General features: G+C 33.2%; 5 protein-coding genes, 1 long non-coding RNA gene and 1 other non-coding gene across 9 annotated transcripts; 2 read left to right on the forward strand and 5 right to left on the reverse strand.

The window, feature by feature from the left end:
* Nucleotides 1-8,876: 8,876 nt before the first annotated feature.
* Nucleotides 8,877-85,203, reverse strand: LOC140444086 (uncharacterized). 2 transcript variants are annotated; one of them, XM_072535732.1, is made up of 10 exons: nt 85,164-85,203; nt 63,109-63,434; nt 44,840-45,107; nt 28,510-28,622; nt 28,045-28,363; nt 27,781-27,906; nt 27,120-27,313; nt 17,762-20,175; nt 16,871-17,214; nt 8,877-10,330 (listed from the first exon to the last, which is right to left on the reverse strand). In XM_072535732.1, exons 2-10 carry the CDS (start codon nt 63,292-63,294, stop codon nt 10,044-10,046), a joined length of 4,251 nt encoding a protein of 1,416 aa, XP_072391833.1. In that variant the 5' UTR covers nt 63,295-63,434; nt 85,164-85,203; the 3' UTR covers nt 8,877-10,043. The 2 variants fall into 2 exon arrangements, with proteins under 2 accessions (XP_072391833.1, XP_072391834.1); XM_072535733.1 differs by lacking the exons at nt 63,109-63,434; nt 85,164-85,203 and adding an exon at nt 52,344-52,454.
* A 3,153-nt stretch (nt 85,204-88,356) lies between these two features.
* TRNAS-GCU (transfer RNA serine (anticodon GCU)) lies at nt 88,357-88,438 on the reverse strand. Its single transcript has one exon. It is a non-coding gene; the product is annotated as a tRNA-Ser (tRNA).
* A 4,120-nt stretch (nt 88,439-92,558) lies between these two features.
* Nucleotides 92,559-102,310, forward strand: LOC140442904 (uncharacterized). The gene is made up of 5 exons (XM_072533862.1): nt 92,559-93,157; nt 97,349-97,519; nt 99,034-99,293; nt 101,956-102,063; nt 102,152-102,310. The coding sequence occupies exons 1-5, from the start codon at nt 92,749-92,751 to the stop codon at nt 102,272-102,274; spliced, it is 1,071 nt and encodes a 356-aa protein (XP_072389963.1). The 5' UTR covers nt 92,559-92,748; the 3' UTR covers nt 102,275-102,310.
* A 5,122-nt stretch (nt 102,311-107,432) lies between these two features.
* LOC140444089 (uncharacterized) lies at nt 107,433-113,170 on the forward strand. Its single transcript, XR_011951311.1, has 3 exons — nt 107,433-107,618; nt 107,786-110,782; nt 111,974-113,170. It is a non-coding gene; the product is annotated as an uncharacterized lncRNA (long non-coding RNA).
* Nucleotides 113,171-114,646: 1,476 nt separating this feature from the next.
* On the reverse strand, nt 114,647-120,832 carry NiPp1 (nuclear inhibitor of protein phosphatase 1). Of its 2 annotated transcripts, none has more exons than XM_072535734.1 (4): nt 120,700-120,832; nt 120,419-120,633; nt 119,547-119,764; nt 114,647-117,660 (listed from the first exon to the last, which is right to left on the reverse strand). In XM_072535734.1, the coding sequence occupies exons 1-4, from the start codon at nt 120,726-120,728 to the stop codon at nt 117,106-117,108; spliced, it is 1,017 nt and encodes a 338-aa protein (XP_072391835.1). In that variant the 5' UTR covers nt 120,729-120,832; the 3' UTR covers nt 114,647-117,105. The 2 variants fall into 2 exon arrangements, with proteins under 2 accessions (XP_072391835.1, XP_072391836.1); XM_072535735.1 differs by having other exon boundaries at nt 120,419-120,483; nt 120,700-120,826.
* Nucleotides 120,833-122,489: 1,657 nt separating this feature from the next.
* LOC140444090 (uncharacterized) lies at nt 122,490-132,657 on the reverse strand. The gene is made up of 3 exons (XM_072535736.1): nt 132,295-132,657; nt 128,399-129,469; nt 122,490-125,061 (listed from the first exon to the last, which is right to left on the reverse strand). Exons 1-3 carry the CDS (start codon nt 132,539-132,541, stop codon nt 124,382-124,384), a joined length of 1,998 nt encoding a protein of 665 aa, XP_072391837.1. The 5' UTR covers nt 132,542-132,657; the 3' UTR covers nt 122,490-124,381.
* A 2,706-nt stretch (nt 132,658-135,363) lies between these two features.
* On the reverse strand, nt 135,364-140,084 carry LOC140444091 (uncharacterized). The gene is made up of 3 exons (XM_072535738.1): nt 139,911-140,084; nt 139,613-139,855; nt 135,364-138,788 (listed from the first exon to the last, which is right to left on the reverse strand). Exons 2-3 carry the CDS (start codon nt 139,839-139,841, stop codon nt 137,953-137,955), a joined length of 1,065 nt encoding a protein of 354 aa, XP_072391839.1. The 5' UTR covers nt 139,842-139,855; nt 139,911-140,084; the 3' UTR covers nt 135,364-137,952.
* Between the last annotated feature and the right edge of the window lie 4,095 nt (nt 140,085-144,179).

The following is a 144,179-nucleotide window of genomic DNA, read 5'->3' on the forward strand; positions in this document are numbered from 1 at the left end:
TACCATCAACATGTAGGAAAGACTTAATTTGACCCAATTCAACATCAATAAAAAAACATGAAACAATAGCAGTTTTAACAATCAACTTTATTCAACAAAACCTTAATGAAGGTAAGTAAACACCACGAGAAGTATTAATTTTTTATGTAGTTTTTTTTATTGCTGCACTAGAGCGTAACCCTCTCTTGCTACAGTATTAGTAGACAATGAAACCATCTTCAACGACTTATACAACAATTTAATAAATCGCTTGTTGGTTACTACTACTATTGACTATAAAGATTATAAAAGGTGTTTTTAAAAAATTGACATAATATTGTGTTTATTTGAAAGATAATCTCTTGGCATTATAATTTAAATATGATTTAGAGCATATAACCGTCACGTCTGGCCCTGACGTAGTCTAATCTGGAAGTCCAATTGTCGATGAGTTTTTCCAACATTTGTTGCCGTATATTCGCAATAATGGTTGGAAAACCCCTTGGTTTTCCTCCAGGAGGTCAATTACTTCAGGCTTATAGGCGTTGACTAGCAACTTCACATATCCGCACATAAAATAGTCTAGCAGTGTTAAATTGTATGATTTTGGAGGCCAATTTACGGATCCGAAATTATGGGATTACTTAACTTTTGCTTTAGTAAATCAGTTGTATCATGAGCTGTAAGACATATTGCATCGTCTTGTTGAACCATAGCTCTTGCACATCATGGTTGTTACATCGAGGAATGAAAAACTTAGTAATCACAGCTCTATAGAGGTTACCATTAACTTTCTGGACAACATCGTTTTTGAAGAAATACGAACCGATGATTCCACTAGCCCATAAAACACACCAAACAGTCAGTTTTTCTGGATTATTAATGGTTTCTCAACACGCTTAAGGATTATCTTCACTACAAATACGGTAGATTTGTTTGTTGATGTAGCCATTTAACCAAAAGTGAGCTTCATCGCTTAACAAAATTCGCTTATGAAAATTGAGATCAACGACAATCTCGCTTTGGGCCTATTCACCGAATCTACATCTTTGCTAGGTGATCCTGTAGCTTTAATTCTAGCACGAGTTTTATTTTGTAAGCACTAAAGTCAAGATCTTTCCGCAAAATCTTCCATAAAGTGGATGGACACATATCCAACTGCTATGCACCAGTGCGTCTCTATGGATGCGTATTATCATTTAGAGTAAAGTGCTGTGAAGACGATCCATGGTTAATCGAATTAATTGCTGTAATGGACGATTTTGTTGACCATAAAATGGACGATGCGTATTTCGAACAGAACCATGATTTTCAAAATTAATTTGCACATTTTGGAAGCGTGGTTTAGGCGTCAGTATATTTATGTTGAAATGTCAAACTAAACTATACATAAATAACTTGACAGCTGTCAAAATGGCCGTCAGTTAAGAAAGTGTTGCTAACCAGATTCTTGTAAAGCTAAATGAAACAACTTATTAACAGTTCTAAAAATATAATTTATTAAACAAATTTTCAAATTTAACAAAATATTAGTTAATTTTCAAAGAAAAAACAGAAGAAATATGATCTACTCAGTAATAAGAGTAGTGTAGACAAATATTACAATAGTTCAATAGGACAATCAAAAACACATTTTATTTCAAGATATATCAACAAGAACAAGAGAAGAATAAGATGTACAGAGAGGTATCTATATTATTCTTGAAAAGATATATAAAATTTACGAGTATTAAAATAAAATAAAAAATCTAATAAAAATTATTTGTGGTAATTTAAAAATAACCAATATTTAATACAAGTATTCAAAATTTAAAAAAAGTCATACATGCGGTTTTATTGCTGGATATCATCTATGTCCAGGACAATACTGACGAAGTAACTTTGAAAATACATTTTTTGCAGCTCTCGAAAACTAAAGGTTTTGTCCCTCTTTAAATTTCTTTTGAAGATCATAATTCTAGTCATAGATGATATCAAATAATAGCAATATTACTTTTTTATATATTTTGAACCTTAATGCTTAAACTATAATCAAAGTTTTTTGGTATGTTTAATAATACAAAAAGCGTGGCACTTGGAGAGTGCCGACAGAAGTGAATACTTCTTATAGCACTATTATCACTATTATCACTACATGTAGATAAAAGAAATTTAATGTCGGCTTATTAATGCCTTGTTAATATTTTTTAAACTAACACCACACATTTAGGTTCTTTAAAATTTAAAAAATCTCCTCAGTGGGAATCGAACGCTAGGCATGGGCGTAAAAAGTATTTATAGATGTGAAGATAGTCACGGTTTTAGTGACGTCAATCCAAAGGAGTATATACAACCGTTTGTATGTGAAAACAAAATTGTTGTTTACAATTCTTCTTCTAACAATTTCAACATATTTTCTCTCATTTTAAACCGTCCTTACACTTGGACTTCTGGACAAATACTTGAAAATCAAAATTAGCCAAATAGATTTAGTTGTGCTCGAGTTGCTATAAAACGACTTTTTGTAAATGTATGTATGTATATGTATGTATTACATGCATAAGACTCATGCAGTAAGATTACTGCATGCGTCTCGATTATACGCGTCATGCTAAATATTATTTCGAGCTTGTGCAAAAACATCATACCGAGCGATAAGAAGTATTCCCTTCAAAAATCTAAAAACAAAGTACTAAATCCTTCAAAGAAAGTGTCGTCGTTCTTTTTGGGAAATTACAAAATTAACTTACAACAAAAATACATTTTATAGTAAATATTACTGCTCATTGGACAAACCTACTATATTGTACTCATATTATGATAGCATAAGTCAAAACGAAGCAAAAGCGTCAAACTTTTTTCGTTTTATTTATATGCTTTTTAATATTGTTAATACTTTTCACCGCTTTATTTGATGCTTTTTGAAACGACGCTTGTTTACTGGCGTTGTATTACTTTATAGTAAAATGCTAAGGCAAGCCATAATACGGCGTCACAGAAATAGCGTATTTTTGGCGCTACTTTTATTACAGAACGGTTAAGTAAGGCACTGTATACAGCCGGAAGAGTCCATTTAGTCTGTCAGAGACCATCTGTCTCTGAAGGGCATGCAAATTGGCCGAATCCTACCTTGAGTGTTACTTAGCCATTTTCTGACATAGCTTGTTAGCTACCGAAAATATAATAATTCCTGTAGCTGGCTTTATACCATGTATCACAAAAAATTTGTTAAAATCCTTTATAAAAGGTATATAAATTAAAAACCCAATTGGGCTATGTCATGAAGACAAAACGGTTTCGGAATCCATATTCCATCATCAGTGTCTAGCTGTACATGTTTTGAGCCACTAAATAATATGAAGCTCCGCGCTAATCTACAGTACCGTCTACTACAACCCGATTTTTACCTCTCCATGCATTGTCATAGCTTTATCCAGCTTTTCCTTCGACTTCTTGATTTGTGACACTTTATTGTGATACAAGATTATAAGTCGCGGGTGTTTACCAAGCAGACACAATAATGAAGACTTTTATTGGTTGGATGCTTCTTCAACGCTTCAGAGTGGTAATATAGGAGGTGTCCAAAGAGTCAGAATACGTCAATAGAATTCCGTATTCGCCAAAATAAACATACATTAACATTTTATATATTAATAAAGATATATAATATGTTGAATACTTATAATAATAATGTTCAAAATGGGAATTACAGCGATGTAAAAAAATTCATATAGGTTCTACAAATAATGGCATACGCGGCAGTAACACGACCTGATACAGAGAGAACAAAAAGAACAGCAAAGATAAAAACGCTTGAAAATATTAATGGTAAGACACTATCTGGGGAGAGCTAGAAGTATAGATATTCGATGGAGATGCAAGGTGGAGAACATCAAGGACTGGGTAAGAAATAGAAGAGTAGACTGGAACGATCATATAAGCCGAATGACAACAAAAAGAGTAGTAAAGGCGGCAAGAGACGGTTCCCCAATAGGAAGATGATCAGTGGGAAGACCACAAAAACGATGGAAAACAGGGAAAAGTCATGTCTACACAAAAAGAAGAAGAAGAAGGTTCTGCAAATCGTAACAATACATATACAAAGAGAAGCTACTGCCCTGCCACTTTCACGTATGCAACTCATGTTCTTTCTTAAGGTTTTTCTTAAGGTTATGTAACTATATCTTCCATAGCTTTGCTCTGAGTCGCCGATATTTCCGTTTTGTGACTGAACTTTTTTGTTCGTTTTGATTCTTGATGAAAATGTAAAGAAGAGTAGGGTAACGAGTGGGTCTGAAAATGCTGTCTGGAAGTAAAAACACCAAAAAAAAACACCTTCTAATAAGAGCTGAACCAGAAATTATCCTGCTAGAGTTAGAAGAACATGTATTACCTGCCAACACTAGGAACGATCTTGGAAATTTTGCTTGTTGGTGCAGAGATCAAACAGAGAAATTATTCGTAGATAAAGAGATGGATGAACAAAGGGACTTGACTACGTGATTTTTAAAAGTAGGTCACAGGTCGAGTTTACTTCTCCTATTAAATCTCTCTCCTCTCATTTCCGGCACTTTTTGCTGCGCATCAAGTGAACGTACCTATTTTAGGATTTTCTGTCTAGTTTAGAATTCTAGTCTTAACAACCTAGTTCCTTCACATGCCTAAGAGTTGAACGATGACAGAGTAATCAGTAAACGAACAACAAAAGCCAGAGAATTAAAGGACTTCTTCTTCTTCAGCCTTCATTCATCCATTGTTGGACATAGGCCTCTTCCAATTGTTTCCACGCTTCCCTATCTTTTGCAATTCTCATCCATTGCTTTCCAGCTACAGCTGTTATATCGTCTATCCATCTCTTTTTGGGTCTTCCCACGCTTCTTTTTGTTTCTCGAGGTCTCCAGAATGTCACTTTATGAGACCATCTGTTGGTGTCTTGTCTTGCTACATGTGCTACCCATTGCCATCTCAATGTCGCTATTTTTTTTCTAATTAAAGGACAACTTAAACAAAATATGAAATATGAAACCTTTGTCAAAAGTATTCTTCTTCTTCTTCAAGTGCCCTGTCCGTTGCGAACGTTGGCTATAAACATGGCAATTCTGATCTTGTTTGCGGCGCTTCTGAATAGTTCGACCGATGTGAGCCCAAACCACTTCCTCAGATTTTGGAGCCACGAGTGTCTTCTCCTGCCTAGCCCTCGCTTACTGTCTATTTTTCCCTGGACAATCAATTGCAGTAGACGGTATTTATCGTGTCTCAATATGTGGCCTAGATATTCAAGCTTTCTTTGTTTAATTGTATTCACGATTTCTTTCTCCTTTCCGATTCTTTGGATTACCTCTATGTTGGTGACATGTTCGGTCCAGGATATACGAAGAATTCGTCGGTACACCCACATTTCAAATGCTTCTAGTTTTATCGTGAGCGTCTCCGTCAGCGTCCAGGCCTCCACACCATACAGTAAGATCGAAAAAATGTAGCATTTAACTAGACGTAGTTTTTGGGGAAGAGACAAATCCCTGCTTATGAGGAGCTTTTTCATATTGCTAAATGCTGCTCTAGCTCGTTCTATTCTCGCCTTAATTTCTGTGGCCTGTTCCCATTTTGCATTTACGTTGGTGCCAAGGTACACATAAGATTTAGAAAAGTATTCTGACCTACTGTAAAGAGGCATGGAGAATCACAGAAAACAAGAGAAATAAACTCGAGATAAATCGATATGTTTAAACAAAAAGAGAAAATTTAAAAAAAGTATATTTACGGTCCCAAACAACGGGAATAAAAACAGAAGTTCTAAAAGAAAAAAAAATGTTGAAAACAGTATTCGAAATATAATAAACATAATTTCGATGATTGAACGATGAATTTCTCAGCGCACCAAATAAAACTCTTGGTTATTTTGGCAAATACCGCACTAGAAAATTATCAATCATTGGTCAGACATTATTAAAGTCGGTTCTATGACATTAATTATGAAACCGACATAGTCTACAGATTGTTAGTAGATAACTACCAAAAACTATTTGTGTAAATTGTTTTAAATTCGTCAGTGAATTTATATGTTATATTACTCAAATTATCAATTAAAATTTTTATAATATTTTGTAACTAGTTTTTATTTCAAATGCGATCAATGTATTTTGGATTTGGACCATGATGTTTTTACTTATTGTAAAGTGCTGCATGCCTTTGGTGTACACTCCACATATGTAGCTTTTAATTTAATGATGTAATAATATAGGACAAAAGGGATTAATAATCTCTTCGGAGGTAAAACACCCAATCCCCTTTGCACAGCTTTGACTACTTATCTTCAATGGTGTAGTATGCTACCCAAATATTGACATTAACAATTAAATTCAACAATAAAAATGTTTTGGTAAAGTTGCCAATTTTACCAAAATAAGTAAATATTTCAAAAATTGCAATTTATCAACTAGGATGCAAACAGTACTCCCCTGTGATCTCGATAGAGTCTAGTCTTACTTTGACTATTAGTTCCTTTGTCCACGCAAGCTCCTGCATTTTTTCTCCAACCGATATCTCAAGAAAACCAGATCTAAATTCCAACATTATGGTTATCCAAACATCAAACTCATTTCCTATATCCTCACCACCTACCAATCCCCATAAGCGAGCATTGAAGGTTATTGGTCAATTTCCCTGTAATATCGCACTTTTAGCTCTAGGCGTACAACTTATACTAACTCATCTCCATAAACAATACTTCATTCAAAATTTCTCAGTTGGTGGAAAATCGTCCAATCGTTACTGCAAAATAATTCGCAAAGCAAAAACAAATCAAACAACTGAAGAAATTTTTCCAGCTACTCGAGAAGAACAAGCACTGGACGATATAACCATCTTGTCAACATTAACCAGATCTTTCATGCAAAAGAACTTAACGTAAAATAAAAAAAAAAAACCAAAACAAATCACGCCGAGATATAACATATATAATATGACAGTTAATGACTGATTTACAAAATATAAAGATTGGTCAAAATGTGTAACGATCAATTTTCAAACTTTGAACACGCCTAGTAAAATATTTTGTATAGATGAAATTATGGTTCCATCTCAGGGGCGCCTGCTTTTAAAACAATACATTACCCAAAAAACACATAAACATGGAATAAAAATAAGTAGAGATAGAATAAATAAATTAAGTAGAGTTTAATGGGGTTCTACGTACATACTAGATGTTATATTGGTACCTCTCGGTATAAGATATCTCGGAAAGGATCTTTTGATACTTTCCTTATGCCTATATATTCATTAGAGCATTTTCTTGACTATATTTCTCATATTCTCATAAATTTATCTATCTTTATCTACTTTCCACATTTATTCTCATTTAACTGTCTCTGAAGGGCATGCAAATTGGTCGTATCCTACCTTGAGTGTTATTTGGTCATTCTCCGACATAGCTTTCTAACCAACCTTTACTTTTCTTACATTTCTATATTCCTATTTTGTTATATTTACATATTTTTATTACATTGCTCAATTCCGTTAACTTCATATTTTCCAATTTTGTTACAGTGGCGCTCTTTTAGGGTGCCACTCACACTTACTTTTTGTTACACACTCAACCGGATAATATTCTCACTATATTCTATATTCTATTCAATTATATTCTATAAAGTTGTAATCCGTGATCTCATTGAACAAAAACTAGTTACAATTTAGGAACACGAAGTAGTTTAATAAATATGTACAGGCAGTTTTATTTGCACAGTTACAAATAGACAATTGTACTAATTTTATCCTAGCAATTGAAATACCAAAAGAGAAAATTAACAATCTGTACAGAAAATATTAAGAATATAGTATTAAAGAATCGAGAGTTTCTTCAGAGACATAACATTGGTACTTAAATCTTCAAATCGATTTAAATATCTTCAAAAAAGTTATTGGTAAGTAATAATATTTTCGTTAAAAAACGTCAAAACGATAAACAATTTACTTTAATCGCTATCGACACTGACTTCATTTTTCCTCGTTCGATGTCGCATCCTAGCCGGTGTGTTTCGATCTAGTTCAGTCTTGTCATAAGTCTTTCTGGTAAAAGGTAAACCCTGCAGTATGTGAAGACTATGAGAAATTGAGAGATTTTAAAATCCAAACTACTAAATTTTCTCAAAGGATGGCATATCCTGATATAAAATGATCCAAAAGCAAACTGAGTCTGTTCGGATTTTCATACGAGAACAATATCAACAAGAACACCACTACAGGTTAGAACAATTAAGATAGGGTCTTGGAATCTTCGGATAAGTCGTACAGGTAAGAGTATGGAGTTGACAAATGCGCTTATCAGGAGAGTACAAATTGATTGCATTGAAGAGAAGAGTTGGAAAGGACAAAGGCTAAAAAACTAGGTAACGGATACAAATCATGGTATAATTTTTTGTAGGTGAATGGAAGACAACGGAATAAAAGTAGTAAGAACGAGTGATAGAATAATGTAAGTGAAATATGTACTTGATAAAGAAGTGTTAAGTGTTGTGTATGTATGTGTGTATGTGCTCCTTATAGAGGGCTGAGTGAGAATAAAAGAAAAGTTTTCTATGATCAATTAGGAGACAATAAGTGATATTCCATTAGAGAAGAGAGCCACACTACGAGGTTATTTTATTGTACGTGTGGGTCAATTCAAGTTAGCATATGAAGCAATACATAGACTACTAGGTGGTGGTTAAACGATGTCAAAGCTATTAGTAATTATCTTCAAATGACAAAGAAGTAAAAATTCAACAAACGAGAATTATGAGGAAGAGACTGATAAATTTTATGCAAAAGTAGGATTGCATTAGGGCTCAGGAGTTCGTTTTTTTTATTATCAAATAGTGTTAAATCAGATAACAGAAAAGCTACAGAGTAACATTTTTTGGTGCAAAATGTCTTCTTCTTCTTTTTCTTCTTCTTAGCCTTCTCTCGTCCATGTTTGGACATAGGCCTCTCCCAACTCCTTGCATCGGTCTCTATCCTAAGCAACATATTTCCAATTTGTTCCGGCTATTCTTTTAATGTCACCAACCCATCTCATCTGTGGTCTTCCTCTTGGTCGTTTACTTTCGTAAGGTCTCCAATGTTCTATTGTAATGTATGCTACACCTTGGTACATACTCGGAAAATCTTAGTGTAGTCAGTGATAAACATTTGATCAATTCCACCAATAACTGAAGATTATAAAGACCTGAAGAAGGAGAAGAAGAAGGAGAAGCGTAGGAAGAAGACGCGTTTCCTGGTTGAAGAACCTGAGAGAGTGGTTTGGTTGCAGCTCAAGGCAATTGTTCAGAGCAGCTGCCTCGAAGGTCAGAATAGCCATGATGATTGCCAACCTTCGTCGCGAAGATGGCACTTAAAGAAGAAGAAGATAAAGACCTGGGATTAAAGTAGGTGGGACGTAAATATGTTTGTACAATTTGTATCACGTTTGACGACGTTCTCTAGCTTAAAAAGTTTACGTTATAAACAAAAATTGTAGTTATTTTTGGATGCAGATGCCAAAAGTTAGTTGAAAATAAATCAAAAATTAAATAAAGAAAAGTGCTGTTTTCCAGTGTTATCCATAGTTACTTTTCTCTTTTGATATTAATTGTCAAGATTTCTACGCGTATGTTAATTATAAACATACATGTTTGCTCAAAAATTGACAACTGAGAGCCCTCATAAGAAAGGAGCTTTTAGAAAATTGCTCACAAAATACAATATTTTACAAGTTTGGTCTTATAAAAATGTGTTGTAAATGTAAATATTTCCAACAAAGTAACCCAACAATTAAGCCACGTTGGTTAAGAATCGAGGATTCTTTTTTGGAGGCAATAATGACAAAAGAACCCAATAACCAAGAAACATCTCTATAACTATCTATATTATTGTATATATGTATGAAATAAAATTACTCATATAATCTACTCCAAATTAAATCGTAACAATTCGACTACTAGATAGCACAATTACAAGCTGAAGGCACCTTTATTGAATCCAATGAATAGTTCTCTTGTTGGAATTTTTATCATTTCAACACTCACAATTTATTTAGAAATTTACTAAAATAACAATTTACTCTATTACCCCTAATCACTTTTAGAATGCTTATGAGCTGACCCGTTGTTATTGTTATTTACATTATCAGCGTCAGAGGGTGCATCGTGGCCCTTTACCGTAAACGTGACATAGTACCTCTTGTTTTGATCCAGTTTATTAGTTGGTAAAGATATGATTTGCTTATCACTTCCGTGCGTCAATTCCAACGTGACAGCCTTCTTTGGGTTAATAGTTGGTAGGAATCCTCCAGTTCCTGGTTTGCATTCTACTGAGTTGAAACCTATCTTGGGTATAGAATGATGGTCCATTTTGGGCACTGAAAATTAGATTCAAAAATAAACCATTTTACTGATAAAGGAATATAGCAGTAGGGTTTGTGATTTGAAATGAGAAGTTCAAAGACCGAGGTTCCAGATCAAACACTTGAACTGAACTCCTAAGTAAGTGTAGTAAAGATAAGAGTGATCACTATTCTTGTAATAAAACTTATTATGAAAACTGATACTTATCAATTAAATAAAATTTAGAACAAACTCTTAAGGCCGTCCGCACATGAAGCTACTTAAAAGAAACTAAACTAGTTGGTAACTAGAATTACCAACTGTTTACTAACTGTGACTCGCACACTACGCTACTGAAAATTAATAGAAACGAGTCACTTCTTGCCTGTACGAGTAGCTTTGTTACAGTGGCGGATCCAGAAATTTTTTTTCAGGGGGGTCATGGGTCTTGAGGGTGATTTTGATACAGTATTTAAATTTTTGCACCTTTCATTGGCTGATACCCAGAAATATTTTGTCGGGGGGGAGGGGGAGGGGAGGAAGGGGGTCGTGGGTCTTGAGGGTGATTTTAATATAGAATTTAGATTTTTGGACCTTTACGATTGATATGATTTGTGCCTCATATAAGGGAACCATTTTCTCAATAAATATTTTAAGCGATATATTAAACAAATGAGAAGTTATTAAAACCCAAATACCCTTCAGGTGCAAAGAAGGGTACAACATTAAGGGATCTTAAACTTAAACAAACAAAAAATAATTTAAACCCACATACTCTTATGACAGTAAAATCAAGTGTACAAGACTATTAAACCAAAGGAAAGTTATTAAAATATAAATACTGAAAAATCAAGGACTGTCAATTTAAACTATAATATTATTTTTATATTATTTTTATAGTTATTTTAAAGACAATTAATTTAAATCCACCTATCCTATAGTTACAAAATCAAGAACAAGCCAAGGATAAATAAGTATAAACTAAAGTTAAGTAATTTTAATGCAATAACTCAATGTAAGTGTAAACATTAATGAATGTATTTAACTTTCCTAATAAACTCTATCTTATCGTTGAATATCCGATATCAATTTGTAAAAACATTTATTTATTCCTTATTGCTATACGGTGTGCATGGACTATCGGAATTACAAGTATGAGGCGTACAGAAGCCTTTGAAATGTGTGTTTTTCGAAGAGTGCTGAAGATTTCGTGGACAAAGCACGTGGCCAATAACGAAGTGTTGAGAAGAATGAGGACTAAAAGAGAACTCCTAAATATTGTAAACAACAGAAAAACGAGTTATCTAGGACATATTTACAGAGAAGAAAAATATAACTTTCTACAACTCATAATGGAAGGGAAAGTAGAAGGAAAAAGAGGTCCAGGAAGAAAAAAATGTTCCTGGCTAAAGAATATAAGAGACTGGACAGGCATTGACACACATTCGATACTAAGAACAACTCAAGATAGAGAGCAATTTACTGTAATTATAGACACCCTTCCGTAATGAAGAAGAAACCTTAAGAATAAGTGTAAACAGCATTTTATTTAAATTAATGTATTCAACAAAAAACATAATATAATTAAGGAATAGTTATTTCTATAATTAGGCATATTAGGCTATAAGTGAGTGAAATATTTTTTTACTCGGTATTGAAATTTTTCTCACGAATTGTCAGCAACAGCCGGCAACGAGTGGTAAATAAAAGTTCAGTGATTAAAAATACTATAAGAATAAGATAAGTAAATATTATATAATTTTATAAAAATGTATTCTTTTCGCCTATCTGATTTAGCAAATCGCTCTATGATTGTATCAACATCTAGAGAAATTTCAGGATTCACATTGATAAGTGCTAAACCAGTTAACCTTACCGCAGAAGTTCTATTTCTAAGTCTTTAGACGCTTAAGCGTAGAACGCACTGTTGTTGCAGCACTGACTGGCAGTGTAATTAATATTTGCAGAAATATTCTGGTATTTGGATACATATGAATATCGCAGTTTTCTAATACTTCTAAAATACAATCAGGAAGTTTTCCATTATTTTGCACGACTCTTTTCTACTTTTGAATCCACAGTGAAAACTCTTGTTCTATTGTGGAATATGCAGTAAGTAGTTGATCCAATAATATTCTGGAAGGTGTCAACAATTTTTTTTAATGCAACTTTATCTTCTGGTGTGTTATCAGTTTTAGGCAAAACAACTGGAAGATTAAATAGATTTATAACTTTCGATGAAAGTCGTTCTTCTAAATCATTTAAGATATTGTCTAAAAGGGATAAATAAATAGATCTTCGAAAATATTCTTCGCAAGAGTTAGCAGATTGGTTTTGACGACAGGTTTGACGAGAAACTATACGAGGAATCTTCAATTCAATATCTAGTTGTTCAGCTATTTGTTTATTTCATAGTAAAGTTTGCTAAAAACAGATTTAACATTTGATCTTTTATTTTGAAGAATGCATTTAGTGTCCTCTATGGCCTCAGTAGCCTATTTAGAATCTAATTTTGGTGACTGAAGAATACGACTAAGTGATACAGTTGTACCTAAAACATCATTAAGACAAACTACTGTTTCACAGTTTCACAAATACCTTGGACAGCAGCCCCTAGTTCCTTTATTTGTATTCATTAACGTATCAGACTATCAGTAACAACAATATTCACTTTGATATTTATTATAGATGAATTATAAAATGTAGCACACAGTCTCAACAATTATAATACATATTCAAATTACAAACAACCAATTCGTAGACAAAACTAAAGATAAGAAATACCTAATAGAAAATAAAAATGTGCGGATTTCGTGCGAAAAGTCATGTCATGTACATTGAATGAGCAATAATGTGTGGATGGTAGTTCTATCTCATCGATAATCGAACGATTCTTTGGCACTCAAATGACGAATTGACAAAATTTGAAAATCGCGTAACTCTGAATTCGTGGAAGTCTTAGTCGAGGTATTACTGTATTTAGAATTGTTGATTTTTTTAAAGAGCAATTTAAAAAGGCTTCCGTATAATTCTACTCTTACCCCTACAATAAATGAGTTTGAATCATTTCAACTCTTTACTTCCTGCTTATAGGGTTAATGGGTTTTTGAATTATTTTTTTTTTAGGATTATTTGATTGATATTTAATTTTGTTTTGGGGGTGGTCATGACCCCCGTGACCCCCCCTTGGATCCGCCACTGCTTTGTTATAGGGTGTTTAAATTTTAACCTTTATATTATATTATTGAGTGTTATTATCGCGTTAAAAATGTCACTCACCCAAAAAAATTATTAAGATAACACAATCTGTTTGTGTTCTACATAATTATGTACGAAAACGGGAAGGAATACCATATAATATATCATTCCAAGCCTTTTCGGTAATACCTTTACGCGAATATTTATTTAACGTATATTTGTATAGGCTGGGATGTTTTTCCACTTCTTGCACTAATTTTATATTAAACAACTGTTCTACCAATTTCACCATTTTGCGTGTGAACTTTAAAAATATCACAGCAAGCTAGAAACTAGTCCTCAAGCGACATGCACGTCCAGTCTGCTGTCGACTGATCACTGATGCATGATGCATTAGAGACCGGTTACTAACTAGTAGCGCCGTGTGCGGATACTCATTAAAATACATGGACAGTAACTAATAAACAACTGATTGGTAACTAAAGTTACCAACTGGTTCCTTTTTAGTAGCTTCATGTGCGGACGGCCTAATTTGAGAAAATGAGTTGCAAAACACTTATGTACCACTTATGGTACAAGTGGTGCTGGTCACTTAACCTCAAACATAACCTCAATAACAAATTCTTTGTTTCAGATTATAATAAGCTGTAAGCGATAACTGATAATATCGAAAGCTTAAAAAATCAAGTCCCTGTAACAGTCCGAATCTGTTATTGACTTTCCATTGTCAGTAAATAAAAAAAGCGACTTTAATGTACAAAATTTATCGTTAGTGCCGAAAAATAATTAGCCAAATAAGTGGATTATATGGTCCGTCCTCAATATACCATAATCAATGTGGCAGGTCCTTCAACGACTTTGACTGATGTAGGTGATTCTTCATTGACAACAAAATAGTTTGTTTTTTCCGAAGAGGAAGAGTCTGAACCTTAACCATAACATATCTTTCTTAAGTATAGAGGTATATTCTCCTTCTTCTTCTTGATGTGCTTATCCGTTACGAATGTTGGCGATCATCATGGCAATCTTTATCTTATCTGCAGTACCGCGGAAAAGCTGCACAGATGTTGTATTGAACCAGATTCTGAGGTTCTTTAACCAAGATGTTCTTCTTCTTCCTCGACCTCGTTTTCCAAATATTTTTCCTTGCAGGATGGCTTGAAGGAGAGCACATCTAGATTCATTTCGCATAATATGTCCGAAGAACTGTAACTTTCGGGATTTGATGGTGGTCAGTACCTCTCGGTTCTTATTCATTCTTCTGAGAACCTCCTCATTTGTGACTCGGTCAGTCCACGAAATCTTAAGCATTCTCCGATATAGTCACATCTCAAATGCTTCCAGTTTTCTGCACATATCTTCGTTCAAGGTCCACGATTCAACACCATAAAAAAGGACAAAGAAGACGTAGCATCGCAGCATTCTTACTTTTGTATGAAGAGGGAGGTTGTGACTCTTGAAGAAGGCCCCCATCCGATTGAAGGTGGATCTAACTTTTCCGATAAGTGCTCTAATCTCCTGGTTGTTGGTCCATTCTTCATTTATTATTGTGCCGAGGTAGTGTGTTAATCATCATCACGGTTAATCATTCAGGGAAAAATCGAAGGAAAACGTCGGAAGAAAACAACTGTCCTGGCTGCGTAACATTAGACAATGGACAGGTCGAACGGTCGAGGAACTGTTTCATCTAGCTGCCGACCGAGAATCATTTCATCAGCTTGTCAATATGACGATAGCCAACGCTTGAATACAAGCACGGCACACAAAGAAGAAGAGGTAGTATGTAGTGCGTCACTCTTTCTACAGGGGATTGATTGACGTAGAGTTGACCTTCTGTTATTCTTTTCTTGCTAATTATCATAACATTTGTCTTCTTAACGTTTATATTGAGTCCATATTGTTGACTGTAATACGTAATTTTGTTCATAAGAACTTGTAGGTCTTCTAAGTTGTCCGCAAATACTATGGTGTCATCTGCATATCTGATGTTGTTTAGCCGGTAACCATTTAGTAGAATACCTTTTTCAGTTTCGTGCAAAGCTTCGATAAATATTCTTTCAGAGTACAGATTGAAGATTAGAGGAGACAAAATACAGCCTTGCCTCACTCCACGCATGATTTTCACATAGTCAGTGTGTTCACCTTCAACTCTGAGATTTGCTGTCTGATTCCAGTAGAGACTTCTAATTATTTTCAGATCTTGGTTGTTAATTCCTGTTTGTTTCTTTTAGTATTTGCATCATCTTGGAGTGCTGTACTCAATCAAACGCTTTCTCTTAATCAACCAGACATCACTTTCTCCAGAGTTATATATGTTGTTGAATATCTTTGCGATTATTGCTATTGATTCGTTGTCCATTAGTTTGAGTAGTTCTGCTTGTATATTATCAGGGCCTGCCGCTTTGCCATCCTTTAACTGTGTTATTGCAGAGTAAACTTCCTGCTGTAATTTTCTTGGTCCATTATTTACCTCTTCTTCTAGCTCAAATGTGTTATCTCTTTGGTCTTCAAATAGTTTTCCTAGATATTCTTTCCACGTTCTTATTTCCTCTATTATCTCTGTTTGTCCAAGATGATGTTTCCGTTAGAATCAGTTATATTTCCTTTCTGCCTTCGTCTTAGTCCCCCTGTGAGTTCTTTAACATTCCTATGTACATTGTGACTATCGTACTTTGACTGCAGAGTCTCAATTTCTTCGCATCTTTCCCTTGCTTCTTTTTCTTTCGCTTCTCTGATTTTCGTTGTTATTAATATATTTATGGTTTTATATTTGTCTGGGTCATTTTTGGTTTTTCTTCTCTCGTTCATTAGTTTCATCTGTCATCCATGATTTTTTCTTCCTTAATCTATCTGTCTTTAAGTGTATTCTCCTAGTAATATAAAAATGTTTAAATTTCCACCACTACTGAATATTCCTGCACCCGACCCCTATGCAGTTTCAGACCCGTCTGTGCACCAGATATAACCTTCTAATCTAGGTTTAGTTTCTCCTCTGCAGTATCCCTATCTTGGCAAATGTAAAAGTAAGTTAGTCCTATACCATACGGCAACATGACAGCAAATGAAGAAGTCAAAAAAGAATTGACATTCACATTTTTCCATGAGTGCGTCTGGCTATCATTAAGCCCTACATACAGCCCTACATTAGGAAAACCCAGTCGTTGCTGAGTCTATCAGTCTATCAGTCCATCCATGACAGCTTCTGGCTACTTGTATTCATACTATATCCCCCAGTTATGTTCCTGCAAAATGTCTGACGCCCTGTGAAAAATGCCCCCAACATTACCTCTTGGTTATCCAAATTTTCTTCTCTACAAGATGATGCAGTACCGTTTCCCTACAGATAAAAATTTGGTACGAAAATCACAAATACTTACAGTAAGCTGCACAAGGAACGCCAGTATAGGCATGTGCAGCATGCATACATCTGTTAGTACTTTTCGTACATAACAAAGGATTGACTGGCGTTTCTGGTAGTCCTCTCATATATTCAGCATTATTCCGCTGCAACTTCCTTAATGCTTCGTACAGAAACTTCTCAAAACTCTTAAACGTATAGTCGTCGGCAATATATCGGCCCACTCCAACGGTTGATGCGCAGGATTTGTGGTACGCATCGATAGCTCTTTTAACTAGAACAGCTTCGTTGTGTTGGCCAGCTCGTATTTGGTGACGCTTTAGCTCTAAAAGTTGTTGGAAAATCTTCCTTTCCAGGTGATATCTAAAAAATTTTGAACTGATAAAAATTAAGTGTTGAAACATATTTACAGTGATAAAAGGTTCATTTTTATTGGTCTTTTTTCTTAATTATATTTTTTCTTGGTCACCTTTGGATTTTAAACTATTTAAACAGACTAAATTAAGCACATTTTTTAATTCCCAATACTTCATTGTTTGTGAAGATATAGACATCATGAGCTGTGATGATGTCATCATGATGTCGTGATGACATCATCCACTTGGTTTGTTTAATAAAAATTTATATTTTTATATGTTAACGCACTTTCACAACAGTTAAAAATCAATCTAATCAAAAATCTAAGAATTAAGAACTATTCCTTTAAATTTGACCTTACTAGTTGCCACACTTACTCATTTGCTGCATATAGAAAATAAAATAGAAAGCTAGCCTATAACACTATATTACTATTAAGTCTCCAGAAATTCAGTACTCAAGACATGAACATAAGCAAGGCTTTAATTACTATAACCTGAATAACATCCCAATATAGCCCAGTACAGATATACAAGAATATAATAATACTTACCTTCTAATATTAGTTTGAATATTCTGTGTCACCGAAGTCATATTTACACCTCTCTCTGTCATATTCTTCCATTTTGGTACTCGAGTACTTCTTGGACTAGGTTCAAACCCCGAGTCAATCAAGTTGCTGCTTTCGTAATCACTTCCAGCACTTCGAGCCTCTCGGGTTTTGGATCGCCTCTTTACAAATCTCTTGCTTTTAGTAATATTCCGCTTTTCGTCTTCTAAATCGGAAATACTGTCTCTGTCTTTGTCACTCAGCATAGAAGTAAGTAAAGGAGCTGACATGTTAGAATCACATCTTATTGGCTCCCTAATCATGTGACGTTCGTCTCTGATGTTGGGTAAGGATGGAATTCGTGTATCTAAATTAGTTTCTCTATAAGATTCATTCAAATGCCTATCACTTTTAGATAGATTGCTTTTAAACAACGGAATTTTACTTCGTTTTGCCATATCTTTTTTAGCTTTATTTTCAAGAGACTTCGATCTAGTTTCCTCTATAGAGAGATCTCTTTTTGGTCTAGGTTTTCGTCTTTTAGTATCATCTATTTCGTCCAATTCTTTGTCAGTCAAAACTCGAAAACTTTTGTGAGCTCTTTCAGGATGATCCTCATCTTCTGAATAGCTTGACAGATCACTCAAATGCTTACTATCCTCTTCTTTCTGTTTTCTTGTTTTTGGTACTTTAGACTGAGTTTCGCTCTTCTCAATTTTTCGACTTTTAGATTTTTCTTCTGTTGCAGTTTTATCTTTAATTCTCTTCTTTTGATCTATTTTTCCGTTCTTCTTCAAACTTGTTTCTTCAGATTTAGAGGCATGCTCGTCAGATTTCTTCTTAGATTCTTTTAAAATATCTTTCTGCTCTGAGGAATCATGTGTTTGATCTAATTCATTAGGCTGTAGTACAGTTTCATCTAATTTAGTTACTGGAGATGTTTGTTCGACAACTTTACTTTGTTTTTCAATCTCAGTTAAATCTTTTTCATGAACAGTATCAAGTTTATCTGTCGTTATTACTTGTTGTTCTTCTTTTTTACTTGATCCTTGAAGATCTGTCTGATCTGATACTGCTTGTAATGGAAGATCTACTTGTTCATTTTGAGCTGCCTCTTTATGAATATCTGTATCACCTTCAATTCTTTTACTAATTTGTTGACTATCACCCTCAGTTCCGTCTGTTTGTGGTGCAAAATCTCCAGAAGGTGGTTGAGATTCATCTTCTATTTTTATATCACTTTGTGTTACCTCGATTTCTTGTGGTAATTCTAGCTCCAAATCTTTGCCGTTTGTGCCTGTCCCTTCTTTTTGTTTGCCATCTATGGCAGTAACACCTGACTTCTCAAGTTGTTCACTAACTTCTTTCTTTTGCTCATGTTCAGCCGTATCTACAACTTTTTCTTCCTTATTCGCTCTTTCAGTATCAGTTTCTTTTCTTGGAGTTTCTACTAAAATGCTAACATTGGAAGTTATTTGAGTAATTGGTTGTGGTGCTTCTTTTTCTAGTTCTGACGGGACTTGAGGTTGTGGATGTATAGACGCTTCAACAACTATTTCCTTTTTTGGTTCTTCCACATCTTCACTTGTATATGACATCAGCGAGTGTTGATCGTGCATTGGACCCGATAATTGTTTCGGCTCATCAGCGATATCTTTTTCAGGAGGAGAAGATTCAGCTTGAGTTACTATTTTTTTACCTTCTTTTACAGTATCGATTGCTTCTTCAGAGGTGCTGGTACTATGATCTATTTTAGAAACACTAGCTTGACTTGATATACTGATCATGGTTTCTTTATTTAATGACGACTGGGCAGATTTATCCCTAAGTCTACTATACTTAGCGCTTCTAGGCCTGCGGTCCTTTTCTACAAATTTAGCAGATGTTTGCGTTTGAACTGATTCTTTATCTAAAACAATTTCCCCACTTTGAGAAATATTTACTTCGGTTTTTCCATTGATGGTGATTTCGTTACTGTAATCTATTCTACTAGGTGTTCTTTTTCGGTCTTCGCTTTTTGAGGTAGCAGGTTTTTCGGTAGACTTCTGTCTTGAAAGTTTTGCTTTTTCTGACTCACTTCCAGATACAGATACTTTTTTCTTTTCCTGCCTACCATGAGGAACCCTTTTTCTAACTGTCTTAGCATCACTTTTACTACCACCAGCTCGTTCTCTTTCACTTTCAGAAGACGTATCTCCATAAAACGTAACATCGTCCCTAATTTGCAGGTTTAAGGCACTATCTACTTGTGGCTTGGTGGGATCGCTTAGTCTAGAAGCTGGTACTCCTCCATGAAGCTGTAAATATTTGGCAGTAGATCTATAACCTCGTTGTAGGGCGCAGTCTAATGGTGTCATAAAAACGTTTTTGGAAGTTCGTAGAACTGGATTGATTTGGGCACCGGCATCCAACAAGATCTAAAAACAAAGAAATTGTTACTTATGCTCTTAGAATAAAACAGTATAATATAATTACATTACTAGAAATAACAATATTATTGCTGACACTCGTACGGATATATCCAGTAGCATCGTCAATAGTTTCTTGGAAATAGGTCATGGCGTCTTCAATTTTTGTGTTTTTGAATTTACCATTTTTAAATTTGTTTGATTTGGTATACTGTGTACAAATAAATAAAGACATATTGGTAATAACATCGTACAATGGCGGATATTATTAATTGGTACAGTGGAACGAGACGCATGAACAGTGTAAGTTTGTTAAATTTTTTTAAGGAAAATTAACCTAACGAGTGAATTTTTGAAATTTATACTATTGCAGCAAGAATTGCAAATACAACTGCAGGAAGCAAAAGGCATTTTATGTGAAAGTGTTAAAACATTTAGAAAGATACAATGTATTAAGGCATATTCGCAGCATTGGTAATGTTGTCCATTTTCCGAAAAGTCCAAAATGTCAAAATAAATTAGTAATTTTAATGATAAGCCATAAACATTTTTGTTAGTGCCAAAGATAAGAGAGCCGATTTTATCTACAAATAATGGTAATATTACGTTTTATAATTATTTTCTTTTCTTACTATTTTTGTACACCGCAGTTACGTCACTGCTGTGTCCTATTTTGCCTAGATTCGCATTATTCCGTCTATTTCTATAGATATCAGATAATATAAACTTTCTCAAATTAGTTATTTTCGGTTTAGTACTTGAATCTTCCAATTGATAATCTCAATTGTAATAACTCTTCATTTCCCCAACAGTGCTTTGATAATGTCTGCTACAGTTACTGACGAAACGTCGGAAAACAAACAAAAACATGGCCTATAAATTGCGATAAAAATATACCTATCTTTAAAACAGAAATGCTGGACACAGCAATTTATACTTCTTGATTTAGTTGATTGGTTTAATTTTTGTAAGGAAATACAATTTTTTAATCATGGATACACGTTGCAAAATACCCCTCGAACATTATATACCTGGGAATCTCGATAACCATGTGTGAGTATTAGCTGGTTTTATTATTTTCCTTCATTCTGATCTATTCTTTTATTGATTTTGCCTGTTAGTAATTTTTATTGATTTCAGATCTTGACCCACTTGTTCCATAGCAATAAATTGCGAAAAAAACTAGCTGAAGAATACAAATTATTGTATGAAGGAAAAAGTAACACTAGGAATAGCATAATTACTGATAAAAATGACAAAAAGTTGTTAAAATGAGTGAATAATGTCAATAAAATGTGTACTTAATAAAAAAGTATTGCATGCTGTATATATATTTAACCTAACCTAACCAACTAAGTTCAGGTGGGAATACAAAGAACTCTTGCTGAATTGCAAGAGTCTCAAGTAAGAGAAAGCAACTCTTGCTGAGTTGCAAGATTCTCAAGTAGAAGAAATATCTAAGAATATTTGTCGGAAGACGTTTAGGCACAAATGATATATCTGTAAATGGATTGATCTTGCTATGATCCAAGATAAAACTCATGGAGAAATATATTTAAGAAAGCTGACCTTGCATATGGACAAAAAAAAAATGAGAATAATGATGAATTTAGGTAGAAGTACCTACCAATGATATCACAGAAGAATATACTAAAAGTAGAAGTGGCAAAAGCCATTCAAAGAATAAATAAATTTTAACTTGAATTTAAACATGCCTTTGGAACTAAAAAAGGAAAATATGAGAGTGTATTAGTAACACATGAATGAAACTGTTCAAAGTTAAAAGTAAATAATCTTTTGTTGACAGGGTTATCAACAATATCCAATAAGGTGTAATATTACAAAAAGAAAAATTATATATTCAATTACTTTCCACAATAGTACAAAAACTTGTAATATAAGCTACTAAATTAAGTAGATTATAAACTATGTATAATCCGCTAAATCATTTTGGTTTTAAATTCTATTTATTGTGTCAACCCTGTAGAATAAGTTGATTTCCCTCCAATAAAACTTAAACCGATCATGCTACCACCAATATGCCAATACTACACTATACCATTAACCTGCTCTAGAGCACTTTACTAGTACAGAACTATATACACTAAATCAAACGAACAATGCGAAAGGTTACATATGACTGGCTACAATTACCTAATTTCAAATTCAAACGGAAGCATATAGGTCAGACGGCCAATGGGCAACGTAAACAAATGTAGGAGCATGCGCCGCATGCGAAAAAATCGTAAAGGGTTTAATAGATCATGATTCATGTAAATTCTTTGTTGGTACGCAATCTTAAGATTGCGTGCTGGCCTAAAAGGGTAGAGGGTGGTCGACTCGGGGTGATGTTTAATGTGATTAACTTTATAATTTTATGATACCTACAAGGAGTTCATTCTTAATTTCATTTGCAAAGTATATTCTTAAAAAAAATTATACATAGGTCCTAGGTTAAATATATATATATATATATATATATATATATATATATATATATATATATATATCTATTTTATTGTTACAAATGGTCATAAAGTTTTATTTATAGGAGAGAGAAAAGCAAAATGTAGACACTTCAATGAATATCAGGTATATTTTAAAAAGGAATTGAGTATAAGGTGTAAGTCAAATATATATATATATATATATATATATATATATATATATATATATATATATATATATATATATATATTGTTATGATATGTAAAATCGAGAAAAATATTGGTTTGTTTAAAATATTTCAAAGTTCAAAAACAATAAAATAATTCAGATAAGTAGGATAATAAACAACAAACATTTCGAAGAAGGAAAGTTATTAAATTCTTGGATTACCTGTACTAAACAAAATGTAAGCTATACATAAATTATTTCTTTGTTATACTTGAGTGACCCGCATAATTTTAAGTGAAGACAATTGAACCGGGTTTTTCCAAATACATTAATGCAGTGATTAAAGACAATAGAAGAGATTTTAGAAAGAAGTTGTTGTTAGTTTTTAAGAATTATAGAAAAATATTATTTGTAAATAAGTTTTAGGAAATCTTATAATTATAGGTAAAAATTTGTTTGTTATCGAAATGAAAAAATGGGGGAATTGTGACGAGTTTTGATTGGCGGAGATTGAAAAAGGTGGGATAGGTATGTAGGAATGAAAGTGTAGCTAGATTTAGGAGAGAGAAAACATAATCGGTTGGTTTTCCAAGTCTGTAAGACGAACAGTGATTGTTCTCTGTCGGTTCCCGAGAAGTAGCAAGCAGTAGTGTTGAATGTTAGTGAGTTTTTGTGGAGTTAGTGTATCTGACAGAAGCTGAAGCAGCAAAATATTGTAAGTCATATTTTTCTACTTATATTCCAAGAGTCACTGTTCAGGCCAACGAGAGATTCAGTTTATCGTAAAGAGAAGATATTCCAAGAGTCATTTTTCACTCGGGCCAACGAGAGATTCAGTTTATCGAGAGGAGAAAGGCTATCATAATTTGAATGATTTGTGCTTTTGAAGGAGATCATTAAGGACGATATACTTGCAACAATCTGTTGTAAGATTGCTGATTACATAGGGAGCGGTTGAGAGGAGATAATATAGTCTACAAGGAACAAGGATTTGGACCACTCATCATCAGAGAGAGATATTTTTGTTTTCTGCAGTTTTTTCTTTTATTGATAACACAATTTTTACACTTAATTTAGAAAGGATATAAATATTTTGATTAGGAGAGTTAGAATAGTTTGGGATTTTGAGATTTCAATTAATATTGTTTGTACCGTTAATTTTGATTGTTCACGTACGTAGAACAAAATTTTGAGAATCATTATATGAGATTTGTTTATTGAAAACTTTTGAGTGTGAATTATTTCATTATTTTTATTTCAATATATAGTGTTAGATCATATGTGTTTTTTATTATTCCGGTATTCTTTGGACCTTACCTTTCACATGTAATAGCATAGATATTGAAGCACGAATTTAAACCCTGAGATAAAAGAATTAAAAATTGTGATAGAGTCATAATCATATCATTTAAATAATTTTAATTAATCAAAAAAATTAATTAGCTAATTATTGCTTGGCGCACCAAGACTTTAAATATCACAATAACATATATATATATATATATATATATATATATATATATATATATATATATATATATACATATATATATATATATATATATATATATATATATATATATATATATATATATATATATATAATGACGGTATTAGAAATCATACGATTTCCTACCTGGCGAAACCGAATTCAAATTTTTACCAGTGTGCTTTCTTCAATTTGCAAAGCAAACAGCTTGATGAATTACTCGGCAAGGGAATCTAAAATACGCATTCCACCTGCCGTTCATCATGGTCAAAATTCGTAGTGAATACAGTTTCTGGTACTCCAAAAAGTGTAAAGAAATAAAACATAATAACGGTATTAGATTTTTTTGTTTCGATACAGGGCAGCGTCAAGCCACTTATACGTATTTCGGCTTCTTTAGGTCTCATCAGAGCGCTATATGCCACTGCTCTGAATCGAAACAAAATCTATCCCGTCGTAGGCCAATAATTATCGTAATAACTATTTACAGACGTAACAACGCCATCTAATAACAACAAGAAAAATCATACGATTTCCTACCTGGCGAAACCGAATTCAAATTTTTACCACTGTGCTTTCTACAACTTGCAAAGCAAACAGCTTGATGAATTAATCGGCAAGGGAGTCTAAAATATGCATTCCACCTGCATTTTACGTACATCCTCTATCCGTGCATAGCTTGTACAGTTTGATCACATAGCGATACCCCTTCTTTCGTAAGTACTGCCGCAAAACTAGTCGACTTCTCCAAGTAAATACGGTTTCACCAAAGCATATCTTCTCTAAAGGTGTATAAGTGGAAATTGGAAAAAAAAAATTATAAGGTTATCAATTTTGCAGAGGCCAATGCTTTATACAGCTTGGTTGTTGTCAGCAAAATGCCAGAATCGTAATAACATCTCAAAACGGTTTTCGGACATTGTTGATTTTGGAATAGGAAGTGAAAATAGCTTATGCTTGCTCTAGTAATCAGTTAATCTTCAAACTTTCACCACTCCCATCCAACCAATTAGGCCAATGAACTGATCATTCATTTTGGTCTGTTGAAAACCACTCGTGAAGCCGTGACCGAGGACCAGTATCTGCATTCAGTAAAGTTAGGGTGGCATATAAATTTGTTTCGTGAACCATATCGTTTATTATGTCATCTGTTAGAAACTGTTAGAAATAGTCTAGAGGGTCAGCCATAGCCAAGATTCCATTCACAATTGGGTCCATTACCGCTTGTCGAGAAAAATTAAACTTTTATGGTGTCCTACCGGGTCTGTTCATATTAAATTGGATACGTTGCGATGATTATTGGCGCAAGGAAGGACTGGAGTGTTATTGACTAGAGGATTATTGGGAAAAGACTTGTTGAATGGAACAATATTAGTTTGTGCATTAATTGGAGTAATATGGAATGGATAATCATTGATTGCGGCGCCACTTTGTTGACCATGTTTTTTTCGGGAACGTTTTGTTAATGGCCCAGGAGCATCCACATCGCTAGAAGAACCATGGGAGTTCCAACTTTCTTTATCAGTGGAAGCGTCATAATGTGGGACATGCAATTTCGCAATTACCTCCTTGCCACCCAGACTTAAATCCAATTGAGTTATCTAACAATAAACACTGAAAACTTTTGTTTTCCAAATATGTGTGGTACGAATATGGGGCACCACAAAAAACATCTTTTAGTATTAGAAATGTTCAACAAGTACAAGATAACCTAAATGTTGACAACCTATTTTCAGGATAAATCAAGTAATTAATTACTATTTAAATGGGAATAAGCCACAATTAAAGGTTAAAATACGTTTATTGACGTTTCAATTTCCACTTCGGAAATCAAGTAATGTGCTCTTCGACTTTTATCTATAACCAAAGCTTCTTCATAAGACTATTAAAAAGACTGCAACTGGTATAGTTTCGAAATATGTTTATTATAATAAGAGCTTAAATATACTATCTTCGTTTATATCCAGTGGAACATAAACGTAACGATTCGTGTACTAAATAATATTGAATAAAATATAAATCTAAATGTTCAAAAACCTACTTAAAGAACATATTTAAATTAATGTTATATACCAATGGTCACATTTCTTATGAAAGATACGATCTTAATCTTGTTAAAAATAGCCACTCTATATGAAAATAGGTATAAATAAACATTTCATTTTTGAGAAAGCAGAAAGCTCTCAATAGGCAGGTAATTGTATTTCTCACGTAAGCTTTAGCCTTGGCGCTATAGCTAACGACAAGATATCCATCGGCGTGATCTCATTATTGTATGCACAATGTCCGAAAAAAGGTCAAAAAAATCAATTTCGCGACCCTCGAACTTTATTTCAAAATCAATGTAAAAAGAACTCTTAATCCAATGTTAACTTAAGCGATGTTACTGAAATTTATTTTAGAATAAAGCTTATAAAAGAACTAGAACTATTTTGATCTATTTAGTTCAGAGGAAGCTAACAAAAATTAGCAAAAGTTTGGTATATAAGTATAGAAATTAATTGAGTATCGGCATTTCCCAGTATGTTTTGCCAATTATCCTTGTCCTTTGCCAATTTGCAGCTTCAATCTTTATCACGTCCTCATCTACATCTCTATGTACATTAGTCTTAGCTTGTCTTTACCTCTATTTCCGCAGACTTTAATATTAAGGTTTACCAAATTGATCCATTGATTGTTGATTCAAATTGTATTAGGTCTCTCTTTCATGTTCCAGCACATTTTTTCTATTGTTTTTGCTCTGAATAAACCTTCTTTTAACATCGCACCACTTGATTTTTTCATCAGAATAGTATAAAAGGTTAAAAAAGTAAAAGCTAAGTTATCATGTAGAATTAATAAATCTTACCTTGCACATATCTGCATTATCGTTCAGAGCAGCCATATGTAGAGAACATCGACCATCATTGTTTCTTGCGTTTACTTGACTGGGTCTTATCTCCAAGAGCCACCTCACCAACTCTCGTCTACCAGATGCAGCTGCATCGTGTAAAGGAAAGTCGCCTCGAGCATTTCTAAGCCATAAGTTGGCCCCATGTGAACCTTTAACAATACATATATAGCTTTATGGAGTTTCTTGAATTATATTATATTTAATATAAAATTAGTATTTCTTGGGTTTAGGTTCAATAAGTAGTATTAAATTTGGTACTAGATTTTATTGTGCCATTGAAATTAACCTCATTAACCTCATTAACCTCATTAACCTCATTAACCTCATTAACCTCAAAGTTAGCCTCATTCACACAGTTAACGAATGGTTTTGTTTAAGTTTTCGCAAAAAAGAAAAAAATGACAAAATACGACTCCGTGATCGGAGCTCTAGCCACTTTATGTCACTTGTTGTTGCTTGGAGTAAATTTCCGACTTATTTCGTACGCTTTAAATGATCACACACGGGTAAACAACCATGGACTCAACTGTATGAATTGTTTTACTATGATAGGTTTTTTAATTATACTTTTTAATCTTTTATATATATTAATCTTTTATTAGTAAGAAATTCCTACCTATTAGTTTGACTGTCTCGAACTGACCCTTGGCACATCCACAATGGGCTGGACTTCTTCCTTTTCTGTCTTGTCTATTTGGATCTGCCCCGTGAGCTAACAATAAAGCGGTCGCATCGGCGTGACCTATAAATAATTAGAAAGACATAAAAAAGATCATCAGCAATATATTCCAAATTCCTTAAACATAAGAATAAATATACAGGGAGAATCTGGAAATTGAAAAGAGTTGAAGTCTATACTTAAAAAAAGAGACGGTCTTACCAAGAGTAACAGCATAGTGTAATGCTGTACATCCATTCGTATCTATAATATCGACGGAAGCCCCGCATAAAGTCAACAAAGTATCCATACAGTCTGTGTGTCCTCTGGAAGCTGCGCAATGCAAAGCTGTCAAACCGTCTTTATCAGCCGCTTCGACATTGGCTCCGGCTCGAATAAGAGCCAGCACAGCTTTAGCAGAACCAGCACTGGCGGCCCAGAGTAGGGGTTCTCTCTTGTCTACGTCTGTCACGGATACTTTAATTTCTGGATGTTGAAGAAGAGTTTGGAGGACTTGCAAGCCGAGGTTTGAATCTCTTTCCTATAAATAAATAAAATAAATGTATAACTAATAAAAAACATTTTTTAAATTAAAGATGAAAGCAACTGGGAGAGACCTACAATCAGGAGTTGGTAGATAAAGATAAACGAAAAAAGTAGAGCAATATTTATATTAATGTTACTTACTCCACCACACATCTGAGCAGCATAATGCAATGGATAGCCACCATGGACATCAGGTGTTGAAACGTGGGCCCCAGCTGCTAGTACAGCTCGTAATGCTGCTGTTTCTCCACATACTGAAATAAAGTAATTGATAAAAGTTCTAGATATAGCGCTTTTAATTAGGTCCTTTATATTTTTAAATTTAAATAAAATAAAATGTGTGTGAGGTATCATCCAATTGTTTTTTTTTTGTGAAAGGCTTCTCCATACCTATTTATATGTAGAATATAACATCGTCCATATTACATGGTTTCTCCGGTTCGCGCGAACTTAAAATGATCAATTTTATACGACTCTTGTGGAGAAATTATTACATATTTATATTTTAAAATTATTATTTGGATCTACAGCTACGTTAGCCCCTACTGATAGACTTTAAAACCATACAACATAATTTCATTACGACGACTAACGCGAGAAAGAGGACAACGAATTTATGGAAAACGAGAAGTATACTTCGCATTGGTACTAGGAACGTAAACCGAAAAAAGCAGAAGTACATATATCACAGAAAGTGATGGAGTCGAAGAAAGCTGGGCAAAAATTACTCTAGTAGCCTAATATCTTAGCCTCGGCCAAGGAAGTCATTGGTGAAAGAAATATAAATAAAATAAATAAAATAAATAAAATAAAATATAAATAAATAAAAATAAATCGTTCCCAAGGCGAAGAACTCCATGGTTTTGTACAGAAGTGAAGGAAAAATGCAAAGAAAAGAAAAAAGCTTACCTGAAATACATGTCAACCAAAACACAATAGGCATACCATAATTGAGGCCATCCCCGGAAAAAGGGCCCATAAGCGTATGGGCCGTTTTTCCGCAGATCGTTTAAATCGATCCGCCATGATGTAAAGTTCTTTTCGGCCAAGTTTGGCAACAATGTCTCAAACATGTGTCATTTGATAAACAAAACATTTAACTACCATTTTAACAAAGTTGTGTTCGCGTCCGTTGTTCGTTTGCTTGTCGTTAACGTAAGTGTGTTTATTGAGCTTTAAAAATGGATTCTGACGAATAGGTAGTTAGACAAAAACTGACAAGATGTAAGAAGACTAATGTGACGCGAGAAAAAAGAAAAGTTAAAAGGCAATCAGGTAAAATATACGTCACCTCGGCAGGTCGCGATGTTGCAGCTAAGTCATTTCAGTTAATCATAAAATGCTGCCTGGACAAATGTTTTACCCGTTTAAGTGTCGATGATCAAAAACATTTATTTTGACACTTTTATTTACAAGCTTTTATTTACTCAGTGTATGAAAAAACTTAATGTGGACCGTAAACGACTCAGGAATAATCCAAAAGTTTTACGAGCGTATACATGGGAATATTTCGTGTCTCAAAAGGGTGAAAGAATAAAAACATGTCATACCATGATCCAAAAACTTTTTCAAGTATCTGTGAAGCACATTTGTGTAGTACAAAAGAAGGTAATTGAGGGGGATTAATTTACAGAAAAACGAGGGACACATGCCAACAGACCCCACAAATTGGCTCCCAACATTCATGACTTGCTTAAAGAGCATTTGGAAACTATTCCGTTTAAGAAAAGTCATTATTCCCAACACAAATAGGAACTAAAATATTTTGAGAATCCCGAATTAAATATTAAAAAGCTGTATGAGCTTTTTGTACAATACTAAAAAGAAAAGACATGCACAAATCTAAAGATGAAATACAAGACATACTTTCAGTATTTTGTCACTGCGTTCATACAGTTTCAACAATCCCAAAACAGACGTATGTGATTTCTGCACAGAATGTAAACAAAAACTATCTATTAATCCTAACGATGACTGTGCAATTTTCTATCTATGAAAGTAAAGCGACATATAGCAATGAGAAGGAATCTGATAGAAAGAAGTAAAACTGACAGTAGTTGGCTTGTTGACTATGGACAAAATCTACCAATTCCGAAACTCAATGTAACAGTGCAGTTTTATAAACGTCTACTTTGGTGTTATCTCTTTAATATACATATTCACTATGATGGGTCGTCTTTTATGTATACATTTATGGAAGGACGAGGAAAAAAAGGCGCCGATTCTGTTATTTCATTCGTCTATGACTGCTTGTGCAAAAAAATTAATGGGGATGTCACTGAAATCGTATTTTTGTCGGATGCGTGCGGAGGACAAAATAAGAACATTTCAATGGTAAAATTTGGAATGTGGCTAGCAAACAAGTCTAACGTCAATATTCGACATATATTTCCGGTTCGTGGCCATTCCTTTAACCAGTGCGATCGCAATTTTGGGCTGGTAAAGTCATCTTTAAAAAAAAAGGAATACATGGGGACGGCAAAGCCATATTTGAAAGCAATAGTGCATGGTCGGAAAAATCCACCTCCTTTTAATGTTGTCATGGACAGAACGCTAATCAAAAATTGGACTGAAAGTTTGGAAGGACTCTTTCTAAATAAGCCAAAAACAAAGGTACTTGTTTTCAGCATTCAACAGTAGGATCAAATGAAATACAAAAAAGACGGAACATTGACTTGTTCTCAAACATACATGGAAAATAACATCATTCACAATTTGGAAAGAAAGAAACATAAACACAAACATTGCTCTTCAAACTTTCCCAGTGGTTGGAATAAAGCCGACGAAGGAAAAAGACGTAAGAGATCTATTTTCGTTTTTCTTCCAAGAAGATGAACAATGGATATGTTTAGTATCCATGTTAGTAGTTTAGTAGTAACAATGATAAGTATATACTAGAAGAAGTTTCTGTATAACTTTCTTTGTATAATAATAACTTGTTTTAATGTTTAGTTTTTACGTCATTTGCCAAATAAAGATTTTCTTAAACTTATTTCATACTTTCGCAAATGATCAGTGAAAAAAGGGCCCATGACAAGCTAATGTAATAAAATTATATTTACATAAAAATGTGTCTATATCTTTGAAACATCTTATTGTTACTTTAGTTTAAATACAATACTTTTATTTTAGCTTTCAATAAAGTTCAAAGTTTTAATCTTTGTTTTCAAAATACTTGTTAAATTTTCAATTGCGTTTTTCTCAAAAGCCCCATTTGGCATATAGGCCCTTTTTCCGGGGATGGCCTCAATTACAAGACAATTAGAAAAGAAACGCATGCACGTATAAGAAAAATAAAAAATTATTACTGAGAACGCAATTTGAAAGAAATGGAACATGATTTTTACTGTCTGCAAAAGGAAATATGGCGCTTCATAAGAAGTCAAAGAACGGAGGTAAAGGAACTAATAGAACCAAAACACATACCTAGAAAAGGATACGTGGATTGACTACCTAAAACAGCTATATGCAGAGGAAGAACAGACGACGCAACACAATAAAATACCAGAAGAATGGAGAAAAATTACATAGATATAAACTTGTTAAATACTAAGATAAAACTTACAACTATTATCTTAAAAGTGCTAATAAATCAGAGGATAAGAGGTACTAAGAAGAATTACAGGAAATACGCTGAGTGATCGAAAGAGAAGTGAAGACATGTGAAGAAAATGTAACGTACAGTGTATAAATGAATGGACACAAAATAGAAAAAAGAATGGAATAACCACATAAGCAGAATGAAGGAGACCCGTGTCGTCAAAATAGCAAGAGATAAGTCACCAATCGGGAGAATAAGTATCGGACGACCGCGCAAAAGATGGAGACAACCTTTCATAGAGGTACTAATCCGCCAATGAACAAGCAGAATTGCTTATAAAGGGGAAGAAGAAGAAGAAGAAAATTAATTATTTATTAGACAATCTTAGTTACATTTAGTGTATGATTTCTTCCAATTTTTTAATTTAAACGATCCCATAAATCATTGTTATAGTTCAGTTAGTCTTATTAATATTTTAGTGCTGTAAAACGGACATGCTGTATACCCATTAAGCTAAGCAAATTGAATACTTGATTCACCCATGTCCACCATATAATATTTGTAAAACATAGGTTTCAGGCACGCCATTAACAGGAAGAAATCTTGATTTAATATCCCAATTTCTTCACAAGCGTTTATTTCATCGGACTCTGTCAAGGATAGCCGCAATGACGTTGCCACAAATTAACATTTTCCATCGATTTTCATAGTTTGTAATCGGCGTAAATACGAGTCAGGCTCTGCTTTTATCTCTACTTAACAACTGGCGCTTTCAAATTTCTGATAAGCTTCCACTGGATCATAAACAAAGATTATTGGTGCTGATTGGTATTGTTAGTGGCAAAATGTCGAATTTGGTGTCAACCTATTCAAATTATTGAAAAACAAATTGGAATAAACCATTTCTACATCAATCCATCGTTGGTAATATGCAAGTTCAAGGTCTTTGCAAGTTGATTTGATTATCAAGTGAATAAGTGTCCAATAATTAGAAAGGAGATTTAGAAATAAAGTGTCAGCGGTAGACACATACATTGACCAAATCTTAAATCAATAATTTAGCCTTTAATGGCAGATCATCAAAATCTGATTTAGGTTAAATACTAAATTTTTTAAATGGCGATTAAATAGTGATTTTAGAATGTTTATTATTAGAGAGTTAAAGTGCAAGTAACACGTAAACGTTAACACTAACGTAAACGTAAAGAAATTGCGTTTACGGCCACTACACGTTTTAACTGTGAAGTGTAAAACGGTAAAACGTTAACGTCTAACGTGTGTTTCTAACCTTACTTTTACTCAGATTTGTTGTGCATTGTTTACAAATTTGAATGATTAGACAGTGTCCATATTTTTGTCCTGGTTTAGGTAGATTTTTTATGAAATATTTTGATTGCTTTTACAGCAGAATGGAAGATATCTTTAATATTGAAATGTTTGGGAAATCTGATTTCGAGGATAATGACATGGACGATGCTGTACTTCTACATGTATTTGGTAATAATTTATTGGGAAATTGGTTTCCTCATTTTTTTTCGATTTTTTTCACTATTCTTAGGTTACAATAATACAAACAAAAGATAAATCTTTGGTTAAAATCACAAAACAACAAAAAGTTTTTAATTTTCGGAGATTTGACAGACATTCGGTAATACTCGGAACAATTTGGATAACGTTAAGAGAATTCGTAAACGCACGCAAAGTTACGGAGACCCGTTAACGCAAACGTATGTATTCCTCTACTGCGCACGAGTAGCTGTCAAATTATACGTTCACGTTAACGTTTTGCCCTGCACTTTAACTCCCTATTATGTAAATGCATAATATTGTAATGTTTATTGTAATGTTTATTACAATCTTCTTACAATAACACTAAAAACACAATTAATTTATAACATTTATTTACTTAACCATACAAATTTACATTTTCGGCTGCCTTATTTGAATTGTAAACGCTCTTATACACAAAGTGGAACACTCGAATGGAATACATTCGATGATAAATAAATCGGAGCGTGTTTAAAAAAAGGCTTGGACACTGTTGTGTATTTAATCACAGACTGACAAACCATAATTATTCATTTACTTATAAAACGGTTCCATATAATTCAATTAAACTGCTCATCGACATAACATAACCTCACCCAAGCCTGTCTAATTTTTCCGAAGTGTCTACTGTTCCGATGCAGGATTAATATATAACAGACACTTCGATCGGTATTTTTGGTTGCGCATTATTTGCAATAAAAACTTTTCATAGCAACAGAGGCCAATACCAACTTTTTTATTTCAAATACAATGCCCTGTATATTATTCAATTTTTGGATTTCTAAGAATATTCTAGACATGTTTCGTGAAGAACGTCCTATCATCATTATATTTTCGCTTGTCCACTGTTGGACATAGATCTCCCTCATAATGGTCCATCTGTTTCGATCTTGTGGCTCTAGCATTCAATTCCTCTGACAACGTTTTAGATCATCAGTCCAACGTGTTGGTGGACGACCTATGCTTTGGTAGGCATCAGCTCTTGATCACCATTTCAGTATCCGTTTTGTCTATCTGTTGTCTGTTTGTAGCCGCCTATTTAATTGTGTTGTTGAATATATTGTTTTGTTTTATCCATGAATTTTATTTCTCGACTCCTAATAAGTTTCCTGATAAAATAACCTCTGAATATTTGCTTATTTATTCGAGTCACGTAACCTGCCTAGCTTCACTTCAGTGTTGCTGTTCTCTGTACAGCATCAGCCACACCTGATCTTCATCGCAGCTGGTGGGTTGGGATCTTGTATAATATTGAATTTCTCATATTAAAACTTTTTCGCTCTTTGAACCCCACGAATCTTTTTCACTGTTCTCCTTGTCATAGTCAACGTTTCTGCTCCGTAAGTAACACTGGTAAAATACACTGATTAAAGAAGATCAAGAGGTTTGGTTATCTTTTCCTTTGTGAATATCTCGTGACCTTTGCACATACACAACAACTACCCACTAGGATGAAGAAATTGAAAAATTTTATGAGGATCTAGAAACAGCGTTACATGCCACATCAGCATATTACACAATAACTATGGGCGACTTTAATGCGAAAATGGGGTTTAAACAAAATGATGCAGAAGTAGCAATGGGTAAGTATGGCTATGGCGAAAGAAATGTAAGAGGACAAATATTGCTAAACAACTTCTTATCCGAGGAAAATTTATTTATGATGAACTCTATTTTCGATAAAAAGCCTCAGCGTAAATGAAAATGGATCAGCCCAGATAGCAGTGTCAAAAATGAAACAGATTATGTCATAACAAACGGAAAAGAAATAATCAAATATATCGAAGTACTCAACAAATTTTCAATAGGAAGCGACCACAGATTAATCCGAGCTAAGATATTATTAAATGCCAAATTGGAAAGAACAAAAATTATCCTAAAAACAAGAAAAAAGAAATGGATTCCCCCAGAAAACAACGACCTGTATGAAGATACACTAACTAGATATATACAAGACTTACAAGATGAAATAGAAGATGTAGATCAAGCAAATGATGGCATAATTAAGGCTCTAAAAGAAGGGGAATGGGAGTGCTGCCCGACCGTTCTGCGGTCAAAAACTAAGCCAAAATACCAAATAGCTAATAGCAAAGAAGATAGACGCTTAAGCGTCTATATTCTTTGCTAATAGGTAAAAGAAGACAGCTGATAGAAAAATACTGCTTCAACTACACAACAATAAAGAAATTAAATAAAGATATTTGAGGCGAAATACGAACAACATAGACAATAAAAATATGTAAAAAATAAAAAACAAATATGAAATCATTAATAGTGATAGAACCAAAGTCCTTGAGGTTCTTTTATCGCGAAATGTATGAGAGCACCGACGAAAGGTAAGATTAGCCCCTGTCCAAAATCACAAACCAGGGATCAGAATTAATGCCAGAAATAACTCCATACGAAATCAAATCGGCACTTTTAGAAATAAAAAGTAACAAATCCCCTGACGATGGCCCAGGCTTTGGCCAAGCTTTTCACCGAATGCATCTACCAAGAAAAAACTCGTTCTCAATAGAAAAATGCAGTCATTACTTTATTACACAAGCAAGAGACATAACGGATTTAAAAAATTACCCTCCTATCAGTTTGCTTTCACACATATCTAAACTTTTTACAAAAATTATAAAAAAACACTGGACACTAAATTCGCCACAGCTAGTGTAAGACTATCTGAACAAGAAACAAATCAATTCTGTATACAGCGAGGAGTACAACAAGCAGACACAGTCTCTTCAAAGCTATTCACGACGCTTTTAGAACATACTTGTAAGAAGGCACGTCTGAACGAGCATGGTATCAACATAAATAAAGAGAAGCTCAGTCATTTGAGATTTGCAGATGACATCGTCCTTTTAGCCGATCGTATGGATGACTCAATAATAATGTTGATGGAAGGGAATTGGGCACCACACAGATTATCAGACAACTGATAGACAAAACGTATTTTAGAGTGGAGACCAAGGTAAGAAGCAATACGGAGCATAGGGCGCGGAGGAATGATGATATCTTCGCTGACTACAAGGTTTGTCATCATCTGGGATTTAGATATATTTATTTTCAATCCCCCTTCTAGCGAAGAAAGGTAGAGCTGATTTATAAGTTCTTTGACCTCATCTATCCTATCAGATATTAGTACAATATCATCTGCAAACCTCAGGTGGCTAAGCTGTTCTTCATTTATATTTATGAAGTTTTGCCCTTTTACATATATATTCTAAGAGCGCAGTGAATAGTTTCGGTGATGTGGTGTCTCCCTGACATACTGACGTACTCTACGTTATATCGGGAATTTCGGATTTGACGATCACCCACTCTAACATTAACTGATGCGTTGTCAATATTCTTTAATTGTTTTTATTGCAAGCGTTTTTCAGTTGCGATTTACCACTTTTTTAAATATAATTATAGTTAGGGATTTTTCCAATACTTTCCTATTAAGTTGTCAATAATAAATAAAAAAACAAAAACAATTATCCCATCCAGAAACAGTTCATTAAAACAAATGATTTAGTGATTTATAAAAAACTATTAATTTTTATAGTTCTATCGTTGTAATTGAAAATGTAGAGCGATCATTTAATTAATATTCTTAATAATTCAGGAATTCGTGTACGATCTATTTTTCTCATTAGACAGGTATAATTTAACAATACAATAACAGTATCATTTACATAATGCCATCAAAAGTAGACCAATAGATAATATGATTAAAGGACAATGTTCCTACGCAATATTTTTATTGTATAGAGGTCATTATATCGTCCTACTTTGTTCAGCTTAGATAAATACATACTGATGTTTTTTTATTTGTCTAGTATACAAATTTCCTTATATATACAGAGTGGTAAATCGTCAAATGGGTATAATATTAAATTAAATTGTTTTATTCTATAACATTATCTATAATATTTTCTGGTTGTGTTGGTCATCTCTCGTATCGCCACCATATTAATGCCTAAATGGATTGGCGATACTTTCTAAGCAACTACATCATACATCTTGCCTTAAAGGACGTAAATAATTACATATTGTTAATTTTGTGATGTATCGAATTATTAGTTATTATACTGTAACTTAAACAAACTATTTACTTAAGTATACAATCTAGGCCCTGATCGTGTCGGAGAGTTTGGGTGCGGTAAGGAAACGAGCTCATATAAAGAAATAAAATAAAAAGTTTAAAACAAATTAACCTTTATTATTTTGTAATGAACAAAAAGTTATTAAAAGATTCTACGTTAAAAAGTTACGTTATCCTAGAAAAAAAAATAAACAATCTGTGTTTGAATCTTGTAACAAGTCCGTCACTTCAATAATCTTGTCATCACTTTTAAATAAAATCTTGTAATTAATATTCATTAAATATCTCTAAGTAACTTTTAATTTCTAAGTTGGTATTAAGCAGCGACTCCAAGCTGAGTTTTGGAAAACGATATATATGTTTCTCCGACTCAAGAACTCTTGTTCTGACCAGGGAGAAGTAGGCGGCTCAGGGACGTGCTGGAATTTGTTTTGAAAATATTAAATTTTGTTTTTTTTTAGAAGAAGAGAAGTTGAAGGAAAGTTTTGGTTTGTTTTTGAGTGTGTACCGTTTGATTTATAGCTACTTTGAGCCAGTAAGTGGATCTAATTATCAATAAAGAAAGGAAAAAATTATAAAAATCATCCGCCATTTTGATTTCTAAAATATTGTCATTTCTCCTTTGATAGTTGATATATCTATATCTGTCCTTTTTCACATTATTTCACTAAGAAGTATTCTAAATCTAAATCTATTAATAATATAAAGTCATATGTCAATTTTTTATTTTGCTTCCCAGCCTTATGTTAGGTTGAGAAGTAATATAGAAGAAGAAAGAAAAAGAAGACAACATATAATTATCTATCCAAAATATATCCATAGCATGTTTTCGTTAAAATTATCTATATAATCAATCTATATCACATAAAATATTGTCAAACCATTCGAAGGTCGCATGTTTACAAGACCATTAGGGTTTTTTATCTTCATAAAAGATTCCTTAGTAACTTTTTGTATTACCTTTTACGATTAATAAACCTTGTGTTTTTCCCTACTTTTTCTCAAGGGTCAGAAGGAACGCTAACACAAATATTCTTTTTAGCCTACTCGAGGAGGTAGTCAGGAGTCAAGGGGAAGGATTCGTTAAATTGTTTTTTGGGTTTATTTTAAGAAAAAAGGTTAATTATTCCCTAAGCGAATTATACATCTGATCCCCAGGGTTGATTCTCGTCACCCTTAGCTGTTCCTTCAGAGGTCCAGATCTCTACCAGACTATTTCCGGACAACTTCAGGAAACCGGAAGGACCTCCCTCATTGATTAGAGTGTGGAACACTGTCAATTTACATGCTTTGTTTTCCATTTAAGCAAAACGGGTATACAGCATTACAAGATACCTTGGCAGGTATATGTTAATACTTTCCTGGCGCCCACTCACATCTTAGAGCAACTTCCATATTCAATCACCTATATTTACATCTATTCATATTTTTTTTTTATTACCTTGTCATCTATTTTCTCATTCTACTGTCTCTGTAGGGTATGCAAATTGGACAAATCCTCTCCCTCACAGTCCGCTAGCTAACCTTCAATTTAGTTAATCCTTTAGTTGTATTTAATGGGGCAGTGACTCCATTTCCTATTTTAATTCTAGATTAATTCCTCGCAATGGATACACTGTCATAAGCTTTTTCAAGAATATTAAGGCGATATATTTGCTTCTCTATTTCGCTATACCTTGTTTTTCTCAAATGCAATTTTTAGTATATATATTACCTTTTTTTATCTGCTATTCTTCCGGTTATTTATTTGTACTGTCTGCCTCCATAAATTCCTTAAAAATTCTAGAATATAGATTTCCTACTGTTGATATTACCGCTGTACCCCTATAGTTCTTTGGATCAGCTTTTGTAGCTGTTTTTAAAGCATTGGAGCATTTGAAGAGTCGTTGTTAGTGCTCGAATTTTGTTCGTAAAGGTCTGCAAAAATTTCTGTGATTTCTTCTGTTGAGGTAATTAATCATTATGTTTTAAAGAAACTAATTTGGGCGTTTTGCTGTTTTCCAGATAGTTGACGATTTTTTCCCCAAAATGCAGACAGGGGAGTAGAGTTGTTGATGGGTGCCACGATAAATTTCCATTTTTGTTTTTTGGTTTGCTTAATCTGATATCGAGATTCAGCTCTTAGTTTTTTATATTCTATTTGATTTTGTGTAGTAGGACATCGTCTGAATTTGTTAAAAGCTCGCTTGTATTTTTTGATGGCTTCGTCACATTTATTATTCCACCACGGTACTGGCGTTGAGTTTTTAGAGTTTTGGTTTTTCCAACTGCTTTGTGCCCTGCTTCTTATAGTACCTTAGAGAATTGTAGATAAGTTGAAGATATATTTGAGGTACTGGGGTCAGGGGGATATGGGAGTTTTTGGTCTACTTGGTCTGAGAAGAGTGTCCAATTTGCCGGGTTATAAGAAGAGGAAAGTGATCACTACCGTATAAGTAGGGATGGACTTACCAATATAAAGATGTTTGAAGGATCGGATCGCACATGCTCAGGTCGATAACTGAGGATTCTCCAGTTTGTATATTAAATCTTGTGGGTTCCCCTATATTCAAGATGTTTATATTATTACTGTCAAGTAATTGTTCTAGCTCTTTTCCTTTAATTGATCGAAATTTTGATCCCCAGTAGGGGCTATGATTATTAAAATCTCCTAAGAGTATACGGGGAGATGGGATCTGTTGAAGTAGTTCCTCAATTACGGCAGTTGAAACATTTTCACTCGGTGGAATATAAATGTTGCATATTGAGATTTTTATATCACTATTAATTGTTATTTCAACAGCTTCTAAGGATGTATTGAAAGGTATTATTTTTTTGCTTTATCTCTATTAGTCCTGTTTTTATAAAAGCATTTAAAACCTTCTAACCTAGCATGGTAAGAATCTTTGAAATGAGTTTCTTGAAGGCAAATAACTGATGGCGTTTGTTGAGCAATTAGCTTTTGTAACATTTCGCAACGGGTGTGATACCCGTTAAGGTTCCATTGTATTATAAATCTGAATGTTAAGTACTTAAGGTTTCTTGAGAGGATGAAAGTCCATTGTTATAGATGTTCTAAATTGATAGAGTTGATGCTGTAGTTTTCTTTTAATGTATGTGATTTTTGCTTTTAACTTTTTTGAGCTTTGAGACTACGAAGTGTCCAGATCCTTAAGGAAACCTGGTACATTATCTGTATAGGTTTTAAGAAGATCCAATATGTCTGCGGTGTGTGCAGCTGATTCAAAGAAATTTAAAGTCAGGTTGTTGTACAGTGTAAAATTGTTTTTATTGCCTTCAAACATTTGTTGTAATTGTTGCATTCCATCGTGAATGGATTTTTCCGGTTTTATTTTCTTAGGCTTGGGTTTTTTAAATGTGGGTTGTTTTTTAGGTCCTCATGTGGCAGTGTAAACTCTGACATTAAATTTGTTGTTTAATGGAAATCGTTGGAGTTTCTTGGGCTACCGTTTTGGATGTTTTCATTGGTTCCGTATTCTCTTTATTTTGTTCTTTGGAATTGACATTGACATTTTGATTAATTGAAGATGTGCTTATGTTTTGATAAGTTTCATCATTAGACACTAGAGTGTTGGTAGCTTCTGGGCATTGGATAAAATTCTCTAATGGAGTTGGCTCTTTATGTGGTGGAAGTGGGCATACTGCAGCTAAGTGACCTAATTCTTTACAAGAAAAACATTCAAGGTTTTCGGTTGCTAAGAAAATTCTGTATGATGTATTGTCGAAATTTATTATAAAAGAAGCTGGTAACGTTGCATTGTTTTCTCAAAAAGTAATAAACGTTTGTCGGCGAAAACTGAGAATATGACTAAATTCTGGGCGAGACGCGTTTATTTTAAGAAAGTTGATAGGAGATAAGAGATTTAGACCTAGCTTTATTAGCTCTGCTTCTAAAATAGAATATGGTATGCTGGGGCATACATTGGAGCTACACTGGAGCAGACCGTACTTGTTCTGGACTTATTCCTCCTGGACCTTAAGATTTGTAGCAGTGTCACCCCAGTTTTGTACCTTTTAAAATGTTTTTTACCATTTCCAAGCTTAAATTCATCCTTTCACCTGTTGATTGAATATTCTGCTCATTCTCTAAAAAGTTTTCTTGTATTTCTGTCAATAATTCAGTAAAGTGCTCCATCCACTGTTTGTCGTATATACTTATTTTAATTACAACTTAGCGAATCATCTCTACGTTTTTAGCTAAGGTCTTTTAATTTTTTTACGATCTAATAAATGATTTCAAAGTTTCCATAACAGTTAATAACCTAATCTGAATTCATATTTCTACCATAATTTTAAAACATGTAAAAATTTGCATTTATTCATTTATCCATTAACTTTGCATGCACTTACATCATTCCATTTATATTTAAATGAAAACTAAAATTAGTCATAAATTGTGTAGACCGCTCGACTAGGAAATACCTAGACCTTGACATTTACCTTATTCATTCATCAATTTGAAATTTCCTGCACTGAGTGACAAAAGCTTCAGATTTCTGTTATAGACATGGTAATTCAGTAATTAACATACCTCCATGGCGCCAAAGAAAGCCTTTTGTCTCGAAATCTTGACAACAAGTGGACATTAAGTTGAGTCATGGCGTTTCTTTATCCAAGAATATCGCTTGAGTATATTAGTGTATTAAACGGATCATAATTCTTCTTCAAGTACCCTCTCCGCTACGGAGTTTGGCAATCATCATTGCTACTCGTTTCTTTGAAGCTGTTGCTCTAAATAATTGGTTAGGAACCATTATGTGCACTGGAACCAGTCTCTTAAATTGCGCAGCCAAGTTATACGTCATCTCTCCATGCTTCGTTTGCCCTGAATCTTTCCTTGGATAATTAACTGGAGCAATCGGTACTTTTCCCCTCTCATGGCATGACCAAGATATTCAAATTTTCTTCTCTTGATGGTGATCAACAGCTCCGATTCTTTGTTCATTCTTCGAAGAACTACACTATTTGTTACTTTGTCTGTCCAAGGTATTTTCAAAATTCTTCTGTATATCCACATTTCGAAGGCCTCTAGTTTATCGGTATTGCTCTTGTTTAAAGTCCAAGTCTCTACTCCGTACAGCAGTATCGAGAAGATGTAGCATCTAACCAATCTAATTTTCAGGTTTAAGTTAATGTCATGACTTCCCAGAATGTCCTTCATATTAACAAAAGCAGCTCGAGCCTTTCCAATTCTAGTTTTTATTTCTTCTGTGATGCCATTGTTGTTATTAACGCTTATTCCCAAATATTTATATTTGTGCACCCGTTCGATATCGTTATTGTGAATGTACAGGTTTGCATTCAATCTTTGTTTTTTTGAAATAATCATGAATTTCGTCTTCTTGACGTTCATTGTTAACCCTTTCTCTTCACTAGCTGTGACTACCTTGTTTAAAATGGCTTGCAGGTCTTCTACTGTCTCCGCCATTAAAACCGTATCATCTGCGAATCTAATATTATTAATTGGTTGGCCGTTATCTTTTATCCCAATCTCTTCTTCCTCCAATGCTTTCTTCATAATTTCTTCTGAATAGAGATTAAATAGCATTGGTGACAGCACACATCCTTGACTAACTCGTTTTTTAATTTGAATTTCATTTGTTGTGCTATTTTCGATGCGTGCGACTGCTTTCTGATTATAATACAGAGTAGGTATTATTCTTATATCGCGAGTGTCTAACTGTTTAGCTTCCAAGATCTCTAAAAGTTGGTCATGCTTGACGTTATCAAACGCCTTGTTGTAATCAATGAAACAAGCAAATACATCTTGATTCACATCCAAACACAAATTTTCCAATATTCTTCTCATTGCGCCGTCTCCTTTCGAAGGTTGGCGATCCAAATGGCAATTGTAGTTTTGGAAACTGCTGCGCGAAAGATCTCTGCGGATGAGCGGTCGAACCATCTCCTCAGGTCTTTCAGCCACGAGTTCTGGCGTCTTCCTACTGATCTTTTGCCCTGTACTTTTCCTTCCAGTATAACTTGAAGTAATTCATATCTTTCGCCTCTCAGCACATGACCCAAGTATTGCATTTTCCTCTCTTTGATTATTCTTAGTAATTCTTTTTGTTTACACATGCGACGAAGTACCTCAACATTAGTAACTCTTTGTACCCATGGAATCCTCAACATTCGTCTGTATATATATATATATATCTCAAAGGCATTTATTCTTTTTTCTATTTCAGAGTCCATTGTCCAACTTTCACAGCCGATATCTTCTTCCAATTTTCTGTAAATTCTATTATGAATTATTTTGAGGAATATTTTTAAGGTGTGCCTTATATGTGCTGGAATTTAATAAAAGTCATAATGATTATCACTGGAAATGTGCTAAAAAGATATTGAGGTATTTGAAGGGGGCTAAAGACATTTGTTTGACTTATAAAAGGGATGATTTGGATTTAACAGGGTTTGTTGATGCTGATTGGGCCTCAAATAAGTTAGATAGAATATCTTACACAGGTTTTGTTTTTAAACTTTCGGGTGGTGCGATTTCTTGGAAGAGTGTTAAACAGAAATCAGTGGCTCTTTCTAGCACTGAAGCGGAGTACGTAGCTTTAGGGGAGGCTACTGAGGAAGCCATTTACTTGAGGAATCTGTTATCGGAAATTCAAGGAAGACTGGATTCAGTAGTTTTGTAATTTGTATAATGATATTCAAGGAGCTCAGAAGTTGTGCATAAATCCAGTATTCCATGAAAAAACAAAACATATTCGCCACCATTTCATCAGAGAGGCTATCCAAAATAATGTTACTGAGTTGAAGTATTTGAGTACTGATGAAATGTTGGCTGACATTCTTACTAAATGGTTGAAAAATGTTAAAAATTCTAAATTTAGGCTAGGTTTGGGTTTGAAAGTTTAGATATTTTTTTGATAAGTGGGGATGTTGTGATGTATCAAAAAAAAACGGTGTTTTAATACATGTAGCGCCATCTATGTATAACTTTTGTAAACACTCGGTGTATGGCGTGTTGCCAATATTGATTATTGAAATAAAAATGAAGTCGTTGCTATCGAACGAAACATGGCGTTTGTTATTTCAATGTACCCCAGAAAATCCTCACTTCCACTATAATTTTCAAGACATTTATCGAAAGCCACAAACAATACTTCAAGGAGATGCATGTTGCTCGCGAGCCGCAGTTTGGCCATCCCTGGTACAGCCATTTATTATAGCCCTATAGATAAGTTAAAATCTGTGACAAGATTAACATAGCAAATCTAACAAACAGTTACATAATAAATTGTTCAATAGTTTTTTTTGTGAATACGAGTAGAAAAAAAAATTATTACCTGCAGCCCAATGTACAACAGTATGCTTCTCATTATCAACAGCATTCACGTTAGCACCATTTGCCAAAAGAAATGTAACCAACTGCATATTCCCGGCAATCACAGCTAGATGTAGAGGAGTAAAGCCATCTTCGTCTCTTCCGTCCACCAGTTCTGGTGCAGCCATGACCATTAGGTCTGCTGCTTGTGATGCACAACGACTTCCGCTATTGGTGGTGTAGTGAAGAGCAGTTCGTCCTGTGCGATCGCGTTGAAACAAAGACGATTCCTAGAAGATATAAAAGCATAACTTCAGTGAGATTTACATGATACAATAAATATAATGCCTATACACACTTAAAGAGCAAATTTTGGAATTCATGTGGTGTCGTTTTGCAATTATAAGCGATTTCGCTGAAGTATCCTCACCTTCAGTGACCTTTAGTCACCCTAGTGACATATCATAGCTAAAGGGTTTGCAACTAGACGAATTAAACGATAAAATAACAACAGAACTACTAGAAGCAGGCCTGAAGATTGCTAATAAACAAAAGCAAAAACAACAAAAAATTAGCACTAAATCACAAGATATGCTAAAAAAACGACGACAACTCCTGAATGATAACAAAAGAAATACAGTGGAGTTTACCGAACTGAACAAAACAAAATCGCATTAAGAAAATCATAGAGAAGAACAAAAGTTTAAAAACAATGAAGAGAAATATAGGAAAATGAAAACTAATCATGCTTAAAGCTGAGAACAAAGAAGAAAGAGATCTAGGAGAAATAGTAAAAATCACAGAAAGATATTACACAGACCTATACAGTTCTAAAAATGACCCACCACTATCATCTAAACAGAATCTCTCGAGGAAAATACAAAATGTTGGCTCAGAGATATTACCAGAAATAACTGAAGATGAAATCGAAAAATCCATAAACGACATGAAAAGAAATAAAGCGGCCGGTGAGGACAAAATACTGGCGGAACTGCTAAAAGAAGGAGGAGACACAATAAAAAAAAGGTAAAAATACTGTTCAACAAATGTCTGTTTGAAGGTAAAATACCTAAACAGTGGAGAAATGCCAACACAATCTTAATACATAAGAAAGGAGACAAGAATAATAAACAAGAATAATAAACAACCGACTAACCTATAAACTTGATAACTACCAACCAGTGGAACAGGCCGGATTCAGGAAAGGATACAGCACAATCGACCATCTACATGCGCTTAAAATCTTAATTGAGAAAACCAATGAATACAACCTTCCGCTGTACTTAGCATTCGTAGATTATGAAAAGGCTTTCGACAGCAATGAACACTGGGCGGTGGAAGAAGCTCTGGTCAATAGTAGCATAGATTCAAGATACCGACAATTGATACATGATATTTACCAAAACGCAACCATGACCGTAATTCTGGACGACAAATTAATAACGGATAATATAAAAGTTAAACGAGGAGTCCGACGAGGCGATATAATTTTACCTTAACTGTTTACCTTGACCCTCGAAGATATAATAAAATCAACAGATTGGGAAAACAGAGGAATATGTATTAACGGAAAGTACCTAAATCACCTTAGATATGCGGATGATATACTCCTGATCTCCTCGGAACGACAAGAACTAGAATTAATGCTGAATGAACTTCATGAAAAATCACTGCAAAAGGCCTAAAAATTAACTTCAACAAATCAAAAGTAATGACAAACACGGAAGACCAAGAGGCAATAAAAATACAAACAGAAAAAATAGAACAGGTAAATGAGTATGTCTATCTAGGACAAGTAATCAGAGCTAACAGAGAAAATCAAACAGCCGAAATATCGAGACGAGTAAGAATGAGGTGGGCAGCGTTCGGCAAACTTTCTTACGTTGTAAAAAATTAAACAATCCCTCTATATTTACGAAGCAAGGTATATAACTCCTGTATAATACCGGTGCTCACCTACGGAGCACAGACATGGACATTTACACAGGCCAATTTGGATAGGATAAGGAAGGCACAAAGAGCGATGGAGAGACAAATGTTGGGTATATCACTTAAAGATAGAAAACGTAACCAGTGGATCAGAACCAGAACAAAGACAGTAGACGCGATAGAACAAGCAGCAAAACTGAAATGGAAATGGGCTGGACACAATGAACGTCTCCAAGACGGACGATGGAACAATGCCATCGGAAAGTGGCGTCCATACAATGCAAAGAGATCAAGAGGCAGACCACAGATGAGGTGGAAAGATGACATCAGGAAACAAGGAGGTCCCACATGGCAGAGAACAGCTCAAGATAGGGAAAGATGGAGAGAACTGGGGGAGACCTACATCCAACAATAGAAGGATAGAGAATAGGTTAAAAAAAATCCTCACCTTAAACATTTATTTATTTTAGTACATTAATAGCAAAATTCTAAGAGATCAGTTTTAAACGCTTCCCGGATATACCACGCAATTAAGAGCACATTCCTATCGAAAAAAAGAAGTATCCCAAAAAGCAAAGATAGCTATCTACAACACAGTTTTTGTACCTATCTTAACATTTGGATGTGAAAGCTGGATGCTCACCACCAGACTAAAAAATAAACTGCAAAGTATTTCAATGAAGTATCTAAGAAGAGTACTAGGGGTGACCAGAATGGACAGGATACGGAACGATGAAATAAGAGAACGCCTTAAAGTCCAATCAATAGAGAAGAAAATCGAAGAAGCCCAACTGAGATGGTACGGCCACATGGTAAGGCATAACAGTTTCGAAATTTCTATGTCCCTTTTCAGGTGCTAAAAAATGAGATTTCTTGCTTCTATATTTAATGGTAAAAACCCCTTAGTTTGTTTTATAAAATCTTAAAAAAAGAAATAAAAAATGAATGTGATGTGAATAGTTAATATTTAATTATAATAGTTAATACTAGAAATTTTGGGATACATTTTTGGATGAAATACAAACCACATAACTTTAAAATTGCATAAAAATAATCCGCATAAAAAGATACCTTACTGTATAATAAAGTTACACCTCTTAAAGAAATGTTCCTTCTTTATTGGTTTACAATTTTATCAAATAATAATTCAGCTTTAGTCACACACCTTCAAAAAACAATACATTCAGCAGCTATTCGTTAGTGTGTGACCAGTAACACACATTCATACCCAAAATTATTGATTCACCAATAAAAATGTAAGAACTAAAACTAGTTTGACTGATAAGAGGAGTAAAAAACCTGTCCCAAACTTATTTGACTAAGGTTTGGGTGTGTGTCGATTTATAATTGGTTTTTCTTCGGACAAATCACTTCGGCAGTTACTTATTTTGGAATAATTTCATTTTTAATAGAAAATCAGAAACTTTTGTCAATTTAGAGGTTTTTATTTAAAAAATGTGATACTAGAAAACAATAAAACGATAAAATGTTTGTTATAATAGTTAAGAAAATATTTAAATATAAATATTTTTTAAAAATACGTCACTTTTAACTACAAAAACAAATATTATTATTCGAGCTTATTATGGCGCTCATTGCGTCTACTATTGAACATATGCTTCCCTGAAACCAGTGGCGGCTCGTGGCTTTAGAGACAAGGTCGGCAAGGTTTTTTGTCTCCTCAGATAAGTATACCGTCTAATAAAAGGCCTTGAATCAATCGTGAGTTTTTTTGTTTTGTTTTTGATATTTTCGTGTAAATTTAGAACCTAAATATGTTTATAAATTAACTCGTTGTTGGAAGTAGCAAAATTGGTTATTACGTCATTGTAAAATTTATTAGAGTTTTGGAATTTTTTTTCTTTCTATTGACATTTGCGACAAGCTTGACATTCTCTCTTGTTTCATTGTGTTTCGACAATACGTTTTGATTCTTTTGAGACGAGAGAAATCTCGTTTATTTGAGGTAGAAGTTGGTGATAATGAGAGAATTAATGACAATAATTTATTAATTTCAGTAACAGGTTGTAATGAACTTCAGTATATAAAATTATACGTATCTTATAACTTATCTACGCTTTCGAAAAATTTGGATTAGCATATAAAACTTTTAATTTATTTTCTAATTTTATTCTATTAAAGAATTATGGATAATTTTTAATTAACACGTTCGCGACGAAGTGTACCGTATACGGTACATGCCGGCCATCGCCAACAGACGGCATGTACCGTATATGGTACATGGCATAGTGACGATATATTGTATCATACAAACTCAACGGCTGTGTGAAGGAAATAGATAGTGGTCTACGGCTGTACCTAAAGGTTGTGTATAAACGACCCTACGTTCGTTTCGAGATTGTTACAAATTTGGGGGATGCAGCGCAAACTACATTTTTTTTTAAATTTAATCTATGCAATCAATGTATGTATCATACAAACTCAACGGTTGTGTGAAGGAAATAGATAGTGGTCTACGGCTGTACCTAAAGGTTTTGTATAAACGACCCTACGTTCGTTTCGAGATTGTTACAAATTTGGGGGATGCAGCGCAAACTACATTTTTTTTGAAATTTAATCTATGCAATCAATGTATGTATCATACAAACTCAACGGTTGTGTGAATTAAATAGATAGTGGTCTACGGCTGTACCTAAAGGTTGTGTTTAAACGACCCTACGTTCGTTTCGTGATTGTTACAAATTTGGGGGATGCAACGCAAACTACAATTTTTTTTTAAAATTTAATCTGTGCAATCAATGTATGTCGTAAAAAAACAAATAAAAATATTATTATTATTCTTAAAACTAGCTTCAAAATTCAACATAAAATCAGCTAAAACATAACTAAAATAATTTTCAAAAGTAAAGACACTGTCAGCGAATTATGCGTGTTTTTGGTTAAAACAATCCAAACACATTGGCGGTGCATCTGGACAGCTGTAACAGTCAGTAATTATTCGTTTAGTTTTAAGTCTGGCTTCTTTAGTCCCCTTTTCTCGTTGAATCTTATCATAGCAGACAGTGCATCTTTTGCGATTTTTTGTAAAGTTTCCCTCGACTCTCTTCAGTTTATGAGTTATTTTTTTCTTGCCCTTTCTTTGATCATCTACATCCTGATGATCCTCTGCTTCTGTTTCATTGTCTTCGCAGTCTAGAAGTTTATCTATTATTTCTTCCCTGAATTTTAGCATGTCTATCTTTTTTTGTTTATTTCTGTTGTAAATTACCCATGAGTTTATCACACAGGTTCCAAGAATAACTTCGAACATAGCCTTCTTATACCTCTTGATGGACTTCCGAAGACAAGTATAATAGGAAGACATCTGGTCCGAAATATCAACACCCTTTTTGGCTTTGTTATAATATATTACCGATTTTTGCTTTAGTTTGTCTAATTCGTCCCGTGCTGAGGTACACTGCTTATCATGAGAACCGATCTTTTATCTTGCCATTTAAAAACTCATACTCCGTAACTATTTTCTTGTCCAAATATTTTCACATCGCGATTTAAAATTCCATCGCGTCTGACAAACTGTTGGCATTTTTTTCGAAACTAATTGTTCTAAAACATTTATCTGTTTAGGCGAGCTTGAGAAAAATGAAGCAAATCCGCTGAAACTGTCAAAAACACATTCTTTAATTTTTTTTACACATATCCTGCAAAACTTAATTCATTCTATGTGCATGACAGTGACTAAATAAAGCTTGTAGTGCAATAGTGTTAACGTTTGCCTGGAGACCCTTCAATTCACCAGACATCACCGTAGAGCCGTTATAACTAAGTTTGCCCTACGAATTTATTTTTGATATCAAAAAAATTTAATGTGTCCTTTAAAATACCAAAAATATATTCTACCTTATTGCTTTTACTCACGTCTCTAAAACCTAAAAACCTCTTATAAATATTAGCACGTAACACGTATCGAACAACAATTGATAATTATTGTGAATTACATGATATATCAATAGTTGCATCGACTTCTAGCGGTAAGCAAATGGTTTCCTAAATCTCAGATTCAATAACGTTATTCAAAATGTTAATTGATTCTGTTAATTCATTCTGGATTGTTTTAGATACGCCGCTAAATGTCTTCCAATCAGAAAGTAAATTAGAAAATTCCAAATCGTATTTCTTAAACATTTTTATTAGTTCTCTATAATTACCTTGATTTAACTAATGCTCCGATTCATCGTGTTCCCTAAATGATAATTCCTGACAACTTAAAAAATTACAATATTTAGTTTCGACTTAAAATTGCGTGATTATTTTTTACAATTTCGTTATGTTTAATAGCATTTTCACGTTGGGCATTATCTGATGAAACATAGATATTTTGTTTTCCAAATAAATTAATTTAATCTGACTTTCAATTCCGACATTAGAAGGCATCCATAAAAAGTGAACTTGGATGTTGTTATTTGAAATGTTTTTAAGTTCTTTTTTTAATAAGAAGTAGAAGGGGGTTGTCACAGTACAATTGAGTCAGTGCGGATAATGAACTTAGAGAATCTGTGTTTATTATACATCTTTCTTTGTTTTTGTTTTGTATTAACCCTTATTTTTAATATTAATTTGTTCTTCGTATGAAATAGAATAGCTAAAAACTCATTTTGCAAAATATAATTCACAATATCAGATTTATCAGTACTTTTAGTTGCTCCCATAGCTTGCATTTTTTAGGTTGATTTACGTGAATTTGCTTACACTTTAATTTTATAAAAGAAAAAACTTATATATCAAAAACCCTTTAACTATTTACGACAGCGATAACTTATCACAGTATTACTTTGAAAATCAAAACAAATCAATACAAAATGAATCGATCGATACAATACCAGGAAAGCTAGTCAGTTTCCTACACCCGCGTTCGCAAGGCACTTGAAACTTTGCGGTCAATTAAAATGAAGCATCGGCATCGGCAGATTCAGAACTGCCGTACCTACCATTTAAATGCGTACGGAGAGAAATGTAGGTTTGGCTGCGTATCGGCTAATACCTATTCCGTTGATTTTTACATGTAAATCGTCAGCCTGGATGAATGTTCAGTCACAGTCGGATGGATGACTCGAATCTTGGATCATTCATTTGAAAAGTTGATGCGAAGTGATCACTTAACGCTCGGATTGGTCGAATTCTTTTAAAACCCATAAATAATATTTAGTCTGTATAATCTCACAGATATTTTTTTTATTTCACAGAAATAAATGACATCAATTTAAATTACCTATTAAAAAAAATCTATATCTATAAAAACCTATTTTGAAATTGTTATCGTTCATGTTCTGAATTATTTGGATTCGGTTTATTCTTATTTTGTTCAAATCACCTGTACAGCGTTTAAATATTAGTTTTGGTTCGCCATTCCAATATGTTATTTGTCTACCTGCCATTATTCATTCTTGGTACATGGCCAGACCAATTCTACTTTGTTTTGATCTTTCGTTGCTCTTTGCTATAAACTGGAAGAAAAAATATTACGAGATGGGAATTCCACTCAATAACAGAAACATATACAATTTAATAAACAGAATTAAAATCACAGATGCAATCTAACCCTTAGTTCAATATAAAATTTACTTATTTTCAATACATACCACTCAGAAATGCACATTTATATTAACATTTAAACTACAAAGATTTTAAGACACACAATTCGATTTAAAAATCACATCCAGGCAAACTTTTGCAGAATTGATCATTAAAATTCACATCAGCGAACGCGGCCGTAACAAGACTATCAGCAAAATCGTATCTCTTGGTAAATCAACCCAAACTTTAAAAGTTGCTATGACAATACCAAATACCGAATCATTAAGGTGCATTCAACCATAGGACAGGGAGTAAACAAAAGGGAAAATAGTTTGGAAGCTAACAAGAGCTTGGGGTAACGTTAGCTTAAATATTTTTCGTTATATATTAAATTCGATAATGATATCGCTTTTAAACCTTTATTTTTGTGGTACTTATGAAATTTTTACAAATTAAGAGTATATAAATATGTTTAAGAAAATGCTATATTTAAAAAAATTCATATAATTATATTTATTTTGGCCACCATTAAGTAATTTTTTTTTATTTAATGGAACTCCAACAGGAATCTTATGATTATTGCTATCTGATCATTCACTATGATCAATAAGCAACTTAGTTCTATATACAAAATATTACAAAAAACTTCGTTCTCTTAAGTCTTCTTATCTGGTTGGCGTTGTCTAGGAGTTTGATGGCCTCCATATTCACGTGGTTGCAGAGCCTTTGTTCATGACTCTCGGCAAACTTACTTATTGTCTGAATAACCGTATCCATCTGGGGGTCTCGATGAAGATCACAGTTTCTGAAGTACCATTGAGCGTTAACGATGTTCCTTAATAATTTATTCTGATATCGTTGTATAATTTGGATGTTACTTTCTTTTGTACAGCCCTATAGCTGTATCCCATATGTCCATATCGGTTTAAGGACTTGCTTAAACAATACCAATTTGTTATTAGTATACCAAATGGATTTTTTCCCCATCAACCGGTACATCTTTCTGAACTTAATTTCTAATTCCTCTTTTTTTTTCTTAATATGAGCTTTCCAACGTAGCTTGGAATCTAATGTCATACCCAAATATTTTGCCGTATTTGCATAAGGTATTTGGTTTCTATTTATACTAATTGGGATATGTTGTTCTCTTTTGTTGGTAAAATTGATATGAACAAATTTTGTTTCATTCAATTTGATACGCCATGTTAATTTGTTCAACAGAGTTCTGTAGTATGGTTGCTGCATCCTTGTGGTACTGTCCGACTGTTAGAATGCATGTGGCGTCTGCAAATGTCGCAATTGTGTAGGTTCTAATGATGGAATATCGCTGGTATAGAGCATGTATAGCACTGGCCCCAGGACACTTCTTTGTGGAACTCCAGCTTTAACTTCTCTTAATTCTGAATATGCTTCCTCATATTTAACTCGAAAGTATCTGTCAGATATATATGATTCTAGTAGTTCAGAATATTGTTTTGGTAAGTAGCATCTCATTTTATGATATAATCCGTCATGCCACACTTTGTCAAAAGCCTGCGCTATATCGAGAAAAAGTGCGGAACAGACTTTTCCTTCTTCTAGAGCTTTTTCTACTATATCTGTTATTCTATGTACCTGATCTATCGTTCAGTGGCTTGCTCTTAACCCACACGGATGATTAGGAATTAGATTTGTTTTCTCTATAATCGGTTTTAGTCTCTTCAAGCGTAATTTTTCGTATAATTTAGACATGACAGGTAACAGTGAAATAGACCTATATGAAGAAGCTTCTTGTGCAGGTTTTCCTGGTTTTAGTGTCATTATAATTTCTGCTACCTTCCATATCTTTGGTACGTACCTCAGCCTAAAGGAAGCGTTTATAAAATGTGTTGATTTTATTATAACTTTCCTTGGAATTTGCCTTAACACTTCTCCAGTAATTAGATCAAATCCAGGAGCTTTTTTTGGATTTATATTTTCTTTTATTTCCAAATATACTTCTTTTGGAGTTACAGGGCTAATCTCCATTTCATCTTGATCAGGGAGCTCCCAGTTAATTATTTCTTGTTCTTCATTTGGTTGAAAAGTATTTTCTAGGTGGTCAGCAATCCTGTTGCCCTTTTGTATATTGTTTCTTGCCCAGCTACCATTAGTTTTTTTTTATTTTTATTTTTTAATAATATGTACATAAAAAAAGATTATTTCCTGTATTATTTCCATGGTGGAATGAAAGTTGTTCAGTTGTGCTACAGCGATCCGTGGAAATAAACAAGCCTCAAACCGATACAGAAAGTATAAAATATCCGAAAATAAAGTAAAGTTAGAAAGATATCTGGTTTACATACTTCACACAATTTCATAGGTTTAAAAGAAAATAATAATCTCATAATATCGAGCAGTGATATTGCAAACATTTTTGGGAGGATCTATCAAAGACCTCATTTAATCAACAGTATACCGCCAATTTTCCTAAAGCCAGAGAATTTGCCGGATAAAACCCCATTCATCCGTTTGAAGTTCAAAATAATTCCTTAAAGCATTCTATGTCTCTTCAAGAGATAAACTCATCTTTTCTTAACTTGAAGAATTTTAGTCCTGGACCTGACGATATTCCTTCAGCATTTCTGAAAAATATTCCTGGTTCAACGTATCTCTTAAACACATTTAACAAAATCTGGCTTCACCACCATTTTGGTGACCTAAAAATTGACAAACCTAAACATGGCCCAGAATCATACCGACATATATCTCTGACATCGACAGGATGCAAATTACTAGAAAATATTAAATCCAGGCTCTAATGAGTTTTGGAAAATTCCAATTTCTTAATCACCCGAGCAAAATGGCTTTATAAAAGATCGGTCAACTACAAACAACATTTTAGACTTGGAAAGTGAGATTGATTAAGCTCTTGTCACTGCATTGTCTTCATCTAAAATCCAAGACTATTTTTAGTAGAAATAAATAATATAATCAAAAACATTCAAGCACCCTTACAAGCCCAATTATATTCTAAAGACTTAGAAGTATCTATTACAGTTAAAATATCTCCTTAATGTCCTCAATTCTTTTCACTAGGTTTTCAATTTCCAATAGAAAAATCAGTAGGAGTTGTATTCTCTTTAATCTCCTTGCCACAACCCTTAACCATGAGAATGTATGAGAAACAGCTGGACTTTAGAGATCATCACAAATTCTTGAATTTAATCTTCGATTCAAAGGTAACATGGAAAGATCACATCTCACAACTTATTCTTTCCTGTAATAAAAGATTAACTGTATTAAGATCTTTCTGTGACAAAAACTGGGGCTCAGACCAATCCAGTCTACTTCTTCTACTTAATATGTTCTAAGCTAGATTAAGAGCAATCGCCTATTCCACTACTAATCAATATCTTCTCAAATCAATAGATATTATTCATAATAAAAGTCTTAGATTAGTCACGGAGGCTTTTCCAACTTCAGCAACTTTCACAGCATTTTAGGAGCTGAAGAAGTCACCCAACTACATCACCGCCACATGTTTCTCGCTCTATCACATGCAGCCCCGGTCGCTTGTAATATTTTAAAACCAATATATCAAAACACTTTTACAAACTAATATGTAAACAAATTAATATTTGCAATAGAATATTCGCTGTACTAAAAGGGCATATCACGAAAGAAATAAATCCTTACTTCAAAATCTAAACAATAATTTTCCTGATGTTTCCTCCTCGGATATTAAATACAACGAGCTTTGGCTGATCGATTCACCAATCTGTAATACATCTCTCTGACCTATTTCGATAAATCCAGTACATACAATTCCCTGGTTCGGCTTAAGTTCGAAGCTCTCTTAGAAAAGTACCCTGACCATCATAAAATCTACACTGATGCATTAAGTCCGAAGACAGAGTCAAGGCATCAATCGTTTTCTCAGAAAACAATGTTCTTTCACGTCTACCTCCAGTATGTAGTAAAAACAGTATGTGAAACTTTTACCGCATTTTCTCGGGTAAGCCCGTAAAACGAGCTTATCTTCACACAAGCCCTGATCATAAGAGATTTCCTTAGCTCTCTTAACTCATTAAATTAAAAATGGAGTTAAGTGTAAAGCAAAGAATTGAAATACTTATGATGACTGGGTATGGAGACAGATCGTGAACTCAGATGGAAGTGTGCAATTTGTTTAATGATAAATATCTAGAAAGACCTATAACGAGTTCAACAGTCAGTAAGATTGAAAAGAAATTTCGAGGAACTGGTACGGTTAAAAATGCACGGAAATGTCGTTCCTCTCCAAATACTGATACAGCATTAGATGTTTTACTTAGTTTTGAAGAAGATGCACACACTTCTGTGCGTAAAGTTAGTCGCGATATCGGTGTTAGCAAAACAACGGTACACAAACTATTAAAGCTTGAAAAATTACATCCTTATAAAATCAAACTTGTGCAGGAATTAAACGAAGATGATTCCGATAGAAGACTGCAATTTTGCGAAACAATGATGGATAACTACCACCGAGACCCTCTCTTGATACAAAACATAATTTTTTCTGATGAGGCCACTTTCACGTTAAGTGGCGAGGTTAACCGTCAGAATTGTAGATACTGGGCAAAAGAAAACCCCCATTGGATGCGTGAGCATCATACACAATACTCGCAAAAGGTAAATGTATGGGCTGCAATTGTAAGAAATCGAATCATTGCACCCTACTTTTTCGAAGGTAATTTAAACAGGGCAACGTACCTTGAGTTTTTAAGGGGGTACCTCGTACCTACTTTACGTAATTTGTTTCCCAGCAGACGTAATCCTGGAGGTTTTGATGAAAGTTTATGGTTTCAACAGGATGGTGCACCTCCACATTATGCTGTAGATGTTAGAAGGTACTTAGATGAAATTTTTTCGAACAGGTGGATTGGTAGACGTGGACCTACTGAATGGCCAGCGAGGTCACCAGATTTCAATTCTTTGGATTATTTTATGTGGGGCCATCTGAAGAATGTTGTGTATCAAACGAAACCAGCAAATATTCAAGAATTACAAAAGAGAATTCGGACAGCAATAAACAATATTTCTCAAGACATAATAAACAAGGTTCAACAAGAATTTGTACAACGTTTGGGTTACTGTCAAATACAGCAAGGGCTGTAGTTCGAACATTTATAAAGTCATGTATTTCATCATATTCTGTCCGCTAGACAATAAGAATTTTTGATAATATTGTTAATTTAACTAACGCGTTACTTTATGAACACACACAAAACTATTGTATTTTTGTTCACCCTGTACCAATTTGAATCAACATGTGATACATTTTTGGAATCAGCTCAGCTAGAGTAATCCGAAAATTGAAACAAAATGGGGTGTTCCATTTAAAAAAAAAATGACGGTGACGTCATTACTCGAAAATAATTCACCCTGTATATTAGAATATTATTTTAAAATACGGTAAATTAAAATCAAAAATCGACATGTTTCAGGATTATTTCTTAAAATGCTCTATTTAGCTAAAAAAGAATTTGTTCCATACTTTACGGACACAGTGTACATATATGTGAACTTAGCAAAACCACAAAACTCATCACTAACCTTGCTCCCAAACTAAAAGGGCGGAGATCCAGCACAGGGGATACCTTCGTATTAGCATGCAAACAAGCTTTTTGATCAGATGAATGGAATGAAAGTTCATCGACTCACTTTTTTAGTATTTTAACGACGATACAAGATACCTTGACACTGTCTAGTACGTTTCAGCACCAACGGGAAGTATTTATTTTGCATAAAAGCAAACTTGACGGATTTAGAAACCGATAAAAAATTAAACACCTGTGAATAACTACGACAATATTAGGAATTATATTATAATTTTTGATACAGGAAACTGCATCATAGAGATGAAAATGGAAATGGTTCGGAAACTATTTTTGTGGCATTAGTATATTAACTACTACATTTCCATTACATATAGTAGTTCTTCTTCTTGCCTTCGTTATGCATTAAAAGAGCATCGAATGTTGCTGGTGCCTATCCACATTTTACCCATTTTTTCCACGCAATCCCTTCTTGTGTTATTTCCTTCGTCTATTGCGACGTTTTTCTCCCTAATCTCAATTTCTAGGATTTATGTTTTTAGTGCTTAATCATTTTTCTTCTTTCGTATCTTTTGGCCTCCTTCACTTTCTTTACTTTATTCTTCTCCGTTCTAGTTATGTGTCTGTTCAAATTCATCATTCTTTCGTTTTTTGTATTTTTTCTCTACCGGTTTCTATTTTTAGTGATTTCTAATATTTACGTATTTTTCCTATCTAGCTTCGTCTTCCCAACTACTTTTCTCAGTTGTTTCATGTTTGCAGCATGTATGGCTCTTGTCTTTTTTAAAACCCATTTCTCGTTTGCATATAGAAGTGTTGGTGCTGTGATTCCACGTGCAATTTTGTTTTCTTTTACCTTTTTGTCCTCTTTTTTATTTCCTTACTTATCGTGATTTGCTCTCTCCCGTTTTTACTCTACCCACCACTCTGCTATAAGTGCTTCTAATCACCTGTAATAGTTTTCGTAGATTATCGTAGTATCTTCTCTTCTTCAAGTGACCTCTCCACTACGGAGTTTGGCAATCATCATTGCTATTCGTATCTTTGACGCTGTTGCTCTAAATAATTGGTTAGATGTGCACTGGAACCAGTCTCTTAAATTGCGCAGCCAAGATATACGTCGTCTCCCCACGCTTCGTTTGCCCTGAATCTTTCCTTGGATAATTAACTGGAGCAATCGGTACTTTTTCCCTCTCATCACATGACCAAGATATTCCAACTTTCTTCTCTTAATGGTGATCAACAGCTCCCGTTCTTTCTTCATTCTTCGAAGAACTACTTCTTCTTATGGTGCCTATCCGTTACGGATGTTGGACACTAACATGGCTATTCTGACTTTGTTGACTGCTGCCCTGAAAAGTCCGGTAGTGGTTAAGTTAAACCATTTTCGCAGGTTATGCAGCCAGGATATTCTTCTTCGTCCTGGACCTCTTTTCCCATGCACTTTACCTTGAAGTATGGTCCGAAGTAGGTTGTATCGTTGTTCATTACGCATTATATGGCCCAGGTATTCTAGTTTGCGACATTTTATGGTTATGACTAGTTCGCGCTCTTTACCCATTCCATGTAGTACTTCTTCGTTGGTAACTCTGTCTATCCAAGAAATCCTCAACATGCACCACATTTCAAATGCTTCGAGTCTCTTCAGTGATGCTTCAGTTAAGGTCCATTACTCCACGCCATATAAAAGAACGGAGAATGCGTAGCATTTTAGTAAACGAACTTTTATTTCCAATTTTATATCGTGGCTGTTAAAGATTTTTTTCATTTTGACGAAAGCTGATCTTGCCTTCTCGATCCTTATCTTAATTTCCGTCGATTGGTCCCACTGTTCATTTAAGTTTGCACCCAGATAACAAAAGTTGGTGATTTGTGTTATAAGTTGTTGGTTAACTAGTAATTGACCAGGTGGTATCCTATTTTTGCTATTTGTTATTTTGTCTGTCTAAGGTATTTTTAAAATTCTTAGTATGCTTAATCGTAGTATGCTTATGATTATCTTTTGTCTCTAAATACTTTGAATGTTTGCTCGTCTTCTAGTTTTTCTTTTATCTTTGTTTGGAACCTTCTGATTATCATTCTCGTTTAAAGCTTCAACATCGCTGATAATAGATATATATCTCTATAGTTTTCATACACAACTTCTTCTCTTTATTTATTCTTCATGCTTCTCTCATTATTTATAACAAATATTTGTTTTCTTCTTCTCCTATTCACTTTCTTATTATTTCTACATCAATTTCTTACTTATTTCTGCTTCTAATCCTTCAATTCTTTTTGCTTTTATTTGGTTTTCGTGTGTTGCTATGTGTTTCATGGCTCTCGATGTCTATGTTTCCTCAGTTTCTTCTTAGTCTATCTATTTCTCTTTATAATTTTTCCACCTCTTCAGATTCAGAACAAAAAGTGTCATATTTACGGATTGTAGAGGTGTCATAGAGAGACTAAAAAATATAAGCGCGGCCAAGAACTTAAGTCATCTAGAAGTAGAAATACTACAGACCAATCACGAAATACTTAGTTCGCAACGGGAGGTGCTAATAGTTTGAATCAAAGGGCATTCGGGTATACAAGGAAACGAAATTGCTGATAAGTTTGCAAAATCCGCCTCAGACTTACACAGAGATTCTATTAACCAGTGTATTCCATATACAGATTTGAATTCCACACTTAAAGTTCAACTTAGGACTAAATTGCAAGAACTATGACTTTGCTAAGACAGCAAACAAATAGGATTAAATTATAAATCATGTCAAGTCCAAATCCCAATAATAAGATGGTTCCACAACCAAAACAACAGGAACTTTATTATTACCTTAAACAGAATAAGAGCAAGTCATGCAATGCAATTTTATATTGAAGTTGTTAATAACAAAATTTGCTTACCCATAAATTTAAATTGTATAATTTTCAATAAGAATATTAATATATTGTACTGCTTATACAGTGTGTAAAAGCCAAATGGAATAAATTCATTATTTAGGTTACTGTACATATTTATAAAAAAACCCGAAACACGTCAAATTTAAATTATAACTTGACATTCTTTAACGTGAAAATGCAACCCCTACCTTTAACCCCCTTAGAATGACAGGTACAACCCCCAATTTTTAAAATAGGAAGTATAGGCTTGTGATATATCGTTTGAAAGGTCTTTTCATTCTCCATTCAAAAATGTTGTCGCTTTCAAGTTTATTAAGATTAATTAAGATAAAATAAATTAAAATCATGTGGTTACCGAAATTCGCTAAAATATACTCAAAACTTATTTCCCGTTTAGGTCTTGATAATGAGAAAGTGAACAAAAACCATAGCAATGTGGTTTTTAGATGGTAACCATTAAAAAACGTTAAAGAATTTCCGTGGCAACGTTATTTTAACACGCATTAGTAAGTTATTTTATTTAAGTTGTCAGTATTTTAATTTAAGTAAAAAGTTCGTTCAATTCAATTCTGAAAAATGGTTAGATTAACGAAAAGGCATAAAATAACAGTTTTACAAATGGTTGGTTACGGAGATAACACCCGAACACAACAGGAAGTAACTCGCCTATTTCATGAGAAATTTCCTAATTTACCGCCTATATCCCAAGAAACAATAAGTAAAATAGAGAAGCAGTTTCGCGAGTTTGGTCATGTAAGGCAGATAAAAAAAGCAGCTGACAATGCACTGAGTGATGAACTCAAATTAGATGTGTTGCTTGAGTTTCAGGAAAATCCACATACATCGAGTAGACAGGCATCCACTACATTCAATGCTAGCCATACATCGATACTAAACATATTAAAAGAAAATAAATTGCATCCCTATAAGATGATACCTACTCAGGAGCTCATGGAAGACGATTTTGATAGGAGAACTTTTTTTTGTGAGCAAATGATGGACATGTTGGATAACAATATTATCCAGTTAGAAGACGTTATGTTTTCTGATGAGTGTACTTTTTCACTTAACGGTCATGCTAATCGGCAAAATTGCCGCTACTGGGGCACGGAAAATCCTCACTGGATGAGAGAAGAACACACTCAATACCCTCAAAAGGTTAATCTTTGGGCATGGATTGTAGGAAACAATATCATTGTTCCCTTTTTCATTGAGGGCAACTTGAATGGCAACAATTATTTGGCACTATTGTATTGTAGCGAATTTCGGTAACCACATGATTTTAATTTATTTTATCTTAATTAATCTTAATAAACTTGAAAGCGACAACATTTTTGAATGGAAAATGAAAAGACCTTTCAAACGATATATCACAAGCCTATACTTCCTATTTTAAAAATTGGGGGTTGTACCTGTCATTCTAAGGGGGTTGAAGGTAGGGGTTGCGTTTTTACGTTAAAGAATGTCAAGTTATAATTTAAATTTGACGTGTTTCGGGATTTTTTATAAATATGTACAGTAACCTAAATAATGAATTTATTCCATTTGGCTTTTACACACTGTATAATCACGCCAAAAGGTGCAAAATGAAATTGTAAATTACTAACCACCCCTTTGTTAGCAATTCTGCAACTAGTTAGATTTTGTAAGTGGGCGACGAAAAAATTATAAAAAAAATAGAAAAAATAAAAAAAAAATTACACAAAAAAACATAAAAAAAAATAGAAAATAAAAGTTAAAAAAAACATACACTGCTCACACTTAACTTTTACACTACTAATACTTTAAGCATTGTTATTGTGAAGAAGGATGAGTTTTCTTTAAATTTCTGTAAAGTTTTTTTCCTTTTTTTGTTTATTTTTTTTTTTAATTATTATAGTTAGAGAAAAAATCGTCTGGCTAATTGGTCTTTACCAAAACCATCTAATTAATTAAAAAAAACTGAATTTAAAATAACTGAGTCTATAAAAATATTTTAACTATTAAAATTTATTATTAATTTTTTTTTATTTGAAATTTTATTTTCATTTTATTTAAAAATGATTTTTACTAACTTTAAAAACAACCTCCAATCTAGTAAAGTCAAATAAATAAATAAAATAATATCAACATTTTAAATGTAACAAATTATTTGTTTAATATTATCTAAAACATAAATTCAAAACAAATACAATTTGTTTTATACAATTTCATATAATTTTCTTAAAAAATCAACATATGTAAATAAAATATTTACCATTAAAACCAGTCCAACCTCCTTAACAGCTTGTTTGACTGACCTAACATTTCGAAACGGATATTAAAAAATCATGCCGTTGTCTGCACCACTTTCAACAAAACATCAACCAAAACATCCATACAAACACTCTAACCACATTGACATACTAACCTCAACCCCGATAAGCTTCCTTACGACGTTGACGTCTCCCTGTTGTGCGGCGTACATAAGCGCCGAGACGCCAGTTACGTCTCGCGTGCGGCGTCGTTTCTCGCGGCGGGATAGCCGTCTTATATCGCGCCCGATTCGTTTGTGTTTTAGCACTGCTTCGGGTTTACCTTTCGAAGGGCTGTTCATTGTGGCGGTTCCACGCTGCTACACCACGTGCTTTGAGGATTCGTCATCGTTGCATGGCTTAATGGCTCCTGTGATGCACCGGGAGGTGGTGCAGGAGACATCTGAGATGATCGGTTGCTGATAACTGCTGTAGATTCATACTGGAAAAAGAAAGCAAAATGTATATATGTCGAAACTTTTGGGGCTAAAACAATATATTACTAAATGAAACTAAGTATATTAGGTAGTGGTAACAAATGAGTACAAGTTAAAGGGGTTCATAAATTTCGTTCTACTCGTAGAATATTCTTTCACAGAATACCGTTCATCCCATTTTAAAAAATCATCACTACTTCATAGCTGCTGTTGGGTTTGTTTCCTCTAGCCCTATAGTTACAAGACAAAGACGTGTTTTTACCCTGCTGAATTGCAAGATAGCACTTTTTGCTGTACCTTGGCCCCCATACCACTAATACATAGGTTATAAATGCAATGCAATACAATTGTTTTATATATCAAATTTTTTCATGCCTGTGTCTGGAAAATATTAAAATAGTTACCGCTATCTGCTTAGTTATTCGTGCTACCTGCTGATTCCAAATCTAATATTATCCCAAAGATTATTTGTACCATCAGGGGAACTTCTTTTTTCTTCTTTATCATGGAAACTTCGTCCAGTTTCTCAGACGTTGGCACTCTTTGATTTTTGTCGATCCTGTGCAAGTTAAAAACCACACTACGGATATCTATTCAGTCGCGAATATTCTTTAGCCATGATTCGTAGCAGAGAGGGGTGTGACAAGGATTCAGTTCGTCACCGACTGGTCAATATGTGTGGTTGTGATTTGCTCAAACTGTATGTTTATAATATTTATTTTTTTTTAACAAATTAATATGATATCTCAGGGCTCTTTTACTTATTAAAAATAAAACGTGGCTTTAAAGTATTTTTTTCTAGTTGCCTTTGAGGAAAAAAAAAGAATAGACAATAGGAAAATAAAATAACAGCACAATTATGACTTACAAAGCAAATGTTATATTAAAAAAAAACTATTTACAAACCTACCCTATTGTATAATTCTTGGTAATCCATACAATAGAAAGTTTAAGGTAGAACTGTTTACAAAAATGTCTATTTAAAACTAAACCGTTAGAAAAACCAATATACTACTACTACTTGTCGGTTTATAACGTTCTCCGCCGTTTTCCGACTTCCAATCGCCACTTAGACCGGTTGTTCCATAGATCTTCTTCTATGGCCCTCTCTCTCAGTTCTTTATTTATTCCTTCGCTCCAACTTTTTCTCGGTCTACCTCGTTTTCTCTTTCCTTCTGGTTGCCACTTTAGTATTTCTTTTGGCATTCGTTGTTCGTCCATTCTTTGTAAGTGTCCGAACCAGATAAGTTGTTTTGTTGTTAGGTCATCTGTGATTGTTCGTTTGATTCCCATTATTTCTCTAATGCGTTCGTTGGTAATCCTTTCTCTTCTAGATCTTCCTGCGGCTCTTCTCCAAAAATCCATTTCCGTCGCTTTCAGCGTTGACAATGTTCTTTCTTTCAGTGGCCATACCTCACAGCTGTATAAAGTAATACTTTTTACTATAGTCTCATATATCCTCTTTTTATTTTCTTTGCTGATGGATTGGTCCCATAAAATGGTGTTTAACATTGTGATGGCTTTTCTCCCTGACGTATTTCTCTCTCTTATGGCTTTGTCTAATGTTCCATCTTGTGAAATAGTGATACCTAGGTATTTGTAGTCACAGCAGTGCTTTAAGAAAAACCAATATATTGTCTTCTTATTTTCTGGGAATGTCTTTGAACGTATAAAATTCACTTTCCGAAAAAAACCACTTTCTAAAACTAATGCTAAACAGTATAATATACAGGGTGTTTGCGATTTCTGTTGGTCGGTGATTTGATTTTTGTCTTAATATTTTCTATTCGATTTTTGAAAATTATTGGAACCTTATTAGTATATATATATATATATATATATATATATATATATATATATTGTAACGAAATATTTTGCCTATTACATAGGGTATTACTATGGGGGGTTGAAAATTGGGGACAAAAGTTACTGGAGTGGAGATAGAGCGAGCAAAATAAACGAAATTGTGCGAACGGCACTGAGAGTTTATTTGGAGAGCTGGGTCGTGGATAAGTTAAATGGCAAGGGGGCTGGATTGGGGCAACTACAAAAATGAAACGAAGATCTTACATGAATCTCCTGGAACAAATGGACAAAAAAAAACAACAGGAATGACCTCTAGCTATTTAAAATAAGGACGCCGCTTCGAGGTGACAAATCATAACGATTACAACAACTAGTTGTAACCACAAACAGTTCCAAAAATGGACAATACAAAAATACTTACGATATAAATAGTTACAATGATTTATACCAAAAAAAAAAATAAATAAAAACTTACATATGTCCTATTCGTTTACAAACTCTGTTTACAAGTAAAATATGCTACGAAACTTACAAAAAATTGTTACTGCATGGAGGTTAACATTCTTTAAAAAAAAGAAACAAAGCAAACTAATGTCAAATATGATTAGATAGTACAATATTAATTATTACAATTCTTTTTGTTTTGAAAGCAAATTATCGTTATTAAAAAAATGTCTATCTTTACTTTAAATTTGAACACAAAACAGTTACCTGGATTGCACTGGGGTTTTACACAAAAATTCTGGGGGTAGAAACAAGACTTCACTGGAACTCAAACTCTGTACCACTCGAACAAATTTATCTCTACTGTGATAGGACAAGACAAAATTGAGATTGGAAATTGCGGCACTGGAACACAAACTTTGAAGCTCTGCTTCCTAAAAAGACTGGAACAATGTAGGTATATTTCAAATCCTCACTTTAACTGTAAGTATTAAATGAACCATTAACTGGCACTAAACTTATTTTCCATAACGTAAGACGAAGAACAAAAGTACATTACAAATTTGATGAAAAATTTGGACTTACACTGAAATCCACTGCCTCTGGCAGCGATCCCAGCGAGAATGAGTAAATTATTTTAACTGTAACCATTAACCGCTACTATACACATTTCCATGACAGAGAAGCAATAAAAAAACCTTTACGAATCTGAAGAAAATTCGGACTAAACGCTGAAGCCTACCGCTCTTGACCACGCCTCAGCGAGAGTGAGCTAATTCTTAAAAATCAATCGCTTTTCAACTTGGTATAAACAAAACACTTAGACGGGAACGAGGGCGCAAAATATTTATTTGAAAACACAGTATCGAGCGGTTCAACGATCAAAGAATGCCGAGAAAATACACATCTGTGAAATAATAAACAAACTCTAAAATGGTTTATTTTCTGGAAAATATTCTTTGGTGTTTTAAATATTTACGAGCGGATTTCAATATATATCAAGGAATTTTACAAATGCTACAATATATAACATGAAGTTATATATAACACTAGAGGAAGAACAAGGTTTTAGGTCGGGAAGATCATGCACCGACGCTATATTTATAATGAGGCAAGTGCAAAAGAAATCATTAGAATATAACAAACCGGCATATCTATGTTTCGTGGACCTTAAGAAGGCATTTGACCGGAAATTAAACGATGTTATCCACTTACTGTACGCAAGAGATATACCTCTAGGAATAATCAAAACGATCGAAAATATCTACCAAAACAACACAATAAAACTAAGGGTAGAAGAAGAACTAACCGACCCTATTAAAGCTGGCAATGGGATAAGACAGGGAGATTCCCTGAGTCCTCTATTGTTCAAGCTGATTATAGATGAAATAATAAAAAAGTAAGAACTAAAAAAGGATACCAAATGGGAGAAAAACAACTTAAGATAATCTGCTATGCAGAAGACACAATATTACTCTCTCAAAGAATTCGCTCCGTGCGTGACCATGGTAGGGGTACCTTGAAACGATGCCAGCGTGCGTAGCGGCGAAATATGACAAAATTGGAATCATGGAATCTTTTTACGCATAAATTTTATCAAAAATGTGTGCAAATACATGTTGCGTATTTAATTGTGCTAATAATAGAAAAAATAGTAAGTGTAGATTTTATAGGTTCCCAAAGATTACATATAAATTAGAGAAAAGAAAAAGATGGATCCGTGCTAATAATATGAAAAAGTAAATATCACATAATCTCATTTTTATGCAATTGAAATAGGAAATATTTAAATAATTTACCTTAAATGATATTTTATAAGGCTTCAAACTAACTGCAGAGTGCCTGATGACTTTAGCTTTTATATCATACCTTTTACTATTACTGTTTTTAATTATATGCTCTTTCACGTGAAAAACTAGATTTGCCAGTACTAGATTTTTCCCTTTCTTTTCCATTTGGGGTTAAAAAGATATATTATGATGAATTTTAAGAAACCCAGTTTTTAATACTACATTTATTTTGTACATAAACTATAAAAATATAATTAAAAAGTTAATTATTAATAATTGTCAATTTCGCCTGTATTTAGCAATGTCAAAAATATGTCATCTGTTTAACCTGAAAATTGGTAGGTCCAAAACAGTCAGATGAAGGCGGTAGGTGTCGCGTCAGTCAGGCACGGAGCAAATAGGCGATTTATAACGTTTATGCTGCACCATTTAAATATAACCGCGAAAAATTTAATATGTTAATTTCCCCAAAAAAGGCAAAATGCGTGGTTACAACAGCAAATTTACTAAGATGTAAATTGGAGCTGGAAGGTCAGATAATAGAACAAGTGATGGAGTTTAAATATCTAGGCATCACATTATGTAGCTACGGAAATCTCGAAACACGACCTGACACAGAGAGGACAAAAAGGATGTTAGAAACAGCAGAGAAAACACTTAGAAAAATTGATCGTAAGACACTATGGGACAGAGCTAGAAATACAAATACATGATGTAGATGCAAAGTGGAGAACATCAGGAACTGGGTACGAAATAGAAGAGTAGAAAGAAACGGTTATATAAGCCGAATGACAACAAATAGAGTAGTAAAGACGGCAAGAACCGGTTTTCCAATAGAAAGACGATCAGTAGGAAGACCACGAAAACGATGGAACGGCAGCTCACTGGAGGCACATTGAAATACAAACTCATGTATACATAAAAAGAAGAAGAAGTAGAAGAAATTTTTATTTAATATCCCAAAAGAATTTAAAATTTATAAAGCAATAAAAAATGAAAATAAATTGCGACAAAACTAATTGCTCTAATGCTTTTATATTGTGTGAAAATTACATTTTATTTTTGTATTTACGACCGAAGTTTTTGACATTTGATTGACTATTTTACACGGATGTTCACAATGTCAACAAACCTGTGTTCAAATAATTAGTAATCAATATTTTCCTGGAAATGGAAACGCTGAAGTTTAATTAACAAAAGATCGCACGTTTCACAGAAAAATGATTAAGTAATTAATGTAGCAGTTCATTTTCGTAGATATAAAATAACAAGTATGATTTTTATATCCATTAATACTAAACTACACTACAAAAATTATTTTTAAAGTATTTCAATTTAAATTTAAATGAAGGTATTAATCCGTCATAACATTTTAACTTTAATTGATTATTAGTAACTAGCGGACCAACTCGACATCGAGTTTTTTAAATGAAATTTTTATTTTGCGAGAAAAATTAAGAGATCAATATAAACAATATAAGCAAGAATATACATAACATTCATCAATAATAATGCAAGTAAAAAGTGTATTATATATCACGAAATATTTCGTCGAAAACAATGTTTTTTGTTACGATGTTATCATTTAGCAGTTAATTTTGCATGCTGATCACGAATCCGGTGTCAGATTTGCTCTATCTTGACGTTTTATGCGCGTTTCGGGTCACTTCCGATGTCGGATCGCAACCGGAAGTACATATTTAGATTCGTCTCGACGAGACCTTTCGATCCATATATACATTGTGGGGTCTAAAACTTAAAGTAAATTTTAACTTCTGGTCATCTCAAAACCGGAAGTGAATTTTTGTACCAAAAGTATATCTTGACAATCTCATATGTAATGCTAATAATATTCCGAAAAAATATTTTAATTATCTAATATGGTTTTTGAGTAAAGTGGTGGACAAGAAAAGGGCTTAGCGTTTTAGTATATGATACTTAGCGCATTAGCAAAATGTTTACATTTTGTTTTTTATATAAATTTTTTCACTAAAAATTTTGGTCATATGTTATTGCATCACTGCGACATAGAATGAATTAAGTGGTAATTTAGATATTAAAATTAATTTGATTTTACATAAAAGTACATATTTATTTTTAATAATAAGTACTGTAACACTCAGTGAACTGAACTATTAGGAAGTCGGCTTAGGGCAGTGATACACTTTGTATTAATGTCCTTTGAAGAAATGGGAAAAATATATACAGAAAGAAAGATAAAAAGAAAAGGAAAAGAACAGTTGTTAAAAAAGAACGGGCGCTAACATTTTTTAATATTTAAAAAAACGTAAGGGTAAGAAAAAACGTAAGGGTAAGAGAAACGAAAATCGCAAGATGAAAAAGCCAAATACGGAAACACATCCCCGGGTGGAAATCCACACCTCTGATAGAGGGAGCCCCATCGTATACGGGGGGCAATGTTGCGAAAAGTTCGGAAGCCCCAGTCTTATCAAAGCTCAACCAAAAATCAAAACGAAGAAAAGATAGAACATTCATATTTGCAACGTGGAATATACAAGGATGGAACAAAAAGGCGACGGAAGTGATCAAGGAGTTTAGAGAAAACAACATCGACATACTAGTAACAACACAAACCAAAAAGAAAAGAAATGGAACGGAAACAATAGAAGACCATATTCACTGCTGGAGCTGAGTTAATAAGGAATGTAAAGCAAAGGCAGGAGTGGCAATACTAGTCAAAAATAAGTAGAAGAACAGGGTTAGAACAGGGTTAGTGGACGGGATCGGTAAATACACATTAAAGGTTGAATTTCTGGTGGAGTAGACATGATTAGATCTTGCTAGAAAAACATGTAGGTGTTTACAAATTAAGCAAACAGTGTCTAAAATATATAAAGAGGGAAGAGTTAAAATCCCCAGATTTTTGAAGTAACTTCTGCAATGTTAACGCTCGAATTACTAACGATCCAAGATATGTGAATCGTTTGACTTGCTTAAAGGTATAGTTGTTAATTTGAATTCTCTTTATGAAGTCCTAATTCACTTACTTCTGCCCACTATAACTATATCGTCAGCGAATGTGAGAATTTGTGTCGATCTATTAAAGATAGTTCCATTTATTCTAATATTTAATTGTCTGATTGCCTTTTCCAAGGCAATATTAAACAGGAGACACCCCAGCGCGTCCCCCTGTCTTAGACCATTATTAATGTCAAAGAACTTTTTTCTCGAGAGTTTTCTCGTTCAATTCTAACACATGAGCTTACGTTTTGCATTGTTAGTTGGGTCAACTTAACTAACTTAGTTGGGATCCCAAAGTCTATCATGCAGTATATAATGCAGTTCTTTTCACACTGTCATAGGCTGCTTTGAAGTCGACGAAGAGATGGTGTGTATCTATATTATATTCTAGTGACTTTTCTAGAATTTGCCTATGGGCTTAAATTTGATCTGTAGTTGACTTTCCAGCAGTAAATCCGCATTGATATTGACCAACAATATCCTTTGTAAAATGTTTAAGTCTTTCAAACAATGCATTGCCGAAGATTTGATACGCAGATGCTAACAGAGTAATCCCTCTATAGTTCTTACACTCCAGTTGATCACCCTTTCCTTTAGCCACTCTTCTGGTACCAATTCATTCTGCCATATAACTACTATTAGGTTATGGATTGCTGAAAAAAGTTTATCACCATCTTTTTTATACATTTCCGAACAGATTTCATCGATTCCTGGGGCTTTATTGTCTTTTGAGTTTTAGGATGGGATTTGACACTTCTTCTCTTGTTGGGTCTTCACTGTGTAGTTGACGTTGTGCATTTTGTTGATGGTCTATGTTGTAACCTCCTTCAATATCGTTTATATTTAGATGTTCGCTGAAATGTTTTACCCGTCTGTTAGGAACTGAGTTTTTATCATGTAGAATTTCACCGTTAGTGTCTTTACAAATTTTTAATCGTGGTTCATATATTTCCAAATTAAGGAGAGTAAATTTTGGGAGTAAATTAAGATTTTAAGAATCTCTTTACTTCTTTCTGTGATATATTGGCTGCCACTATTTTGTTGTATTCTAACCCAAAAGATTTACTAAACCGTCAAATTTATTTTACAATTATTTCGAGCAGTGTAGTTCCTGAAACAAGATTTTATAGAGAAAGACAAGTAATAAAAGTTAGAAATTTAAGTTTGGAAATGAAAAGCGTTTCGTGCATCGAGCTTTCCAGACATAAAGTAGGCGTCGATTATGTGAAAGTTGAGAGGACGTCTCACGCGATCATCCGCGCCACCAACGGGCGGATCGTTTAATACTTTTACTTTATACATTAAGGAAAACTATTGTGCAGAGTAGGTATTATCAACTTGGAAAACCCTTTATGACTGCAGTCATAAGTATTAGTATTTTTATCGCTTAGAATGAATATTTTAGAGTTCTTTATAGACTCTTTTATTAAAATTGCTTCATTATTTGAAGCGGGGTTTCTGCTACAATTATTGTTAAATTATAATTGTAAAAACAAGGAATTAAATTTTTTTAAGGTGTTGGGCAAAATTGATATTTGATACCGATAGAGATGACCAAGCAACTGCTTATTTTCCACTTCTAAATGATTAAGTATAATATGAAAGAATTGATGTAGAAAAGGTATCAAGAATAGTTTATAAAAAAAATTTAAAAAATAAACAAAAAGCGATATACGTCAAGCAGCCAAAGAGGCCTTTCAGAGAGTAACCACACATTCTCGATCAAATGGCAAATGTTGGTGGAAAGAAGAGCAGAGAAGCGTAGGAGAGATGGTTGGCTACAGTTGACCCACAAGATATATAAGCACACAACAGACTAAACTACCACATCCCAAAGCTGGCAAGTCTTTTTCAGTTACGTCCGTAATTGTCCAGGCTTTATCTCCATATAAAAGGGCAGAGAATACGTAACATCTCAATACTCTAGTTCTAATTTCCATTCCCAGTTTTCCGTTGTGTAATACTGCTTTCATCTTAGTGAAAGTGCTTCTGGCTATCTCAATGTGTTGATTTATTTCAAGTCTGCGGTCCCATTGTTCATTAAGCTCACATCCCAAGTAATTGTATCTAAATACTTTCTCTAAAGCTTTCCCTTCAACGTAGATTCTTTCGTCTTCAATCTTGCTGACAATATTTATTTTTGTTGTTTATTGTATTCGAAGCCATTCCATACCTCTCGCAGTACTGCGTAGTTCTATTAATCAAAATGCGCAGCTCTTCTATGCTGTCCACAAGGAGTATCCTATCGTCTGCATATCTGAGATTGTTCTAAGCACATACTACAAAGTAAAGGGGAGAGTACACATCCTTGTCGTACTTCTCGTCTTATAGGTATCTCTTAAGATTTTTGTTGGTCTACTCGTGTAATGGCTTTCTAATATCGATATAAATTGGTAACGATCCTCACATACTGATCATCTATCTCTATGTTTCATAATATTTTTTAAAGTCTTGTGTGTGGTATTTTATCGTAGGCTTTCTCAAAGTCAACTAGACATATGAATACTTTTTGCTGAAAGGCAGCAGCGACCATCAATACTAGCTCAAGGCGCAGAAGAAATAATCCTGGACCAACTTGAAACTGGACTAGTGGACTGGAGCAGTTTGAATGGATGTGGTACTACGACGGGAAAGCACCGGGAAAACCACCCTATTATATGTTTTCCATAAAACAAAATAACAGAAGAAAAGAAAAAAATAGCTCTCAGTCCGGGACACCCCTTAAAATGGAAGAGGGTGCAAAAACACTATTATTAAGATCCAAGAAAGTGGACAGAAGTGAAAGGATATGACGCATTGCCAACTGGAACGTTCGCAGCTTATTCACGTCTTGCAAATACTGAAACCGAGATATAAAGAATGAAAATAGACTTCTAAAAACCAAAAAAAGGATGGATACATCTATTATTCAGGAAGAACCTACCCAGAACATCACTACGGAAGGGCTACTCGTATGCGAATGACAAAAAAAAGACGACATAACGATGATCATGGATCACCTAGGGAAAATTCTGAATACGTTATTGTAATTTTAAAAGGAGGTAGATAACAAATGAGTCTCAATTTCCCGAATATTGTTGTTATTATTGAATATTTATATAATAATTTTCTACTTTATGGTTTATTGTTTTATTGTAATTTTATATCAATTTAGTCCTCCTGTGTATAAATATTATAATAGACAAAACTTTCGATTGCTACGATAAATATTTGAAAACGTTTATTTTTCTGATGTCATTTTAATTGTAGTGTATTTACCAAACTATAACTTTTAAGTTTACTATTTTTTTATTTATTTATCTTGAAGGTAAATGACCTAGAAATATAAAGTTAATGAAAATTAGGTATATAGTTATTCAATATCAAATGCCTGTTATTAAAAAAAAAAAGAGGTGGGGATTATTTTAACCCCCACAAATTTATTATAAAACAAACGTATTTATATATTTTTAAATATAACATACTGGGAGCAGAATAGTTGATAAGTCTAAAAATTTTAAAAATTTTTTGGCCTGTAATAGATTTTTTTTGATCATTTTTCGCCACTCTCGCCTATATGTATGTAGCTATTAAAGATAATGTTCTTTATTGTTAACTCCTGTTGCGAATTACGATACATTAACCCCGATTGTCAGCGGTATTGCAGTCCAGTAGTCCAGCCGATCAGCAGTTTCGACACAAATTGCTGATGACATGTCGTCATCAATTAATTTCTTATAAATACTGTAAATTTCTGTTTTAAAGTTAGTTTTAATTTAATTAAATAAAGTGCCGTTACTCTGTTAGTTGTACCTTTAAAAAGGCCTTTTTAAAAAGTACCTTTGAAAGTGACAACCCTTAAGTGGCGCATTCGGTGGATTATTGGGAGAGTCTAAAGAAAATTCTTGTCGTTTTCAAAAGTTTACCCGCTACCGAACCAAAATCCAGGGAAAACTGCAGCCGGTTAACCCACGGATTCCAGGCAAATTGGCACAGAAACATATTTATGAAGAAAGCCGAAAAGAAACTTAAAGAAGAAAAGAAACTTGTACCACAAAGGAATGCATCCAAATGCCTAATATCCAATATTAGCTTATTTTGTGTCTTTTTGATTTTTTTCAATTTTACTTGCATCGGCTGGTTATCGTCTGAGTTAACGTCTGCTTTGGGGTATGCCTTTGCAGTTTTCATCGAGTTTTTATATCTATTTGGCATTATTATATAGTCAACCTGATTTTAAAAGAGAGAGAAAAAGAGTTACCTTACTGTAATTATTTAAAATCAATTATTTTTACATGCATCACAACAAATAAAGTGCATAGTGCATTGTTTGATCTATTTGGCAATTTAAAATTCATTATTGTTTGAGTTAGTCGCTTTACAAGTTTCGCCAATCTATTTCTCGTTTAAATTCAAATGCAAATAATTCGTGAGTGTTGTAGTTTGTAGTCAATGGGGTTAAACACACGCTCTTGGGTCGACCCTGACCAAGAGCCGACCTACTTTCCGACTGACCAATTTTGCAACTTTCTGCTACAATAAAACAAAAACTCCCTTTATCGTCTGAATCTAACTGTGTCGGTGGAATAATTGATAATGTGAGTATGAACATTACTAGCAGCAATGAACTATTTTTGATAAGTTTTAGTTTGAATTCACCCATCTCTTTAATATCCATCATACTAGTTTTACCTTATCGAATAATTAAAAAGAGTAGTTTTAAAATTTTGAGTTAGTGCTAAAACAAAGTTGCTAAAATTCTCACCAGATTCTTTTTTTATTATTGTGAACTTAACTTTGCTGGTCACTAAATGCCTCCGTATTTTTGTCCTCGTGCTCTTAAAAATGAACTTATAATAAGAGTTCTATGAAAAGAAAAATCATGTATACTTACCTAAATTTTCTAGCGAAATACTTGTCTAAAGGAGCGATTAGACAGAACGTGGAGTGACGTTCTTCATCGGCGAAGAGAAATAGAAAATACGTAATAAAAAATGACAAAATATAAAGATGGGTACCAACACAACGTGGAACACCATATTTCTTATCAATATTTGTGGTTTACGATCCGTGTGATAAGGAAAAACTGTCTATTTTTGACCGGCGGTGGCTATACCATTGTTTGTCGCTAAATCGAGTCGGTTCAAAAGAATCGGAAGCTGATGCACCGCATGTCCAACTGTTCGGACGCGGCTAGGAGAGGTACGATCAGTGTCGTGGTAATTTTATTATGGAGTGCTCTAACAAAGTTGTGTTCGAATTTTTATTATTGAATAAATTACCTAACTTAATTAAATTTTTACCTCCAGCACTGATGGCGTACTACAGACAACCATCGGAATGGTCCGAATAAATTTTGGCGTAGTTCAAGTGCTATTGTCAAAAAGCAAATATGGTTACTAATTTCACAGTAACGTGGGATGGCAATCGTTGTCTCTTTTCTGATCGTTAATATTGATTTTATGTTTCTGTTTGCCAACGTAAAAAAAGCGAAGAGCGTGAATCAACGAGCTGTCTGATGCCACCATAATAATATGCCACACATAATATATTTCATTGTGAGTCACACCCTTAAAGTATTCTTGCGTATTATCCATTCCAGAATACGAGCAAAATTAGAACACAACATAAGTAAAACACAGTTCAGTTTTAGATGCGGTTTTGAAACTCGAGAACCGCTCTTGGCAATACAAGTCTTGATTCAAAAATGCCTGGATCAACAGAAAGAAGTTTACGCCTGTTTTATCGACTATGATAAAGCATTCGATACTATCAAACATGACAAACTCATAGAACTATTACATCTTACAGGACTTGACACTAAGGACATCCAGATTATAAAAAATCTATATTGGAATCACACAGCTAACATGAAGAATGGACATATGGTAAGTGAAAACGTAACCATTTCGAGAGGGGTTAGACAGGGCTGTATTCTTTCGCCACTGCTTTTCAACCTGTACACGGAACAAATATTTCTAGAGGCACTGGAAGAGTACAACGAGGGCATCAAGATTAATGCGTACCAATAAGTAATTTTCGATATGCAGATGATACTGTTATACTGGCCGATAACATCGAAGATTTGTAGATGATGATAAATAGAGTAAATACAACTGGCAACCAATTTGGACTGAAGATCAATAGAAAGAAAACTGAATTTATGCTGATCAGTAAAAAGAACATTCAACATATCGACCTGAATATTCAAGCCGAACGTATTGAAAGAGTACAACGATTTAAATATCTGGGATATACAGTAAATGATAAGTGGGACCAAGACGTAGAGATTAAGATCCGAATTGAAATAGCAAGATCCAAATTCATCACAATGAGAAAGCTCTTAAGCAACTGCCACCTAAGCGTTAACCTCCGATGGCGCGCCACGAAATGCTACGTACTCTCTATCTACTTTACGGAGTTGAAGGGTGGACGTTAACAGCAGCAACTATAAAAAAGTTAGCTGCTCTAGAAATGTGGCTGTATCGACGCATACTGAGAATAGCTTGGACAATACAGAGGTATTAAGACGAATAGGTAAAGAGGTGGAATTGTTAACAATTGTTAAAAGGAGGAAAGCGTCATACCTAGGCCATGTGTTCCGTAATGATAAGTACAGTCTGCTACAGCTTATCGTGGAATGCAAGATTAAAGGTAGAAGAGGTTTGGACAGAAAGAAGAAATCCTGGCTGAGAAACTTGAGAGAATGGTTTCAAATACCAGAAGCTGCAAACATAATACATACGGCACAAAACAGAGAAACCTATCGTTTGATGGTCGCCAACCTTCGGTAGAAGACGGCACATAAAGAAGAATCTATTTCATATTTAAAAACAGGGGTTTGTAGTGCTGGAAGAGAGGGGTTGCCAAATGCCAGGTGTCTATATCGTTAAAAGATGAACTCTTTGGAATAAAAATCGACCTGTTTCAGCATTTACACAAAATTCAAACAACATTGCCAAATATCAGCGTGGACTCTTTTGAGCGACCAACCCTGTTTCATTAGATACCCTGCAGATATGGCAAACCTCTGTGTAGAATAGAGCCAGTCCTGGAAATGAAGCGTTTTGGATCGCAATTTTTTCGTCCAGCATGGTTTTTTTCTTCTCCATTCAAATCGAAACACAGAAAAGAAGAAACATCTCCTCATGTTTTTGCGTGTGTAAGTGTATATTTCGTTGATTCCTCGTCAGTTTGTTCTACAGTTCGAAAGAAATAACACGTGCTCCGATAATTTTTGTAGAATTATTCAGTTGTGTTTATTATAGTAAATAAATTGATTAGTTTCTTTGAAAATTAATATTTATTTTTTCCAGTGGCTTGGAAATGAAAACATCCGAGAAACAGAATGGGGGTAGCATTTTAAAGAAGGTTATTTACATCAAGTGAGCATGAACAATCCGCTTGCACCCGATAAACTCTTGAAAATGATTTTTTGTTAATGCCAAAAGGGGTGCAGCGTTTCAGGCGGGTGCAGGAAATTGGGGTTATACTGCAACCCCACTTGTTCTGGGTTCTCTGGGGAAGATTGCAACAATATTACACCAGTTGTAGAAGAATACGAAGATGAGATCGATCTCGATGAAGATGACCAAAAAACTATTTATACGTATGTAAGTATTTGTATATATGTAAGTATTTGTATTTATAAATTCGTATTTTTGTGTAAATAAATGTACGTAATTCTACTTTTTTTCTGTATAGATCTATTCAATTACTTATTAAAATTGCAATGTTATTAAGGCGGTTTTTAAGAGTTGAAATATTATGATATTATATCCTAAAGCATAAAACAATCATTATTTAAACAATTAAAACCAAATTTTACCCATACTAATGTTTACTATGTTTTTATGTGATTTTTGACAATAAGGGGGTAAAAGGGCACCGGTTCGGGGTCACAAAAATTAAATTTCCCCAGATCTACTGAAAACTGGGCATTTTTAGTTTACACTCCCTAAAAATAATCAACGGCCTTGAGAGCATGATATAAAATATGAAGTACAGTGTAAGATGATCCTAATCCCAAATTTTTATGCAAATCGAAGCAAACCGAAAGCATTATTTTAGGATAAATAAATTTTTTATATATAGCTCCAACAAGGGTGGTTTTAAGGATTGAAATATTATGAAATTATATCCTGGAGCATAAAACAATCATTATTTAACTAATAAAAACCAAACGTTGACCATAATAAAGTTTAAAATGTTATTTTATATTTTTTTTTTTTTCGACTATGGGTAGTTTTCACCCTTAAAAAACCAAAAGCCCACAACGGCTCAATATAGAAAATGAACTAGAGGGTGAAATGAGCCTAATCCTTAATTTTTGTACAAATCGACGCTGGACAGACAAATTTCGAGTTTTTGCCATTTTTTCAACTTCAGTTCCTGGCCTAAGTACCTTGTAAAAATTATCCGAAACGATCACTGTGAGTGTCTGTAAGATATTCATGTTTAAGAATAAGAAGAATTGTGTTTTGTTATTTTTGTATTTCTGTGTTTAGTTTAAAATAGGTACTGTCATTTGTCAAGTTACTATGTATTTGAGAACATAACCTCTATAATGTAATTAATTAGAGAGTTTTGTAAAATGCACATATTTTGTAAAACGTTCTTTTGAAATATATGTTTATTTGAGCCATCTACATTTATTATTACCAGTTATTACTACATAACAATTATTTGGCGACGAGGAAAATAATTGAACAGATATTTTGAAGAAAAAACATTTTAATAGTTCAAAATGTCTAGGAATGAAGATAGTGCCAGGGGTTACCAACCAATTATTAACGTAGTAAATACGGGCGGTGTATCTTCGTTAGCTATTTATAAACAGGGTAACGATTTTGAAGTTTTTGAGGAACGTTTAGAACAATATTTTGGTGCGAATTTGATTGAGGAATCTAGAAGGGTTGCTGTTTTAATCACATTACTAAGTGAGAAGGTTTATAAAGTTTTAAGAGACCTATGCAACCCAGAGAAGCCCAAGGAAAAAGATTTTGAAACTCTAATGAAACTTTTAAGTACTCATTTTAAGCCTAGATTATCAGTGTATCGAAGGAGGATAATTTTTGACCTGTTAAAGCAAGGGCAAGAATCAGTTAACGATTGGTATCTGAAAATTAAAAACCAGGCAGCACAATGCGATTTTGGTGACAAATTGTTATACCGGGTCCAAGATAGGTTTGTGGTAGGCATGAGGCCAGGAAGTCAGTTTACTTCTGAAAATTTTTGTAATTTTTTAACTAATAATGGTGTAAAATTTTTGACTTCACCACCTTTTCACCCAGCATCAAATGGATTTGCGGAAAATGCGGTAAAATCTGTTAAATCTGGTTTAAGGAAAGCACTTTTAGATGAAAAAAACAAAAATGTTTCATTAAATACATTATTGTGTCGATATCTTTTCTCTTACAGAAATTCAGTTCATGCTACAACAGGGTTGTCTTCCTCAAATATTATTTTTAAGTCAAAGATAAGAACACGTTTAGATTTATTAGCACCAAAAGGTGTGCAAGTTAATGAAAAAGCAAATAAGCAAGAACAGAATTATAAAGGGAAAAGAGATGTACATTTTGAAGTAGAGGAGAGAGTCTCATGTAGAGGAACCCAAATAAAAAAAGGTTGGGTGCAATATGAGATTGATGAGATTTTAGGTGATAGAATTTATTTTTGTAAGTTAATAGACCAAAACATTGTTTGGAAAAGACATTTGAACCAGATATTAAAGAATATATCTAATCCCTTAGATGTAATTGTGCCAAACGAGAATGTGTCTCAACCTTTAGATGTAGTTGTGCAAAATCCGGTTATTATACAAAATGAATCAAAGCAAGAACTACCGATAATTCCTGAGACAGAGCTAGAGGCGATTCCAGAAATAAGTTCGAATGATTTAAATTATGATAAAAATACTTCAGAGGTTAAAAATGAAATTTTGTTAAAAACTGTATCTGGTGCAAAAGATAATCTTAAGTTAGTTAGTAGTAGACCTAAGAGGGAAATTAAACCACCACATCGATTGAATTTGTAAAGGGAGGTATTTGTAAGATTTGTAAGATTCATGTTTAAGAATAAGAAGAATTGTGTTTTGTTATTTTTGTATTTCTGTGTTTAGTTTAAAATAGGTACTGTCATTTGTCAAGTTACTATGTATTTGAGGGCATAACCTCTATAATGTAATTAATTAGAGAGTTTTGTAAAATGCACATATTTTGTAAAACGTTCTTTTGAAATATATGTTTATTTGAGCCATCTACATCTATTATTACCAGTTATTACTACATAACAGTGTCACTGTTAGTATTAACAGATTAACGAAGTTATTAAAAAATCCTTAAACTATTTACTTATTGACCTTATTGTCCTTTTCTTCATTATATTTTTTTAACGTTTTAACCTACTTATCATTTTTAATTAAGTTCCCCTTCTCTAAAATAATGCTAATGACGTCTATGAAATTCTATTACCCGAATTGAAATCGTGTGCTTCAAATATTAAAAGACACCTCGGTAATCAATATCTTGTTAATAGCTAAGTCGAAAAATTAATTTCGATCATAAAAATAGCGTGTTATTGGAAGCCTCTTCCGGAAAAAGACTGATATTGTATTTATAGCCTTCCTAACATTAAAAACATTGAAGGGAAATTTCTGGATTCCTAGTTCATCCAAACTTTAATATTTTTTTATTCCGAAAATAAAATTATGATTATGTTAATTAAAAAAATAAACTTAAAAATAAATAAATAGTTTTGGTATAGCAATATTGTTCAACTTTGTAGATAAAATACTGCGGAAAAAATTTAAGATTTACGTAAGAAAGATAATGTGGATGACGGTAACAAATGAGAGAATAAATGAGTATGTAAGAAAATACTCAATTTAAGGTTAATCATTCGGATAGATGTCAAAAAACTTATTTTATGAAATAATCGTAATCCTAACCTAACCTAACCATGAAAATGGCACAGGTCTAGGAATCAAACGGGAGGTTAACTATTATGTATATAAATAGAATAGATGCTGAGTTATTACTATTTACTACAAACTACAACGTAGTCAATCACATGACAAAGTTTTCACAGTTCTGTGCCATATAAAAAAGTTTCGGTGCAATCTCGAATGAAAGGAGGGACAGAAGGATAAAATTAATAATGGATATACTAGGAAAAGTCTAGTATTACACTAATTGACGCCAAAATTACACAGCATAGGTAAACAACGTTCTTCTTCTTCTTGTATTGCCTATCCGTTTCGGCTTTTGGTGACCATGATGGTAATCTTTATCTTGCATACATCTTTCTGCTCTGAAAAGATTTGTGGTTGTTGTGTTAAACCACGTACCTAGATTTTTCAGCCAGGAAATCCTTTGCCTCCCTGTTCCTCGTTTTTCTTCTACTTTTCCTTGTAGAATTAATTGCAGCAACCCATACGTTTCGCTGTTCCTCATGATGTGACCGAGGTATTCGATTACAATTCAAAAAACATTAAAGTTTCTATTTACTGCTCATATTTCAGCTCCAACTTCTTGAGGTTAGTTATAAAATTTCTTTATTCATCGCTAAAACTGGAAAATATCATACTATAGGAGAGAATTAAATAAAACCGTCAATCCCAGCATTTCCTACAACGGTTCTTGAAAATGATGACAGAGATGTAAAAGCTATGCCACTCAGTAACAATACTGTTAGTAGAAGAATAGACGAAATAAGTAAAAATATTGAAAAACAGATTGTTTTTCAAAAATATAAATTTCTCTGTCTTTCTTCTATCGTTAATTTTTCTACGTGGCTTCTAAGTAATATCTGTACTATTGCCGTTGAGGGAAATATGTATGTACAATGGGAAAATAAATGAAAATATATTAATTTGTGATAATGAATTATCAAACAATTTTTAAAAAATACTTTCAATTCATTAAATCAAATAAATTTATAATTAAACCAAACATATAACCTATGACAATTTTTAAAAAAATACTTTCATTTTATTAAATCAAATAAATTTATAATTAAACCAAACATATAACCTATGCTTTTTTATGCATAATTAAACTTAAATATTCTCTAATGTTCATATACAAATTATCAATACTTATTATGACTTATGTATGTACTCAAAAAAAAAGATCTCTTAATTAAATTTTATATTTATTATGAAAGCGAATAGCTGAAAAAAATATTGAAAGAATCAAATTAGTTATAAATTGTTACAAGTGTGGTTGGAAGTCCTTTTTTATTGTATATCAGATTGACCTTTTATTTACACAATTTTTCTATTGGCTCCTTTTCTCTTGTGAGAACTGAGAATTGACTCTTTTTGTTTAAATCTCGATATAACAATATAACTAAACATAAAGATTATTATCTACCGTCATCTTTTACCAAAATCTTTCTCCTTACTTTCAAAATTCTGTGTACAAAAAATTTCTATTTTGTATTCTGTATTTTGTATTAAAAAAATTCCTATATTTGTGCTTTTGACATAATTGATTAATAAAAACCGACTATTGCTACCATATCGATATCTATCTGCTTTATCATAACTTAGAAAAACCATTACTCATTTTTATCTATTTGGTTTTTAAAGAAATAATTATCCTATTTATTTATTAAATCGAGTTTATTGGTCGGTGAAATTAAATATATATACATAAATTTAAAAAACTACTTAGATGTCAAAGATATACCAATGAAAAATATAACATCTTATGCTGCAGATAAGGTTCCTTATATGAGGAGCAAGAAAAATGACAAACATGAACGATGTAAATCCATAAATGATTCTTGTGCATTGTGTTATTCATAGGGAAAACTTGGTTGCTAAAAACATCTCGCCTCTTCTAAATAAAGTACTAAATTCAATAATACAGTTTGTTAATGCTATTAAAACTAATGCCAAATGTAAGCGTCTCTTCAAGCTAATTTGTGAAAACCACCTGAGACTTTACTTCATAGTGAAGTAATATGGCTATCTAAAGGTACCTGCTTGAAAATATTTATGGAACGCTTTGTGGTTTTTTAAGCGACAACCCTGAAATGAAGTATCTGTAAACAACCGATGGTAAAGCACTTTTATTTAGCCGATATCTGAAAAACTAACAAGTAAAACTCTTATCATTGCAAATTAAAGATATTTGATTTAAATTCCAATATTGAGTTATGTCAAAAATATATTAACACCAAAAATTTTGAACAGTTCCATTGGTTCCAAAAATATAACGTAACTGATACAGCTTTACTTGTTATTGTTAATATTCTGTCGCCTGATTTAAAAGAAAGATTTTCTGATTTAAAACAAATTGATTTTATAACGTGGACAATGCAGGTTTGATGACGAATGTGAGCTGAATTAAAAAAAAAAACAAGACGACCTAGAAAAGTATGCCGCACAACGAAAAAAGTAAAGAAAATGCTCAGGGTCGGAAAATAAAGTATAGAGATGATAAAGTAAACCGTATTGAAAAAAAGAAAATTCCAAGAAACACGCAATAAAACCTTTCTACAAAGAAGTAAAATGCATTAAAACTGACTCCCAGAGAAGAACGATGAGTATAAAAGATGAGCAAGGAAACCTGATAGTGGAAGAAGACCAAATATGTGAAGAATGGAAAGAATATTTTGAAGAGTTTGTAAATGACAGTTAAAACCTCATTAAATATATAAGAAGCGATGGCTTGGCTTTGTGAGGAAACAGAAATCATATACTCAAGCTCAACCATATGTGCAAGAAAATGATTTCTACCGATTCCATCTTCATATTAAGCTGAATGTGTATTTTGTGCTGTAAATGATTTACTGATAAAAAAAGAAATCGGCTGTATATAACACAATATGGAGACTTGAAACTGAAACTAACCAAATTGGAATCTAATGTAAAATCTTTGTGTAGCAAGTACCAAGAACAGGGAACGCACCAAATTAAAATAATAAATTAATATAGAAAAAATTTTGGAATTTGTATTGCACTTTTTCATTATATGTTTTGAAAATTTACTTTTTGTGTTTGGTTAACAATTTCTTAGTGATTTCTTCCTAAAACCTATCATTTAAGTTTCTTAAGTGAACAATTTAATTTTTTATCATTAAGAAATGGCAGAAAAAAGGTTGGGGAAACACTGCTCTATAGCATTTACTCTACTATTCTACTAGTAGAACGTCATCGCTCTGTCTCTTTCTCTCTTCTCTTTGCCTTCCATTCTTTTTTATTACTTTCACAACCCAACTCTTGCATACTTTAATTTCCTTAGCTACTTCTAATAGTCTAAGTCTAATATACTCACATTAATGCAACTTATAATGTAGTGCAACCTACATACAACTTATATAGTATTTTTTTATGCAGGTTTTCATAATTAGCTACATCTTTACATGTTACATAAATTTTTAAAACTGTTTTTAAATAGTTGTTCTGAAATAAATTGTAGATATAGATGTAGATCACTTAATTGTAGATTTTTCGTTCCAAATAAGTTGACTTAATATAGAATTAGTCTACGTATTATGATAAAATGAGACCATTTGTTTCTATTATTGACGTACAACAGAAATTGTTCATTCACCAAAATGGTGATATTACGATTTTTGTCAATTCTTCTCTCAACTAAGTAATATTAAGCTACCGAAAAATTCCGATACAAATCACCGAATTTCCATTGGGCGATAAATTACTCCAATGCGTTCATAGAAAGTGGGTCCTTACGGTAGTAAACAATCGAAACGTAAACTTACCCTTCAAAACTGTGTCACATACCACACGCACCACCACTTGATCGGTCGCAACTGTCAGAAAACGTCTTGTTTTGTTTTGATTATTATGAGTCGTTATAGTAACGCAAGAACGTTCCATTTCAACGTCTAGAGGGCAACTCTGAAAATTGTTACGAGTGTATTCCTCGGTTGTTAAACGGGGTGGATATGCAGAGCTGCAGGAAAATTTATTTTATTTTTGAGTTTAGTTATGTTAAAGACATATTTTCTTTCTCTATTTTACAGGTTATTATTATTATATTTTTTTATGTTTCTTCAGTCATACTGAACAAAAGAAACAACAACAATACACCATAGTTCAGAAAAAAAAATAAAAGAGAAATGTAAAGAGAAACGAGATGCCTACACGAGGTACAAAATATCAAATACTCCAAAATCCCGATACACTTACAGAAGAATACGAAATGAAACAAAGCAGTTGGTAAGAAGAACAAAAAATTAACTCTAGGAACAGTTTACAAACAGGATGGAAAGCGACTTCTACGGCCACAAAAACAAATATGGAGATTCGTAAGAAACCAACGGAAAGAAATGGCAGAATTGAAGGAATACAGTAACATACCAGCAAACGAATGGGAAAGATACCTGACAGAACTGTTTAAAGGAAAGGAAAATAATACTCAACACAATGAGCTTCTAAAACACACTTATACTTATACAAAAACTAATATTGCTCTGCAAGATACCAGACGCATGGAGAAACAGCATAATGATACCAATGTTCAAGAAAGGAGATAAAGAAGACCCCAACAATTGTTCTTCTTTAAGTGCCATCTCCGCGACGAAGGTTAGCAATCATCATGGCTATTCTGACCTTCTAGGTAGCTGCTCTGAACAATTGCCTTGAGCTGCAACCAAACCACTCTCTCAGGTTCTTCAACCAGGAAACTCGTCTTCTTCCTACGCTTCTCCTACCCTCTACTTTTCCTTGAATTATGAGTCTCAGGAGGTTGTATCTTTCGCCTCTTATCATATGTCCGAAATATTGCAATTTCCTTTCTTTTATTGTATTTTCCATTTCCCTCTCTCTGCCTATTCTGCTTAACACTTCTGTATTCGTGACTCTATCTACCCATGGATCCATGAATCCTTAACAATCTTCTAAATGTCCACATTTCAAACGCATTAAGTCGATTTATTCTATTCCGCTTTAATGTCCATAATTCAGCTCCATAGTAGAGTACACTGTGTACATATCATTTAATTTGCATTCTGAGGGGCAATGTCAGATCTTTGCTGCATAAAATCTTTTTCATTTTCACGAAGTTGGCACGTACTTTTTCAATTCTGACTCTTATTTCTGCAGTATAATCGTTATTTTCTGTGATTATCGCTCCCAAGTAAGTATATCTTTTTACTGTCTCCATCTGCTGGCCGCCTACCGTTAATATTTCGTTTGTATTGTTGTTCTTGCTAATTTTCATGAATTTGGTTTTTTTGGTGTTAAAAGAGAGTCCGTATTCTTCACTATATCTTAATATTTTGTTCATTATTCTTTCTAAGTCTTCCAAGTTGTCGGCTATTATGACCGTATCGTCGGCATACCTAATGTTGTTAATTTAACTTCCGTTCACTTTTATGCCGATTGTGTCGTTTACCAAAGCTTCTTGTATGATTTCTTCAGAATAAGCATTAAACAATAACGGCGACAGTATGCAACCTTGCCTGACCCCTCTCCTTATCTCCACTTCTTCTGACACCTCTCTTCCAATTTTCACATTTGATCGTTGCCTGTAGTATAAATTTGATATCAATGTTACATCCCTCACACATCCAGGTTCTTGTTTTTGAGTACTTCTATAAGTCGGTCGTGTTTTACCTTATCGAATGCCTTTTAGTCTATAAAGCATACATAAAGATCTCGATTAACATTCAAACATCTTTGGGTCAGCACGTTAAAAGAAAATAGTGCCTCTCTTGTGCCAACTAAATCCAAACTGGGAATCACGGATATCCATCCAACTTAGCGTGTATTCTACTCGTATTATGGATGATTTTTAGCAGGGTTTTTAAGGTATGTAACATTAGACTGATCGTTCGATAATCACTACATTCTTTGATATTTACTTTCTTTGGTAGACAAATAAATGTTGATGTCAGTATTTCACGTGGAATGATTCCTGTGGAATAGATTGTGTTCAGTAGTTGGATAAAAGATCTATGTTTTTTTCATTGACCACTTTTAGCAATTCACTTGGTATTTCATCTGGACCAGCAGCTTTATTATTTTTCATGGATTTTACTGCATGCATAACTTCTGACTTTGTTATTTCGGGTCCCTCGTCTTTACTCTGATTATCTTCATATATATTTTCCTGTCTCTGGTCATGGAATAATTCCTCTATATATATTCTTTCCATCTTCCTAATTTTTGTTCTGTCTCCAGTAAATTGTTACCTTGTTTGTCCAATAGTATGCTTGAGATTTTTTGTTTTGCTACCCCAGCTAATTCTTTAACTTTCTTATGGAGATTAAAGTTTGCCTGTTACTGAATTTGAATTATTGAGAAATTGTTTGAATGTTTCTAAAACTAATGTTACTAAACTAAACTAAAACTAATCATACAGTTTATTATTTTATTGTAATTTTGTCTGTAGTTTGTACTTAATTCATTTGTACTTTTGTAGAATTGAGAGGAGGTGTTGATGTACAATTAATTTCCATAATTATTTTATGTATTTTGGCAACACGTTTTCTTTTTGTTGATTATTGATGACTTACTTGTCACTTGTCACTGATCTCTGTACACCTTACACCTGTACTTGTAAAACAATAATACTTATTTCTTTTCTAATTAAACATAATAATTGTATTATTAATATTAAAGTAAAATACATTAATTATCAGTTAAAACCATATTTTTGCTTTGCTTCGAAAGTATTTCAAATATTGGAAGAATTTGCTCTTAAATTTCTTTGCACAGCGGACCGTTTAAGTCAAAGCTCTCACCCTAATCCAAAATTGTCGCCTAATCCAAAATTTCCAGATGACATCGTCATCCTATTGTCCCTAAAAAAATCCCTACCTGCAAAATATCTACTAATAAAATTGGATTTGTAATTTATTTTCAACTGTGTCATGGTCAAAATACTCGATGTAAAGTACGAAATATAAAAAACAAAATTTTAAATGTAAAAAAAAAATAAAAAGTTTCCGACGAGGATGGGATTCGAACCCACGCGGGCAGAGCCCATTGGATTAGCAGTCCAACGCCTTAACCACTCGGCCACCTCGTCATGACTAACGATGCGTCTACGTAGAAATAAGATTGGAAAATATCAAATGAAAATAAATTCTCGTAAAATAGTTTAGATAACATTAATAATAAGCAAATACTTCAACAAATGATAACAAAAAATTATGAGATAATTATATAATTGTCATTATTAGCAACGAATTGTAATATTTTTTGTTGTACCTATGTATACATTTCGTATAATTTAAAGGAAGACAAGAATATTTGATATTTTATATCTCGCAAGTTTGAAAAAATTAATGTTTAGAAGAAAAAGGTTAAACCTAGTTTCAACCAATTTATTAAAACGTTTTATGTAATTATAATATTATTTAAATATTGAATAATGAACCAAAATAACATTTTTTTTCAAAAACGTGTGTCTTTACGAGGTTTTGTGACTACAATTGCTTCCTTTCGTATATTTTTCATTATTTGTGATTTAACCCTTTATAGGATACTGGTCGATATTTCAACCAGTCTAGAACAACAAGTTTCACAAAGAGCCACCGGTTTAAATTTGCCCCAATTGCAATGTGCATGTTTCTAGTCGGTTACTGGTGTAATATGAAACCAGTTCCTGAATTGGCACAAGATGTCGACTAACCGGTTGAAATTTCCACCAGTGTGCATAACAAACAACATATTTCCCATACGTGTTCATTGTTTGTTTATTCAAAAGTCTTTTTGTGTATGAAACTGTCAAGTGTTTTCAATAATAAATATATGGGTATATTAGAGAAAATATCATAGATGTTTCTGAATTAAAAACGTACAATTCTCATACAATTGAAGCGTTTATTTGAAAAACACCACGTTCATTTTTTGCAAATTTGACTTTATATGTTGTTCGCATAGAATAGTAGTTTCTTTATCGATCTCACACATTTAGTTGTGTAAAAATCCCCAGATGTCCGAAGTCCCATAGAAAATTTGGATAGTTTTCGAAAAACAGCAGATGTCCTAAGCGTGAATGATCTTATCCAAAAATTTATCAGTTGTATGCGTTATTTGTTAATAACAGGTGATGTTTGTTTCTTTTGTATCAGAAAAATAGTTCAGCATGGCGGAAACTGTTCAACACAATACCTCTAATATTATAGATGATAGCATTTGTGAAATTCAAAATACAGATCAACCACGAAAACGGTAAAGAAAAGTTTTTTCGAAGGGAAACCATAAAGCAAGCTAAAATACATGTATTGCTCACAAAACGCATAAAGGTGATAAGGATATTTTACCGCGAACAACAGGAAATGACTGTAGGTAAGTTTTTCGATAATAACTGTAGATAAGTTGTTTTCTCAATGCTTATGACTTTATCGATGCTTCTATGTAATATCACAGGAACAACGTTGTGACTTACTGAATATGTTAAATCATATCAAGACCAAACATGAGCAGGATTCATATTTATCAAGCTTCATTAGCGTTACTCATGTCCAGATACGACGCAGTTGTATTCCACAAGCTGCTTTACCTAACCACAGTACTACTAGTGACAGTGGAAATAAAGATACAAACAAAGCTCGGCATCAACAAGGTCCACCACATGTAGCTTCTTTTATGTATAAAATTTAGGTAAATAGACGTAAGTATTTGTGCTACAGCTCTTCGTAGTATTTTTGGTGTTACTTAAATGTAGATCCGTCGAAGTAGAATAGATTAACCAGTAGCGCACCTAGAATTTGCCTCTGGGGGGGGGGGGGTTTGGTTGGTCACCGAAATTTTTTTTATGATGTTACCTCTATTTTGAGTCCTTAAAATATGTGAGTAACACTGTCGGAATAGGGTTAACCCCCAAACCCCCCCTGGGTGCGCCACTGAGATTAACAATGAGTGGATGTTCTCCAAAAGATTCCCGGGGCAAGCATACAAATAGGCCTAAGAAGACACCCAGAGCACACGCACGAATAGCTCACATTTCTTTATTCAAAGGCCGCCAGTCATTATACACGAAGACTTGACAAAAAAAAATTATCTACCATCAGAGTTAAATGTAAAAAATATGTACAGAGCCTTGAAAGAACTTCACCCACAGTCCAACGTTTCTGACTTCGTTTATTATAACATATTTCAAACTCAATTTAACATATTTTTTTCTTACCCCAGATGTGACGTTTGTACATTATGTGATGAAACTGAAACCCAACTCAAACTACCGAATATCATTGAATGAACAAAAAAGGAACTGCTTTAAGTGAAGAACCTTCATCACGCTTAAGCAAAGGCATTTTATGATATAAAACGAAAAATTAAACATAAAATGTCAGCATGGTAATAATGTATCTGCAATAGTCTTTGACTTTATGCAAAATCTTTCGCTTTTCTACAACAGACAACTTTGGTAGGTACTATATACTTGGAGTACACGACATCGGAGGCAATGATGTCCATATCCTACCTATTACCAAGGAATGGCTAAACGTGGTCAAAATGAAGTAATGATAATTCATTATCTTAAAGATCATATACTCGGTAAAATGGATGAAATATGGTTTTTCTCTGATAGTTGCCCGGGTCAGAATAAAAACTACATCTTTATTGGCTTTTCATATATCCTGGAGCATGTAGTAAAATTAGTATCAGAGATAACACACATATACCCAATACTAGGACATTCATACCCAGCTGCCGATAGTGACTTTAATCTCATTTGTCGTGCAAAAAAGTAGTTGTTGATGTTCCAGAAGAATGGGATGATCTTGTTCGGCAGTCAAGGTCTAAACCTTCTCCATTTAAAGTGGTTAATGCTGGAAAAGAAACTGACTGGGTTCTTACGGACGAAAGTTTTAAAGATTTATTTTGAAAGAATCCAAAACCAAAAATTTCATTGAAACCAGCAAGAATGTTCCGAATATCTGAGAAGTATCCTGGACAAGTTTTTCAGGATAATCTCCACATCATTACTGGAAAAACAACACCAAAACAATTAACTCTGATACCAAATAAAGCGAAAAATAAAATAAGTCAACCAAAGTTTAGCGATCTAATGGAGTTAATCTAATATCTCGAAAATCCTTTTAATAAAGAATTTTATCTTAATCTAGAACCAGAATCTGTGGTGGCGAATAGACATCATAGAATTTTTTGTTATTTCTACGAGGATATTATATATGTTCATTTTCCAATATATTTTGCTTTTCTACCGATTTTTGTTTAAAATGTCAATAAAAATTCGAAATTAACTGGTACAATTATTTTGATATCCACATTCCTTCCAATGAATATCTTAGTAAAAGTAAGAGTTGAAATAAATTGAAGCTGGGCAGTTTTTCTTGATTTGACAAAATTTTAATTTTTTGACAAGTGGTGGTTTTCAAATCAACGCATCAATTTTTATTACCTAACCTCCAAATTCAGTTCATCGAAAATAAATTGATGTTTTATCAAGTTTACTGTACAGAAAATGTATGGACGTTAGCGTGACTGTGTGTTGACTTGGGTGCGCTCGTATTTAAATTGTTTACACCAGTTCGGAACCGTAAAACAGACAGCTTTTTAGTCAGTACGAAATCTAGTTTATATGGAACATAGTTTAGTATGCAATATAAAAGAATACTGAATTTAGAAGAATTGTCAAGAGGTGAACCAGGCGATATTTTTCCACTATACAACTATCTTCAGCATCTACATCGGGGAGAGGAAAGAGAAATTATAAAGAAATGCTTGATAACGACTCCGATTTCGACAGCAATGGTTCAGTGCATGACCCTGACTTTCTGCCATCAGATCTTAGGAATCCTAGTAGAAGACTATCTGTATCTTCTGATAAGAAAGCTTCAAATCCGGTTATCATACCACTTCAGTCTACTCAATTGGATGAATATTACTGGACGAAAGAGAAAGATCTTACCTCATATCTTCAAAGCAGTAACACTTACCGAGTCTCTGCTTAATATTCTTTTGGAAATATTTGAAGAGGATCTTTTGCTCCTAATGGTCGACGAGTCTAATCGTTATGCTCAGTAAAATGGCAAAAAGTTGGATTAGTCACTGAATGAGCTATAGCATTTATTGGTATGCTAATTATCATGGGCTTCAACCACTTCTCAAGTTTACGTTTGCAGTGGTCGACGATTCCAAATTTCCATCGGAAAAATGACTAATCAAAATAAAAGAAGAATGATGGAAATAATTAAAGTCAGTCATAAATTATTTATGACAAATGTCACTGTTTTTTTCTTTTTGTTGTTTTACCAAAATTGTGTTCTAAAAGTGTATAACTGGTTATTAAAATATTATTAATGTTATTCCTCCATTTTAAACCAAATCTTTTCAGTATTAAACACTTGAAAGTAAGATTTTGAAATGGAAATAGCTTCTCCCAGATCGAGTGTTTCATCCGACCAAAATGCATCCAAAACAAAATCCTTACAGGGCAATAGTTTTACTAAAAGAGTTTCTATCGCGGATGAAAAAAGCACTATTGTACATCTAGTATATAATAAATCACTGCAAGATATGGTAGATCCAAAAGTTTTATGTACTTCAGATCTAACTGTACGAGCAAATTCAAAAGAAACAATACATAGTGAATTCACTATAAACAACACAAACGATTGTAAAACTGTCTTTGTAAAATACTTACCAGAAATTCAAAGTTTAGAAATAGATTCTAAACTTGACAGTTTAGAAACACAAAGTATACGAAGTGATCAAATTGAATTACATGTTGTCTTAAAAGAAATTCTGCATGGCATAGTGTCCGCTGTCTCAGGTAAACTACTATTCCTTTGCCTCTCCAAAACGAAATTTTTAAATAATATGACGTGTTCTGTGGGACTAGAAACCTCAAATTATTATAGTGATGACAACTTTAGCATGGTCCTGATTAATATGGGTTCTGTAAGATCTAAAACACATGAATTATTTTTGTTTCTTGAGGAATTAGGATTTCCCCCGATAGTTGCGGTTACCGAGCACTGGCTTGAAGTTTTTTTGTAGAAAAATATACCACAATTGCTAGGTATGATCGTCCAAGTTCAGCTCATAGTGGTACCCTAATTCTTTCTACAAATAATGATTTCTCTCCTATAACAAAATATGACTTTCTGTTGAATGAATCCGAGTTTTCATTGGTTTATAACAATAATCTTAATCTATACATTCTTTTCATTTATAGATAACCTGATTCTTCCACGGAACTATGTTTTTAGAACCTGTTAAATTTGTTAGACGACCTGCCCAATAAAATCAGAAAGATACTATGCGGTGGCTTGAATATTAATTACGCTGTTGCTTGTGCTACCCAATTATCCCTGGTCAATATATTCGAATCGTATGGGTTCACAATGCACGTTAATTCTCCTACAAGAATTACTAAAACGACTTCTACCATTATTGATTATATTGCCTCATATTTCTCACCCCTTGATGTACGTTCTACAATTATTAATGCAGGACTCTCTGACCATGAAGCAGTATATACCAAGTTTAACAATCCTCGAAATGTTTAGGTAGGATTTTTTCCGCTCAGAACTTTCGTAAATTCCAAAATTTGTGCTTGACTTATGACACTTATTGACACTTTCCCTCTGTGGACGTAGACTATAATTTCAGTGATTTTTTAGATAAGCTTGTCTGTATTTTCAATAAGGCATTTCCTTTAATTACAATTAAGTCAAACATCACAAACCCTGGACTACCAAAGGTATCCGCATATCAGCCAAGAATATGCGTTCACTACTGTACATCAAGTAATTTACTACCAACGTCTTTGTCACTGAATATATATCTCCAAGTACAGAGGAACCTATCTAAAACTTATAAAAACAGCTAAAAGAATGTACTATGAGAATCGTCTGGAAAGCTCTAAAAATATTGCAAGGGAAACACTTGGTCCATAATAAACGATCCTCAAAATAAAACTACTACAACTCAAACATTTTTCTTCCAAATCCTGAAAATCTAAATGGATACTTCGTTAATGTGAGTAAAAATATAACGTCAGCTATTTTGCCACAAGATCCTATTTCCTATCTCCACAATTCAAAAAATGATCTCGAATTCATTCTTTATAAGACCAGTTGATAAATCTGAACTGATCCAAACAATCAGTAGTATCAAAAGCAAATATTCCTGTAGTACTGATGGACTATCCATAAAAACTTTCTTAAATCTCCCAAATAATGTGTTGGAAGTCATGGTCTCACTAATTAACGATTCCTTTGAAAAAGGTGTATTTCCAGAGTGCCAAAAGACAGCCATTATTATTCGTCGTTATAAGGGTGGTGAAAAATCGAATGTCTGTAACTATAGACCTATTGCCTTATCACCGGTCCTGTCCAAAATTATTGAGAGACTTATAAAAGCCCGACTTATGTCCTTTCTCGTTGAAAACAACATTTTATCACAACGTAAGTTCGGCTTTTTATCTAATAAATGTACCAGCGATGCTATGTTTTCTGTACTATATGGAGTCTATCAAGCACTAAACAATAATATTGCCACTATAAAGCACGTGGTGTTCGTGTGTATTAAGGTATAAAAATGCTTATTAAAATCTTAAAAATTTTTATTTTAAAGAAGATCTTTTCGGAATTGAATCATTCCATCATCAGTTTAATAAAAAGTTGTTAAAAACATTGTATGGCCACAGAAAAACATTGGAAGGACATCAGTATTAAAAAACAATCCTCATGGTATTTACAAAGGTAAATCCAATAGACTGTTAGATCAGAGGTAATGTAAGTCGATAATACCTCACCAGCTCCAGGGAGTCATGTAAGATGCCCTCATTTTCAGTTTTTATTAATTAACAAAGTTAACAGTCTATTGCATTTACCTTTGTAAATACCATGAGGATTGTTTTTTAATACTGATGTCCTTCCAATGTTTTTCTGTGGCCATACAATGTTTTTAACAACTTTTTATTAAACTGATGATGGAATGATTCAATTCCGAAAAGATCTTCTTTAAAATAGAAATTTTTAAGCTTTTAATAAGCATTTTTTATACCTTAATACACACGAACACCACGTGCTTTGTATTCGACAGGTATTCTAGCCACTCCTGGATATCTCCACTTCATGGTTTTGTTCCAGTTTCACTTTTAATATTGCCACTGTTTTTTGTAACTATGCCAAAGCTTTTGATTGTCTAAATCACGACATTTTGATAAAAAAACCAAATTTATACGGAATTCGAGGTATTTCTTTGAATTGGTTCCAATCTTACTTGAGGAATAGGAACCAACTAGTTAGAGCAAATGATACTGACTCTAGTCACAAAAGCATTTTATGTGGAGTACCATAAGGTTCAGTACTGGGTCCTCTAATTTTCCTTATCTTTATAAATGACATCACTACTTAAAAATCGATAGAAAAAATTTTTTTTTGCTGATAATACTAATATTACCTGGAGTAATATTGCAACTCTTCATGCAATTGTAACTTCTGATCTACTTAAAATAAAAACCTGGTCCGACTCTAATTTACTATCTTTTAACGTGGATAAGACAGTAGCATTATTCTATAAAGGAGCTCTTCAACCCTTGCTTCTTAATAACAGCCAGATCATCGTTGATTCTGTAAAATTTCTTGGTATTTATATAGACAGCAACCTTAAATGGTCCCTTCATAACGATTTGTTAAGTAAGAAACTAGCCTCAGCCTGCTATGCAATAAAATCTGTTTCGAAGGAAATCAATTTAGCATCTTCCAAAATAACATAATTTTCTTTGTTCGTGTCATCTTCGATATGGCCTTCCTTTTTGGGGTTCTAGTAAAGCTGCCGAATCTGATGTTATTTTTAAATTACAAAAAAGAGCAATACGGTATCTTTTTGACATCAGTAGAATAACACATTGCAGAAGCTACTTCAAAAATCACGGGATTTTAACTCTTTCCTCTTTATATGTTCTAGAAACTGTTTGCTTAATTCGTAAACAGCTACATGTTTTTCCAGCAGGAGCTAATCATGACTACTACACCAGAAATTCAAGCTTTGATGTGTATTTGCCGATCCCGTCCGCTGAGCTAGTAAAGAAATCTGTATTATGTATATTCGACAAAAAAATACAACCATCTCCATTTGCAACTTAAATCTACAACTTCTTTCCTTAAGTTCCGTAAATTGACAAAATCCTATTTATCTGAAAGACCATGTTATTCGGTGGCAGAGTTGCCTAACGAATAACTAAGAAATTACAGTACGTTTAGGTACAAGCAACAAAGTATTTTTATATATATTTTATGTATTTGAGTATCACATGCAGCAGCTTAAACTTATTCGTAATGTTTTATTATGCCATTTGCAATTTAGTGGAATTTTGCAATGGATTGTATATTTATTTTGTGATATTGACGATTGATGTAATTTTAGTAAATTTTAATTGTTATTGTTATTTTTTTGACTTTGTTCATAAAATTGTACAATTTTCAGTGACAATAAAGCATATTTCTATTCTATTCTTTATGTTCAGCATCTTTTGTCGCTGCTATCTCTACTGTTAACTATTTAAATAGTTATTTTTGCTATCAATTGTTGTCTTTACCTCTTTCTATCGTGTTAATCTCCATATTGAAGATTTCTTCTTTCCGTTCCCTCATCTACTTCAAGTCTACAGCACCTTTTAGATATTCCTCCTTTTTCTTCCTATCAAACTCCATCTGTAATTTTGTTTACCGAATATCCTGAGTCTGCTCTTCAAACCGCACTAAAATAATATCTTTCTTCAATATAAATTATTTTATCAAAACTCATCTCCATGCGTTTCTTAATTAATCTCTTGCATTAATTCTGTTCCATCTTGTGGCCCTACAACTCATCATCATTCTGGCTTTACAAGCCTACGGGGGTCCTAGCCTCCATAAGAAACTACTTCTAGAACTTCTTCTTAGAAATTCCGCTTCTGTTTTGTGCTTTAATTGTAAAAATAATTTATTCATGATCAACTGCGTATTTTAAGGAAAAATGGTAACTGCTGAACCTCCTCCACGACCGAAATCGATGATAATGCCTTGCTTTGAATTTACATGTGAATTTAAAAGAAAAGAACGGCAGATCACTTGTAGTCCTTTCAAAGATCTGGAAGTATTAACGGAAGAGTTCGTAGATTGTATTATCAACGAGGCCACAGGTAAGTATTATTTGGTGCATACTTCCAAATACTCTTCTCGATAAACTTGTCAAATCCGTATGTATGTATAGCGTTAACATGACTTTTTGGTCCATTGCTAGATAGATAATTTCCAATATTTTTCTGTTCTTAAGCTGTTCTGTCAGCTTCCAATTTCTGATTCCCATCTGTCTGACTTTTTATCACTACATCTCTTAATTTCTTTCTTGGTCTTCTTCTCTTTTTTTGTCCTCAGGTACTCTACAATCAATATTCTTGACTTATCTATTACCTTGCATTCTTTCTCGATGTCTGAGTCATTCTAGTCCAAAGTTTTTCACTACTTTTGTTATTGTAGGATTAGTATACAATCTCAATCTCCTAGTTTTCTACCAAACATTCTGCAAAGTATCTCTCTTTCTCATGCTTTAATCTGTTCTGTATGAATTTGTTTATAGTCCATGTCTCGGCAGCGTATAGCATTCTTGGTCTAAATATAGTTTTGTATACTCTTATTTCTGTATTAAGAGATATATGGCACATTTGTTGCTCTTGGTCAGTCTCAGGTTGATTTCAATTTCTTTCTTACATGTCATAAGGGTACCTAAGTACATATATTCATCCACGTTCTCGAATTCTACAACTGATCCATCTTCCACCTCTAATTTAAAGGAGCTCCTGGTGTTTATTCCTTTTTTGCTCGACATATCCATGTACATGGATTTATTAATATTAATAACTTTCAGTCCCATTTTAGAGCTTTCCCGAGTCAGCCTTTTTATTATACTTGCCAGTTCTTTTCCATTTCTTGCAATGAGAACCACATCATCGGCGTACGCTTGTAGAAAAGAGTGCCAGACCAATTTATCCCACTAACCCTTACAATTTTTTCTAGAATTGTATTAAATAGTAAGGGAGGCAACGGATCTCCTTAGCGAACACCTTTTTTACTTCGAATTTTACTTCACAGCACAAATGGTTTTTCTAATTTTCATTTTTACCAATCTTACTATTTTTTCTGGCACTTGGAGTCTGTCTATTGTATCGTAGGCGGCTTTGTAATCAATCAAAAGTACTTGTGCTGAAATGTTGGATTCATAGGAATTGATCAGGATTTGTTGTAGCATAAAAATTTGATCGGTTGTTGATCTTCCCTTGAGAAATCCTCTCTGGTATTCTCCTACATTCTTCTCCACATATATTTCTAATAGTTTTTTAATTAGTATGGCGAGCACTTTGTTTATTACCTCTAACAAAGATATTCCTCTATAGTTTGCGCATTCATTTGGAGAAAGAAGAGGAGGAAACAAGCCTTTTCTTATTCAATGTTTTTCAACCACTTAGATTACACTTAAGATCTTCATAATTTGTCTAGAACATCTTTGTAATATAATAAAACAGTCCCCTAAATTTAATTAAAATCAATCAAACAATTTAATTGAAATCTTGCACGATAAAAACTAAACCATATAGAAGTTTGCCAATCTTTTTGCCTATAAAATCGTACTTAACGTATATAATATTCATTTTTTAAGCTGAAGTAGAAAAACATTTAACCAAATATACAAGTAATAGTGGTAAAAAGCACATGAGATTAGAAATGGATGATGACGTTCATCCATCTATAATGAAGACCGCTTTCTCTTGGCCCACCATTAAACAATTCAACATAGCTCTAGGTCTTCAAAAAATAACTGAATTTGTCATGGCTTGCAATGCTAAAGAACGATGGTTGTTTGGAGTATACTATTTGGGAACTATTAGAGAAGCAGTATCAGCTTTTTATGAATACGAGGTAGGTATTTGTTTTATTGTTGATGTCTGAATGCTGTAGCTCATAGACAAGAAAATAATTAGTTAGAAGTTATTATTGATGATTCTACTATAATTTACACTGTACAAAATATTAATTAAAACCAGCATAGGTATACTGATTAGACTTAAAATCTAAAACTAGGACTCAAACTCTTAAACTAAAACTAACTCTTAATTAATGGTAAACAACATACAACTAATGTTAAGACAAATAAAAAACATAATTTTTATTTGTAGTTTAATTTAATCACTGCCCGCGGGTCGAGTAGTCATTCGGGCTTGTCAATTCTACCTGTGACATGGTTTTGACGCCCTTTCATTACATATAGAGGAGGATAAAGGGGAAGAATGCGAAAACATGGCGTTAATTCCAGTTTATTCCAAGTAGCGTCTTCTACTCAAATCCGACTCTCACCTTCACGCTGATGTCCCCTGTAAACCCAGTAACACAACTGGAGATCCGGTATCAAACCCGTGTGGAAAGGTGGGTCGGGAACTGACGAGAGCGGGTGAAATGGCCCTCCGAAAAGGGGATTTGGCGTTGGGTTAACTACCAACTCTGTAAAAAACCTTTTGTTATGAGAGCTACAAAGAAAGAAACCGGGCTGATAAAGAAGCTTTTATCAGCCTGGAGTTATGGCTCTGCTCATACAAGAAATGAATAAAGCCAAAGCAGATATCATTGCTTTACAGGAAATGAGGTGAACTAGCTTAGGCATCCTGGAAAAAAATAACTGCAATATTTACTACAGTGGACATCCTACCCGACACGAATTTGGTACCGGATTTATTGTAAGCAGCAAGGTCAAACATAGTGTAATTCATTTCAAAGCTATTGATCATAGGATATGTCGAATAAGACTTAAAAAGAAGTTCGTTAATATTAGTATTATTAGCATCCACGTTCCAACGGAAGAAAAAGAGGATGATGAAAAAGACATGTTCTATGAGGCACTAAACCGAGAGTTCGATGGGTGCCCAAAAAATGTCATCAAAATAATAGCAGGAGACTTTAATGCTTTAAGTCAGAAGAGAGAATATATTTTCGCCCACTATCGGAAAAGAGAGCTTACACGTATACTCTAATGATAACAGTCTCAGAATCATAAACTTTGCCATGTCTAAGAACATTATAATAGCTGGGACACGATTTCCTCATCAAAATATACATAAGAAACTTGAAAATCTCCCGATAATGAAACAATTAACCAAATAGATCATATAATCATCGATGCAAAACACAACTCATTAGATATTAGGTCTTTCAGAGAAGCAAACATAGATAGTGATCATTATTTATTTAAAGCACGATTTAAAGAGAGAATATCCAATTTAAAAAAGGGGATCGGGAAAAGGAGAGAAAAATCGACATTAATAAACTAAAAGATCCCGACATTGCAAATATATACAGACAGCAAGTAGAAGATCAAATAAGGACAGAAAACTTGAAAGAAGAAGTAGACATTAACCAAATATGGGCAAATAAACGAGATATTGTGTTACATAAATCGGTTGAAATATTGGGCAAAACCAAGTCAGAAAAAAGAAATCATTGGTTTGATCATGAGTGCAAAATGGCCACAAATAAAAAGAGCATATCAAAAAACCATCGACGCAGGTTGTACACGGAGAGAAAAGAAGAGTATAGATATCTTAGAAGAGGGGAAAAACGTATCCATCAACGTAAGAAGAGAGAATACGAACAGAACACTCTGAATAAGATACAAAAGTTTATTCGATAAAAATGAAACGAGGAAATACTACAACTTCTTAAATAATAGCTGTCGAGAATTTAAACCACGATTAAAAATTTGTAAAGACACTAACGGTGAAATTCTGCATGATAAAAACTCAGTTCTTAACAGATGGGCACAACATTACAGAGAACATCTAAATATAAACGATATTTTTAGACAACAAAGATATCACTGTCTGCGAAAAATAAAATGCAATTAATGATATAAAATCTAAACGGCAATTAAGCTGTTTAATACATTTACACACAGCACACAGACGGTAGTAAACGGGTCAAAGGAATAGAGAGGGGGCGGGCCAATAAACACTCGGCCCGGTGAGGAACGGACGTTGTCAAATCAGTACTTGGACACAGGAGAGAATAGGTATGTCTTAGATCAATACTTTAAGACCAGGTACGAAACTGCCACTACTCTAGTAGAAGCGGTTGGCCTTCAGTGAATACCCTAGGGCCAGTGGAGTTGTCAGATCAATACTCCGACGGAACTTTGCTTTCTTTTACGGCGGTTACTCTCTTTTACGGTCGAAGACCTTCCAACTCCTCTAGCGCACATCGATGGAGGAGGAACTTCTGGTAGGGATGCAAATCGTTACAGTTCAATCTAAGACTGTTTAAGCATAAACTATGGAAAAGCCAAAATAATGACGAATCTCATTCTCAATGAGCTTGAGAAAACCCTGGGTTAGTTGATTATAATGATACATTGTCATGCAAGACGAAACTCTGTCACCAAAACTGTTTATGATTGTTGTTCTAATCTCAGATAACTTAAAATAAGTGTATTCTTATTGAACTTCCTTGTCTTATGCTATTATTCATCTAAGTCAATTTAAACTTATACTCGTATATGCAGTTCTTTACTCATTCACGATAATATTCCTTTTAGGTCATATGTGGTTTACCATCGCCAGTGTATCCAATAGCACAAGCAACGGCGAGTATTTATTTTGTGATAGAAGTATCACACGTCATACCACCAACCTGTTCAGTAACGGTAATATACTCTTTCCTCTACTTATATTACTATTTATTGCATCATAAGTATAAATTGCTTATATACTATTGTTATCTATTTCTTCCAGGTGACTTTTCAATTCGAAACGAACAAAAGTGTATATAATGCCGAGATAACCGGACTCAGTGAGACTGCCTTGCTTCATATTCTAAATTGCAAAATTAAAATTTATAGTTCTTTGGAATATTAAAGCATAATATTTGAAACAGACAAGTAGAAAATAAAAATATTTATACTTTTAAGACTTTTTACTTAAACCTCACCAAATACACGTTTTATTTTTTTAGTCCTAATGATACATAATTAAAAATCAGTACCGAGTTGTACTAATGGTAAAGTAACATCTACTTCACAAGTTGTGCTATTAGAATTGGCAACGTTGCAATGGCGGGAAGGAGAGATCGAATTATCCTGAACCAATGTCGATTTGTTAGAGGCACATAATTTGAATAATTATATATTTACATCTATAAGCAACTTCATTTGATCAAGGTACGAAAAATTGGATACCTCGGCCATATTTTGAGAGAAAAAAAATACGCAATCCCTCAACTAATCATCCAGGGAAAGATTGAAGGCAAGAGAGGAGTAGGTCGCAAACAAATGTCGTGGCTACGGAACATAAAGAACCGGACAGGCATAAATAACACTGGCGATCTTTTGTATGCCGCAAAAGACAGAGGTCTGGCCCTAAGATAATTCGCTAACGCACTATAGGTTCACGGCACTATAAGAAGAAGAGCAACTTCTTTCAAGAAACTGTTGAGAGCTTTCCAGTCGAAGATCAAATAATTATTATGTTTTATGCTTGTATTGGATAATATATTATTCCAGTTTTCTGTCTTACACAGACCGTCAAACTGATTGAAGAAAACACAAGAGAATCTATGAATAATTAATTTCAGTTTGCAATTGCAATTCATCTTTTGCCCTGGCCCAATATTATCTTTAGACAGATATAAGCTAGACTTTGACAATTTTATTGGTTTTCATCAACCAAGAACTATCTGAGAGGCCATTGAAATCGAAAAACGCCCAGACTATCTCAATAAAAGGTTTCTACACACAATATCCAGATGGTATTGCAATTTAGAGATGTTCTAGGTATATTAACATCCGAAGTTAGTATTGTGTCTACAAATGCAGCTATCATAATAATATCTTCGGTTTGTGGGAGCTCTCTGCAGCAAATGTTGCATACAGAAAAGAGACAAGTACGCTAAAGAGATTTATTAACTATTCGAATTATGTGTCCGCTATACCAGTCTCAAGTCTGGGGTCCCATGATGCAATAAATGCGAAACGAAGAGAGGAAGAAGTAACAATCTCGTAAAAAACAGAATTCAGTTGGCTCCGGTTTATAGGACTCTATAAGGGCTTCTTATTTCCGGGTTTCAGACGAAGAATGGTCTTGAAAACAAGAGATACGGGCGTATCTCATCTAGCGGATAGAGCAGAACCAAAAAGAGGAAACTGGTGCCTCTAGTGTGGTAAAGCCAGTATAAGGGAAGAAACTCTCAACAGAAAAATTTCCTGGTCCTCCTGGAGTGGGGGTTTGATCGACGTCCTTTCAACTCGTCATCTGAAAAAAAACTTAACCGTACAATTTCCCGAGCGCAAAAGAAAACCGGACAGATCAAATGTAGATCGACATTGCATACGAAAAAGGACTCTTAAATGTGAGAAATTTAACCAACAAATATACGGAAGTAATACAAGAACTGAAGACACAACGTAGACATTGTCACACTTACTTACAGGCACATGCGCGTCCTTAAGTTTTAATTTATCTATGGCTAGCAACTTTTGCTGTAGCGATTCGTCGGTAATACCACAAACGAGTCGGTCACGTAGCATTATATCAAGACTAGTTCCGAAACCACAGAGTTCTGCCAATTTTCGTAATTCTTTCAGATACACAGACATTGTTTCACCAGTCTGTTGATAGAACTTAAACCTGCACGCAAATTCCGACGTTTTTGGAGAAAAATTCGTTTTAAACTCAACTATGATTTGGTCATAGGTTTTATCAGACAATTTGGACGGCGCAAACTTAAAAATGTAGTTTTTGTCTTATCAGGGTCCGTAATGTTATTTTCCGTGAAGAAAAAATCCACTCGACGTACGATTCTCAACCTTTGGAGTCACCCACGTTAAACTGTTCGATGTTTCCGAATGCCGCCATCTTGCACACAAATTGCTTTATTTATCACCGGGACGAATAATGCACTTAAACTGGCACACACACGGATCTCATCCTTTAATGAGAGAGCGACTTTAATTATCACTCCAAACGTAATGCAAATAAATATACATTAATTAAAACGATCCTCCCGTCTCTCTCGTCCCGTGTTTCTTCCCAGCTGATTGTGACGTAACCGCACTGCATGGTTGCCAATACATCACAAGTTTCCAGTAGCTTTTGAGTTGTGGCTGTGTCGGGTCTTATTTCTGAGGCATATGTCATTATTGGTCTTACACTGGCTTTATAAATTCTTGACTTCTTCTCAGTGTTAATGTGTCTGTTTCGTCATATAATGTTATTAAAGCATACTACCAGTCTATTTGCTTTTTGTACGTGATCCCTCACTACTTTGTCCAAGTCTCCATAGCTAGACAGTGCAATTCTCAGATATTTTATTTCCATTACTTGTTCATTACTGATGCCATCAATTTCTATTTTACATCTGGTTGGTTCTTTGGTGACTACTATTGTTTTAATTTTCTGAGATAAGATTGTCATATTAAATTCTTTTGCTCTTATGTTAAATCTGTGGACCAGTCTTTGCAGACTATTTTCATCTTGGGCTATCATTATTGCGTCGTCTAACGTATAACAAATTTTCGGTGTTAATATACTAAACAAACTTAGTAATACTTAATAAATGAAGAAAAAATGGAAATGATCTAAGTCCACAGGAATAATATTTGACTAAATATCTAAAATAGAGGTAAAAAATGCTCTATTTTCGTGGTTAATGAGTTCTAGCATGGCGCGAAGATCTTTTTTCTTACTTTCGTTTATTTGCTGAACACCAGAAAAACCCAAGAGCTCTGTCGACTTTAACTTTTGGACAGTCACACCTTTTTTCAATACACGACCCTTCTCCCATCCAATTAAGTCACTAAAATTTTTCTTGTACCACACTGTTCCCGGCTCTTCTTTCGTCACACGTAACCACGATGCTTGAGTAAAACCAAGTTTAGATGTATCTATACATTCTGATGATATTTTATCGAAATCAAAGAAAGTACATTCTCCCATATCTAAAAGTCTGTAAGGTCTGGAAGGTTTAGCAGCAGCAATTACAGTTTTTAAATCGTTTACTGTTTGAAGCTTGGAACATTTTGCTCGTTTCTCTATAAGAGCAAAATCTCTCCCTATCTGAAGATGAAAAGCTATGACCGGAAACTAAAAATTTATGATCAATGGTATCAAAATGTCCATTAGCTACTAAGAAAATGTATAAGAAGATAAACATTCGGTTTTTCAGTTGACCTGCACAGTTGTCGCTCCATATACATAGTTTTCGTTTATAAGTTGAAAGCTCTCCTGTATTCAAGGCTTGTAAAAGACATGATGCAATTTGGTTCCCACCACGACCCGATTGTCCTTCATGCCAGATGCACATTATCCCATCTGCAGTATCTTGCATGTGTATTCCAAAATTGTAGCATGACAATTGGCGGCTGTAATACATACTACTATGCGTCAATTTGGGAAGCGAAAATACTTTTTGTAGATCCATGGTAATGGTACAGGTATCGCTACCTGGAAGAGTACTGCTCGTACTATCTTCTTGAAAAACATAAGAGCTTTATCTGTTTTTCTATGATGTAATTCCAACTCATTTTTAGCTTTTCTGGATATACTTGCCTCTTAAAAAAAGTAAATCACAAGTCTTACAGGTGTCAACTCTAGGTTTTCTAAAAGAAAGATTCGGAAAATTCTTCATAAAAACTTTCCTATAGAATTTGTATGTTGTGGTGCTGTCAGGATGTTTTATTTTAAAAGGGTTGTATAGCTTATTAACATTGAGGTCTGGACTGAGATATTCCTTTTCACTTTTTGAACGACTGTAGTGGTTCTCGTCCCTCGGGAAGCTATTGATGTGATTATTTACCATCTGTCTGTCATGAAGAGTATACTTAAATTTTCTAACACCTCCTCGTTTATCCTTAAAGGTTGTATGTCCCTCCTTTTTACGCCTAACAAGCGTAGTAATCTTTTGCGGACTTATAGCAAATATTTCCAAAAACGTTTTTTTACAAACTCTTTTCACATTACCTTCCCCATCTGGAACAAAAAAAGCTACGGTACACTGTCGTCTACTTTCTGATGAATCACCAGAACTACCATTGCTGCGACGTTGGATTGGTAAAACTTGCAATAATCCCATGAGATAGCTGCCTTGCTCGTTGAGTTCAAGGCCATGATACAAGTCGAAAAGCTTAATTTTCATATCAACCACGTCTCTACAGCTGAATTTACATTTGCACGTGATCTAAAATAGAAAAATCTCATAATAATATATCATATCAACAAAGCCAAAGTAGCAATAAAAAAAGTTTTAGGTAGCTATTCACAAATTTCAAGCGAAATATCTGTTAAAAATCTCGTACTAACCTCATTTTTTGGAATGGCCTTTCCAAGTTTTTGCAGCTTACATTTTTGTGTAATGTAGGGTTTTCCACTCAATCTAGCTTCACTCTGTTTTTTTCTTGACGATATTGTTTTCTTTTTATCATCAAACGCACTAGAATCCATTGTATTTACTTTAAAACACAAATTCATCAATCGATTCTAACGACAATACGTCAACCCCCAATACATAGGGGGACATTGGCATAGGAACATAGATCATATTGATTGAATAAAAACAAAATTTTATGTTTTGGCACTTAGATCACTTAGCTTGGACACTCTTCAATTGTTCTGTCATTGCTGCTCCACAATACTTCAGCAATTCGTTTGATATCCCATCTATACCTGCTGCTTATATGTTCTTCAGGTTTTCAAGTATTTTCCGAACTTCCTGTACATTTATATTAAGTTCTTCATTTGTGGTAATTTCTGATGTTTCCGGTTCTAGCATCGTTTGTTCTTCCTCTGCATAGAGCTCTTTTAGGTAGTCAATCCACGTATCCTTTTCTATGTGTTTTGGTTCTATTTGTTCATTTACCTCCGTTCTTTGACCTCTTATGAAGCGCCATATTTTTTTTTCAGACCCTAAAAATCATTTTCCATTTCTTTCGAAAGGCGTTCCCAGTGATAATTTTATATTTTTGTTACAAGTGCATGTTTTTCGTTTCTAATTATCTTGTAATTATGGAATAACAATGGATTAATAAATATAAAGACAAACATTAACAAACTATTGTTTATTTATAATTCAATTTACACTTTTGTCTTAAAATTATATATCTAAACCACTCATCGTATAAAAAAGAAATATACAGGATGGCCCATTCAACATTATTAAAAAATGTCATAAAACAAGTTTTAGGTCCAATGTAACAACAAATTTTTGAAGGTAATTGATGGATTCGACCGTTACTTGATGGAAATTAATTTTATGTAACAATAGAACACTGAAAACTTTGTTTTCAAACTTCCACAAAATTCCACACAATTTTCAACACAATTTTGTGGAAGTTTGAAAACAAAGTTTTCAGTGTTTTATTGTTACAATTTTTGAAGGATTTTTTCATTGAAACAAAAAAATCTATACGGAAATTTAGCAAATTTTTTGTTAGTTTATTCTATGAAATTTTACTTGAACAATTATAGCCATCTTGTATATTTGAAACAGTGACATTTGAAGATTTTATATAAACAGTTAATAAATTATTATGTATTGCTGTTTTTCGTTATAAGTTATAGAATACGCGTATCTACAATTTTGTCGATCTCTCTTCAGTCTTGCCTCCTACAGGGAGTATAGTGGTCGTCGTGATATCGTACGTAAACATAAAGATGACAGAGGAAGAAACCTAGAAGCTTCTACAAACTTTCATCAAAATAAACTAATTCGGCAAGGTACGGTAAGCATGTTTCATGTTAATTTGCAGTGTATTTCAAATAAAGTCGATATGATCAATGCTTTTCTTGCGGATTAAAATTTATATGACGTTATAAGTTTTTCGGAGCACTGGCAAAATGAAGAAAATTTAAAATTAATTAGCATCTCCGGCTTTTCATTAGCTAATTTCTTTTGTAGGATAAAAAAGAAACAAGGCTGAGTTGCAATTTATATAAAAACAAATCTTATGTAGTATTCTCTTAATCTAAATGAATATAATATAGAGCAAAGTTCAGAGTTCTTTTTGCAATGTATGTACTTTCAACAAAAACCAATACTTTAACTGTATACAGATCGGGTAAGGGTGACTTTGACTTGTTTTTGGTGAATTTTGAGAATGTCATAACGTCATTGCTTAGTAAAGCAGACAAACTGATCATACTTGGTGATTTTAATATAAATTTTAAAATTAAATCTGACTCTTTGTTTATATTCAAATCTAAACATCTTTTGGTCTAAAAGTAACTATAAACGATTATACTAGAATCACATCCCAGTCCAATAATTGTATCAACAACATTATGACAAATTTTTCTGAAAATATCTACAGAGTGGGCGTATTTGAACCTTGTTTTCTGATCATCGAGCTCAATTTTTATTTATTGAGTCGGAGCATTGCTCGGAGTCGTTGTTCTTCTTCTTAACATGCCATACACCAAAGTGCGTAGGCGACTATCTCATTACTAGAATTCTGTTCTTGGCGGCGTGACACAGCTCGCCTGTATTGTGTATTCCTGTCCATTCTTTAATATTCCTTAACCAGGATAATTGTTTGCGGCCGGCTCCTCTCCTACCTTCGATCTTCCCTTGTAGGATTAACTGTGGTATTTCATATTTTGCTCCTCTCAATATGTGCCCAAGGTAACCAATCTTGCGTTTTTTAATTAATTCAAAGAGTTCTCTTTCCACGCCGGCTCTCTTAAGGACGTCATCGTTTCGAACTCTATCCACCCAAGGTATGCGCATCATTCTTCTCAATGACCACATTTCAGTCGTTGTTGACACTAACCAAACATTTAAACGATTTATTACTTCTTCTGGTTTACAGAAATTTAAACGTGCGGTAGCTATTACAAATAAGGACTATTTCTATGATATAATGATCCTGATTTTTTGACAGTGATTCTTACCGAAACTTATACAATTTTAATATTAAAGCATTTTCCACTAAAAAACGTACGACAAACTGCTAAAAAACATCCGTGCAATGGTTTAATAATGAATTAAGGTCTTACAGATCTAATCTTTCTCTTATTAAACACATTGCAGATGCCGCTAAGGATCCCGATTTGTTCAAAGTATATAAACAACAAAAATTTGAATATAATCGGCAATTACAAATTGCTAAAAAGTCAGCTTATTGTAATTTTATTACAAATTTTTTTATTTCAAATCCTTTATAAAGGGTATATAATAAAATACCCAAACGGGCTATATCACAAATACATTACAGAACGTTTTCGGAATGTAAATTCCATCATCAGTGTAACCTGAAAATATATAACCACTTTAATTAAAAAGAACGTAAAATTTAAAATGTTGACTAAGGTTATGCAAAATGTGGTTAATACTTACGAAGTATATATGCTATGAGCCACTAAAATATATGGGTGAAAACCCGTTAAATGTTAATTAATTTATAGATATGTTACATTATATATTATTACAAATTAGGATGTTCAAGTTACAGTTGGAATTGGTAACATGGCAACGTATGGCTCTACATAGGTGACATGATCCTCAGACAAAGTGTCTTCGAGGACCTGTTGATAACAACTGATAAAAAAGACAATATTGACATGTTAGGACGGATGTCGGAACAAAGCAGTCAGTGCAACTTACGGTAGTTGTCTAAAAATGACAGAAGCCAGCATTATTTAAAATTGAATAAGTTAAAATATAATAATATAACAGTATCAACCATCAATGTTGTAGTCTGTAATGTGAATTTGTCCTATATTTATGTTGAAAAACATTTATTTTATAAATTAATGTAGGTAGACTGGAGTACGTGAAATTTTGTAGGTATCGATAGGCAACCAACTATACATGTGTCTAAATTTGTTCTTAACTAAAGATTTTAACAACAGGTCCTGTATGTTATGAAACATTTGGTACCTAGAAAATAGTAAAAAAGACATATGTAGGAAGATGGTTCTATAAAATTTATTGTTGATATAGTAAAAGATATGTTTGAATGTGCTGTTGAGATGAAATTTGAATATGAAAAGAATGTTTTTGTAATGTAATGTTCATGTAGTGCTTAACTTACAACTTAAGCAAGGAAGGCCCTCTATGTCAAAAAAAACAACATTTGGTACCTGGTAAATATAATAGATTTTTTAAGTTATAAGTTCATGAACATAAATTACTGGTTCGGTGTGAAGAATGAAGATGGTAAGTTGTTTTTGTTGTTGACCAGTATGCAAGACAAACAGAAAATTGATGGCTGAAAGGTGGTTTGGTATTGTATTGTTCAAACATTGCTCAAGTTATAACTTAAGAAAAAGAAAAAGGCCCTACATGTTAAAAGGAACATTTGGTACCTGAGAAATATAAAAGGGTGAGTTATAAGTTTGAGTTTAAGATAGGTAGATGAAGTTAATAGGCTTTAGGTGTGTCTTCTTCTTAAAGTTCCATCTCCTATCGGAGGTTGGATATCATAACGGCTATGGTCACTTTGTTGGCTGCTGCTCTGAAAAGTTGTAGTGAACTACAGTTAAACCATTCTCTAAGGTTCCTCAGCCAGGAGATGCGTCTTCTTCCTTGGATCCTTCCTTGCATAATAATTCTCAACAGCTCATATTTTTCTCCTCTGGTTATGTGACCCAAATACTCTAGTTTTCTTCTTTTTATGCTGTTCATAATTTCTAATTCCTTATTTAAACGTCGTAGTACCTCAGCATTGGTAATCCTTTGAACCCACTGAATTTTTAATATTCTTGTGTAACACCACATTTCGAACGCTTCTATTTTTCTTATGTGTTGTTTCTTCAATGTCCAAGCTTCCATTCCATATAGTAAGATAGAAAATATGTAACATCTTAGAGCCCTCAATCTGAGATGCAACTGAAGGTCTCTGTTGGTAAGCATTGTCTTCATTTTCACAAATGCTTGCCTTGCAGTTTCAATTCGGACTTTGATTTCTCTGCTTTGGTCATTTTTGTCATCAACCCAGGTTCCCAGATATTTGTATGTCTCTACTTTTTCTATTTGGGTTTGCTCTATCATTAATCTTTCATTTCCATGTTGCGTTTTTGAGACAATCATAAATTTAGTTTTTCTCTTATTTATTTTTAGTCCGTATCTAATGCAATAATCGTTAATTCTATTTACCAATTCTTGTTGCGATTCCAGGGTGTCTGCCATTATAACGGTGTCATCAGCGAATCTTATGTTATTTACTATTCTTCCGTTTACAGAGATTCCATCACCCAGATCCGCTATCGCTTCCTGGAATATGGCTTCACTGTACACGTTAAACAGTAATTAAACAGTGATGGTGACAGAACATAGCCCTGTCTTACTCCTCTCTTTATATCTATATTTTCGGACTTTTGTTCTTCTATCTTTATATTGGCCTTTTGATTCCAATACAGATTGATAATGATTCGTAAGTCTCGTCTGTCTATATCTTTGTTTCTCAGTACTTCTATTAGTTTTTCATGTCGGACTCTGTCGAATGCCTTCTCGAAGTCGATGAAACAGGAATAAATATGTAGGTTCATATCTAAGCATCTTTGAGAGAGGACATTAAAAGCAAACAATGTCTCTCTCGTTCCCAGTCCCTTGCGGTGTGCCTTTAGGTGTGTATTGTAACGATATGTAAAAACTGCAAGAGTAGTTGGATTTTAGGTGGCTCTGTTAAATTTACTAAAGATATGGGATGTTTTAATATTATTGTGAAAGGAGAAAAGACTATACAAGAGGCTGAAGTCTCCAGAGATCCGGAACCAAACCCTGAGGGAAAGTGGATAAGTAAAATAAAGTGTAGTGAAAACAGTATAAAAATTGGATGATATGTGGTTAAGTAGGTAAAGATGTATGGTAATGAAATTTTTTTTTTTTAAGGGGAAGTGGAATAATCTGCTCTGAATTTAGTTTGTAAAAAAGCAGTATGGAGAATATTAGGTACAGGGTCAGACTTGACGCTTAGATTCCTAGAAAGAAGTGAGGAAAGAAGGGGAGTTGGATATATTGAAAAAAGGTTTGAGAGGACTAAGAAGGATTAATAGGTGATAGAAGAAGAACGAAAAATCTAAATACTAATGAAGAAGTAAAGTAGGAATGTGGGTTATGAGAATAGTTGACGATGGAGCGGAAGGAAGTCTCGATTGCATGAGACATGGCGATTAACACAATTTGGACTTCTCTGTTTTTCTTTAGGTCTTCATATAAGTCTAGTTTGAGAAAGTTTTTGAGGGATATTATGAATAAGTGAAACGTCTTCTGGGATATTGATGGTGTGGTTATGTTCTTTAAGATGTTGAGAGAAAGTGGAAGTGTTTTCTCTTTTTGTATGCTCTAGAGAGCGTGAAGACAATGATCTACATGTTCTTCCTATGTAGGTGGCATCACAATCAGAACATTTGAGTCTATAAACACCACTACGGTTCATATAATTGATGGAGGAGTCTTTGGAATTGGATATATACTGACCAAAGTTATTGGGTACTTTAAAAGAAACATGGATATTTTCAACCGATCGTTTGATTAGATTTCGAATATCTCCAGAAAGACTCTTATGATGGTATGGAAGTGAAACGTAATTGGATTTGGTGGTAGGGTCTCTGGGGAACTCAGTTTCCTGCAGGTTCTTAAGACGTCTTCTATGGATGAGTTTGTTGATGATGTTGTGATCATAACCGTTATTGACTGCTATTTGTCTAATAATGTTGAGTTTTTTTTTTGTAGTTTGAATGAGAAAGTGGAATGGTTTCCAGGCGATGGATGTAACTATGAAAAGCTGCATATTTATGAGACATGGGGTGGTTGGATGAAAAGGGTATTACATGGTCAGTCTGTGTGGGTTTCCTATAGATACTGAAGTCGAAGTGGTCATTTAATCTGGTAATGGTGAGATCAAGAAAATTGATTGACATGGATGATTCTAGTTCCATGGTGAACTTGATATTGGGGTGGATTTGATTAATTTTAGAAAGTAATAGTTCAGCTGAATTGGAGTTACCTGAAATGAAATAACCACTTCATTTCATTTCACTTCAACCTGTTCATGTTTATCAGGACCATGTAACCTATGTAGAGCCATACGTTGCCATGTTACCAATTCCAACGGTAACTTGAACATCCTAATTTATAATAATATATAATGTAACATATCTATTTTAAAGGGTTTTCACCCATATATTTTAGTGGCTCATAGCATATATACTTCGTAAATATTAACCACATTTTGCATAACCTTAGTCAACATTTTAAATTTTACGTTCTTTTTAATTAAAGTGGTTATATATTTTCAGGTTACACTGATGATGGAATTTACATTCCGAAAACGTTCTGTAATGTATTTGTGATATAGCCCGTTTGGTTATTTTATTATATACCTTTTATAAAGGATTTGAAATAAAAAATTTTGTGATACATGGTATACAGCCAGCTACAGGAACTTAGTTTCCTAGTGGATTGTAATTTTATTACTAATTACAATAATAAACCTAGAGATTGCTGTAAAATAGTAAATTTCGAAATAAACAACACAAGATCCAGTTCGGTACAACCTGATCTACCTCCAGACGAAATAAATCAATTTTTTACTACAATTGCAGAGAATATAATTACATCTCTTCCCACTATTAATGTCGATGTCCTCTTCAATTATAGAAATTATCCTTCTCCGAGCAAGTCCTTTTTTTTTGTTCCGTTGTAGAAGAAGAAGTCTCTCAAATAATAAAGTCTCTTAGTAATTCTAATTGTAGGGACGTTCACGAAATTAATAGCAAAATTTTAAAAGAAACTTACCAAATTGTTTACACACCTTTCACTCATCTTATTAATTTAATTCTATCAACTGGAATATTTCCAGAAGTACTAAAATAGGTACTCAAAAGTACTACCAATCTACAAAAAAAGTGATTCCTCAAAAACTGACAATTACAGACCCATAAGCATTGTTTCTATTTTTGGGAGTGATTGAAAAGGTTATCAAACAACAATTTTATTCCTATTTTGAGTCAAATAATTACTTTATCATCCCACAATATGGATTCAGAAGTGCTCGTTCTACTACGAACGCGGTATTTAATGCTGTGAGCGAGGTGATTGAGGGGTTTGAACGTGGCAATCGCATAGCAATTTCTCTTTGTGACTTTTGCTCCACAAATTAAATTACTATGGAATTACCGTTGAAAAGTATCCCTCTTAAGCTTATAACTTCTTATCTATGTGGCAGTCACCAGGCGGTAGTCCGTAAAACATGGAGTACCACAAGGTTCGGTCTTAGGACCTCTTTTCTTTATTACTTATGTCAACGATTTGCCTAAATTCATATCTCCGTACAAAACCACACAATTCGCAGATGATACGACATACGTTATATCAGGAAAAAATAATCTTGTTCTTCTTCTTCTTCGGCTTTTCCCATTATGAGTTCGCCGTTTTCGTCCTCCACAGCACTCTATTCTCCCAGTCACCTTCTCTGAGGTCTCTATCTATCATAGCATTTCCGACGTATGTTTTCCATCTTGTAGCAGGTCTTCCTCTCCGTCTTCTTCCCGGCGGGTCCCAGTTTAATATTCTTTTCGGCCACCTATGCTCTGGCATTCTTTGTACATGCCCGTACCACTGCATGGCTCTGTTTTCCAACTTTTTTGTAATTGAGCATTTTACTTCCATTCTGTTCCATATTTCCTCCGTTCTTATTCTATCCGATCTTGTGATTTGTAGACATCTTCTCATAAAGTCCAGTTCAACTGTTCTTATTTTATTTCGTACTGTTTTTTTCGTCATTGGCCATACTTCCGCTCCATATAGGGTAATATTCATCACTATGCTTTGAAAGATAATCTTTTTGTTTTCTTTGGTTAGAGTGTTGTTCCATATCACTCCATAAAGTGCTCTTGTGGCTTGTTTTCCCCGTGCTATTTTCATTTCTATATCTTTCATACAAGTACCATCTCGGCTAATCATTGGCCCTAAATACTTAAAAGCCTTACAACTCTTAATAGTCTCTTCTTCTAAACTTAAGTTCAAATCTGCAACCTCAGGTCCAATACATCAGTATTCGGTCTTGCACATATTTATCTTGAGTCCCCAAAGTTGATATTCTTCCTTTAATTTCCTTATTATATATTCCATATCCTCCCTTTCTTGTGCAAAAATGACTTGATCATCTGCGAAAAGTAGTGAATGTAATATATTCTCTTGTACTGGTATGCCCATTGTTCCGCATTTTCTATACCATCTTTTCAAAGCCTGATCTATATATATATATATATATATATATATATATATATATATATATATATATATATATATATATATATAAGTCCATAAAGGTCATATGTGTTTCAATGTTTTTTTCAATGGAAAAAATAATGATGATTTAAAAATGACTCATGAGGAAGTTTGTACTAAATCTAGCTGATGGTTTTCTGCAAATAAACTAAAACTTAACTCTGATAAAAGGCAAAATTTAGTTATATCAGTTAACAAAGAGACTGTTAAACTATTGGGAATAACCATAGATAATCGACTCAGCTGGTCGGCTCATATCTCACAACTTAAAAAAAAGTTATCAAGTTCATTATTTGTTATTCGCCAACTAGCAAGGGTTGTCAACTTTGAAACATAAAAAATTACATATTTTTCGTTATTCCACTCTCACCTAAACTATGGTGTAATCATATGGGACAATTCAACAAATGCACTTCAAATTTTTAGAATGCAAAAGAAAGCTGTTAGGATTTTAGCAGGGGTTAGTTATCTAGAACACTGTCGACCTTTCTTTATCAAATTTAAAATTATGCCGCTATCTACACTGTTCATATTTCAAGTTCTAACTGAAATTTGCAGAAAACGTGCCCATTTAATAGAGCAGTCTGATGTCCATATTCACAATACGCGAAACTGTCACCACCTACGAACAAATTGCTGTAAATTAAGTCTTTCAGAAAAAAAATGGTCTTAATTATAAACATTACAGTATTTTACCAAAAAGTATTAAACAGCTAAGCTTTAATAGTTTCGATAAAGTTATAAAAAAATTTCTTCTAAAACATTGTTTTTACTGCTCAGAAGAATATATGACACATTGCAGAACATCCACTGAACTGCTTACTGTAACTTAGCCATAAATATTTTTCTGTTTAATATGTGTTCTTGTTTGTGAGTTACGTTTTGTATTCCTGAAATCTAGTTGGAGATCTTCCTCGTGATTTTCCTCCTTCTACCGTCCTTTAAATGATGAGTCTCTCCATATTGTCTATGTCTAACCTCATGGTTCAAAATATTTTAAGTGTTGTAGTTGGATTTTGCTGGTAGTTCTTTTAGAATATAATTATTTGTTCTACGGTCGGTCCGTTTGTGGTACTGAATACTCCAAAGACGTCTCATTATTGCGCATATATTAAGTGATCCAATTCTTTATAAAGTGGTTTAAGAGGATGATAAAATTTATATTTGAAATTTGAAAAAACCTTCCACAGAAAATAACAAATGTCATTTCAACCAGATATGTCAATACCAAATATTAAGTTGCTAGAATTATCCAGAAGTTTTTAATTTGTATCTTTCTATATTTTAATTGTTAGAAAAGATTTATTTGCATTATTTTTTGCTTTCTAATGTTAATCTTTACTGCCCTTTCAATATATTTGCAACAGTTTTAGAGTCGTGAATAGCTGTTAAAACTCAAAACAAAGATATCCAAATGACACTGTTTAAAATTAGATAAATAAAAATACCAGAATATCTGATAACACTATACCAATAAAGTTTGTACCGATTTCTTCCCCGGCCAGGCCTCTTTTGCGTACTTCTTCTTTTTGGGTTCCATCGTATCGGAGACTTGTACCTGTTGTGGTACGAACGGCGTGGGGTTCGTAAAAGACTGGCCCATGTCGACCTCTGGAGCTGGATTCGGTAGCACCATACCCAATCTAGAGTTCAACGCACTGTATATTCCCATAGTACTTGCTCCAGAAGAGTGCGTTTCGGGAGGTAAGTCCGTATACAGATCGGGAGCTGACGTGTGGTGTTGATGTACTTGTTTAGGTTGTCTGAATTCTGTGGTAGAAATACCAACGGACTCTGCGATCTTAAGTCGTTTGGATGACGTAGGGACGACTGTCGTTTGCACTAGATTGCGGAATCTTCCTATACTCGGATCGATATCTTCTGGATTTATGATTTCGTCGTCTTCGTTGAAGGATACGCTCTGTCGCTTTCGTTTTCGAGACATCCTTTTGTCTGGATCGTCGGAAATTCCCAACATCGATATTCGTCGATTGTGGGCTGTATTAAATTCGGTTAAGTTCTGCAAAAAATGTCGGCAAATAAATATCATTGCAACAAAAAATATGAGTATTATGAAACTTTGCATGCTGGTACAATGAAATAACGCATCTGATGTTATTAAGCCTCCTACATTTCTGCGACTAGCACTTTCTGTATATAAGCTGAGAAAAGTTACGAGGCGACTACGCACTAGTTCCGACAATGTTAGTCTTTGTTTACAAACAGTAAATACACGGTATTTTGATTTTCGGTGTAGTTTTTTCTTTACTAGGTATAAAAGAACAGTTTTTCTATAAATCTGATATAACAGTAAATTAGGAATAAACAGGATGAGTTTAAGAGGAAAAAATTTAGTGAATGTTGTAATAGATATGTAAAAATTTAACTTTTAACAATGCTAGCCTAATATTTGCTAATAATTGGCATTTATTTGGCAATAATAGGAGTAATAATGAACTTGATGATTAACACATTCTCTGACACCTACAGAAAATGACGTTAGCATAGGTCCTGGATATCAAGAGGTAGAACCTAGTACATTATGGTCGACAGATACAATATTTTAACTCAGGGTGAAGAAATTGTTATTGATAGTTTGATTGGTTTGCAGAATACCGAAAACACAGACGGGAATATGTGTGAGATTATGCCTGTCCATGATAATACTATATTGGAGGTAGGTTTCTAACAAAATATGGTTTATGTAACCTAATGCATGCTTATACATTTGCTAAGGTATATCAGATAAAGATAGCTTTTACTGCTGGTTGCATATTTTTATAGTAGCTTTTTCTAATTGAACAAATATGAGGAAACCCAAATCTTCTAAAAGCTTTTTTTATTCCAGATTGAAACTGAAATTCAACACCAAACCATATTCGATGATTTTACTGTTGAAAAGGAAAATAGCAGTTTGTCCTAAAATGCGGGTCAGTGGAGATGGATCAGTCCCAAATATAGATATAGCAAAGATCTCCGGTAGAAAAAGATACAGACAACCACAGAACTGAAAAGTTCAAGAAGCAAAAAGAAAAAGAAATCCAGACCAAAACAGTAAAACCTAGAATAATAAAAGAAAGTTGTGAAAAGAAAAATTGTAGAATAAAATGCTATAAAAAGAAGATCAAAAAAGAACTATTTTTCAAAAAAATTTTGCACTGGGTAATCACAACAGGCACATAGACTTTTTAGCAAAACATGTAACGAAAGAACAAAAAAAAGTAGAGACTATCAGAAATACAAATTCTCGGCGTCAATTTATAATGAAATATTCTTTAACAGTTGGAGAATTGAGCTTTAAAGTTTGCAAACAATTTTTTTTTCAATACCCTAGACATTAGTGACATTTGGGTAAGAACTGCCATATCCAAACTTGAAAAAAATAAATTTGGAATTTCCATTTCTAGTAAAGATTCCAAAGGAGAAAGAAATAGAAAATTTATAAGAGAACACATAGAGTCTCTAGCCACAACTGAACAGAAACAGCATTGGTTGCCATCCAGAATTGACAGTTATTATTGGTTTCCCCCAATTTTTAGGTCCAGTTAAATAATGGAAATACAGACATTTTGAGCTTTACACAAAATGAACCCAAAGTTTGAATCTTCATTACTTATTTGATCTATACAGCTTACTGCGTGGTGATTATTGTTTTTACTAATCATCATACCAGATTTAGTGGGGCTTTACAGCAAGTAGAGACTAATATCTGCTCACTGCAGCTTCTTTCCCTTATAAAGGACTTACATTACACTAAATGCACTCCAAGTCATCCAAATCATAACATATTACTACCACTGAATAATAAATATTATGACATCTGCATGTGTGCCATATTTAGGCAAGAGATAATTAACAATAATAGAATTGTTTTTTATTTTTAGCACTTTGAAGATTAATACTTACATCTAACTCAGTTTCCGTCTCTGGCAAACCCAGTAAACCACCCTCTGATTCTTCATTTGCTTTTTCAATTTCGTCTATGATGGGCCTTATTCCTGTCTGTGGTCTTTCCCTAATTATGTAATTTCGAGTAGAGGCTCCAAAATGAAAACTGGAATCAATTGGTAGCTGGGTGGGTTTGTATGCTTCAAGGCGTAGATTTCCAATGAAAGTGCCATGTGCTGAAAGCAAATACAACAAAAATTGATAAGTCACTAACAAAACATTTGTCACATTAGCTTCACTGTCATAATGGTTTAGCAGATGTTGGTTCGGTAATTAATTAAATAAAATTTGGTTTTTGGTTGAACATTGCATGAACATAGTGAAAAAAGTGGCAAAAATGTGTTTTTAGTTATTAAACCATGCTCTTAAGTTGAAAAATTATGAAAAGTACTGGAATTTATTAGTTGTTGGAACTTGGTATTTGCTCATATCTCCAATCGATTTCTCTTTGTTGCTGCTATACTGTACCATTCCGTCTGTGCCTGTAGTTGATTTTTAAAGCATTTAGGTTAATGTTGTTATCCTTTTAGCATTAGTTCAATATTATGGGCACTCTCAACATGAGTTAAGCAACTCCATACACCATAGTACATATTTGCTAAAATTCATGTTGTTTACCACACTGATGTTTATATTTCATAAAAATTTATAACACAAAAGTATTTGAGATACTGAAAGAGATATTTTACACAAGTTTTCTTAGAGATTTGTTAGTTTTTGCAGTAGACCCTACACATATATTCACTATTTGTGTACTTCCATTTTTTAAATAAATGTGTAAGTAAACAAAAATGTAAATATCTTCTAGCTCATGTACAGTTAATACTTACTACTGCCAAGATCGACTAGAAATGCTCGCTCTAGATGTTTGTGCCAGACGAAAGATGAATGAACCCTGGAACAAGAGGCATGATCAATACAAAAGTCGTTCATCTGAGCATTCCTTCCAAATAAATAACACTTTTTCTCGTCGATCATTAGCTTTTGAATTAACTTGTCGCCTTTTAACACATCTAAATGAAGACCAACTGGGGGTTTGCCAGCCCTAAAATTAAACAATTAGACATAACCTCACACAACAATTAATAAAATAGTAAATAATAATATATACCAGCTGGGAACTTCATAATGGTTAGCCATGAAAAATTATATTAAAATCCACTTTATTCAAAATTTAACAAATTTTAACATTTTTCAAAATATTCAAATGACAACAGCCAATCTGACATATTTTTAGACTCACAGCACACTCCCACATAGCAGTGCCAGTCCTATGTTAAAGAGTAAAACGACGATTGGCGCATTGCCTAGTGCCAGGGTGCGTAACTATTCGCATTCTCAAACGACTATAGATAGGTGGCGTGGCAGCCTGGCCTGGCAGCTGGCAGCACTTGTTTTGAAAAATGGCGCACGTAATAGGGATATCGTTTATTGGGTTCACTCTTGCTGAAGCAATTTCAGCAGTACAAAGAGCATCTTGCATGTTCATAGTTTGTTTTCTTTTTCCTGATAATGGCGGTCTTATTAATGCGATTTTATTTTCTATGAAAAAGCCCTTATCTACCATTATAGCAATTATAGCATGTTCATTTGGTGTCAATTTGTCCAATAATCTTGATTGAATAAAAATTTCTTTCTCCTGAGACATGGCTACCATAAACAGGATCTACAAATGTAATTAAACCAGATGGTGGGTGCTATTCCAATCATAACTTTTAATGTGTGGTCTCCTTTGTAGTGAGAATAAGTCATTACACAATACTTGAGACACTTGCTTTTTTGTAAAAGTAATTCTGTGCAGTCCAAAATAATTCTTGTTTTAGGAAATTTCTTAAAACTAAGAGGTATCCTATTTTGAATCTCTTCTTTTCCTGGCCCGGAGATTGCAGCTTTTAATACTTCAGAAAGAACTTCTACCGTTATCTGAAAATAATTTATACATGTATTTGCCGAGACAACAAATAGCTTCACAAATTTTTTTCCAGCAAGTTTCGAATGTGTATTCCAGTGAATTCATTTAAATCGCGATTTGTTTTTATCAAATCATACAAAGTAACTTTTTTGCCTTCACTTAATACAGATTAGGCCACTTGGATAGCCTTCTGAACATTTCTTGTAACATTTTTAAAAATAAAGATTTTATTCTTTAATTTTTTTAACCATTTTGGCATTAATGTAATGGAAAATAAATATAACCTCTACATAACAAGAAAACCCAAATAGTATACGAAAAATATATACATATTATAGTATAGAATAAGGGTTTTTTGTTATTTTAGGATTATATTGATTTTTCCGTATTTGAATGTATATATATATTAAAATGAGTTTATAATCCTAGATAATTCTACCTGCCTTTTGAATTTAGTCATGTATATAGTTACGCACCCTGGCACTAGGCGATGCGCCAATCGTCGTTTACTCTTTGACACAGGACTGGCACTGCTACGTGGGAGTGTGCTGTGGACTTTAATGACAGTGATGATATAAAGTGATGTGACAACGAATAACGCGCAGGAAAAAGAGTAGCAGTGCCACCAAACGGAAGGGTGCCAAATAAAAATGTAAGTTGTTATTGGTTATTCTTGTTATCACTCATCGAGTTACTTATCAATACAGAATTATATTTTTGAAATTTTTATTAACTTTGTCTTAGATTGCTGACTTTTTTGTTTCCTTTAAATGAATTTCTTTGAATGTGAATATATATAAGCCCACGATATTTTCGCTGTATATTTATTGAAATTTATTATAATTAATATACACATATACCCCTTCGATTTCCTTCTATGCGTCTGGGGTCTCTGAAACGTCTGGTTGTACAGTTCCAAATTCAATCGCCTGGATATATCACATTTATGGTAGGGAAGGGTAAAGAGTTGTAATAAAACACAATAATAATAATAGAAATTTATTGTAATTAATACTAATAATGTTTATTTAGGAAGCTTACATTATAACATAGATTTACAAGAAATAAGCATACTGAATACTAAATAAAACATAAAAACTCACTGAAGTAGAGCTATCATAAAAGTAGCACCCCTTGTGCGTAAGACTTAAAAAATATATATACAAACAAATAAATATTTAACAACTGTATAAATACAATACCCAAAAAATCAAACGCAATGAAGTCTGAAGAACACAGAACAATTAGCTTGATGAACCATATTCTAAAAGTGTTCTTACGTGTGATACACGAACATATCTATAAAAAGCTAGATGATAGAATAGCTGAAAACCAATTGGGATTCAGAAAAAAGATTTGGCACCAGAGAAGTATTATTTACTGTACAAACACTAATCGAACAATGTCGAGATGTCAATTGCGACGTATTCATATGTCTAGTCGACTTCGAAAAAGCTTTCGACAAAGTGTAACACCGAAGAGTGGCAAAAATATTGCAGAACAAAGAATTAGATGACGAAGACGTGAGAATCATTGCCAATCTATACCGATATCAGAAAGCTATAATACGAATAGACCAACAAAAATCGAAAGAAATACCTATAAATCGTGGAGTAAGACAAGGATGTGTGCTTTTCCCTTTACTTTTTAATATGTATTCAGAAGAATTGTTTAAAGAGGCATTAGAAGACTTAAATGAAGGCATATTTATTAACGGAGCACTTCTGAATAATCTTAGATACGCAGATGACACAATACTCCTTGCGGACAGCAGAGAAGGACTACAGATCTTGGTTGATCGCATTACCCAATACTGCGAAAGGTATGGAATGGCACTGAATACAAATAAAACAAAAATCATGGTGGTAAGCAAGAACAAGGTTGAGGAAGACAGTGTTTATGCTAAAGGGAAACTTTTAGGCAGGGTGCACAGATATGAGTACTTAGGTTACGAACTAAATGAAGAATGGGATAGAAGTACGGAAATAAAACGGCATATTGGGATAGCTAGAAGTGCTTTTAATAAGATGAAAGCAATATTATGCAATGGAAAACTAACCATCGAAATTAGAACTAGAATATTTAGATGCTACGTGTTCTCTGTTCTGTTGTATGGAGTTGAGGCCTGGACAATTACAGAGGCAACAGAGGAAAAACTCATTAACTTTGAAATGGGGTGATATCGAAGAATGTGGAAAATATCTTGGACACAACACATAACAAATGCAGAAACGCTACGATGAATGAAAAAAGATAAAAGAAATACTCAACACTATAAAGAAAAGAAAAATTAGCTAATTTGGTCACATACTAAGAAACAAGAAATACGAATTGATGAGGCTGGTCATACAAGGGAAGGCGGAAGGCAAAAGAGGACCGAGGAGAAGACGCACGTATTGGCTGAAGAATCTGAGACAATGGAGTGGGAAAACGTCAATAGAATGGTGATCGCCAATGTCCTTAGGGATGGAGTACGTTAAGAAGAAGAATAAATATAAACAGTTACATATGCGCACTTAAAAAAATACATTCATTTTAATATAGTATGTGACATAAATGTGTCAATAAATTCAAGAAATGTAGTTGGTAATAAAAGTCTATTTAGATATTTTTTATTTATTACTATTATCAATTAGTCAGTTCTTCATAGCATTATATTGTTTTGTTTCCATTCCATTGTGTAGTTTTATACTTATATCTATGTTTTTTATAATTTTTAATTTGTTTTAAATTCTCCGGTAGACAATTCTATAATTTGGGTTTTACGTAACCATATCTCTGGAGTATGGATTTATTATATTTAGGTAAAATCGCATTATTCCTTGTATACCTAGTTTGATGCGCATGATATGTTTTTGGCCATGAGATTTCATATGTATTTCTAACTTGTAACTTCTCGAGAATGTTGTGGAGCAAATTTCCTACGCAAAGGTTTTCCCGCGGTATGCACCTGCATATTATGTCTTTTTAAATGACCTTTTATTGAAAATTGTTTTTCGCAAATTTCACACACAAACGGTTTTTCCCCAGTATGCACTCTCATGTGTAACTTTAAATGATTGTTTGTTGAAAAATTTTTAGTGCAAATATCGCACCCAAACGGTTTTTCCCCCTTGTGTAGTTTCATATGTTCTTTTAAGTTAAACCTGCCTGAAAACGATTTTGAACAAATTTCACACGCAAAAGGTCTTTCTCCAGTATGCACCCCCATATGTTTTTTTAAATGACCTTTTATTGAAAATTGTTTTTCGCAAATTTCACACACAAACGGTTTTTCTCCAGTATGCATTCTCATATGTATCTTTAAATGATAATTTCTTGAAAGTTGTTTATTGCAAATATTACATGCAAACGATTTTTTTCCATTATGTATTCTCATAAGTTCTTCTGCATTTGACTTTTCAGGAAACATTTTGGAGCATATTTCAGAAGTCAAATTGTTTTTTTCTTCAGTGCTCAGACTTGTATTAGCAGTTGAATATTGATTCAAGTTACCGTGGTTTCTAATATGATCTTTAAATTCGGTACTAGCGTCAGCTTCTATCTCTTCCCAAGGAAAACCTAAAATAATTATATATTACACTGGTTTTATTATTTAAAAACTAGTACAAAATAATAGCTACGAACAAAACTTAGGATTACATATGCTATTTATCGATTTTAAACAAGCATATGACTCCTTAAATTAAACGATGCTATATGGGGCCATGAGAACATTAGAAATATCAGAAAAGCTTATAAGGCTAGTGAGAATGATGCTTAGAAACACGATGAATAGGGTAACAATAGAAGGAAGCTTTTTAACACAGTTTACAGTGAATAGAGATTTAAAACAAGGGGATCCGCTATCAACGAATTTATTCAAACTAGTATTAGAACCTAATCGCCATCGCCATGCGAAGGCGAAACGAAGAAATCCGTAGAAAAAGTGGTGTAGGAGACATTATAAAACACATACCAAAATAAAATGGAGGTGGGCACAACACGTCGCTAGAATGAAGGATAACAGGTGGACCAAAAAAATCTTGGAGTGGAGACCGAGAGCGGATAGACGAAACCCGGGAAGACCACCCGCAAGATGGACTGACGACATAAAGAGGATTTGTACCAAGTGGATTGCAGCAGCGCAAGATAGATCTGAATGGAGGTTTTTCGAGGAGGCCTATATTCAGCAGTGGACGTCTATGGGCTGATGATGATGATGAGTATTACAACAAATCGTAAGAAGATCAAATATAAGCATAAACATGACTTAAAGGATGGTCTGGCGCCTTCTGTTTAGAGAGAAGATGGGCGCCTTTTTGAGCAAATCCGGTCCTGCTTGTATCTTTCAACTGAAAAGTGGTTTGAGTTCATAATAACACCTCGGTAAATGCAGACATCCATTAGGTTGAATAAGTGTCTAGCCTATATAAGCATGTGAGCAGTTTGGTTATTCGTTAGGCCTTCGGGAGGGGAAATTGTGACGTCAAATTTCAGTATATCTGGGGAAATTTTATTGTGTTTTACCAAAGAATATAGACGCTTATAGAAGAATTGTTCACTGTTATTTTTGAAAGTCGGCAAAAAGTGAGTCGGGTGGAACGCACGTGGTACCACGTACCACTAAGGAGCGGTCAGGTCAGCTCTATTATTGCTTCTAAAATATGAAAGAGTGGGGCAATAATTGAAACTTTAGATATTTTTATATGTAGATGTAGATTTTTTTATTTATAAAGATATTTTTTAGAGAAAATAATATTATTTTAACTTTTAATAAATTAATCTTTTTAGAAAAATTATTATGATTCAAATTTTTAATTGAAATATGTACAAATCTTAAGTATAAATCAGTTTAAGACTATATTGTAATAATTTCACCAATATTCATTCATTGTGAAAATGATGTTTTAGATACTACTAGTTGTTATTTTAAAACAAGATTAAATAGTACCCATACAGCGTAAAAACTTTCACATATACTATTCATTAAAAGGTACTGTTAAATATTTCAAAAATATATCAGGAATGCTTTTTGTTATTAAAAAATACCTTCTAATCTAACACATCTTTTAGAGTCAAAGAATCTAGATGTATATAAAATTTTATATGGTCATATAAATTGCTTAAAATTAAAGCTCTGACAAAAAAAACACTAAAAAAATAATAAAGAATAAAAAAAATGGAGAAAAAAATAAAAAAAAATTAAATAAAAAAAAAAGTTACTAAGAAGATCTAAACCTCCGAGGTGTCGAATCGGGTTTATGTCTTATCGTAGTAATAAAAAAAATAAATAAAACAAAATAAAAAAAAAGTAAAAAAAAAGAAAAATTAAAAAAAAAATAAAAAAAAAGATACAAAAAATAAAACAGAAAAAACAGAGTAAACTAGTAAGTAAGTTTCTAACATTCCATGTCTTAACTCTCAATACAATAGTTTTAAATTTAAATACTAACAATATCTTGTGTAAAGAGAGAACTCAAAACAAATTGACTGGCCAGTTGGTTGTCAAAACCAGTGCCAATAAAACACACACACACACACACACACACACACACACACACACACACACACACACACACACACACACACACACACAAATACGTTATTAAAAAATTATGGATGAAATGGAAGTTTGGAAGTTTCGGCGAAATGGAAAATTTCATAATTTAGTAAAAAGTTTCATTCAATACTGTTTTTTTAATTGAAATTTTTTAAAAATGTTTCGTTAATTTCTGGGCAGAAAAACAGTATAATAAAAACTTATGTGACGGTTTTTCGTTGTATTGGAACAAACCTATTTTTAATTCAAAGTTATACAACTAAAAAAATAAATACTTTGGATATTGTAAATATCATACATTTTTAAGTTTTAAAATTAAAAATTTAACAATTTAATATATTAAAAATAAAGATTTTATTGTGAAACAACAGAAAAAAAAAACAGTTTGCAAATCAATGGCATCGAAATTTGTTTATGCGTAGATGCAGTTATACTCGGTTCGCTATTCCCAGTCCGAACTGTCTAGTGAATTTAGCAATTATTTTTTTGCGAAGTTAGTTACTTTTTGGCAGACTAAAAGTGGCTGGAAATTGCTATACAACCAAGCACACGTACTTATAGCCAACATTAATAGTAAACAAACTAAATAGTAAATAAAATAGAACTTTGTGAATTACCGACAATCAATATTTATTTATCTGCACCATATAATAAATAGTTATGTGTTATGTTAAATTATAACAACTAAAATATATTTTTTAAATATATACATACTACCCAAAATTTGATGGGTCTAGTATACACTTCCACTATTTAAAATAATTCTTCTTTTTTTAAAGAAAGAACTCTGCAATAGTAGGATACTTGAGCTATTAAAACTGAGAAGTAGGAATTGTTGTGTTGTAGGTTTCCGACCATGAATCTGTCAAAATATGCCCGAGCTAAGCGAATGGAGTATACCCGTTCGTAATCTTTTCCCACTTCCCCCTAACTGCATATTTCATTATGAGAATATTCGCCACGGCGCCACGCTTTGAGTTTATGCAGCCACCCTCAGGAGGAGTGTTTTGAAGTATAAACCGTAACCAAATCGTCCATTTGAACTGCTCTTCTATAAGCGTCTATATTCTTTGGTTTTACTGTGGAGACTATTAATTCATTCCGTGTATGAACTACTATTTAGAAGGAAGTTTATATGCCAAATAATTTTGGCCAGTATTTCTAGTACATATATGTATTTCTAAATGGTAATTTCTCAAGAATCTTTTGCTTCAAATTTCACATGCAAAGGTTTTTCATCAGTATGTACACTCATATGTATTTTTAAATGGGTGCTTTGTGAAAACGCTTTCGAGCAAATTTTACACACAAAAGGTTTTTCTCCAGTATGCACCTGCATATGTCTTTTTAAATTACCTTTTATTGAAAATTGTTTTTCGCAAATTTCACATGCAAAAGATTTTTCCCCAGTATGTACTAACATATGTTTTTTTAAACACGAACTTCCTAGAAACTGTTTGTTACAAATTTCACATAAAAAAGATTTTTTACCAGTATGTACATTCAAATGCTTTTTAAGATTAGAACTTTGTGTAAATGTTTTCTTGCATAGTTTACATGTAAATAGTCTTTCTTTACTGTGCATTCTTTCGTGTATTTTTAAAACAGTCTTTGTTATACACTGTTTAGAACAAATTTTACATGCAAATTGCTTTTCTCCAGTGTGTATTCTTATATGTATTTTTAAATGGGAGCTTTGTGAAAACACTTTTGAGCAAATTTCACATACAAACGGTTTTTCTCCAGTATGCACTCTCATGTGTAACTTTAAATGATTCTTTGTTGAAAATTTTTTAGTACAAATATCGCATCCAAACGGTTTTTCCCCGTTGTGTAGCCTCATATGTTCTTTTAAGTTGGAAATGCCTGAAAACGATTTGGAACAAATTTCACACACAAAAGGTTTTTCTCCAGTATGCACTCTCATATGTATCTTTAAATGATAATTTCTTGTAAATTGTTTAGTGCAAATATTACATGCAAAAGGTTTGTTCTCAGTAAGTATTCTCACTTGTTCTTTTAAATTTGAATTTCCGGGAAACATTTTGGAGCATATTTCAGAAGTCAAACACTTCTTTTCTCCAGTATGGATTCTCATATGTATTTTTAAATGGTGGCTTCGTGAAAACAGTTTTGAGCAAATATCACACACAAACGGTTTTTCTCCAGTATGCATTCTCATATGCATCTTTAAATGATAATTTCTTGAAAGTTGTTTATTACAAATATTACATGCAAACGATTTTTTTCCATTATGTATTCTCATAAGTTCTTCTAGATTTGACTTTTTGGAGCATATTTCAGAAGTCAGATTGTTCTTTTCTTGAGTGCTCAGACTTGGATTAGCAGTTAAATATTGATTTAAGTGACTGTGGTTTCTAATATGATCTTTAAATTCATTGCTAGCATCAGCTTCCCATGGAAAACCTAAAATAATTATCTATTAAGCCAGTATTATTTAATCAAAAGTAAAATAAAGTATGGAAGAAAGGTTGTGCCTACTGGAATATTAGATTTTAATCACAAATTATTTGAAGAGTTTTTACATTCATGGCGGTGTGGCAATATGTATAAAGAAAGGCTATATAAAGTTGATTACTGCTACAATTTGAATGTTATATAGATCACCAGTTAATGATATTAAGGAGTTTTTTCGTGCCCTTTCTGAAGTTCTAAATAAAAGCGCAAGTAGTTATTTGTGGAGATTTCAATATAGATGGTTGTCTAAATTCATTAAAGCTAAAATTTGTTGTAAAATCTTGACTTGCTGGTTAAATCTCACACATCCGTATCTACCAATGTTGCAAAATACAGTAATACAACAGCAATCGATAAGTACTTTCAGTTATGGAAGAAAAACAAGGACATATATAGACATAAGAACGGTCATGGAAGAAAAGCAAGGACATATATGGGCATAAGAACGGTCATGGAAGAAAAAAAGTGCTCCTCCGCAATGACAACGCACCGGCTCACACCTTCGCCGTCGCCACGGCTAAATTGAGCTGCGAACTGCGCCCCATCCACCGTATTCTCCAGATTTGGCCCCGATCAACTTCTTTTTATTTGAAAACTTAAAAGTCACGCGCCGGATAGAAACTTGAATCCAATAAGGAGGTCATCGCCGCCACAGAAATCTACTTTGCAGACCTCGAAAAAACGTATTTTTGACTAAGTTGAGAACTAAATCACCACTTTTTCAAAATTTTCGTTGTTTTTTTTTTGTTGTAGAGTTCAAGCGTTTGTTGGAAAAATTAAAATAACCAATTACACTACCGTTGACAAAGTTTTTTGGAAATTTTTGGGATGGTTTTATGTTTGCCTTTAACGCCTCATTTACAACAATGGTAAACATAAATCCATTAAATAATAAATTTTTATGTATGTCAGTAACTACAGAAGAATTTCTCTTTACAATATACAAAATTCTCTCTGCCTGTCTCCAAAAAACAACACAAGAACAAATAAAAATAAAATTAGCAGAGAACAAATTTTCAACTTAAACAATATTAAAATGAGAGCATTAAGATGCAAACCTATAATATGCACATTTATCGATTTTAAAAAGGCTTATGATCGATAGACCAACAATCACTCCTGTGTATACTAGATGATAAAGGGCTAGATAACAAAACAAGAAAACTCATAGAGAAAACACTAAAAAAACAAAATTGGTGAAATTCAGGACTTACATAGGCCAAACTGGTAGAAATTTTAATAAACGAATAGCAGAACATAAAAGGGCTTTCAATAATAGAAAAACAGATTCTACATATGCACTTCACCTTCTAGAACATAATCAATCTTTTAATGACGAATTTCAAATTCTTCACATTTAAAATAAAGGCCTTAAGCTATCCTTGTTAGAATCTATGGAAATTAACAAATTAAAAAACACAGATATATAATTCTGAATGACCAACTTGAGACAAACAGTTCTCCCTTCCTCAACCTATTTCATTAAAGACTATAAAGTGTAAACGCATGCCAAAAATAGATCGCTTGAGAAAGGCAATCAGCCGTAGTGTTAAGATTTTATATTAAATGTTGCGGAAGTTTTGAAAACAAAGTTTTCAGTGTTTTATTGTTACATAAAATGAATTTCCATCAAGTAACAATTGAATCAAACAAGTAATTAAAATAATAAACAATTTTAAAAACATAAAATCTACTGGATTTGATGAGGTGGTACTATTTCTGTTGAAGGATTGTTCCGATTCTCACTGATTTAATACATTAATCTGTGTGTATCAGAAAATTTCCAGGCATACTAAAGACGTCAAGTTAGTTCCTGTGTATAAAAAAGGCAAACGGGCCTACTCTCTAACTACAGAGGTACTAAAATCTTAATTATCTTTGCTAAACATTTGAAAAGGCAGTTAGTTTATTGTGCATTATGTAAATACAAATAATATTACTAATAAACAACACGATTTTCAGCTATGACATTCTTGTGAGACTGCTACTGTTAAATTTGGACAATCTGGTAATGGGAAACTGGATAAAAATTATATTTGACAATTATTATAATCTTCTGTGTATACAATGCTATGACTTATATGGAAAAAGGATATCTTCACTAAGAGAAAACAACTAGGGATTAAGTTTATTCAAATGTGTTAGGCCAAATTTTATGGGCATTCTAACAAAAAATACAGAACAGGTAAGAAAATGGCATAAAAATGTACAATTATGGTTTTCCTGCAATGAACATAACCTATAGATATATTTGACATTCAATGTAAGCTTAATATACTTCAGTGTTGCCATATGGTCAATTATTTCATACTCTCACATCTAAAATTATGGGCAAGAGCACTTAATAATTATATGAAATGAAAATTGAAAACAAACAAAAATGTGAAAAATTTGGTTAAATGATACTTGGCTCCCTGTGGCAACAATAAATGTATCCATGATAATAAAATATTTTATTTTCGCACAATATAACCACTGTTACTGTACTCTGAAAGTACACCGCATCAGCAAGTACTAACAAAAAGCAGGTACATTTTTTCGAAAAAGATTTAAGAAATTGTAATCTGCCAACCATCTGTAGCAATCTAGCAATTCCGGTTTTGAGTTTTGAGGTTTCTGGCTCCATTGCTAAATATATCAGTTTACAAAATAATTGACAAATATATCAATTTACAATATTTAGCTACATTAAAGTTATGAATATTAGTATCTGCCAAGGTTATGTTCATTGCAAAAAATTCATAATTTGTATACCCCAATGTTTATCTACTTACTTGTTTCAAGTTTTTGTTTTTCTTCAAATAATTTATGTTCATCTTGCTGTATTTCAGTCTTTAAAAGGTTTTCATTTAGAACCAAATAATCAAATGCATCATTTGTATTTTCTCTTTTCGGTTCTTCAATAAATTCAGTTTTAAAGGTATCAAAAAGGACATCACTCACCCTATTATTGTCTATTTCCGTTTTACAAGACTTTTCATCAAATTCTTGTTTTATTTCATCTATTATATCTAGTTCCATTTCATTAAACTTTATTTTGTTTTTATATATTTCCTTAAGTACAAATCAAATTTGACGTTTCACATTCTTCTTCTTTCTTGGTTTCTTGAAGCGATCTGTCTCTTTCTATAATATATGGTATGTAAAAATTTTAGAAAAAAAAATAAAAGTTGATTGTTTTCTTAAGGCCGTATGACACTATGCATTTTCTTATATCGTTTCTGATATAACAAAAAAATGGATAGTGTCATAGAAGCGTATAAGTTCTTATATCAGAAACGATACAAGAATTTGTGTCCGCTGCAGTTTCTTGTACAAGAAATGCGTCAATTTGTGCGCAAAAACGTAAAACTTCTGTCATAATGGTGGCTGGAGGAGAATTTTGATATACAATTAGACCAAATAGACATCAGAGAAAAGTGCCAACCAACAATAACCAAGATTAGAACAGCAGTAGCCAAATTGAAAAACAATAAATCAGAGGGATTGGATCAAATAGCATCGGAACTACTGAAAGTAGGAGATGTATTACTAAAAACAATACATAACCGCTTTAAAAATTCGTGATGAGTTTAAAGATTATTTTATATCTTCAAATAAGAGAGTAGAATTTCAAGAGCATGCCATTCAAACACATAATTTGTAAAAAAAAACAAATAAATTATTACAACCAAATTATTTATTATTTCTGTCTTCCATTACAGCCTATTGAATATGTTCAAAAATTGTGGTTTCCAATTTAGTTTTAATATTGGGACATTTTATTTCTTTCATTTTTGAACCACAGTATTTAAAATAATAATCAGTAGCATCTGGCTTGGGGCCCTCAGGTACTGCAGTTCTATTTTTATATGTGTCGAAATTTCGACCAATCATGTGCCGAATCACATACAATTTCCGATAAAAGAACTTGCGTAGTGTCATACAGAGCACAAATGTACGTAAAAGAAACGATACAAGAAAACATAAATAACTTTTTATATCAGAAACAATATAAGAAATGATACAAGAAAATGCATAGTGTCATACGGCCTTAACGGTTTAATACGTGATCGAGATCAATCAACTTGATGGATTTGATTCAACTTTTTATTTTTGCTATAAACAATCAGATTTGACGTTTCTTTCTTGAAACAAACTATGTAGAGATTTCTGTAGAAAAAAAAACGGGTGTTTCGAATGTTTGGGACTTTCGAAGTATTTGAACGCTGGTTTAAGAGAATCTTATGAAAAATTGGAATCTGGGTCTGTGGTTGTTATGGACAATGCGCCATATCATACCCGCAGACTAGAACAATTACCGACGACGGCATGGCGGAAAGGGAGAATTCAAGAATGGCTTACAGAAAAGGGGATTGCATACGAAGAATCAATGCTCAAAATTCAACTACTTGACATTGCACGGTTAAGGAAAAGTGAATATCTTAAATATGTTGTGGATGAAACTGCAAAAGATTATGGTGTCAAAGTTCTGCGTCTACCACCTTATTAATGCGAACTTAATCCCATTGAACTTATCTGGGCGCAAGTGAAAGGAGAAGTAGCACGCAATAACAAAACGTTCAAATTAAACGAAGTTAAGGAACTTTTGATTCAAGCAATCCTCCATGTAACTCCAGAGAAATGGGCTAAATGTATACTTAGGCCACATAATTAAAGAAGAATATCGTATGTTGGAACTTGACACTCATGTCGAAGTTTTACTAGAGCCAATTATAATTACACCAGGTGAAGATAATTACAGCGATAGCAGCACTGCATCTTCAGATTTAGACAGCGAATAATATTTTCTAATAGTTTAGTAGGAACATCAGCATAAAAAAACCAAAAACAAAAAAAAACGAGAACATAGTAAGTGTGTATAGTGTTTGTGTTTAAATAGAATAGTACAATGTTTTCTTACATCCCAAATTATTTTTATTTTGTTTTTATAGAATTTTATTCTGTTTTATAGGATTTTATTTTGTTTTATACTGTTTAAGTGTTTTTTTAATTTTATTTAATGGGACAATATGGCCCTTTGCGAAAACCCATTTAAAAAAAAGTAACGCGCCACAAGACATACCTCTCGGGTGTGTGGAAACTGTCTTAAAATTTGTTTTAAAAAAGAATCTTTAAGGACGGGTCACGTCAAAAGACGTTTTAGCGTAACTTCCACGACAGCCGGGTGTAATCAGTAAGCTTTCTGCAAAATTACTTGTTTTTTATAGCTTTTTGTTTGTGGCATTCTGTATTTTTAGGAGACTGTATGGAATAAGCCACAAAATATTTATTTCTAGGTTTAATTTACTGATGTTTCGATCTCTATAGAAAGACATCGTTTTCAAATATACAAGTGATAGTAATATTTATTTTTCTATGGCTTTTTGCTTAGCGTGCTGTATATTTAGAAATAATGTTGGGAATAAGTAACAATATATTTAATTGAAATGTTTAATTTACTGACGTTTCGATCTCTATATAAAGAGATCGTTTTCAAATATACAAATGATAGCAATATTTATTTTTCTGTGGCTTTTTGCTTGTGGCATTCCGTATTTTTAGGGAGAATGTTGGAAATAAGCCACAATACATCTATTTACATGTTTATTTTACTGACGTTTCGATCTCTATTACAGAGACTGTTTTTAAATTTAAGAAAAAAAAATAAATAATATAAGATTATATAAATATATAATAATAAACAAATAAAATAAATATAACTATAATTTATATCTTTGAAAACGGTCTTTGGATATAGAGATGGAAACTTCAGTAAAAACCTGCAGATAAATATATTGTGGCCTATTTTGAACAATATAATATAATTAACGTTGAAATAAAAGTTAGTGTACGCCACTGGAGTTTCATACGTCTTTCCCCACTTCTACGCCTTCAAACGATGAATCACTCTCCCAAATAGTGAAATTAGAGTTTAGTGGACAGTGAGAAAGTCCTGGATAATATTGAAGTTTATGCATTTGAATTAAAATTAAACTCAACAAAAATGACTATTATGATTTCAAAAGCTTAGGTAGGGGAGGCTGGCACCTTCCGTTAAGGCTCCGACACACAGAACGCGATATGACCGAGGCCGACAGGTGATCTAATTGTATTACATAAGTATAGCATCATCATACCAGTCACACAAACAACGATCTCTCGAAGCGAGCAAGTCTTTAGCGCTTGGCCGGGCGATACAGCTGTACATCAGTTTGGTAAAAATTGAAACAGTTCGAAAATATGAATATTTGTTTGACAGTTCCCACAAATATTATAAAAATGTGGTAATGAAAGCCGAATCAAGGAATGAAGTAGCTGTAGAACTGAATATTAAAAGTTTTGCTTTAATTTTAAAAAGTAATTTATTTGTAAAAGTATAAAATATAATTATTTTAATATTATAATTATAAAAATATTATATAGTGCATATAGATAATTATGTTTGCAAAAAAATAATAAAAGAACCATGAAAACTTACATGATTTGTTCTATAAAAAGAAACCAGTATACTGTATCACTTACAAAGATATCGCGTCCTATGTGATGTACCAATATCGCAGACCTTCTTCTTCTTCTTCAGTGCCTTATCCGGTCCGGATGTTGGCGATCATCAAGGCTATCATGGTTTTGTTGACTGCTCTGCGAAACAGCTCCGCTGAGGTCATCCCAAAGCATTGTCGGAGATTTTTCAACCACGAGATACGACGGCGTCCCGGTCCTCTTCTGCCAAATACTTTACCCTGCATAACGAGTTGAAGAATTCGATATTTTTATTCGTTCCGCATCACGTGGCCGAGGTACTCAAGCTTACGTTGTTTAATTAAATTAAGCACTTCTTTTTCTTTTGTCATGCGCTGTAGGACCTCAACGTTGGTGACATGGCCCACATAAGATATTTTTAGTATCCTTCTGTATATCCCCATCTCGAAGGCTTCGATTCGTTTTTCAGTGGCTTGCGTCAGTGTCCAGGCTTCAACTCCATATAGTAACACTGGAAGAACGTAGCACCTCACTATTCGCATCTTGGTTCCCAAACTGAGATCACTGCAGCACAGCAAGGATCTCAACTTAATAAATGTAGACCGTGCCATTTCAATTCTGGATCTAATCTCTTGAGCGTAGTCCCATTGTACGTTGAGGGTAGTTCCGAGGTAAGTGAATCTGTCGACTCTCTGGATCTCTTCGCTACCTGCCATTAGTGCCCCGGGATCTAAATTTGTACGGCTGACAACCATGAATTTAGTTTTCTTAATATTGAGGTTCAGTCCGTATGTTACGCTCACAGTTCGCACTCGGTCTAGTAATGCATGCAGATCGTTTAGGCTGGTTGCTAGTAACACAGTGTCATCGGCGTAGCGGCGATGTATTCGCCGTTCACTCGGATTCCTATGTCTAGGTTTGTGAGGGCTTCATTAAAAATCTCCTCAGAGTATATATTGAAAAGAGTCGGCGATAGCACACATCCTTGTCTTACTCCTTGCATGATCTTCACTTGGTCGGTCAGCTGGTCTTCAACCTTGACTTGAGCATGCTGGTTCCAGTATAAATTCATGATGATCCGAATGTCCTTCTCATCCAATCCTACTCTTTGTAGTGCGGTGACCATCTTCTGGTGCTGACAACGGTCAAATGCCTTGGCGTAGTTAATAAAACAAATATAGACCGCCAATAAAACAAATATATATATCGCAGACCGCCGTGACAAATTGAGTCCCATTTGGCAGAGCCTTCTTAGAATTTAAGAAAAGTGGTCTGAGTCAATATTGACATCTCAGTAGATGAGGATTCATTCTGTTGTAAAAGTGTGTAGCATATATAAGCACCAGACGAGCATTTGGGTTATTCATTAAGTCTTCAGAAAGAAACCAAGAATTATATGTATTTATTTATGTGGAAAACAGAATAGAGAAATTGTGACATCAATTACATGTAAAGGATACAAGCAATGTCACAATTTCATTAGAACTGAGGAAATTTTATTAATTGAGTAATAATGTAGAGACTATTAATTACACTGTTTAGAAATAAGTTTATAGCCAAAAAATTTTGACCACTATGAGGCTTCATATGTATTTCTAAATTGTAACTTCTCAAGAATTTTTTGGTGCAAATTTAACACCCAAAGGTTTTTCTCCAGTATGCACCCGCATATGTTTTTTTAAATTACCTCTTGTTGAAAATTGTTTATCACAAATTTCACACACAAAAGATTTTTCACCAGTGTGTATTAACATATGTTTTTTTAAGACCGAACTTCCTACAAACCGTTTGTTACAAATTTCACATAAAAAAGGTTTTTCACCAGTATGTACAATCAAATGCTTCTTAAGATCACAACTTCGTGTAAAATGTTTCTTGCATAGTTTACATGGAAAAAATATTTCTTTGCTGTGACTTCTTTCATGTATTTTTAAAAGAGTGGTTGTTATATACTGTTTAGAACATATTTTTCATTCAAACTGTCTTTCCCCAGTATGTATTTTAATATGTCTTTTTAAATGGAACCTCTTTGAAAACACTTTTGAGCAAAATTCACACACAAACGGTTTTTCTCCAGTATGCACCCTCATGTGTACATTTAAACTATTCCTTGCTGAAAACTTTTTAGTGCAAATATCGCACGCAAACGGTTTTTCTCCAGTATGCACCCTCATGTGGACTTTTAAACTATTCTTTGCTGAAAACTTTTTAGTGCAAATATCGCACGCAAACGGTTTTTCACCAGTATGTACAATCAAATGCTTCTTAAGATCACAACTTCGTGTAAAATGTTTCTTGCATAGTTTACATGGAAAAAATATTTCTTTGCTGTGACTTCTTTCATGTATTTTTAAAAGAGTGGTTGTTATATACTGTTTAGAACAAATTTTACATTCAAACTGTTTTTCCCCAGTATGTATTTTAATATGTGTTTTTAAATGGGGCCTCTGTGAAAACAATTTTGAGCAAAATTCACACACAAACGGTTTTTCTCCAGTGTGCACTCTCATGTGTACTTTTAACTCATTCTTTGCTGAAAACTTTTTAGTGCAAATATCGCATTCAAACGGTTTTTCCCCTTTGTGTATCATTATATGTTCTTTTAATTTCGACCTGAGTGTAAATGATTTAGAACAAATTTTACATTCTAAAAGTTTTTCTTCAGAATGCTCTCTCATATGTGTTTTTAAACGTAATTTTTTTGTAAATTTTTTATTGCAAATATTACATGCAAAAGGTTTTTTCTCAGTATGTATTCTCATATGTTCGTTGCTGGCATCAACTTTTACCTCTTCCCAAGGAAAACCTAAAATAATTATCTATTAAGCAAACCAGTATTATTATTTAACAAAAAGTAAAATAAATAATGTATGATTGTGTAAGTGAAGCACTAGGTTTCCTCATAAGGGGAACAGGAATAGTTTTTAAACAAGACTATTTATTATAAACGCAAAAGTCTAGGGATATTTTTATAAATAGACGTATTTTGTTTATCTGTAATCAACTTAAAAAAAGTAATACAAAATTTTTAATTTAAATTGTTATTTAATATGTCAAAAACCATACCACCATAAATTTCACATACCACCATAAAATGTCGAAAAAAAAATATGAAATATAAACTTAAAATTTTGTCTTTTTAAAAAATTAACATTGACAATAAAAGTAACCAACTTTTTTTCAAAAACGTCATGCAAACAATATTTATTAGCATCTTATATTGCTCCGAATGGCTTCACTACAGAAAGTTAATGTTTTAGAAAACTACATACTTATTCATATTTATGCACAGTAGTATTGTTGTTGGATATAACGAGATCGGCTTATAACGAGGTAATTAGTCTGCCATTTCAGTTCTCGTTATAGAGGGAGTCTACTGTATATGTATGTATATTGCAGAAATATATTTTTAAATGTGTTACTTATATAATTTATTTAAAATTATTGATAAAAGAGGAGAGAGAGCACTATAATAAGGCAATGTAAGGATGCGTCTAGATGAAAAGAATTTTTCATGTTTTTTTTTTAATTGGTCATTACTGCCTGGTACTTGTTTTGTTGCAGATATAAGCCAAAAAACACAGAATATGAAAATGGCATATAAATGTACATCAATGTTTATTTACTTACTTTTTTCAATTTTTTGTTTTTCCTCAAACACTGTATGTTCATCTTGCTGTATTTCAGTCTTTATAATGTTTTCCTTTAAAACCAAGTAATCAAATGCATCATTAGTACTTTCTCCCTTGGGATTCTCAATAATTTCAATTTTAAAGGTATCAAAAAGGGTATGACTGCCTTTATTATTATCTATTTCTGTTTTACAGGACTTTTCATTAACTTCTTGTTTTAGTTCCATTTAGTCGGATGAGTCTGAAATTTCAACAGTGGATTATGGTTTAATTTTTATTCACGTTACAGTCTATACATTTTTTCCCGCTGAGCTATAGTTTTTCCAAAGAATATAGACGCTCGTCTATATTCTTTGGGTTTTCCGTATTTATCGTTCAAAAAATTGATATCAACTTGAACTGATATTTTGACTTTTGACCAAAGAATAATAGCAAAATAGGCAATAGATTACATGCCTTTGTTTTGAGTAGTTTTGACATAAATTTCAAACCACAGCACACTCCCACCTAGCAGTGACAGTCCTATGTTAAAAAATAAAACGATGATTGGCCTTGCCTAGTGCAAGGGTGCGTAACTATATTTATATGGCGGTAAATTCAAAAGACAGGTAAAATTACGTAGGACTTAATAAAATAAGGTTAAGATAAAGAAAAATGAATATATTCCTACAATAAAAAAAAACCCTTATTCTATACGATATATATATTTTTTCGGGGCAATGATTAATTTAATGCACTGAACATAACCAAACATATATTTGACGTTAAATGTAAAATTCAATGATGTCAGTGTTGTCATATCGTCAGTTATTTATTTATTTCACATTACATAAAGATGCATTAATTTAAAAAATATACCTACAATACTACCTTGTATATTTAATAAAATGCTTGGTCTTAGTACTAATGTAGTCAGACGGAACGATGTCTACGGGGATGAAAATTTATATTAAATATGAAACATGAAAAACTAAAGAGTACACTACATTAAACTAAACTTAATGATAAACGGTATAACCAAAGAATATAGAGTTGTTCGCTGTTCGGTGATATAGGTAGACCATATGCGTCTATATTCTTTTATAACCTTTGCAGACGCTGAAAAATGATTTTTATATTCTTTGATTCCATTACATTAAAATGCCAAAGTGGTTAAAAAATTAAAGAATAAAATCTTTATTTTTAAAAATGTTACAAGAAATGTTAGGTTTGTGCTATAAGAACTATTAATAATACAAGGCAAGTGTAGTATAATTTGTCAGTCTTTAAATAATTGTTTTTTTCATTCTAATGTCAAGTTTTATATGAATACAAGCCTGGTCCTGGTAAAAACAAACTTGGAACAGCTGTTCTCTTAATGCCCCTATATCCAACTTTGATTATGTCCTCTCTTTAAAATTACTAGCGCATACATGAAAATTGTTATAGTTTCTGTTGCAGCATTATCTAATTTAGGGCTCTTAACAGCATTCGCCCATTTATCAAACATATTCATATAGTTTAGTGGATTTAGAAAACAGTATTGTTTCGTTTGCTACTAGTATCCATGCAATCTGGAACACATCCTTATTGGTCAGTTCTTCATGTTTCCATGTAATGTGTTCGATTTCATAATTAAAAATCGTCTAAAATTCTACCTTTTTGCACTATTTATGAAAAAAAAAAACAAATAAAATTGTCATGTTTTTCTTCTCAAGGACCTTTTTGACTTTAATCTGCTGTCAATGATGTGCGTAGTGCATACTTTTTGAAACAATGTTGCCACACTTTTCAAATATATTGTTTATTGTGAAAATAGTAATTCTCGAGTACCTTCTAAAGGAATAATGATAATACGGATGAATATTTAGTTTTCTGTTGTATTTCATTTTAATATACACTGGTTATTCACTTCTTTTTGTAAGCATAGCTTTCTTATTGCGGGCTAGGTGTGATCACGCATAGAAGTAAAAAAATAAAAACAAAAAAAACGCAATGAAAAGTAAGTATTTTTTTCACTAACTTCTGAAATTTAAAAATTGAGTCAACTAGCCCTGGTCTTTCCTATTTGTGTTGGGTCAATGGTTCTCATAATCTTTCTCTCCCCTATTCTTAAGTCTTCTTCATCTTTTTTTAACCATCGTCATTGTTTCTTCTGCATATAATATTAGCCTAAATTATGGTGTTAATCTTAGTTTTATCAGTCAGTGTTTTGCTTTTAAGTAATCTTTTGCTTGCAAAATAAGCTTTATTCGCTGCTAATATTTTTTCTTTTATTTCAGACTTCCTTTCTCGGGTTTTGATTATTGTAACTCCCTGGTATATGAAGCATTCTACTTCTTCAAACTAAGAACTTTCTATTTTGATTTTTTCTTTCATTGGCTTTTTCCCTAATCTTAATATTTTTGTCTTTCTTGACAAAATCTTAGTATATCTTAGTCCCATTACCTTCACTTTCTCTTTTATTTCTTCTAGCATTTTTGTCACTATTTTCTTGTTCTTTGCACTAATAGCAATATCGTCTGCATATGCGAATATTTGACCACCTCTTGTTCTTAGATTTCCTTTATTTATATTTCATAGTATATAGTACTAAGGCTAGATTAAATAGCGTTGTTGATATCTGAATTCCTCTGTCTCTCCTCTTTGTGTCTTTATGCTAATTTTTGTAGTTCTCATTGTAATTTTTATTAATTTTCTGAGTTTGTGGAATTTGTAAGTGCTATCATTAATCCTTTCCAGAAATTGACTCAAACACCTATTTGAAGTCTATGAATAACATTTCCAATTGTGAATCCACATTGGTACTGTCCCACTGTCTTAATTCTTTGTGATCTTTAATAACCTCTTTTTTATTATTGATGTCAATATTGTATATGTTGTGCCTGTTTAGTAACGTTATTCCTCTATAATTTTCACAAATTTGTTGGCCTTTCTTTTTATGTATTGTTATGATCGTATATATTTAGTTCTTCGAACTTCAACGTTTCATATAAATGGAAATTGGAATAAGTGACAGAACTTGTAGTGCTAAAGTAAAATAAAACACAACTTTTATAATAAAACATTTAATCATTAACCATAAATTACCTATCAGAGAAATTACCGTCTCTTACAAATATCTCTATCTTAGGTTCATCGCAAGTAAACCCAATGCCTTCATATAATCAAAACACCAATCCAAACAAATTATTCGATAAAAAAATATTTTCCAGTTATAATTGCGCGATTTCAATAATCTATGAGCATGAGATATTACAATATTTACTGAAAGATAGAAAACAAACAATAAAAATTTATGTTAAATCGGCAAAAATAAACTAAAGGAACACGGCAACATCATGGCCTTCGGCGATTTGTTTTTATGTAAAGTTTTACCGTACAAATAAAGGAGGCAAAAATGCTGGACTAAAAAACATAGCGTGGCAAAATCTTTAATCATAAGAAATATGTATTTAAACAAGAATAACCTTATACAAGGAAAGAGAGGGGACGCGAAGCGTAATCGTATATAATTAACTGAAGCCACACCGACACCAGAAAGGTTGCCAGGTCATATTTTATTTCTTCGGTAGATTGAGAATAATGAATATAAACAATAAATAGATGTTTTTCAAAATTTATAATTGAACACTATTTGAACATGATTTTATCATTACATATTTTTTAGTAGATCAATAGGAGTGAAAAATTGACGAATATAAATGAAGACATATTAGAATTGGCTATGCAATTCGTGTTTATATAAAGAAAGGTTAAGACACGGGTAGTCTCAGTCCTCACATTGATCTATCTATATGAATCATCTCTATATTTGAAATATAAAATTATGCAATATCATTGAAGCGGTTTGTGAAGACAGAACATCGATGCTAGGTGCTTGACCACGAAAATATACAAAGTGGACCACTAAAAATAGTCCACACAGGTATTTGACAATATTAATTATTTGTGGAAATACTGAAAAAGGTCCATTTTTATTCAAAGAAAATACACCACTTTTCAATTATAATGTGTGTTGCAAGTTGCACAATCCATTATTTCAAGTAAGATACCATGTGTGACCCATTATTATAGTGTATTTTTATGTATGAGAGAGTAATAAAACAATAAATTATGTATGCAAATCCCTATACTGTTGATACGGGTGACTCAATGAAAAACAGATATTTGTTTACAGAAGTATATAGGAAAACAATTTTAAATTGAGTATGACCACCAGGTATAAAGGTTGGATCAGAATAGAATACAATAGTTGTGAGGATTACTAATCCATAAATAAGGTTGCCAGTGTCGGAGTGATGGAGGTTAACAGGTACTAATGAATTTGCAAGAAATGTAAGATGTTTATTTTATTGGTTATATATAACCAATAAAAGTTTAATAAGTACGTACCTATTTGCAAAATAAAGTTTAATTCTTTAGATAAAATAAAACGTTTTATTTTATCTATTTGCAAAATAAAGTTTAATTCTTTGCCTATTTGCAAAATAAAGTTTAATTCTTTAGATAAAATAAAACGTTTTATTTTATCTGAAATGAGTGCATTCCACGAAGTAAGGGTTTCAACAATCAAACATTTAATT

This window comes from Diabrotica undecimpunctata, chromosome 6, assembly GCF_040954645.1.
Source record: "Diabrotica undecimpunctata isolate CICGRU chromosome 6, icDiaUnde3, whole genome shotgun sequence".
In the NCBI taxonomy this organism is placed as follows: domain Eukaryota; kingdom Metazoa; phylum Arthropoda; class Insecta; order Coleoptera; family Chrysomelidae; genus Diabrotica; species Diabrotica undecimpunctata.

Bases quoted from the DNA above. Each gene is read 5' to 3' on its own strand.
- LOC140444086 (XM_072535732.1), bottom strand. From the start codon at position 63,294: ATGAACAGCCCTTCGAAAGGTAAACCCGAAGCAGTGCTAAAACACAAA. The intron at 28,623-44,839 runs GTAATAATTTTT...ACTTTATTTCAG, and splicing joins TGTTGTACATTGGGCTGCAG to TATGTGGAGAAACAGCAGCA. The intron at 20,176-27,119 runs GTAAGATTTATT...CTTTGTTTTTAG, and splicing joins ATAATGCAGATATGTGCAAG to ATCTTGTTGGATGCCGGTGC.
- LOC140442904 (XM_072533862.1), top strand. From the start codon at position 92,749: ATGGAAATAGCTTCTCCCAGATCGAGTGTTTCATCCGACCAAAATGCA. The intron at 93,158-97,348 runs GTAAACTACTAT...GCGTATTTTAAG, and splicing joins CATAGTGTCCGCTGTCTCAG to GAAAAATGGTAACTGCTGAA. The intron at 97,520-99,033 runs GTAAGTATTATT...TCATTTTTTAAG, and splicing joins TATTATCAACGAGGCCACAG to CTGAAGTAGAAAAACATTTA.
- NiPp1 (XM_072535734.1), bottom strand. From the start codon at position 120,728: ATGGCTAACCATTATGAAGTTCCCAGCTG. The intron at 120,634-120,699 runs GTATATATTATT...GTTTAATTTTAG, and splicing joins CATTATGAAGTTCCCAGCTG to GGCTGGCAAACCCCCAGTTG. The intron at 119,765-120,418 runs GTAAGTATTAAC...ATTTGCTTTCAG, and splicing joins TCTAGTCGATCTTGGCAGTA to CACATGGCACTTTCATTGGA.
- LOC140444090 (XM_072535736.1), bottom strand. From the start codon at position 132,541: ATGGAACTAGATATAATAGATGAAATAAAACAAGAATTTGATGAAAAG. The intron at 129,470-132,294 runs GTAAGTAGATAA...TAATTATTTTAG, and splicing joins AAAACAAAAACTTGAAACAA to GTTTTCCATGGGAAGCTGAT. The intron at 125,062-128,398 runs GTAATTTAAAAA...TAATTATTTTAG, and splicing joins AAAACAATTTTCAATAAAAG to GTTTTCCTTGGGAAGAGATA.
- LOC140444091 (XM_072535738.1), bottom strand. From the start codon at position 139,841: ATGGAACTAAAACAAGAAGTTAATGAAAAGTCCTGTAAAACAGAAATA. The intron at 138,789-139,612 runs GTAAGTAAATAA...TAATTATTTTAG, and splicing joins AAAACAAAAAATTGAAAAAA to GTTTTCCTTGGGAAGAGGTA.